Raw genomic sequence first — 144,179 nt, forward strand, 5'->3', positions numbered from 1 at the left:
TATTTTTCGGTTTGATAAAATTTGGAAAGCAGTTTTTTCGTGTGTTTCTGACTTTGTAACTGATATAAAAGTTAAAATAAAGTATATAAATGAGTTTCTCTCATCAAGACATTAATTTTAGACTCCGGATTCATGTCGTTTCGATTCCCGGAACCCTAATTATGATCAAAGTGGTATTTTGTTAAGATTGAATTGTGATTTTGGTATGAACCATGTTTGGTCCGACTTTGTGACCATATTTGGTGACTTTAGGGTGTGTTAGTGTGTTAGGACTGATGGTGGGGCGAACTTTCATGTTCGGGTCATCTCAATCCGAGCCACGAATCACCCGTTACGTCTAAAACACGTTTTTGATTGAATTGAAGTTCCAAGTAGTGTATTGGCTGTATATCATGACTTATGGACTGTTCACGGTGTGTTCTTGAGTGTACCAAAGTGTCGGGTGGGTTGCTTAGGCGGAGATATATGTAAGGCTCGCCGAAAACCGACACCCGGGGCTCAGGATACGACCCGATGAACTTTTGATTTAAAACTTTTGATTAATTATTAAACTTAGGATATAAATAATGGATTTCATTATAATTTAATTACTTATGATAAAAAAAATTAATTAATATTATTTAAGACTTATGATATATATTTATTATATCATTTAATTAATACTTATGATTTAATTAACATTTTAAATAAACATATGATTAATAATACTTCATTATTAATGGAAAATACTTATGATAAGTATTAAACTTATATTATGAGGTTATTATAATAAGACTTATAATAAGGATTAATTAATTATTTAATTATTATAAGGCTTAGTTATTATTTAATTATTAAATACTTATGATTTGATAATTATAATTAGAAACTTATGATATGATTAATAATTCATTATTAATTAAAGATACTTATGGTATGATTTAAAAATTATTATTAATTAATAATACTTACATTATGACTAATATTTAATTAATTAATTAAATACTTATGTTATATTAATTATATCATTTAAACTTATATTAACTTTAATAATTCATTTTAATTTAATTAAACTTATGTTATGACATAATTAGACATATTTAACTTTAATAAACGTTATGACTTATATTATTATTATAACTTACACTTTTAAAATTTACGTTGACCATGTTTGACCAAGGTTGACTTTTGAGTTAACTTTCGGTTGACTTTGACTTTCAGTTGACTTTTGTTGACATTCTAATTAAGGAAACTTTCCTAACTTATAAACTTTCCTAAAATAGCAACTTTTTAAATTTGGAAACTTTCCAAAAATAGAAACTTTCCAAAAATAGAAACTTTTCAAAAATAGAAACTTTCCAAAAATAGAAACCTGCTAAAAATAGAAACTTTCTAAAAATAGAAAGTGTGTGTCCGTAAGCTGTTCCGATCAAACCGATGCATATTAAGTATTGTTCTATGTCTACTTGCAACATGTACAATAGCTATCATACTAAGACTTGACCTAAGTTAGTTATTTATATCGACCTGCTTTATTTATAGGTCGGCGTTGTGATCATTCCTGATCACTGTAATACTTTTGTTGTTCGCTTAATTGTGTTGGTTACTTCATTACTGTTAAGGTGAGTTATAGTCCCGTTTTTACATACTTTTCAAAGTATATTTTTGGGATGTGATTACATGCATTTTATTTCATGTTTAGACGCAAGTGACAATTAAATTTAAATTATTCATTGTGAGTTGGACAAAAATATTCCCTAGTCTGGTAACTGTAATCATTGATTTCTACCGGTGAACGTGAATCCTACGGATAGATCTATCGGGTTTGACAACCCCATTTCGAGCCAGTCGCGCTAGCAATTTATAATCGGAATGTTTAGTACTTCGTAATTTGTTGTAGATACACTGTCCAGTGTATATTTTTATTGTGTTTCGCAAGGGTAAATAAAGGGTTAAGTGGTTACCAGGTGGCTCATTGATAATGGAATAATGTTTAATGTTTTCTAACATTTTTTTAAATCTTGTGGTCTAAAGTTTATTCAATTATTTAAACCTATAATTCACTCAACCTTTGTGTTGACAGTTTACTCGCATGTTTTTACAGGTACTTGAGTTTATGTGATGCTTCCGTTGTGTTTAGAAGAGTCTGCATGCATTTGGGCAGATTTTTATGAAACAATTAATGAAACTTTGGCTTGCATTCGGTTTTTGAATAATTAATACTTGTGGGTTGTTGACAGTGTTTTGTGTCAACTTTGGATTATTAATATGTTGGGTTACTTTTAAACTACATTTTTTTGGTATGCTTTCCTTTTTGGGAAACTTTGAAATAAAAGAATGCAATGTCGTTTGTTAAATTCATTTAAGTTCGATCAAGCTTTGGGACCAAGTGACGGAGCCGTTAAGTGTTTTGACGTGGTTTGAAGGCAGAGTTGGAAGAAGTGAAAGGAAAGTTGCGGAAGTATGAGCCACCTGCTGAGACTCATGCTGGCCAAGCTTATCACACCCGCTCTAAGCAGATGTGATATGATGATTCATGATTGATAATTTATTTCATAAGACTTAATGTCCTTTCATACATACATTTTTGGGTTATGTATGGCGTTTTGCCGAGGATTTTATTAAGATGTTGTTATGGGATGTTTTTCATTATGTATGGATGGTTATTTTTATGACATCTATTATCATTATCACATTTTATTTCTGATGTTGTGACTCTTGGCATGTTATATTATGCGTAATGTAGATCATGCATGTTAGGTGATATGTATGTTGTATGATGTTATCATAAAATATGTATGCATGTGGTGGTTATTTCTATAACAATCATAACTATCATGTTATTACTCATAGTGTTTACTGACTATTATTTTAATGGTTAATCTTTTCGTGTTCGATCTATTCCTTTATAACACAACCGTTAGTACTAAACACGTTGCTTGTGGTTTCAGGACGCATTGTGTTATTCTGTTTTGAAGATCATGCCTCCTAGAGAGTCCAACGAAGCCCGTATCCAATGTCTTGTTACCGAAGGGATAGCTGCTGCTATGGCAGCGAATGCTAATGCAAATGTTAATGCGAACAATCAGGTGGGGTGCTCCCACAAAATGTTTATGACAAGTCGTCCACAGGAATTCAGTGGTACAGAAGGACCCATAAGACTTACCCGCTGGTTCGAGAAAATCGAGTCTATTTTCAGGGTTAGTCGAGTCCGAGAGGAAGACAAGGTTAGTTTTGCTAGCTGCACTTTGAAGGATAGTGCTTTGACCTGGTGGAACAACTTGGTTAACAGTTTGGGAAATGATGTGGCTTATGGTTTAACTTGGAATAATTTCAAGGAAAGAATGATCACCCGCTACCGACCTAGGGGTGAGCTTAAGAAGCTAGAGGTTGAACTTAAAAACTTGAAAATGAAGGGCACCGAATTAGATGCCTACGAGCAGAGGTTCTTTGAGTTGACTTTGTTGTGCCCTAATGTTTACGCCGATGAGAATCTTAAGATCGAAGCTTACATTGATGAGCTGTCCGAGAAAATTGAACATGGGGTTGAATCTAGTGAGCCCCAGACTATTGAGGTCGCGATGTCAATGGCTCATAAGTTAAATGATAAGATCTTGAGAAGAAGCAAGGCTGCTGTAACCGAACCCAGTGAAGAGGCTGTTAAGAAAGCTGATAATGGGAAGAGAAAGTGGGATAATAACCGTAATCAAAACCAGAGTCAGCAGAAAAAGCAGGATATTTTTGGTTCGAATAACCGCAGTCAGCGTGTGTGTCCTCGTTGTTACAAGGCTCATGATGGTTTCTGTACCGTGACTTGCAAAAGGTGCTCCAAACAGGGATACATTGCTAAGGATTGTACGGTGCTTCTGCCGGGTTCTGCTACTCCTGCTGCAGGTGGTAATAATGGTAATAATACTGGTAATATAGGTGGTAATGGTAATGGTAATGGAAAGTCGAATAATGGAGGTAATCCGAGAGTTTGTTACGAGTGTGGGAAGCCGGGGCATTTCCGTGATGCCTGTCCCAACAAGAAGACTGCAGAGACTGCGCGTGGTAGAGCGTTCAACATTAACGCTAGGGATGCTGAGGAAGATCCTAAACTCGTTACTGGTACGTTCTCAGTCAACGATTTATCAGTTTATGAACTATTTGATTCAGGGGCTGATTTGAGTTTTGTGTCGAGTAAATTAAGTCCAAAAATCAAAACACCGTTAACTCCTTTAGACAATACTTATGTTGTTGAAATAGCTAATGGTAAGGTACTCACTGCTAAGACTGTGCATCGTAAATGTAACATTAGTTTAGCTGGTAGAGATTTTGAGATAGATTTGGTACCAATTGAACTTGGTAGTTTTGATGTTGTTATTGGGATGGATTGGTTATCTGCGAATCGTGCTGAGATTGTGTGTTATGATAAAGCTGTTCGTATTACTAATGTGGTTGGAGAGCCGCTGATGGTTCTTGGAGATAAGAAATGCCGACAGTTAAATCTTATTAGCTGTTTGAAAGTTCTTAAACATCTTCGCAAAGGCTGTCATGCTATTCTAGTCCATGTTGTTGATTCCGAAAAAGAAACGAAGAGCGTTGGAGATGTTCATATTGTTAGAGATTTTCCCGAGGTATTTCCCGAAGATTTACCTGGCCTTCCGCCGTAACGCGCGGTAGAATTTCAAATTGATCTTATTCCCGGTGCTGCTCCTGTAGCACGTGCTCCTTATCATCTTGTGCCTTCTGAACTTCAAGAATTGTCGAGTCAACTCCGTGAGTTGTTAGACAAGGGTTTTATTCATCCTAGTTCGTCCCCTTGGGGAGCTCCTGTTCTGTTTGTTAAGAAGAAGGATGGTTCTTTTCGTTTGTGCATTGATTATCGTGAGTTGAACAAGCTTACTATTAAAAACCGTTATCCCCTTCCGAGAATTGATGATCTGTTCGATCAGCTTCAGGGTTCATCTGTTTATTCAAAAATTGATCTTCGTTCCGGCTATCATCAGTTGCGTGTTAAAGAATCTGATGTTTCAAAAACTGCTTTTCGCTCCTGTTACGGTCACTTTGAGTTTCTTGTTATACCGTTCGGATTGACGAATGCACCTGCTGTGTTCATAGACCTCATGTGTAGTGGCCCGAACTTTTCCATGTTTATATATATTAATTGAGATTGATATTTACATGATTAAATGTTTCCAACATGTTAAGCAATCAAACTTGTTAAGACTTGATTAATTGAAATATGTTTCATATAGACAATTGACCACCCAAGTTGACCGGTGATTCACGAACGTTAAAACTTGTAAAAACTATATGATGACATATATATGGATATATATATATATATAGTTAACATGATACTATGATAAGTAAACATATCATTAAGTATATTAACAATGAACTACATATGTAAAAACAAGACTACTAACTTAATGATTTTTAAACGAGACATATATGTAACGATTATCGTTGTAAAGACATTTAATGTATATATATCATATTAAGAGATATTCATACATGATAATATCATGATAATATAATAATTTAAAATCTCATTTGATATTATAAACATTGGGTTAACAACATTTAACAAGATTGTTAACCTAAAGGTTTCAAAACAACACTTACATGTAACGACTAACGATGACTTAACGACTCAGTTAAAATGTATATACATGTAGTGTTTTAATATGTATTTATACACTTTTGAAAGACTTCAATACACTTATCAAAATACTTCTACTTAACAAAAATGCTTACAATTACATCCTCGTTCAGTTTCATCAACAATTCTACTCGTATACACCCGTATTCGTACTCGTACAATACACAGCTTTTAGATGTATGTACTATTGGTATATACACTCCAATGATCAGCTCTTAGCAGCCCATGTGAGTCACCTAACACATGTGGGAACCATCATTTGGCAACTAGCATGAAATATCTCATAAAATTACAAAAATATGAGTAATCATTCATGACTTATTTACATGAAAACAAAATTACATATCCTTTATATCTAATCCATACACCAACGACCAAAAACACCTACAAACACTTTCATTCTTCAATTTTCTTCATCTAATTGATCTCTCTCAAGTTTTATCTTCAAGTTCTAAGTGTTCTTCATATATTCTACAAGTTCTAGTTACATAAAATCAAGAATACTTTCAAGTTTGCTAGCTCACTTCCAATCTTGTAAGGTGATCATCCAACCTCAAGAAATCTTTGTTTCTTACAGTAGTTTATCATTCTAATACAAGGTAATAATCATATTCAAACTTTGGTTCAATTTCTATAACTATAACAATCTTATTTCAAGTGATGATCTTACTCGAACTTGTTTTCGTGTCATGATTCTGCTTCAAGAACTTCGAGCCATCCAAGGATCCGTTGAAGCTAGATCCATTTTTCTCTTTTCCAGTAGGTTTATCCAAGGAACTTAAGGTAGTAATGATGTTCATAACATCATTCGATTCATACATATAAAGCTATCTTATTCGAAGGTTTAAACTTGTAATCACTAGAACATAGTTTAGTTAATTCTAAACTTGTTCGCAAACAAAAGTTAATCCTTCTAACTTGACTTTTAAAATCAACTAAACACATGTTCTATATCTATATGATATGCTAACTTAATGATTTAAAACCTGGAAACACGAAAAACACCGTAAAACCGGATTTACGCCGTCGTAGTAACACCGCGGGCTGTTTTGGGTTAGTTAATTAAAAACTATGATAAACTTTGATTTAAAAGTTGTTATTCTGAGAAAATGATTTTTATTATGAACATGAAACTATATCCAAAAATTATGGTTAAATTCAAAGTGGAAGTATGTTTTCTAAAATGGTCATCTAGACGTCGTTCTTTCGACTGAAATGACTACCTTTACAAAAACAACTTGTAACTTATTTTTCCGACTATAAACCTATACTTTTTCTGTTTAGATTCATAAAATAGAGTTCAGTATGAAACCATAGCAATTTGATTCACTCAAAACGGATTTAAAATGAAGAAGTTATGGGTAAAACAAGATTGGATAATTTTTCTCATTTTAGCTACGTAAAAATTTGTAACAAATCTATACCAACCATAACTTAATCAACTTGTATTGTATATTATGTAATCTTGAGATACCATAGACACGTATACAATGTTTAGACCTATCATGTCGACACATCTATATATATTTCGGAACAACCATAGACACTCTATATGTGAATGTTGGAGTTAGCTATACAGGGTTGAGGTTGATTCCAAAATATATATAGTTTGAGTTGTGATCAATACTGAGATACGTATACACTGGGTCGTGGATTGATTCAAGATAATATTTATCGATTTATTTCTGTACATCTAACTGTGGACAACTAGTTGTAGGTTACTAACGAGGACAGCTGACTTAATAAACTTAAAACATCAAAATATATTAAAAGTGTTGTAAATATATTTTGAACATACTTTGATATATATGTATATATTGTTATAGGTTCGTGAATCAACCAGTGGCCAAGTCTTACTTCCCGACGAAGTAAAAATATGTGAAAGTGAGTTATAGTCCCACTTTTAAAATCTAATATTTTTGGGATGAGAATACATGCAGGTTTTATAAATGATTTACAAAATAGACACAAGTACGTGAAACTACATTCTATGGTTGAATTATCGAAATCGAATATGCCCCTTTTTATTAAGTCTGGTAATCTAAGAATTAGGGAACAGACACCCTAATTGACGCGAATCCTAAAGATAGATCTATTGGGCCTAACAAACCCCATCCAAAGTACCGGATGCTTTAGTACTTCGAAATTTATATCATATCCGAAGGGTGTCCCGGAATGATGGGGATATTCTTATATATGCATCTTGTTAATGTCGGTTACCAGGTGTTCACCATATGAATGATTTTTATCTCTATGTATGGGGTGTGTATTGAAATATGAAATCTTGTGGTCTATTATTATGATTTGATATATATAGGTTAAACCTATAACTCACCAACATTTTTGTTGACGTTTTAAGCATGTTTATTCTCAGGTGATTATTAAGAGCTTCCGCTATCGCATACTTAAATAAGGACGAGATTTGGAGTCCATGCTTGTATGATATTGTGTAAAAACTGCATTCAAGAAACTTATTTTGTTGTAACATATTTGTATTGTAAACCATTATGTAATGGTCGTGTGTAAACAGGATATTTTAGATTATCATTATTTGATAATCTACGTAAAGCTTTTTAAACCTTTATTGACGAAATAAAGGTTATGGTTTGTTTTAAAATGAATGCAGTCTTTGAAAAACGTCTCATATAGAGGTCAAAACCTCGCAACGAAATCAATTAATATGGAACGTTTTTAATCAATAAGAACGGGACATTTCAGTTGGTATTCGAGCGTTGGTCTTAGAGAACCAGAATTTTGCATTAGTGTGTCTTATCGAGTTTGTTAGGATGCATTAGTGAGTCTGGACTTCGACCGTGTTTACTTGAAAAATGATTGCTTAACAAATTTTGTTGGAAACTATATATTTTTAACATGTGAATATTATGTGATATATTAATCTCTTAACGCGTTTGATATTATGTGATAGATGTCTACCTCTAGAACAAGTCCCATTGACTCACCTAATAATAATGAAGAGTCAAATGTAAATTGGAATGATTCGTGGACTGATTCACAAGTTCCCGAAGAGGAACCGGAAGAAGAGTCGGAACCGGAAGAAGAATCGGAACCGGAAGAAGAATCGGAACCGGATGAAGAAATAGAACCGGTGGGGGAAATAATAAAACGGTTAAGTAAAAGAAAATCCTCAACCAACCGACCAAGGTTATTTATGGTCAATGGTGTTTCCGCCAAGGAAGCAAAATATTGGGAGGATTACCAATTCTCCGATGAATCGGATTCTAACGAGAATTCCGATGATGTTATAGAAATTACCCCAACTGAATTTAAAAAGGCAAAAGAAAATAATAAGGGAAAGGGCATAAAAATAGAGAAATCTAATTCCAACCCCGATGAACTTTATATGTATCGTCAACCCCCGAAGTCCTTAAATTGTAACAATGACCCGGGAACCTCTAAACCACCAGGTTTTTCTAAACCAATGTGGATAACGACGGCTCGTATTAGGGGAACATCATATATCCCTAGAAACTTGGCAAAACGAACCAAAACCGAAGAAGAAGAAACAAGCGAGTCGGAATAAGATAGCTGTATTCGTGTGGTGTAATATATGTAATATAGTATGCTTATGCTTTATGATATATGTAAAAATTGCTTGTATTAATAAGTATTTTTTTTATGAATCTAACTCTTGTCTATTTTACAGTATAAAAACACAAAATGGATAGACAACCCAATATTTTAAGAGACCTACCCGGAGACATGATTGATGAAATCTTGTCTAGAGTCGGTCAGAATTCTTCGGCACAACTATTTAAGGCGAGATCAGTTTGTAAGACATTCGAAAAACGTTCCAAGAATGCCTTGGTTTATAAAAGGCTTTCGTTCGAAAGATGGGGGATATCACATTGGGAAATCCATAAGTTACGATGTGTTTACTTTGACGCATATATTGCGGGGAACCCAAATGCTATTTTACGCAATGGGTTAAGAAATTATTTTGACTCAATATATCCGAATATTAGACTTCGTGATTTAGAAAAAGCGGCTAACATGCAACATAAAGAAGCATGTTATGCTTACGGATTAGTAATGTTCGCTTCTCACCAAAGTGAGAACAAGAACATCGGCCTACAACTATTAAACAAAACGTTCCCACAAGTGACGGAGTCGGTAATTGGGGTAAGAAATGAGGTTTTTAGATTGTTACGGGACTGTTGGACATTACATAACCCTCGTCCCTTTGACGACGTTACAACACGCTGTCTTATCAACGGCCATAACGGTTATGTTCCACAAGACCAAGGATGGGAAGTAATCCTAGTAAAACCAGAATGCATGACTTGTTTCTGAACGTATGAATTACGTGTCTTTATTGCCTTTACTGAACGACTTGTGTACTAGCTAGAATTATCTTCACAACCATCTTGTATCAAATTTATTGTGTGCTATATTTCATGCTATATGTAAAATAAGCGGTATTGTAAGTTTGTAAAATATTGTGTAAAAGTTTGAACGCGAAATATTATTATAATCAGTTTTTCATATAGAATTGTAGTAGTTGAATTGTATATTAGCTACTAAGTATGAACTTAACGGGTAGGTACTACCCGAATTTAAACTTATAAAACGCTAATATGAAGAAAAAGCTTTTATAAACGAGTTCATATTATGCTATGAAATATTATTAACTACTCTTAATATTCTGTATGATTAACTTGTTCCATTTGACTATTTTGAAAGAAATGGCACCGACTACTCGACACACCGTGAATATGAATGAAGAGGAATTCCGTACTTTTCTAGCTTCAAACATAGCCGCAGTACAGGCTGCGCTACATACCAACAATAACCTTGGATCTAGCAGTACAGGAAATCGTGTAGGATGCACCTACAAAGAATTCACTGCCTGCAAACCTTTGGAATTTGATGGAACTGAAGGACCGATCGGATTGAAACGGTGGACCGAGAAGGTCGAATCGGTGTTTGCCATAAGTAAGTGTACTGAAGAGGACAAAGTGAAGTACGCTACGCATACCTTCACAGGTTCTGCGTTAACATGGTGGAATACCTATCTAGAGCAAGTGGGACAAGACGATGCGTACGCACTACCGTGGTCAGCATTCAAGCACTTGATGAACGAGAAGTACCGTCCCAGAACCGAGGTCAATAAGCTCAAGACAAAATTAGAGGGTTACGAACCCAAGGATTTGATATTACCACGTACGAAAGACGATTCACAGAATTGTGCCTATTGTGTCCGGGAGCATTCGAAGATGAGGAAGAGAAGATCGACGCGTTTGTGAAAGGATTACCGGAAAGAATCCAAGAAGATATAAGTTCACACGAGCCCGCCTCCATACAACAGGCATGTAGAATGGCTCACAAACTAGTGAACCAGATTGAAGAAAGAATTAAAGAACAGACTGCTGAAGAGGCCAATGTGAAGCAAGTCAAAAGAAAGTGGGAGGAAAACGGTGATAAGAATCACCAATACAACAACAACAGCAATTACAACAATAAACGCAACAATTATCCCAACAATCGCAACATCAATCGTAACTACAACAAACGGTCCAACAACAACAACAACAACAACAACAACAATAACAACAACAGCAACTACAACAATCATCCCAACAACAATAATAACCGCAACAACAACAACAACAATCAGAAGCAGCTATGCCAAAGGTGTGAAAAGTATCACTCGGGGTTCTGCACCAAATTTTGCAACAAGTGTAAAAGAAATGGTCATAGCACGGTGAAGTGTGAGGTCTACGGACCAGGGGTTAATAGAACGAAAGGAACAAATGGTGTCGGAACGAGTAATGGCGGAGCAAGTAGTGTCGGAGCAAGTTATGCCAATGTAGTTTGTTATAAATGTGGAAAACCGGGCCACATTATTAGAAATTGCCCGAACCAGGAGAACACGAATGGACAAGGCCGCGGAAGAGTTTTCAATATTAATGTGGCAGAGGCACAAGAAGACCCGGAGCTTGTTACGGGTACGTTTCTTATTGACAATAAATCTGCTTACGTTTTATTTGATTCGGGTGCGGATAGAAGCTATATGAGTAGAGATTTTTGTGCTAAATTAAGTTGTCCATTGACGCCTTTGGATAGTAAATTTTTACTCGAATTAGCAAATGGTAAATTAATTTCAGCAGATAATATAAGTCGGAATCGAGAAATTAAACTGGTTAGCGAAACATTTAAGATTGATTTGATACCAGTAGAGTTAGGGAGTTTTGATGTGATAATCGGTATGGACTGGTTGAAAGAAGTGAAAGCAGAGATCGTTTGTTACAAAAATGCAATTCTCATTATACGAGAAAAAGGAAAACCCTTAATGGTGTACGGAGAAAAGGGCAACACGAAGCTACATCTTATTAGTAATTTGAAGGCACAAAAACTAATAAGAAAAGGTTGCTATGCTGTTCTAGCACACGTCGAGAAAGTACAAACTGAAGAAAAGAGCATCAATGATGTTTCCATTGCAAAAGAATTTCCCGATGTATTTCCGAAAGAATTACCGGGATTACCCCCACATCGATCCGTTGAATTTCAAATAGATCTTGTACCAGGAGCTGCACCAATAGCTCGTGCTCCTTACAGACTCGCACCCAGCGAGATGAAAGAACTGCAAAGCCAATTACAAGAACTTTTAGAGCGTGGTTTCATTCGACCAAGCACATCACCGTGGGGAGCTCCTGTTTTGTTTGTCAAGAAGAAAGATGGTACATTCAGGTTGTGTATCGACTACCGAGAGTTGAACAAACTTACCATCAAGAACCGCTACCCACTACCGAGAATCGACGACTTATTTGATCAACTACAAGGTTCGTCTGTTTATTCAAAGATTGACTTACGTTCCGGGTATCATCAAATGCGGGTGAAAGAAGATGATATTCCAAAGACTGCTTTCAGAACACGTTACGGTCATTACGAGTTTATGGTCATGCCGTTTGGTTTAACTAATGCACCAGCTGTGTTCATGGACCTTATGAACCGAGTGTGTGGACCATACCTTGACAAGTTTGTCATTGTTTTCATTGATGACATACTTATTTACTCAAAGAATGACCAAGAACACGGTGAACATTTGAGAAAGGTGTTAGAAGTATTGAGGAAGGAAGAATTGTACGCTAAGTTTTCAAAGTGTGCATTTTGGTTGGAAGAAGTTCAATTCCTCGGTCACATAGTGAACAAAGAAGGTATTAAGGTGGATCCGGCAAAGATAGAAACTGTTGAAAAGTGGGAAACTCCGAAAACTCCGAAACACATACGCCAGTTTTTAGGACTAGCTGGTTACTACAGAAGGTTCATCCAAGACTTTTCCAGAATAGCAAAACCCTTGACTACATTAACGGATAAAGGGAAGAAATTTGAATGGAATGATGAACAAGAGAAAGCGTTTCAGTTATTGAAGAAAAAGCTAACTACGGCACCTATATTGTCATTGCCTGAAGGGAATGATGATTTTGTGATTTATTATGACGCATCAAAGCAAGGTCTCGGTTGTGTATTAATGCAACGAACGAAGGTGATTGCTTATGCGTCTAGACAATTGAAGATTCACGAACAAAACTATACGACGCATGATTTGGAATTAGGCGCGGTTGTTTTTGCATTAAAGACTTGGAGGCACTACTTATATGGGGTCAAAAGTATTATATATACCGACCACAAAAGTCTTCAACACATATTTAATCAGAAACAACTGAATATGAGGCAGCGTAGGTGGATTGAATTGTTGAATGATTACGACTTTGAGATTCGTTACCACCCGGGGAAGGCAAATGTGGTAGCCGATGCCTTGAGCAGGAAGGACAGAGAACCCATTCGAGTAAAATCTATGAATATAATGATTCATAATAACCTTACTACTCAAATAAAGGAGGCGCAACAAGGAGTTTTAAAAGAGGGAAATTTAAAGGATGAAATACCCAAAGGATCGGAGAAGCATCTTAATATTCGGGAAGACGGAACCCGGTATAGGGCTGAAAGGATTTGGGTACCAAAATTTGGAGATATGAGAGAAATGGTACTTAGAGAAGCTCATAAAACCAGATACTCAATACATCCTGGAACGGGGAAGATGTACAAGGATCTCAAGAAACATTTTTGGTGGCCGGGTATGAAAGCCAATGTTGCTAAATACGTAGGAGAATGTTTGACGTGTTCTAAGGTCAAAGCTGAGCATCAGAAACCATCAGGTCTACTTCAACAACCCGAAATTCCGGAATAGAAATGGGAAAACATTACCATGGATTTCATCACTAAATTGCCAAGGACTGCAAGTGGTTTTGATACTATTTGGGTAATAGTTGATCGTCTCACCAAATCAGCACACTTCCTGCCAATAAGAGAAGATGACAAGATGGAGAAGTTAGCACGACTGTATTTGAAGGAAGTCGTCTCCAGACATGGAATACCAATCTCTATTATCTCTGATAGGGATGGTAGATTTATTTCTAGATTCTGGCAGACATTACAGCAAGCATTAGGAACTCGTCTAGACATGAGTACTGCCTATCATCCACAAACTGATGGGCAGAGTGAAAGGACGATACAAACGCTTGAAGACATGCTACGAGCATGTGTTATTGATTTCAGAAACAGTTGGGATCGACATCTACCGTTAGCAGAATTTTCCTACAACAACAGCTACCATTCAAGCATTGAGATGGCGCCGTTTGAAGCACTTTATGGTAGAAAGTGCAGGTCTCCGATTTGTTGGAGTGAAGTGGGGGATAGACAGATTACGGGTCCGGAGATTATACAAGAAACTACCGAGAAGATCATCCAAATTCAACAACGGTTGAAAACCGCCCAAAGTCGACAAAAGAGCTACGCTGACATTAAAAGAAAAGATATAGAATTTGAAATTGGAGAGATGGTCATGCTTAAAGTTGCACCTTGGAAAGGCGTTGTTCGATTTGGTAAATGAGGGAAATTAAATCCAAGGTATATTGGACCATTCAAGATTATTGATCTTGTCGGACCAGTAGCTTACCGACTTGAGTTACCTCAACAACTCGCAGCTGTACATAACACTTTCCACGTCTCAAATTTGAAGAAATGTTTTGCTAAAGACGATCTCACTATTCCGTTAGATGAAATCCAAATCAACGAAAAACTTCAATTCATCGAAGAACCCGTCGAAATAATGGATCGTGAGGTTAAAAGACTTAAGCAAAACAAGATACCAATTGTAAAGACATTTAATGTATATATATCATATTAAGAGATATTCATACATGATAATATCATGATAATATAGTAATTTAAAATCTCATTTGATATTATAAACATTGGGTTAACAACATTTAACAAGATTGTTAACCTAAAGGTTTCAAAACAACACTTACATGTAACGACTAACGATGACTTAACGACTCAGTTAAAATGTATATACATGTAGTGTTTTAATATGTATTTATACACTTTTGAAAGACTTCAATACACTTATCAAAATACTTCTACTTAACAAAAATTCTTACAATTACATCCTCGTTCAGTTTCATCAACAATTCTACTCGTATGCACCCGTATTCGTACTCGTACAATACACAGCTTTTAGATGTATGTACTATTGGTATATACACTCCAATGATCAGCTCTTAGCATCCCATGTGAGTCACCTAACACATGTGGGAACCATCATTTGGCAACTAGCATGAAATATCTCATAAAATTACAAAAATATGAGTAATCATTCATGACTTATTTACATGAAAACAAAATTACATATCCTTTATATCTAATCCATACACCAACGACCAAAAACACCTACAAACACTTTCATTCTTCAATTTTCTTCATCTAATTGATCTCTCTTAAGTTCTATCTTCAAGTTCTAAGTGTTCTTCATATATTCTACAAGTTCTAGTTACATAAAATCAAGAATACTTTCAAGTTTGCTAGCTCACTTCCAATCTTGTAAGGTGATCATCCAACCTCAAGAAATCTTTGTTTCTTACAGTAGTTTATCATTCTAATACAAGGTAATAATCATATTCAAACTTTGGTTCAATTTCTATAACTATAACAATCTTATTTCAAGTGATGATCTTACTTGAACTTGTTTTCGTGTCATGATTCTGCTTCAAGAACTTCGAGCCATCCAAGGATCCGTTGAAGCTAGATCCATTTTTCTCTTTTCCAGTAGGTTTATCCAAGGAACTTAAGGTAGTAATGATGTTCATAACATCATTCGATTCATACATATAAAGCTATCTTATTCGAAGGTTTAAACTTGTAATCACTAGTACATAGTTTAGTTAATTCTAAACTTGTTCGCAAACAAAAGTTAATCCTTCTAACTTGACTTTTAAAATCAACTAAACACATGTTCTATATCTATATGATATGCTAACTTAATGATTTAAAACCTGGAATCCGTCGTAGTAACACCGCGGGCTGTTTTGGGTTAGTTAATTAAAAACTATGATAAACTTTGATTTAAAAGTTGTTATTCTCAGAAAATGATTTTTATTATGAACATGAAACTATATCCAAAAATTATGGTTAAACTCAAAGTGGAAGTATGTTTTCTAAAATGGTCATCTAGACGTCGTTCTTTCGACTGAAATGACTACCTTTACAAAAATGACTTGTAACTTATTTTTCCGACTATAAACCTATACTTTTTCTGTTTAGATTCATAAAATAGAGTTCAATATGAAACCATAGCAATTTGATTCACTCAAAACGGATTAAAATGAAGAAGTTATGGGTAAAACAAGATTGGATAATTTTTCTCATTTTAGCTACGTGAAAATTTGTAACAAATCTATTCCAACCATAACTTAATCAACTTGTATTGTATATTATGTAATCTTGAGATACCATAGACACGTATACAATGTTTCGACCTATCATGTCGACACATCTATATATATTTCGGAACAACCATAGACACTCTATATGTGAATGTTGGAGTTAGCTATACAGGATTGAGGTTGATTCCAAAATATATATAGTTTGAGTTGTGATCAATACTGAGATACGTATACACTGGGTCGTGGATTGATTCAAGATAATATTTATCGATTTATTTCTGTACATCTAACTGTGGACAACTAGTTGTAGGTTACTAACGAGGACAGCTGACTTAATAAACTTAAAACATCAAAATATATTAAAAGTGTTGTAAATATATTTTGAACATACTTTGATATATATGTATATATTGTTATAGGTTCGTGAATCAACAAGTGGCCAAGTCTTACTTCCCGACGAAGTAAAAATCTGTGAAAGTGAGTTATAGTCCCACTTTTAAAATCTAATATTTTTGGGATGAGAATACATGCAGGTTTTATAAATGATTTACAAAATAGACACAAGTACGTGAAAATACATTCTATGGTTGAATTATCGAAATCGAATATGCCCCTTTTTATTAAGTCTGGTAATCTAAGAATTAGGGAACAGACACCCTAATTGACGCGAATCCTAAAGATAGATCTATTGGGCCTAACAAACCCCATCCAAAGTACCGGATGCTTTAGTACTTCGAAATTTATATCATATCCGAAGGGTGTCCCGGAATGATGGGGATATTCTTATATATGCATCTTGTTAATGTCGGTTACCAGGTGTTCACCATATGAATGATTTTTATCTCTATGTATGGGGTGTGTATTGAAATATGAAATCTTGTGGTCTATTATTATGATTTGATATATATAGGTTAAACCTATAACTCACCAACATTTTTATTGACGTTTTAAGCATGTTTATTCTCAGGTGATTATTAAGAGCTTCCGCTATCGCATACTTAAATAAGGACGAGATTTGGAGTCCATGCTTGTATGATATTGTGTAAAAACTGCATTCAAGAAACTTATTTTGTTGTAACATATTTGTATTGTAAACCATTATGTAATGGTCGTGTGTAAACAGGATATTTTAGATTATCATTATTTGATAATCTACGTAAAGCTTTTTAAACCTTTATTGACGAAATAAAGGTTATGGTTTGTTTTAAAATGAATGCAGTCTTTGAAAAACGTCTCATATAGAGGTCAAAACCTCGCAACGAAATCAATTAATATGGAACGTTTTTAATCAATAAGAACGAGACATTTCATCATGAACCGTGTGTGTAGACCCTATCTGGACAAGTTCATTATTGTGTTCATCGACGACATCCTTATTTATTCGAAGAGTGATGAAGAGCACGAGGAACATTTGAGGTTAGTGCTTGATCTGTTGAGAAAAGAAGAATTGTATGCTAAGTTCTCTAAGTGTGCATTCTGGTTACGAGAGGTTCAATTCCTTGGACATATTGTTAGTAAGCAAGGGATTCAAGTTGATCCTGCTAAGATTGAGGCGATTGAAAGGTGGGAAACTCCGAAAACTCCTACCCAGATTCGTCAGTTCCTAGGATTAGCAGGTTACTATCGAAGGTTCATTCAAGATTTCTCTTGTATCGCAAAACCTTTGACTGCTTTAACGCATAAGGGGAAGAAGTATGAGTGGAAGGATGAACAAGAGGCTGCTTTTCAGATTTTAAAGAAGAAGTTGACTACCGCTCCGATATTGTCACTACCTGAGGGTAATGACGATTTTTTTGTTTATTGTGATGCTTCGCGTCAAGGCTTTGGTTGTGTTTTGATGCAACGAAAGAAAGTTATTGCGTACGCATCACGCCAGTTGAAGATTCACGAGCAGAACTATACAACTCATGATTTAGAGTTGGGGGCCGTTGTTTTTGTGCTTAAGATTTGGAGACATTATTTGTATGGGGTCAAGAGTACTGTGTACACAGATCATAAAAGTCTTCAACATATCCTCAATCAGAAACAGTTGAACATGAGACAACGAAGATGGATTGAGACGTTGAATGATTACGATTGTGAACTTTTGTATCATCCGGGTAAGGCCAATGTTGTGGCGGATGCGTTGAGTCATAAAGAAAGGGCTGAACCTCACAGGTTTAGGGCCTTGAATATGACAATTAGAACAAACCTCGCAAGGCAGATTCTTGAGGCACAACAAGAAGCCTTGAAGGAAGAGAATTTTGTGAAAGAGAACGTAAGAGGTATGGCTAGGAAATTTGAGATCCGAGCAGATGGTACTAGGTACTTTGCAGGACGTCTTTGGGTTCCGAAGTTTGGTGAACTGCGACAACTTGTTTTGGATGAGGCTCATAAGTCTAGGTACTCTATTCATCCTGGTTCAGGAAAGATGTATCATGATCTTAAGGAGCTGTATTGGTGGCCAAATTTGAAGGGCGATGTGGCTACGTATGTGGCTAAGTGTTTGACCTGTGCTAAGGTCAAGGCTGAACATCAAAAACCGTCTGGACTGTTGGTACAACCCGAGATTCCCGAGTGGAAGTGGGAAGGGATTACAATGGATTTTATTACTAAGTTACCGAGAGTTGCGGGTGGCTATGACACTATTTGGGTGATTGTAGATCGACTCACTATGTCGGCTCACTTTTTGCCGATTAGGAAAACAGATTCAATGGAGAAGCTTACTCGTTTGTACTTGAAGGAGATTGTTTCTAGGCATGGTGTTCCTGTATCCATTATTTTGGACCGAGACAGTCGATTTGTATCGAGGTTTTGGCGATCTTTGCAGGAAGCCTTGGGAACTAGGTTAGATATGAGCACCGCTTATCATCCTCAAACGGATGGTCAGAGTGAAAGGACCATTCAGACGTTGGAAGATATGTTACGAGCGTGTGCTATTGACTTTGGTAATGGGTGGGATAAATATTTGCCACTATCTGAGATTTCTTATAACAACAGTTATCACGCAAGTATTCAGGCCGCACCGTTTGAAGCTCTGTATGGTAGGAAGTGTAGGTCTCCTGTCTGTTGGAATGAGGTTGGGGATGCTCAACTCACATGTCCAGAAATTATACACGAGACTACCGAGAAGATTGTACAGATTAAGGAAAGATTGAGAACTGCTAGAAGTCGGCAAAAGAGTTATGCCGATAGGGGAAGGAAAGATGTGGAATTTCAAGTTGGTGATCGTGTTATGTTAAAGATTTCACCTTGAAAGGGTGTGATCCGTTTTGGTAAAAGGGGAAAGCTAAGTCCTCGTTTTGTTGGACCATTTGAGATTGTTGAGAGAGTTGGACCGGCGGCATATCGTTTGAAGTTGCCACAAGAACTCAGTGCTGTTCACGATGTATTTCATGTATCGAATTTAAAGAAGTGTTTGGCCGAGGACGATAAAACTATTCCTCTGGAAGAACTTCATGTTGATAAGCAACTACACTTTATTGAGGAACCTATTGAGATTATGGATCGAGAAGTTAAGACTCTTAAGCAGAGCCGAATTCCTATTGTTCGGGTTAGATGGAACGCTAGACATGGTCCCGAGTTCACTTAGGAGCGTGAAGATCAGATGAAGCAGAATTACCCGCATTTGTTCCCAGATGCTGAGTCAACCCCTGCACCTGCTTAAATTTCGGGACGAAATTTCCGTAACGGGAAGGTACTGTCACGACCCTACTTTTTCCGTTATCTTTTATCGTTAATTATTTAACGACCGTTAACTGTTAATTGTGTTACGTCATTTCAGACCTATATTATTATTTTAGTAATAATATATTAATTATTATGTGTTATGTGGATATATGTATTCATATTTTAAAACGTACGTTTATACGAATCGCGGATTTCTATCCGGCGAATCTTTTCAGTTTTTAAACCAACGGAAGCGTTTTTGGGATATTTAAATCCTAATTATTTTAAATATGATATTTTAAGATCATATTATTATATAGGGTGTTTATATTTATTTTTCGTCGCGCGTTTGTTATCTTTCCGGATTTTTAATCGCGTAAGTGCGTTTTCGCGTTTCGGGATTCGTTCGGGCTTTCGGGCCACAAGAAATTACACATTTAGCAAGATTGGGCCATGGGGCCCACCCCATGACCCCTCATTCGGCCGAGACACCAAGGGGGGAGTAAAACTCCCTTGATTTTTATTTTTGGAGTATTATTTCCATTCCACTTTTTATTAAACCTAATTTTCTATTTTTGCTCTCCTCTCCCTCCTCCCTCTCCTTTTGGCCATCGACTAGCACCTCCCCAACACCACCATTCTTCAACAAAAATCTTGCTTGGATCATCAATTGGTTTACATCAACGCGTTCCTCGTTCCGTTCTCTACGCGATTACACATCTTGTTTCTTGATTAGGGTATAAACCCTAACCCTAGAACTTTTAATTTTTATTTATTATTCTGTATTTTATGTTTATATTATTAGTATGATGATTATGATTATTAGTTGTTGTAATGTTGATTGTATGTGTAGAATTGCTCGATTGCATATTTTTCGGTTTGATAAAATTTGAACAGCAGCTTTTTCGTGTGTTTCTGACTTTGTAACTGATATAAAAGTTAAAATAAAGTATATAAATGAGTTCCTCTCATCAAGACATTAATTTTAGACTCCGGATTCATGTCGTTTCGATTCCCGGAACCCTAATTATGATCAAAGTGGTATTTTGTTAAGATTGAATTGTGATTTTGGTATGAACCAGGTTTGGTCCGACTTTGTGACCATATTTGGTGACTTTAGGGTGTGTTAGTGTGTTAGGACTGATGGTGGGGCGAACTTTCATGTTCGGGTCATCTCAATCCGAGCCACGAATCACCCGTTACGTCTAAAACACGTTTTTGATTGAATTGAAGTTCCAAGTAGTGTATTGGCTGTATATCACGACTTGTGGACTGTTAATGGTGTGTTCTTGAGTGTACCAAAGTGTCGGGTGGGTTGCTTAGGCAGAGATATATGTAAGGCTCGCCGAAAATCGACACCCGGGGCTCAGGATATGACCCGATGAACTTTTGATTTAAAACTTTTGATTAATTATTAAACTTAGGATATAAATAATGGATTTCATTATAATTTAATTACTTATGATAAAAAAATTAATTATTATTATTTAAGACTTATGATATATATTTATTATATCATTTAATTAATACTTATGATTTAATTAACATTTTAATTAAACATATGATTAATAATACTTCATTATTAATGGAAAATACTTATGATAAGTATTAAACTTATATTATGAGGTTATTATAATAAGACTTATAATAAGGATTAATTAATTATTTAATTATTATACGGCTTAGTTATTATTTAATTATAATTTAATTATTAAATACTTATGATTTAATAATTATAATTAGAAACTTATGATATGATTAATAATTCATTATTAATTAAAGATACTTATGGTATGATTTAAAAATTATTATTAATTAATAATACTTACATTATGACTAATATTTAATTAATTAATTAAATACTTATGTTATATTAATTATATCATTTAAACTTATATTAACTTTAATAATTCATTTTAATTTAATTAAACTTATGTTATGACATAATTAGACATATTTAACTTTAATAAATGTTATGACTTATATTTTTATTATAACTTACACTTTTAAAATTTACGTTGACCATGTTTGACCAAGGTTGACTTTTGAGTTGACTTTTGGTTGACTTTGACTTTCAGTTGACTTTTGTTGACTTTCTAATTAAGGAAACTTTCCTAACTTATAAACTTTCCTAAAATAGCAACTTTCTAAATTTGGAAACTTTTCAAAAATAGAAACTTTCCAAAAATAGAAACTTTCCAAAAATGAAAACCTGCTAAAAATAGAAAGTGTGTGTCCGTAAGCTGTTCCGATCAAACCGATGCATATTGAGTATTTTTCTATGTCTATTTGCAACATGTACAATAGCTATCATACTAAGACTTGACCTAAGTTAGTTATTTATATCGACCTGCTTTATTTATAGGTCGGCGTTGTGATCAGTCCTGATCACTGTACTACTTTTGCTGTTCACTTAATTGTGTTGGTTACTTCATTACTGTTAAGATGAGTTATAGTCCCGTTTTTACATACTTTTCAAAGTATATTTTTGGGATGTGTAACATCCCGCGTTTTTCCGTTAAATTTATTTTTAACACCGTCTTTTTCTTTTAAATAATACCTTTCGTTATTTAAATTCGTAGTTTCCGTTGACTAACGTTCATAATAATTCCGTCATTTAATTATAACATCTCTCGTTAACTTGCGTTTTAAAAATATTCGATCGGTTAAATCCCGCACCCGCTTTGAAACTCGAGGGACCGGAGTTGCCAAATGGGCAAACTAGTTGACTAGGTCAACTAGTCAACCCATTTCATCCATTCCATCATCTCCCTCATCCCTTTTCTCTCCATCTCAAGAACACACACACAAACCCATTTCATTCAATCATCATCTAAATCTGATATAGGAGGCTTACAACAAAATAAATTACATATTCGTGATCCTCTCTTCATCCTCTTCCTTTTGGTACCAACCTCATCTCGTTTGGGTAACATTTCTAAAACACTAGTTTTCTTTAAATTTGTGTTCTTGACTTAAAAGTATGTTAATTAGTGTCTATGGCTCATTGTGATGTCGTGTATGTAATTTGTATGCTCGATTTGTTGTTTTTGGTGTAACTAGTTCATTATGAAAATTACTTGCTAAATCCTTGATTTTGGATGATCAAATGTTATTAGATTGTTAATGTGCATGTTTTAAAAGTGTTACTAGTATCATTAGCTTCATTTTGATGTATAGATTGATTAAAGAAACTTCATAAACGCGATTATTGATTTTGTGAACTTTTGGTTAGGGTTGACAACTCTTAAAACGAACTTTTGATGCGTTGAATGCTTGTTAATGTTATTGATAAGTGTTTAGTTGTATTACATGTTTCATTACCTTCAAAACGGCATATCATATGTATAAATTGGATTCCCGAAACTTAAATTGCAATTGATAAACTTGAAACTTGAAAATAAACCTCTATTGATCACTTGTCGGGATTTCGGTTATAGTATATGATGTTTTTGCTTGATGAAAAGTGCTTAGTTGCGTTCCTTGTCGAAAGAGCTTTCCGATGATATAATATACATATCTTGATTGTTTACGGATCATGAAATGTGTTGGTTTGTGTTTTGGTTCGTACACTTAGGAAATACAGCAAACAGGGCCTGGAAAACGATCTGGACGCCGTCTAGCTTCTCGGGACGCCGTCCCAAACTTAAGACCGGGACGCCGTCTAGCTTCTCGGGACGCCGTCCCAACCTTAAAACCGGGACGCCGTCTAGCCAATTGGGACGCCGTCCCATTGTACTAAAACTGGCTGTTTGCTTTGGTCATTTGACATGAAAATGTTTGCTATGCTACGGACCTCCGATTAACATGAAACTTGGCCAACATGCTCATATATGATTATATAACTTAGAAAAATTGTCGGATACCCAACCCGACCCCGTTGATTTTTTTGTTGACTTTGACCCGACCAAGTTGACTTTTAATCAAACTTAACCAAATAATTGTGCAATCGTTCTAACATGTTTTTATACTTGTACCTTGCATGAAACATGACAATTTGATTCACATGCTATTATGATCGAGTCTTAACGAGCCATAGGACTAATTGAACATCTTTGACCTATCGTGTTTACCGTTATTGATACAAACCTATTGTTTAGGTCAAGACTAGCATTGTTCTTTGCACACGTTTACTTGTTGAAGTACTTTACTACTCGTGCATTCAAGGTGAGATCATAGTCCCACTTTTACTCTTTTTGAACTTATATTTGGGATGAGAAAACATAAACGATTCTTTTGAACTAAGTGAACACAAGAACGGGAAAACAAACATTCTACATACGAGTTTAGAACAAAAATCCTCAATTCGATTATCATTAGTTACACTTGCCGGGTGTAAGCGAGAACTTATGTTATATGGCCATATGGGTTGACAACCCTCATCCTTGACGGTTCGCTACCGTCTACGGATGAAATATATTTTCGAGAATCAGTGTTTGTTCTAGCACTAAGTGATGGGGTATACAATGGAAGGAATGTTAAGCTTTGATAATTGGGTGCTCGTGAAACAAACTTTTGGAATGTATTACTATTATTTCATTGATGCAAATCTTGTGGTTCACTTGTACTTACTTACTTAAACCTATGATTTCACCAACGTTTTCGTTGACAGATTTCTATGTTTTTCTCAGGTCTTGCACGATATGTGAAACATGCTTCCGCTTACTATTTGATACTTGCATCCGATGTCGAGTATACATGCATTTCATGGAGCGTCTTTTGACTTTACTTTAAACCGTGTCGCCTAGATTTCAATCGTATCTATAACGTTGTAACTTAACTTTTGGTTGAACAATTCTTGTAAACTTTGAAACAATCTTTATTTTGAAATGAAGGCGACATATTTTGGTCAAACGTTATCTTAAAGACTTATAATCAGGTAATGGGACCCACGTAGCCGACGCCGTCACTTGACGATTTGTCGGGGTCGCTACAGGTGGTATCAGAGCCTTGGTTGTAGGGATTTAGAGTTCATTTGTGTTCACCCCGAGTCATAGGGTACATAGGTGAATCTAGACTACAACTGGCATATAGACTGAAGTAGGAATTATTTGACTAATTGTGCATTTATACTCGAACTCTTCTATCATATCTAACTCGTATTCGATCTTGATCTTACGTTGATAAATTTTGTTGGTGCGCCACCTTGACTTTATGAAGTAATGTTAAATGCACATGAGAATCAGGGTAATATAATTTCCGGGATTATATTACGGTGATTCACATGGACGTTCCGACATTATGACATAGAGAATTTAAGGCGAGTCAAGGAAAAATTTTCTCTCTATCCTTATTCCATGCCACGGTTAGTATTGTTGAAAATACTAACCAACGATATTCTTGTCTCATGAAGGAACAATGGCTCACCAAGGTCAACACAATACTCCTCTCGAAACTCTAGAACAAGCTCTTCAACGAATGATAACCACCGCCGTGGGTACGGCCGTGGCCGATCACTTTTCTAACAACAACAATCATGGAGCCGGTAATTCAATCGAAGGTTGCTCCTACAAGAACTTCATGAAGTACAATCCTCCCACTTTCGATGGAACCGGGGGACCGGTTACTCTCACCCGATGGTTTGAACAAATGGAGACCGTTTTTAACACAAGCGGTTGTCGAGACCAAGATAAGGTCAAGTTTTCCACCCTCACTTTCACCGGTATTGCTCTCTCATGGTGGAACACGTATGTACAATTAGTGGGAAGCGATGAAGCCCACACACTCTCTTGGACCGAATTAAGAGAAAGAATGATCACCGAATACTTCCCGCGCGACGAGACTCGAAGGCTCGAACAGGGTCTAAGGAATTTAAAAACGGCCGAAAATGACCTCAAGGCTTATAATCAACGGTTTACCGAACTAGTCTCGATGTGTCCAATTCTCATGACTCCCGAATCCCTAAGAGTCGAACTTTACATGGATGGCCTCCCTAAGAGCATTCAACACAAGGTAATGACATCTCAACCCACTAACCTACAAGAGGCTTTAACAATGGCCCGCCAAGCCTTAGAAACGGTGAATGAAATGGAAGCACCGGCACCAATGGTCGAGAACCACCCGAGTAACAACAAAAGAACATGGGAAGCCTCTCAATCAAGCAACCACAACAATAACAACAACCCCGCCAAGAAGCCTTTCACCTCCAACGACAAGAAAGGCTATGCCGGAAAACTGCCTTTTTGTGACGAATGCCACAAGCATCACTTTGAAGGATGTGGCAGGTTTCGCCACCGGTGCCAAGGACCCGTCGCTCGAAAGATGCCCAACGCACATAGAACGGGTGCTTGCTTCGAATGTGGCCAACTGGGTCATTTTAGGAATGTGTGCCCAAATAAGAAAATCAACCCCAACGCACGCCGTTGAACCTTCGACATCGACACCAAGGATGCCCGGAACGACGATGGACTAGTAACGGGTACGTTTCTTCACAACAAACCGTATGTTTCATACTTGTTCGATTCGATTACCGCTAGACGTTTTATAACCAAGGATTTGACTCATGCTCTTTATATTCCACCTCTTTCCCCCAGATACTACTTAGACGATTTAAGTGACCGACGGAAAAATATTGTGTGCCTATAAATTTTATTGGAGGAAATACGTTAAGACTTTTGACTTGACACCTATAGAACTAGGGAGCTCGGAACCTATTCGTAAAAAAAAAAAAAAAAAAAAAAAAAAAAAAAAAATGTTTCCCCATCATCTTGTATAGATTATTGTGAACTGAGTAATTTTCGGTTGGAAACCGATACCCTCTCCCTCGCATCCATGAACTCATGATTATTTGCACGAATCCCGTATGTTCCAAATCGACCTCCGTTCCGGTTATCATCAATTGGGGGTTAAGTGAGACGATGTCTCCTAAGCCACTTTCCGAACTCGCAACGTTAGTTGTAAATCTCTCTTAGTACCGCTTGATTTATTTAGGGCTCGCCCGTATCCATAAACCTCTTGAACCGCGTATGCAAATTCATATAGACTAATCTGTTATCGTATTTATAGATGACATCTTAACTTATTTAAGTAAAGAAGGAAAACGAACAACATCACCATCTTACGCTCGAACTTTTGAGAAAAGAGCAACTTTATACCAAATTCTCCGAGTGAGAATTTCTGTTGAACGAAGTCCAATTTTCTAGACCATGAAGTTAATGGTCAAGGAATTACAATCAATCTCGAAATCAAGCCACATATAATCAGGAAACTCTCCCAACTCAGACTTGTATTCGTAAAAATCTTAGATCTCACCGGTTGTTACCGAAGATTCATTTCTGACTTTTCTCGTATTACACGACTTTAATCTCTCCGCGATCGAACCTTGAGCGTGATTCTTCACACCAACATTTCTAGCTAAATTCGTACAACACCAGATGGGACTCAAATATGGAAATATTTCTACTTGGACGCCGAAAGGCATACTCCCTCGACTCGAAATCAACGGGACGGAAATTCGTTATTTTGCACGAAGAATTCGAATACTAAATTGTGGATCCGATCAATATTCTTGTCATCACGTACCACACTACATACCTCTGTTATTTCACCGTTACCGTCTGATATTACTGGAAATTAAGATAACACACAATCCAACGATACTTCGCTCTTCTTTGACTTAACGCCCTTGTGTTTCTGGTAATCGGTCAACTATTATTCAACCCCGAACTATACAACTACGTGTACTACCTCGTTTCTCTTTCAGACTTCAACTTTTGACAACTAGAGGCACGTTATAGCAACCTCGAGATGTAAACTCATCCTATTCTAAGTCCTCATTTCACTACTATCTTTACCGTTCGCATTTCCGTTTAAAGAAACTCCTTGTAACATTTCTCCATGGATAGAGAAACTCCTCATATTACATAAGTATTCGCCACGAGGGTGAATAGTCCTAACGAACATTTTTCGAACCCTAACTAACTTGTTCAAACGTATCTTAAGAGATTCTTTTCCAACACGGTGTATCTTTGTCAATTATTCTGTATCGAAATACTCGTTTCACTTCTAGTTTTACAAGAAACCTTGGGAACCTGCTTAGACATGAGTACCGCGTACCACCCACAAACTGACGAACCGAGCAAACGAACGATTTACATCTTGGAAAGACATCTCACAAACTCGTATTGTCACCTTTAGTAGATCACTCTTACAACAGTAGTTACCACTCGTGTGTTCACGCGCACTTTTCGAAACCTTATATGACCACTAATGTCATACCCCTGTTCATTTAACCAAAGCATCAACCACCGAAATCTGAACTCCATCAAGAAACAACAATTGAGATCGTTCAAGTCCGAGAAGGGCTCGAGACAACCCATTGTCGCCAGAAGAGTTATACCAAACTTAGAGGAGAACCTCACAAATCCCAGTGTGTAGCCGCGTAATATTGAGAACCCGCACTTTGGAAGGGTGTAATCCGTTTCGGGAATCAGGGAAAGTTAACCCGCGACATGTTAACCCTTTTGAAACCTTGGGGCGTATTGGAGCCGCTCCCTACCGTTTAGAACTTCCGACTCAATTAAGTTTCCGTTTACCCTACATTTCGTATAACAAACTTAGAAACGTGTCCTGCGGAACAGGAACGTGCAATCCTGCTGGATACATCAACTATCGATGACAAACTTCTCTTCATAGGAAAACCAGTTGAAACTGGGGATCGTAAAAACCGAACCTTAATGCAACGTAAAACCCTGACTATCCAAATTCATGAGAACCCTCAAGGACGTACTTTCACTTATTCATAGCATTGACAACGTAAAGTCTCGAGTAAGAGATATCGACTACTACTTCCAACTAAATTTCGGGACGAAATTTCTTTTGAGTTGTGGATAATGTAACATCCCGCGTTTTTCTGTTAAATTTATTTTTAACACCGTCTTTTTCTTTTAAATAATACCTTTCGTTATTTAAATTCGTAGTTTCCGTTGACTAACGTTCATAATAATTCCGTCATTTAATTATAACATCTCTCGTTAACTTGCGTTTTAAAAATATTCGATCGGTTAAATCCCGCACCCGCTTTGAAACTCGAGGGACCGGAGTTGCCAAATGGGCAAACTAGTTGACTAGGTCAACTAGTCAACCCATTTCATCCATTCCATCATCTCCCTCATCCCTTTTCTCTCCATCTCAAGAACACACACACAAACCCATTTCATTCAATCATCATCTAAATCCGATATAGGAGGCTTACAACAAAATAAATTACATATTCGTGATCCTCTCTTCATCCTCTTCCTTTTGGTACCAACCTCATCTCGTTTGGGTAACATTTCTAAAACACTAGTTTTCTTTAAATTTGTGTTCTTGACTTAAAAGTATGTTAATTAGTGTCTATGGCTCATTGTGATGTCGTGTATGTAATTTGTATGCTCGATTTGTTGTTTTTGGTGTAACTAGTTCATTATGAAAATTACTTGCTAAATCCTTGATTTTGGATGATCAAATGTTATTAGATTGTTAATGTGCATGTTTTAAAAGTGTTACTAGTATCATTAGCTTTATTTTGATGTATAGATTGATTAAAGAAACTTCATAAACGCGATTATTGATTTTGTGAACTTTTGGTTAGGGTTGACAACTCTTAAAACGAACTTTTGATGCGTTGAATGCTTGTTAATGTTATTGATAAGTGTTTAGTTGTATTACATGTTTCATTACCTTCAAAACGGCATATCATATGTATAAATTGGATTCCCGAAACTTAAATTGCAATTGATAAACTTGAAACTTGAAAATAAACCTCTATTGATCACTTGTCGGGATTTCGGTTATAGTATATGATGTTTTTGCTTGATGAAAAGTGCTTAGTTGCGTTCCTTGTCGAAAGAGCTTTCCGATGATATAATATACATATCTTGATTGTTTACGGATCATGAAATGTGTTGGTTTGTGTTTTGGTTCGTACACTTAGGAAATACAGCAAACAGGGCCTGGAAAACGATCTGGACGCCGTCTAGCTTCTCGGGACGCCGTCCCAAACTTAAGACCGGGACGCCGTCTAGCTTCTCGGGACGCCGTCCCAACCTTAAAACCGGGACGCCGTCTAGCCAATTGGGACGCCGTCCCATTGTACTAAAACTGGCTGTTTGCTTTGGTCATTTGACATGAAAATGTTTGCTATGCTACGGACCTCCGATTAACATGAAACTTGGCCAACATGCTCATATATGATTATATAACTTAGAAAAATTGTCGGATACCCAACCCGACCCCGTTGATTTTTTTGTTGACTTTGACCCGACCAAGTTGACTTTTAATCAAACTTAACCAAATAATTGTGCAATCGTTCTAACATGTTTTTATACTTGTACCTTGCATGAAACATGACAATTTGATTCACATGCTATTATGATCGAGTCTTAACGAGCCATAGGACTAATTGAACATCTTTGACCTATCGTGTTTACCGTTATTGATACAAACCTATTGTTTAGGTCAAGACTAGCATTGTTCTTTGCACACGTTTACTTGTTGAAGTACTTTACTACTCGTGCATTCAAGGTGAGATCATAGTCCCACTTTTACTCTTTTTGAACTTATATTTGGGATGAGAAAACATAAACGATTCTTTTGAACTAAGTGAACACAAGAACGGGAAAACAAACATTCTACATACGAGTTTAGAACAAAAATCCTCAATTCGATTATCATTAGTTACACTTGCCGGGTGTAAGCGAGAACTTATGTTATATGGCCATATGGGTTGACAACCCTCATCCTTGACGGTTCGCTACCGTCTACGGATGAAATATATTTTCGAGAATCAGTGTTTGTTCTAGCACTAAGTGATGGGGTATACAATGGAAGGAATGTTAAGCTTTGATAATTGGGTGCTCGTGAAACAAACTTTTGGAATGTATTACTATTATTTCATTGATGCAAATCTTGTGGTTCACTTGTACTTACTTACTTAAACCTATGATTTCACCAACGTTTTCGTTGACAAATTTCTATGTTTTTCTCAGGTCTTGCACGATATGTGAAACATGCTTCCGCTTACTATTTGATACTTGCATCCGATGTCGAGTATACATGCATTTCATGGAGCGTCTTTTGACTTTACTTTAAACCGTGTCGCCTAGATTTCAATCGTATCTATAACGTTGTAACTTAACTTTTGGTTGAACAATTCTTGTAAACTTTGAAACAATCTTTATTTTGAAATGAAGGCGACATATTTTGGTCAAACGTTATCTTAAAGACTTATAATCAGGTAATGGGACCCACGTAGCCGACGCCGTCACTTGACGATTTGTCGGGGTCGCTACAGGATGTGATTACATGCATTTTATTTCACGTTTAGACACAAGTGACAATTAAATTTAAATTATTCATTGTGAGTTGGAAAAAAATATTTCCTAGTCTGGTAACTGTAATCATTGGTTTCTACCGGTGAACGCGAATCCTACGAATAGATCTATCGGGTTTGACAACCCCATTTCGAGCTAGTCGCGCTAGCAATTTATAATCAGAATGTTTAGTACTTCGTAATTTGTTGTAGATACACTGTCCAGTGTATATTTTTATTGTGTTTGGCAAGGGTAAATAAAGGGTTAAGTGGTTACCAGGTGGCTCATTAATAATGGAATAATGTTTAATGTTTTCTAACATTTTTTTTAAATCTTGTGGTCTAAAGTTTATTCAATTATTTAAACCTATAATTCACTCAACCTTTGTGTTGACAGTTTACTCGCATGTTTTCACAGGTACTTGAGTTTATGTGATGCTTCCGCTGTGTTTAGAAGAGTCTGCATGCATTTGGGTAGATTTTTATGAAACAATTTATGAAACTTTGGCTTGCATTCGGTTTTTGAATAATTAATACTTGTGGGTTGTTGACAGTGTTTTGTGTCAACTTTGGATTATTAATATGTTGGGTTACTTTTAAACTACATTTTTTTGGTATGCTTTCCTTTTTGGGAAACTTTGAAATAAAAGAATGCAACGTCGTTTGTTAAATTCATTTAAGTTCGATCAAGCTGTGGGACCAAGTGACGGAGCCGTTAAGTGTTTTGACGGGGCCATCACACCTACAATGTCTGTTTTTTCTCTCCCGCTTTTTATTGAGTGGGCTGAAGTGATTTCGTGGCTAGATAATTGGCGAGCTAAGGAGGAGTCAAAGTCTAAAATATATGTTATTTTCGCTGTAACGACCCGACTTTTTCGACTTGCCTTTATGCCTTGTGATTTTGCGAAACTGCGTATTTGTGCGTACTGCGTTACTTTATGTAGTGACCCGAACTTTTCCATGTTTATATATATTAATTGAGATTGATATTTACATGATTAAATGTTTCCAACATGTTAAGCAATCAAACTTGTTAAGACTTGATTAATTGAAATATGTTTCATATAGACAATTGACCACCCAAGTTGACCGGTGATTCACGAACGTTAAAACTTGTAAAAACTATATGATGACATATATATGGATATATATATAGTTAAAATGATACTATGATAAGTAAACATATCATTAAGTATATTAACAATGAACTACATATGTAAAAACAAGACTACTAACTTAATGATTTTTAAACGAAACATATATGTAACGATTATCGTTGTAAAGACATTTAATGTATATATATCATATTAAGAGATATTCATACATGATAATATCATGATAATATAGTAATTTAAAATCTCATTTGATATTATAAACATTGGGTTAACAACATTTAACAAGATCGTTAACCTAAAGGTTTCAAAACAACACTTACAAGTAACGACTAACGATGACTTAACGATTCAGTTAAAATGTATATACATGTAGTGTTTTAATATGTATTTATACACTTTTGAAAGACTTCAATACACTTATCAAAATACTTCTACTTAACAAAAATGCTTACAATTACATTCTCGTTCAGTTTCATCAACAATTCTACTCGTATGCACCCGTATTCGTACTCGTACAATACACAGCTTTTAGATGTATGTAGTATTGGTATATACACTCCAATGATCAGCTCTTAGCAGCTCATGTGAGTCACCTAACACATGTGGGAACCATCATTTGGCAACTAGCATGAAATATCTCATAAAATTACAAAAATATGAGTAATCATTCATGACTTATTTACATGAAAACAAAATTACATATCCTTTATATCTAATCCATACACCAACGACCAAAAATACCTACAAACACTTTCATTCTTCAATTTTCTTCATCTAATTGATCTCTCTCAAGTTCTATCTTCAAGTTCTAAGTGTTCTTCATAAATTCTACAAGTTCTAGTTACATAAAATCAAGAATACTTTCAAGTTTGCTAGCTCACTTCCAATCTTGTAAGGTGATCATCTAACCTCAAGAAATCTTTGTTTCTTACAGTAGGTTATCATTCTAATACAAGGTAATAATCATATTCAAACTTTGGTTCAATTTCTATAACTATAACAATCTTATTTCAAGTGATGATCTTACTTGAACTTGTTTTCGTGTCATGATTTTGCTTCAAGAACTTCGAGCCATCCAAGGATCCGTTGAAGCTAGATCCATTTTTCTCTTTTCCAGTAGGTTTATCCAAGGAACTTAAGGTAGTAATGATGTTCATAACATCATTCGATTCATACATATAAAGCTATCTTATTCGAAGGTTTAAACTTGTAATCACTAGAACATAGTTTAGTTAATTCTAAACTTGTTCGCAAACAAAAGTTAATCCTTCTAACTTGACTTTTAAAATCAACTAAACACATGTTCTATATCTATATGATATGCTAACTTAATGATTTAAAACCTGGAAACACGAAAAACACCGTAAAACCGGATTTACGCCGTCGTAGTAACACCGCGGGCTGTTTTGGGTTAGTTAATTAAAAACTATTATAAACTTTGATTTAAAAGTTGTTATTCTGAGAAAATTATTTTTATTACGAACATGAAACTATATCCAAAAATTATGGTTAAACTCAAAGTGGAAGTATGTTTTCTAAAATAGTCATCTAGACGTCGTTCTTTCGACTGAAATGACTACCTTTACAAAAATGACTTGTAACTTATTTTTATGACTATAAACCTATACTTTTTCTGTTTAGATTCATAAAATAGAGTTCAATATGAAACCATAGCAATTTGATTCACTCAAAACGGATTTAAAATGAAGAAGTTATGGGTAAAACAAGATTGGATAATTTTTCTCATTTTAGCTACGTGAAAATTGGTAACAAATCTATTCCAACCATAACTTAATCAACTTGTATTGTATATTATGTAATCTTGAGATACCATAGACACGTATACAATGTTTCGACCTATCATGTCGACACATCTATATATATTTCGGAACAACCATAGACACTCTATATGTGAATGTTGGAGTTAGCTATACAGGGTTGAGGTTGATTCCAAAATATATATAGTTTGAGTTGTGATCAATACTGAGATACGTATACACTGGGTCGTGGATTGATTCAAGATAATATTTATCGATTTATTTCTGTACATCTAACTGTGGACAACTAGTTGTAGGTTACTAACAAGGACAGCCGACTTAATAAACTTAAAACATCAAAATATATTAAAAGTGTTGTAAATATATTTTGAACATACTTTGATATATATGTATATATTGTTATAGGTTCGTGAATCAACCAGTGGCCAAGTCTTACTTCCCGACGAAGTAAAAATCTGTGAAAGTGAGTTATAGTCCCACTTTTAAAATCTAATATTTTTGGGATGAGAATACATGCAGGTTTTATAAATGATTTACAAAATAGACACAAGTACGTGAAACTACATTCTATGGTTGAATTATCGAAATCGAATATGCCCCTTTTTATTAAGTCTGGTAATCTAAGAATTAGGGAACAGACACCCTAATTGACGCGAATCCTAAAGATAGATCTATTGGGCCTAACAAACCCCATCCAAAGTACCGGATGCTTTAGTACTTCGAAATTTATATCATATCCGAAGGGTGTCCCGGAATGATGGGGATATTCTTATATATGCATCTTGTTAATGTCGGTTACCAGGTGTTCACCATATGAATGATTTTTATCTCTATGTATGGGATGTGTATTGAAATATGAAATCTTGTGGTCTATTGTTACGATTTGATATATATAGGTTAAACCTATAACTCACCAACATTTTTGTTGACGTTTAAAGCATGTTTATTCTCAGGTGAATACTAAGAGCTTCCGCTGTTGCATACTAAAATAAGGACAAGATTTGGAGTCCACGTTTGTATGATATTGTGTAAAAACTGCATTCAAGAAACTGATTTCGATGTAACATATTTGTATTGTAAACCATTATGTAATGGTCGTGTGTAAACAGGATATTTTAGATTATCATTATTTGATAATCTACATAAAGCTTTTTAAACCTTTATTTATGAAATAAAGTTTATGGTTTGTTTTAAAATGAATGCAGTCTTTGAAAAACGTCTCATATAGAGGTCAAAACCTCGCAACGAAATCAATTAATATGGAACGTTTTTAATCAATAAGAACGGGACATTTCACTTTATACTCTGGAAACTTGATATACGTGATATACTTCCATTTATATGTTAAAACGTGCCTTAGTGTATGTAGAATACTTAACTTGCTCACTGGATGCTTTTATAACCGTTAGTGTTGCTTAACGTTTCGATTAAACCGCGGACTGCGCGCGCGTTTAACTTTTGTCGTAACCGGAAGATTATGACTACGAAATATTAATTATTATTTTATAATAATAATTACTTGGGTTTATGGATGCTTAATTATGCGTAGTAATTTAATTATGCTTACTAGTTAGTCTTGTTGGACTTTCTACCTTGTTGGACTTAAGCCCACCCTACTCTAGCTAGTGACCCAGTTAATTATCCCACTTATTAATTACTAGTGACCCATTAATATATAAGACAATTACCCATTTAATTAAATGGAACATGGTAGCAAAAATGTCAAGTATTATCCATAATGTTGCATGGGATCCTAACATGAGCACCTACTTTAGACAACCACTAACCAAAAAGCAAAAAGGTGTCCCCCTTCCCCCCATGATACCCACGGCCATGAGAGCCTCCACCTCATCAATCCATGTCAAATTTTACCTATAAATACTAGCCATATTCACCATATTCATCCCATTTTAGTCTTGCTCTCATTTGCATTTCACACACACTTATCCTCCCATATTCTCTCTAGTCTTTCTCACTCTAAAAACTTGTAAGTTTTGAAAATCTTCTTCTTTTTCTCTTCTTCTATTCGTGTACATCATCATCATATGAAGATCAAGTTTCATTTTAGCTTTGATCTTGATTATATCCTGTAAAGATTCAAACTTTGATTTGAATCCTTCAAGAACATGGAAGAATCAAGCTTTCTAGCTTTGAATCTTCACCAACTTTGTAGATCTAAATTATTTTAGCTTTAATCATGTTATTTTGTTAAAAAGATTCAAACTTGTGTTTGTAATCTTCATGTAACTTAAAGATCCAAGCTTTATGCTTCAAGATCTTCAAGGACAACCAAGATGCAAGCTTTCTAGCTTGAATCTTCATATCTTTTTGTTGGATCTAAGTTTTCTAACTTATGATCTTGTTAAAAAGATCAAAACTTGTGTTTATGGTCTTCATGTAACTTAAAGATCCAAGCTTTATGCTTCAAGATATTCAAGAACAATAAAGGTTAAAGCTTTCTAGCTTTGCAACCTTGTAACTTATGTGAATGGGATCCAAACTCTCTAGTTTAGGGTTCCATCACCTCATTTGACTTAGAATGTGTTTATACTTGTTTGATTGATGTAAAGTTTGTAGCTTTAGTGGTAAATGTGACTTGTAATTGTGTTAAGACTAAGGATGTGATGTAACCTTGGTTCATCATCCATCTAAGACTCTTAAATGAGTTGTATTCTTACTTGGTCTTAATATATTGTGTATTGATGGTAGAATCTTGGTCAAAAGTGATGCTAAACCATCAACGAGTTGTACACTTGAAGCTACAAGCATCAAGGATGAGAACCGTGATGAGCATCAAGTACTAAGAACCCCACCGGAGCACTTACCTACTATTTTTCGTATCTGATCAGACCACCTGGGCTACTAGAAAGTTGATTTTCAGTTAGTTTGCTTCGAGTAGATGATTTTTCATATAAGACTCGTCTCAATCTGAGTTACGGTTTGAAAGTTATGGCCTTTTCTATCTCACTACACCTTTGTAACATCGTGGTGAAAATTCGGACCAACTCGCACTTAAACCGTCACCACGGTCAAACGAAGACGAGTTTGAGTATAGAAATTGGTCAGCAACTATAGAACTCCCATACGGAGCCATGGCCACTGAATTTGCATCTTTTCGACTTACGTAGAGGCCGTAGCAGCTGATCCAAGTCAGCCTATTATTTCGACCTCTATACTAGTCAAACTTACTTAGTTCTTATGATGATGAATGATGATGATGATGACACTTAAACTTATTTATACACTATTTGAACTTGTAAAGACAACCTACTGACCTAGTAACCTTTGATTTAGGTTGACGACCTTTCGGACCGACTTACTACTTGCACACTTTCGTATCGACTTGTATTACTTATTCACTGTGAGTTATAGCTTCCCTTTTTACTTTACTATTTTTGGGACTGAGAATACATGCACTTTTTACGTTTTACATGTTAGGCACGAGTACTTAAACTTATATGTGTGTGGGTTATACAACGGCATAAATATTCCCCTCAGCACGGTAACGTTTAGTCATTGGTCTTTGAACCGGTGAACGCGAATCTTAGATATGGATCCATAGGGTTTGACATCCCCACTAAATATATATAATATTAATTTAAATCGTTATATATATTTAATAAAATAAAATATAAATATCGTTATCTTTATCATACTAGTTAAGTAATGAGTTGTCAAAAGTGGTTCTAGATATTTATAAAAGTTATATACGTTTTAATAATAAAGTTCTTTTTAAACTGAAAACGTTTTTGTACGTTTGAAACTAAATAGATCAATCGAGTCTTTATGAGATTCAATCTTCCACTATCCTTTGTCTAGTTCTCAATGATTGACAATTTGTTCTTATTTAAAAATCACTTTACCATTTTCCGAATATTATTAAAATGGAAAGATTTCTCAAATCAACGTGGGCCTTTCAACAGAGACTTGTAATAATAATTCAATATATCTGATAATTCAATCATTCTGGTTTATCGTTGGGCTTTATATGTTCCCTTATATTTCAAAGTCTCTGCTTCTGTCTTCTATAATCATTAGGGAACAGACAACCTAATTGACGCGAATCCTAAAGATAGATCTATTGGGCCTAACAAACCCCATCCAAAGTACCGGATGCTTTAGTACTTCGAAATTTATATCATGTCCGAAGGAGGATCCCGGAATGATAGGGGATATTCTTATATGTATCTAGTTAATGTCGGTTACCATGTGTTCACCATATGAATGATTATTTTTGTCTCTATGCATGGGACGTATATTTATGAGAACTGGAAATGAAATTCTTGTAGTCTATTAAAATGATGGAAATAAATGATTATGATAAACTAATGAACTCACCAACCTTTTGGTTGACACTTTAAAGCATGTTTATTCTCAGGTGTTAAAGAAATCTTTCGCTGTGCATTTGCTCATTTTAAAGATATTACTTGGAGTCTTTCATAGCATATTTTAAAGAACGTTGCATTCGAGTCATTGAGTTCATCAAAGATTATTATTAAATCAATTTATAGTTGGATAGTGGATATTATGAAATGGTATGCATGCCTGTCAATTTTCGATGTAAAGAAAGATTGTCTTTTAAAAACGAACAAATAGTTTGACTTTTGACAAAATAACTTTGACTCGCAAATTCAAATTCGTTTTTGAGTTTATTGAACAATTGATGATTTCTAAAGTTCGTATACATGATTTCCAAACTTTTTTATGTAGAAAATTTTAGTTAAAACATTCTCAAAAATCGAGTTCAATTTTTTTTCTTCTTCTTTATAACAACGACGGTACAACATTCTGTTTCATATTTTTTTTTATTTTGTTTTTAAATTAACCCAAGCAACCACTTATTGTTTATATTTTAAATTATATGATTTAAAACGAATCTATTCTTGCTGCTATTATGTTATTGGATTCCTAGTTTGATCGAAATTGTTTATTGAAGAAGATGATTAAGAACTCGGGTTATAATTAATTCGAGTGGGGGTTTTATCAGAAAAAAATTATGGCTTGAATGGTTAAGGGGAGTATTTGGTGTTCGAGAGGTCGCGGGTTCGAGCCCGGTTGGGTGCATTTCTTTTTAAGGGCTTTTTCTAAGGTAGTTTCCTTTTTAGAAATTATCATTATTAATCTCATTATTATTATTATTAATCATTATTATTATTATTGAAAATATTAATTATTGTTATCATTACAAGTATTATAGTTATAATTACTATTATCATTATTATTATTACTAAAATAGGTGTATTCATAAAAGCTACCATTTATTAACATTATCAATTATTATGGATATTATCATTATTATTAGTATGATTGTAATTATAAGTAGGAATATTGTTATTATTATTATTATTATTATTATTATTATTATTATTATTATTATTATTATTATTATTATTATTATTATTATTATTATTATTAATTATTACGAATATTAGTTATTGCTATTATGATTAGTAATGTAAGTATTAGTTACCATTTATTATTATTATCATAACCCTAGTTACAATTATGATTATTATTATTATTATTGTTATTACTAATATTATTATCAAAATAAGTATTATTATTATGTAATAAGATTAATATTATTAATGAGATTTCTATTACTATTATTATAAGTATCAATATTAACAAAATCATTATTAGTATTATTATTAATAAAGTTACTATCATTACTAGTAAATCATTATTATTATCAAAACTATTTTTTTTTAAAACAAATGAATAATTTGTGAATAAAATATACTTATTACATATATTAAAATTATATTAACATTTTACATAATTATATATAACAAACCTATAAATATTATTTATATAAATACTTGCAGATAACAAACTATTGATTTTTAATTATAACACTAAACAATTAGATATATAAATATGGAAATATTAGTATAACTATATAAATATTAATCATTTTGAAAATATACACAAATTAAATATGTATAATATATAAATTAAGATATAAAATATAAACTTGTTCGATTACGATTATATATTTTAATATATATACAAATGATATAGGTTCGTGAATCTGAGGCCAACCCTGCATTGTTCAGTTGTTAAATATCGTTATATGTATTTTTACTACAAAATACATTATGGTGAGTTTCATTTGCCTTTTTACCCTTTTATATTTTTGGGCTGAGAATACATGCGCTGCTTTTATAAATATTTTACGAAATAGACACAAGTAATCGAAATTACATTCTATGGTTGGATTATCGAAATCGAATATGCCACTTTTTAGTCTGGTAATCTTAGAATTAGGGAACATACACCCTAATTGACGCGGACTCTAAAGATAGATCTATCGGGCCCAACAAGCCCCATCCAAAGTACCGGATGCTTTAGTACTTCGAAATTTATATCATGTCCGAAGGAGGATCCCGGAATGATGGGGATATTCTTATTATGTATATTATTAATGTCGGTTACCAGGTGTTCAATCCATATGAATGATTATTTTTGTCTCTATGCATGGGACGTACATTTATGAGAACTGGAAATGAAAATCTTGTGGTCTATTAAAATGATAGAAATGATTATTTATGTTAAACTAATGAACTCACCAACCTTTTGGTTGACACTTTAAAGCATGTTTATTCTCAGGTATGATAGAAGTCTTCCGCTGTGCAATTGCTCATTTTTAAAGATATAACTTGGAGTCATTCATGACATATTTCAAAATACGTTGCATTCGAGTCGTTGAGTTCATCAAGATTATTATTAAGTCAATTATAGTTAGATATATTATAAAATGGTATGCATGCCGTCAATTTTCGATGTAATGAAAGATTGTCTTTTCAAAAACGAATGCAATGTTTGCAAAATGTATCATATAGAGGTCAAGTACCTCGCGATGTAATCAACTGTTGTGAATCGTTTATAATCGATATAGACTTCGTCCGGATAGATTAGGACGGGTCTTCACAGTTGGTATCAACTGAAAGGACCCGTTCATATACATTATAAACGATTCACAATAGTTGATTACATCGCGAGGTATTTGACCTCTATATGATACATTTTACAAACATTGCATTCGTTTTTAAAAGACAATCTTTCTTTACATCGAAAATTGATAGGCATGCATACCATTTCATAATATCCACTCTCCAACTATAAATTGATTTAATAATAATCTTTGATGAACTCAATGACTCGAATGCAACGTTCTTCGAAATATGCTATGAAAGACTCCAAGTAATATCTTTAAAATGAGCAAATGCACAGCGGAAGATTTCTTTAACACCTGAGAATAAACATGCTTTAAAGTCTCAACCAAACGGTTGGTGAGTTCATTAGTTTATCATAATCATTTATTTCCATCATTTTAATAGACCACAAGAATTTCATTTCCAGTTCTCATAAATATACGTCCCATGCATAGAGACAAAAATAATCGTTCATATGGTGAACACCTGGTAACCGACATTAACTAGATACATATAAGAATATCCCCTATTATTCCGGGATTCTCCTTCGAACATGATATAAATTTCGAAGTACTAAAGCATCCGGTACTTTGGATGGGATTTGTTAGGCCCAATAGATCTATCTTTTGGATTCGCGTCAATTAGGGTATCTGTTCCCTAATTCTTAGATTACCAGACTTTAATAAAAAAGGGCATATTCGATTTCGATAATTCAACCATAGAATGTAGTTTCAATTACTTGTGTCTATTTCGTCAAACATTTATAAAAGCGCATGTATTCTCAGTCCCAAAAATATAAAGGGTAAAAAGGCAATTGAAACTCACCATACTGTATTTCGTAGAAAAAATACATATAACGTCATGGAACAAGTGCAAGGTTGGCCCCGGATTCACGAACCTAAATTAATTATATATAATTATGTGTTGGTCAATATTTGTCTAACAAATTAGGTCAAGTCATAGTGTACCACAATCCTAATGCTCGAGACTAATATGCAAAAGTCAACAAAAGTAAATTTGACTCAAAATAATTTCCAAACATCTATACATGATTAATATATAGTTTAAATTTCGTCGTTTTATATTTTTAAATATTTTTAAAAGATTTATTAGAGTAAATAATATAATTTATTTATTAATAAATAAAATTTTATATTAAATTTATATAATAAAATATACTTTTATATATATTAAGTAATAAAATTTATAGGGTTCATTTAATATCATAAAGATAATATAATAGGTATTATTAAAGTAAGTTATTACACGTAGTAAAATATGTTTGTATCACATATTTATTTGATAAAATAATATCTATAATGATAGTAAGTAAAAGTTGTATTATTTTGTAATAATAATTATTATTATAAAAATATCATTATTTATAATTACTAAGATGACATTATGATAACTTTAATATTTACGATAATTTTTAATATTATCTTTAAAATAATAATTCTATTTAAAATAATAATAATAATAATAATGATATTTTATAGTAGCAATGACATTTCTATTAAAATGATAATTTTTGTTAAAATGATAGTTTTAATACTAACGATACTTTTAATAATAATAATAATAGTAATGATAAAAATAATAAGAACGATAATTTTATCTAAATCAATATCTTATAATATTTTAATTTCATCATGATACTCTTACCCATTATTTCCTAATCGTTTCGTTTAATAGCTTTTAATCGTCTTTTATATCGTGTTCATAATAATGATAATAATAGTAATCAAAATAATTAGGTGTTACAAATATTTGTTTTAATTACACTAATATTAATAATGATAGTTACTATAACATTATTAACGATAATACTAATAATTATCTTAATGATAATATAGTAATAATAATAATAACAATAACAATAACCATTTTTAAATAATGATATATATATATTAATAATGATAATAATAATAATAATACCAATAATAATAGTAATAATAATAATAATAATAATAATAATAATAATAATAATAATAATAATTGGATAATAATAATAATACTAATTATAACTTTAACGATAATAGCGATAGTAATAATAAAAAAATAACAATTTTTAATGATAAATCCCTTTTATTGATAAAGATAATAATAATGATAATAATAAGATAAAACTAGAACGACGATAAAAACGACGATAATAATAATCATTTTTAATAAAAATATCAAAAATTTAATTGATTATAACTTCTAATCCGTTTATCGAAACCATTCGAAATCTAAAGGAAAAGTTCTTAATTTTTCACTAGCTTTTCAAGGACTTGCATATCTTATACCTTATCTCAACCGCAAGTGTAACTAATTCAAGATTCAACCTAACCTGTCTAAGGGCAATATCAAAAGTACAAGCATGCATAATCCTAAATACTCGAGCACTAGTCAGGGATACACTATTATTATGTAAAAGTTAAATTATGAGTACTCACGTATCAATATTGAGATTCAATATTGCAGGAAAGGTACGTAGACGCAACGGAAATGATAAACACTATATTGACCTCACGAGCATACCCATGAACCATACTCAATCACCTCCATAGCCATAACCCATAATTTCCTTAATCCTATTCCACTCGAAAAACAATTTCGAAATCACTCGGACAGCACTCCGTCGTAATATTTTATGTATACTAATAATATCTTGAAATAATACGGAGTAAATATATATATGTAAATAGATTGAGAGAGTTTAGAGAAAAATATTTTCAAGTTTCTATGAAATAATTAAACCTATTGAATTCTATTTATAATAGATTTTTGAATTATTAAAGTGAATTATTAAAGTATGAATTATTAAAGTGAATTATTAAAGTATGAATTATTAAAGTGAATTATTAAAGTTAAAGTAAAGTAAAAATAAAGTAAAGGTAAAGTTTAAGTATAGTAAAAGTATAAAACTATGTACGTATAATACGCGTATAAATATATATAATATTAATTTAAATCGTTATATATATTTAATAAAATAAAATATAAATATCGTTATCTTTATCATACTAGTTAAGTAATGAGTTGTCAAAAGTGGTTCTAGATATTTATAAAAGTTATATACGTTTTAATAATAAAGTTCTTTTTAAACTGAAAACGTTTTTGTACGTTTGAAACTAAATAGATCAATCGAGTCTTTATGAGATTCAATCTTCCACTATCCTTTGTCTAGTTCTCAATGATTGACAATTTGTTCTTATTTAAAAATCACTTTACCATTTTCCGAATATTGTTAAAATGGAAAGATTTCTCAAATCAACGTGGGCCTTTCAACAGAGACTTGTAATAATAATTCAATATATATGATAATTCAATCATTTGATCTTATCTTCTAATTCCATTGATAAACATTTTGAAATAGATACAATCATATTAAGTAATTAATCTAATATTTTGTTTACGTTTCAAGTTATAATATATATACACATATACATATATAATCATATTCGTTTAATGGTTCGTGAATCGTTGGAACTTGGTTGAGGTTGAATGAATGTATGAACATAGTTTAAAATTTTTGAAATTTAACTTAACAAATATTGCTTATCGTGTCGGAAACATATAAAGATTAAAGTTTAAATTTGGTTAGAAATTTCCGGGTTGTCATAGTACCTACCCGTGAAAGAAATTTTGTCCCGAAATTTGAGTGGAAAGGTCGTGAATGATAATAAGTATGTTTTCATGATGCATACGGGCTGAAAATTAGAGTTTTATCATCAGCGAATAATTTGGATAAACAATCCATTTATATGAAGAGTACGAATGAAGCTAACGTAGAAGAGTGAAATGAGTAAGTGTAGATTCATCTTATCATTTGACGTAGATATGATTGATTCCCAGATTTCAAGGGATTTGAAGAAAATCTTCTTAATAAGATTTGACTCTCCTGTAATCAAGGGAATTAGGATCCGCTTTAAATGCGATCGTCCATTTTAATTGTTCTGTCATAGATTTTCTTATAAATTCATCTCCTTCATTTCCTTACAACTCACACCTTCTGTTGATGTATTTTATGCAAGTCCCTAGACATCTACCCACGTCCATTGCAGGTACAACAGTTTACAGGCCACCATGATTGCTTGTTATTATCCTATCCGTGTTTGTATGTGGTTACAGGAACTGCAGGAACGAGATTTAGATGTTTGACTATGTTAGACTTAGTCAGACGTACGAGTGAAGCCACACTAGTACGGCTGACAGGCTCATACGCACGGTTGATGCTGAGCTAAGTCACAATTACAACCTAAATGGGAAGACACGAGTGAGTGATCACCCGTACGGCTGATGAAGCCAACTCATACGTGTGATGAATGAATCGTATGGGTGAGTCAACAGCAGGGGTATATAAAGTCTTATGTTCTTCATTTTAGGTTAAGCCTCTCATTTGTTACACACACTCAAATCTAGTGAGCTCCTCCGATTCTCTCTCAGTCCAAATCACCCAGGTGGTGAATAATAGCTCTAGGTGTTGATCTAATCACACTTGATTTAGTTGTGGTTTGACTAAATTAATCAAAAAAAAACTTAACCTATTCACTAGAGGGTTTGATTCACTTATTTCGCCATTGTGTGAGTTATATCTGTTGATTTCTAAGTTCCTAGTCATGTTTCATCACCTTCTATTCTTTCCCCCTCAACTCATATTTTAAAGTATTCATCAATATGCTCCATCCAGTTCTGATTCTCGATATACTTCTAACTTTCATATCGGTCATTCTTCTTTTTCATCTACCGCCGGAAGAATCTATTTACTTCTACTATACTCTTGGGTTTATAGTGTTTCTAGTTCTCCCGTGTCTTTATATTGCTATATGCATCGATATATATGGTTTATAATTTCTGGTTTATCGTTGGGCTTTATATGTTCCCTTATATTTCAAAGTCTCTGCTTCTGTCTTCTATAATCATTATCATTCACAATTAATGCTCTCTTTTATTTGCTGCAATTTATACCCCAATTTCTATTTCGGAGTTTTGTCCTTTCGTTTCTTCTTCTTGCGATTAAGCACCGCTTGTAATGGTCCAGAATTCACAGATATGAATTTCGGAATGAACATTGTTAATGTTCTAGGAAGGAAATTGTGATGGCACGATCTTGACTTGTCAAATTACTAGAATACCTTGGAAAAGGCCTAATCATCAAGAAATATTTTCTTGATATTTTAGAGGTTAAATAGAATACAAGAGTCGTATAACATGGCACATGATGATGTTATGATCTGTGAATCATCACGTTCCATTTAGAAACTCAGCATGACTTACTGTAATATAATCACGTTGATCAAGTGTCATTATATTATACTAATTCATGCTTCAGTTCCCAACACTACTTCAAAATATTCCTATTTTAAACTTGAATGTTTCAGAATTTAGAAACTAAAATAGTTTCTTTTATGATGTAATACAGATAGCGCGAAGAGGTAAATGATTTCAAATAAGAAAAATTAAGAAAATATCTTCAAAAATATGGAGGATATTTATAATGAAAGATATGATGATATTTTAGAATTTCTAATATTAGAGGATGATGAAGAATATTGTCCGCAGGGGTTTAGAGTCGGGAGCAAGGTATTCGTTAATGACTTCAGCAGGTACTGAATCATTTGGATCCTTTGAAGTCAGGTTCAGTCTTTGTAATTTGTCCACAGCCTCCTTCCTACTTTGCTCAATCCGTTTTCCAGTTCCAAAACTTCTCTTTTTCTGCGCTTTGCCAGCACACTTCATCATTATCATCCAGCTTTTACCGTTTAAAGTCGTTTATAGTTTTTGCTGCTTCATCGGTATTTTTTCCATTTTCGGAGAACCAATTCATAGTTCGGAGTGTTTTTCAGAAACTTCACATTCAAATTAAGTCCAGAAGATAGACGTTATATATACACATATAACTGTTGGCGTAGACATGCTGCGAGATTTCAAAATACTGATTGCTAATTCCCAATGATTCGTATGGCAATTCTCATTACAAGATGTGAAGGCCTGTAAACTGTTGTACCTGCAATGGACGTGAGTAGATGTCTAGGGACTTGCATAAAATGCATCAACAGAAGGTGTGAGTTGTAAGGAAACGAAGGAGGTGAATTTATAAGAAAATCTATGACAGAACAATTAAAATGGACGATCGCATTTAAAGCGGATCCTAATTCCCTTGATTACCAGAGAGTCCAATCTTATTAAGAAGATTTTCTTCAAATCCCTTGAAATCTGGAAATCAATCATATATACGTCAAATGATAAGATGAATCTACACTTACTCATTTCACTCTTCTATGTTAGCTTCATTCGTACTCTTCATATAAATGGATTGTTTATCCAAATTATTCACTGATGATAAAACTCTAATTTTCAGCCCGTATGCATCATGAAAACATACTTATTATCATTCACAACCTTTCCACTCAAATTTCAGGACGAAATTTCTTTAACGGGTAGGTACTGTGACAACCCGAAAATTTCCAACCAAATTTAAACTTTAATCTTTATATGTTTCCGACACGATAAGCAATATTTGTTAAGTTAAATTTCAAGAATTTTAAACTATGTTCATACATTCATTCAACCTCGACCAAGTTCCAACGATTCACGAACCATTAAACGAATATGATTATATATGTATATGTATATATATATTATAACTTGAAACGTAAACAAAATATTAGATTAAATACTTTATATGATTATATCTGGTTCAAAATGTTTATCAATGGAATTAGAAGATAAGATCAAATGATTGAATTATCAGATATATTGAATTATTATTACAAGTCTCTGTTGAAAGGCCCACGTTGATTTGAGAAATCTTTCAATTTTAACAATATTTGAAAAATGGTAAAGTGATTTATAAATAAGAACAAATTGTCAATCATTGAGAACTAGACAAAGGATAGTGGAAGATTGAATCTCATAAAGACTCGATTGATCTATTTAGTCTCAAACGTACAAAAACATTTTCAGTTTAAAAAGAACTTTATTATTAAAACGTATATTACTTTTAAAAATATCTAGAACCACTTTTGACAACTCATTACTTAACTAGTTTGATAAAGATAACGATATTTAAATTTTATTTTATTAAATATATATAACAATTTAAATTAATATTATATATATTTATGCGCGTATTATACGTACATAGTTTTATACTTTTACTATACTTAAACTTTTACCTTTACTTCATTTTTACTTTACTTTAACTTAAATAATTCACTTTAATAATTCATACTTTAATAATTCACTTTAATAATTCATACTTTAATAATTCACTTTAATAATTCATACTTTAATAATTCACTTTAATAATTCATACTTTAATAATTCACTTTAATAATTCAAAAATCTATTATAAATAAAATTCAATAGGTTTCATTATTTCATAGAAACTTGAAAATATTTTTCTCTAAACTCTCTCAATCGATTTACATATATATATTTACTCCGTATTATTTCAAGATATTATTAGTATACATAAAATATTACGACGGAGTGCTGTTCGAGTGATTTCGAAATTGTTTTTCGAGTGGGATAAGATTAAGGAAATTATGGGTTATAACTATGGAGGTGATTGAGTATGGTTCATGGGTATGCTCGTGAGGTCAATATAGTGTTTATCATTTTCGTTGCGTCTACGTACCTTTCCTGCAATATTGAATCTCAATATTGATACGTGAGTACTCATAATTTAACTTTTACATACTAATAGTGTATCCCTAACTAGTGCTCGAGTATTTAGGATTATGCATGCTTGTACTTTTGATATTGCCCTTAGATAGGTTAGGTTGAATCTTGAATTAGTTATACTTGCGGTTGAGATAAGGTATAAGATATGCATGTCCTTGGAAAGCTAGCGAAAAATTAAGAACTTTTCCTTTAGATATCGAATGGTTTCGATGAACGGATTAGAAGTTATAATCAATTAAATTTTCAATATTTTTATTAAAAATGATTATTATTATCTTCGTTTTTATCGTCGTTCTAGTTTTATCTTATTATTATCATTATTATTATATTTATCAATAAAAGGGATTTATCATTAAAAATTGTTATTTTTTTTATTATTACTATCGTTATTATCGTTAAAGTTATAATAGTATTATTATTATTATCCAATTATTATTATTATTATTATTATTGGTATTATTATTATTATTATCATTATTAATATTATTATTATTATTATTATTATTATTATTGGTATTATTATTATTATTACTATCATTATTAATATATATATATCATTATTTAAAAATGGTTATTGTTATTGTTATTATTATTATTACTATATTATCATTAAGATAATTATTAGTATTATCGTTAATAATGTTATAGTAACTATCATTATTAATATTAGTGTAATTAAAACAAATATTTGTAACACCTAATTATTTTGATTACTATTATTATCATTATTATGAACACGATATAAAAGACGATTAAAAGCTATTAAACGAAATGAATAGGAAATAATGGGTAAGAGTATCATGATGAAATTAAAATATTATAAGATATTGATTTAGATAAAATTATCGTTCTTATTATTTTTATCATTACTATTATTATTAAAAGTATCGTTAGTATTAAAACTATCATTAAATTATCATTTTAATAGAAATGTCATTGTTACTATAAAATAACATTATTATTATTATTTTAAAGATAATATTAAAAATTATCGTAAATATTAAAGTTATCATAATTAAAATTATCGTTTTATCATAATGTCATCTTAGTAATTATAAATATTGATATTTTTATAATAATAATTATTATTACAAAATAATACAACTTTTACTTACTATCATTATAGATATTATTTTATTAAATAAATATGTGATACAAACATATTTTACTACGTGTAATAACTTACTTTAATAATACCTATCATATTATCTTTATGATATTAAATGAACCCTATAAATTTTATTACTTAATATATATAAAAGTATATTTTATTATATAAATTTAATATAAAATTTTTATTTATTAATAAATAAATTATATTATTTACTCTAATAAATCTTTTAAAAATATTTAAAAATATAAAATGACGATATTTAAACTATATATTAATCATGTATAGATTTTTGGAAATTATTTTGAGTCAAATTTACTTTTGTTGACTTTTGCATATTAGTCTCGAGCATTAGGATTGTGGTACACTATGACTTGACCTAATTTGTTAGACAAATATTGACCAACACATAAATATATATAATTAATTTAGGTTCGTGAATCCGAGGCCAACCTTGCACTTGTTCAATGACGTTATATGTATTTTTACTACGAAATACAGTATGGTGAGTTTCATTTGCCTTTTTACCCTTTATATTTTTGGGACTGAGAATACATGCGCTTTTATAAATGTTTGACGAAATAGACACAAGTAATTGAAACTACATTCTATGGTTGAATTATCTAAATCGAATATGCCCCTTTTTATTAAAGTCTGGTAATCTAAGAATTAGGGAACAGACACCCTAATTGACGCGAATCCTAAAGATAGATCTATTAGGCCTAACAAACCCCATCCAAAGTACCGGATGCTTTAATACTTCGAAATTTATATCATGTTCGAAGGAGGATCCCGGAATGATAGGGGATATTCTTATATGTATCTAGTTAATGTCGGTTACCAGGTGTTCACCATATGAATGATTATTGATGTTAAAGCTAAGGGGTATAAAATACTATTAAATTTTACAAGGAAATACTATTAAATACGAAACAATTTTACACAAGATATTTATTTATTTATAGAATGGATATACTTAAACCTTGCTACAACACTTATAGGCAGTGTACCTAATCGTACAGTAGTGTAGTTTTTAGTAAGTCCGGTTCGTTCCACAGGGAATCTTTTAAACAAAGCTTAACGCTATATTAGTTTTAATTTATAAAAATACAAATATATAAATAAGTAATTTTATTATTATAAAGGGGGATTTTTACCGTTTAATGACCGGTTTGTCGATTTTAAAAACTTTAGTCGCAGTTAAAACCTAATGTAAAATAATAAATACAAGACTTAATTTAAAACGTAAAGTAAATAATGATAATGAAATTGCGATAAATAAAAGTGCGATGAAATAAAATTGTGATAAATAAAAAGTACGTTAATTAAAAGTGCAATTAAATATAATGACAATAAATAAAAGTACGATAATTAAAAGTGCAATTAAATATAAAATAAAGGAAATTAAATATGAAATAAAGGAATTATGCTTATTTAAACTTCCGTAATCATGATGTTTGACGTGTTGATTTTAGTTTTATGCCCATGTGTTAATTGTCCTTTGTCCTGGATTATTTAATATGTCCGTCTGGTTTTTGTCCATAACAGTCCATCAGTCATAAATATAAAGTGCGAGTATCCTCGTCAAATTATCCTTATATCCGAAGTCAAATATTCCAATTAATTGGGGACTTAAACTGTAACAAGGTTTTAATACTTTGTTTAATAATTACACCAGGATATCGACTGCGTGTAACCCAAGGTTTTAATACTTTGTTATCAATTATGCCAAGTGTCCTTGTACATAATTTCACCCCTGTTTTAATAATTCTAGTGGCTATTAATCCATTCCCGTGTCCGGTTAAATGAACGATTATTCGTACATATAAATACCCTGTCCATCGTGTCCGATCGAGTGTATATGGTTATTTATAGGTACGTCCAATTGTAAATCTTTATATTAAAATTAACAAACTATCATTTAGTTAAACAAATATAAAGCCCATTAATAGCCCATAGTCTAATTTCCACAAGTGTCGTTCTTTTGTCCAAACCCCAATTATGGTACAAAGCCCAATTACCCAATTTTAGTAATTAGCCCAACATCATGATTACTTCGTTTTAAATAAGCATAATAATAATTTAGCTACGAGACATTAAATTAAAAAGGTTGAACATAACTTACAATGATTAAAAATAGCGTAGCGTTACACGGACAGAATTTAGACTTACACCCTTACAACATTCGCTAACATACCCTTATTATTAGAATTAAAATTAAAATTAAAATTAAAATTAAAATATAAATATATAAATATATATATATATATATATATATATATATATATATATACATATATACGTTTACATATAGAGAGATAGATAGAATTTAGGATATATAAAACGTCGAATTGCGCTGGCTTTTATAGGCATTTTTGTCCAGGGAGGCTCCGCGAGTCGCTGCCTTTTTGGCCTTCAAACTCCGCAACTCGCGGAGTTTGTTTCTACAGCTCATCTCATTTTGGAACATTTCTTGCCGACGGTTTTAATATATAAATATAATATATATATAATTTATATAATTAATTATATATTATATTATATTTATATACATAGTTAACTTGTAATTTTTAGTCCGTTGCGTCGAGCGTTGAGAGTTGACTCTGGTCCCGCTTCCGGATTTTCGAACGTCCTTGCGTACAATTTAATATCTTGTACTTTGCGTTTTGAATCTTGTACTCTTGTAATTTCGAGACGTTTCTTATCAATAATTGGAACCTCTTTGATTGTATTTTGTACTTTTGAGCTTTTTGGTCGTTTGCGTCTTCAATTCGTCGACTCTGTCTTTTATCTTCACCTTTTATTATTTAAACGAATATCACTTGTAAATAGAACAATTGCAACTAAAAGCTTGTCTTTCTTGAGGAATAATGCTATGAAATATATGTTCGTTTTTAGCATTATCAAATATTCCCACACTTGAGCGTTGCTTGTCCTCAAGCAATATAGTCTTGAAATACTAGAATCACTTCTTTATTCTTCACACTTTGTACATCAGTGATTTCTATACGGCGGTATAAACAATGGTAGTAACGATGTGGTTTACAGTCTCACATGACTATAAAAATTTAGATCCTTTAGGAAATTGGATCTTTATGAAAACATTTGATCTTTTTGAAAATTAAATCTAGCTTTTACCCTAGATAAGTTTTCTGGAATAACCCTTCACCGGTGTTTTCAAATTCTTTTTGTGGGTTTGGTGGGTTTCAGATTTGAAAATTTTAGCTCAAAACTTGCGGTTTTGTGTCACCCACTTGCTAACCTTGTATTGGGAAAGCAACACGTCCAGTATACTTGCTCCGTATATTACCTTTCGATAAACTACCGTCCGGTTGTAAAGGAAAGCGTTGAACAAGCAACTGTTAAGGTAATGTCCCCTGACATGCTTTTAATTATGGTCTATAACGTATCGGATGCAATTACTATCCTTGGTAGGAGCAATAGTAAAGCTCACCCTTATAATTTTTCGGTCTGGCACAAGGTCCTGTCTTTGACCATGCTATGCAACCACCGTTCTTACGGTTGACACCCGATTTGGTTCAGGTGACCTAATGAATTCCAGTTGAATTCCTAGGATTTTACGTTCAATGGTAATGAACGCATTGAAAATGGGTTTTCAGAAAACAAATCGGTTTGTAATTTTGATCAAAATATTTTCTCGTTCAAGCTCGAGTTTAGATATCATCGAATTCCATGAGTTTGTAATTCTCAATCTTTAAGGTCAATCTCTAAGATAGAGTAATATCAGTCTTAAAAGCTGATTTTTGATCTTTAAGGAGATTATCTTTTCTGGGGATCTAATTCATTAGTCTTATCAAGCTAATTTGCATGGTGCCCCCCATTGTACGAGATAAATCCTTCTCATGGTTAGGATAAATCTGACCACTTGGCGACCCTGTTTGATGATGAGGTCCTTGGATTTCCTGCTGATTTTAGAGATGAATTTTCTAGGTTTTTCGTCAACCTACAGTTGGTCTGGACAACAACTTCATGACCTAAATCAAGAAGCGCGTTTCTTTTTTGGAAGACTTTACTTCCTTTTAATGATGGAATTGATTCATCGTGTAGATCCATTTTTTCTTTCAAAAGTATTACAATAAACCGGGTAAAACTGATTATTTTCGTTCAAAACAAAAGTATCTTCAATTATTTGTACAAAAATATGTGATATATAATTTGAATAACTTGGTAAATATTTCCCACACTTGGCTTTTATTTTCCTTTTTATTGTCCTTTATTCCATTTTAAATGAATTTTAACATTTTGGTTTGTTTCTCAATTTATGTCCTTTCCAAGGTAACAACAATTTCGGTGTTAACACCTAGTTTTATCGTTCATAAATATGTATAAACATGATTTTGAGTTCATTTAATTAAAAATTTTAATAATTTTTACTAGAAGTGGGTAGTCAGTATATAAGACTAGGGCTGTTCTTTGTTATCAGAGAGCACTAGATTCTAATACAACTACTGTGTTACTAGTATTTTTAATGGTAACCAAGTGTTTAAGTTAAAAAAATTTTAAAAATCCGAAAGAATTTAACCCCTTCCCACACTTAAGATCTTGCAATGCCCTCATTTGCAAGAAATCAGGAACAATTTAAATTATTGAGGGTGATTAGCGTAGAAATGATTAAATTTTACCAAAGTTTCCAAACATATTGGCGTTTGTTTGCTGAATGATAAATGGTGCACATCATTTGTTCATTCCGTCTTATTGTTACATCACATTTGTTTTTCGTTTTGTCGTCTAAAGTACTAGCTTTTGCTGAACTTAATGCCAGTCTTTGAAAATGCGTTGTTTTACCCTGTTGTGTACATAAGATAAACTGCAAACATATATACATATTTTTGAAGTTTGGTATATTACCCCACATTCAAAAATTATTAAAATCTAATAATAAAAGTTAGAAAATTATAAAAACTATTACAATATCAACATAAGTGTTAAATGTAGTAACATTACAAAAATAAAATAAATAAAACTAAATAAACTAGGGTTGTTACTGATACCAGTAGGGGTTCCATGCATAACTGTATGTGTTATAGAATGCTTCAGCTGGGTTATAAGTAGGATACGGTGGTTGGATCTCTATAGACCAGGGAGGAAATACGGGCTTTGGAGTAGGAATATAGTTTCTACCTATATGTTGGCAATGAGCTATGATGTGGTTTTGATGAACTTGCCAATCTTCAAATGCTCGATGTCTAGCATTTTCATATTCTTGTGAAGTTATAAACCTTTGCATTTCTGTCATTTCATTTTCCCCTCCCACATTACCTGGCTGTTGATTTCTCTCAACCTGTGGATGTCTTCCATTATATCTTACTGCAGCGTTTTTTCGCCTCTTCAAAACCTTAGCACTATGATATACATTTAAACCAATTGTATCGTGGGGTTCTGGTTCTTCGATTAATAATCCCCCAACTTATATCCACATTGAGATACTCAGCAATTAATGTAATAAATATACCACTTCCTATTATACTGTGCGGTCTCTTTCCCCTAACCATAGCTGATAAATAATAACCCACACAATAAGGTATACTTACAGCGCTTTGTGGGTCTCGAATACACATGTGGTAAAATAAATCTTGCTCATTTACCTTTTCCTTATTTTTACCTCGCTGTGTAATCGAGTTCGCTAGAAACCTGTGAATTACTCTTAATTCAGCTCTATCAATATCAAGATAAGAGTAATTTCCCCCTTTAAATCGGTGATGGCTAGTCATTTGACTCCATACACCATGCGTATCAAAATTTTCATCAATCTTCCTACCATTTAATATCAACCCTCGACAATCGGCAGATGCTAGCTCCTCAGGCGTATATATACGTAAGGCCTGAGCCATGTCTAGTAGAGACATGCTACGCATCGAACCTCCTAACAAAAATCTAATAAAAGTTCTATCGGTTAAAGTAGCTACCCAATCATTTATTTCTATACTACACAATAATTCTTCACACCATACTTTATATACAGGTCTACGCATGTTGAATAATCGTACCCAATCGTTAAAAGTAGAATTACCATACCTCTGTGTAAGTAATTCTCTAATTGGCTTGGCCAATTCTACGGCTTCTAACGATTCCCATTCTATTACCCTAGGTACTTCAACAGCTTTAGAATGAAGAGTGTGCAAGCCCCTTTGGTATTTTGGATAATCTATCCAATGTCTGTCTAATCTCAAGTTCGGGTGCAAATCTTCCACGTGCATATCTGAAAATGTCATAACTGGATGAGGTATATCTTGTTTGTAATAGTTATCAACATCCTGTTGTTCCGCATTCTCAGGAGGAGCAATGCGAGCTTGGGATGAAGATTCACCCCTTTCAGTCTGCAAAACACACTAAACACAATTTTTGTGCATCCAAATATGCATTAGTGTCAGCAAAATCATCAATCAAAATAATTACAATGACATGTTCAATTTATATCAAACTTATGCCCATTTTCATATTTTTATCAAATCTACACTTTTTCAAATAAGCATATACGAAAATGTTCGCCAAGTTCATAAGCATTCAACTCAAATAACATGTCAAAATAATCATTATTAGCAATTAAACAAGTTTCAAATGGCATTATCTCTTAAAAATCAAGTTCATGAATTTTAGACTTGAAAAAGTCCACTTTAATTCTCAAAAATCATGTTTAGGCTCAAAGTTTGGATCATTTAACTACCTAAACATGTTACACTACTTAATTTAGCAATAATTCATGACAAAAATTGGCCATAACCTGTTTATATCAAAAAGCCCCAAATTGCTCAAGAACACAAACCCTAGATTACTCTAAATTTGAAGTTTAAGGCTTCTAATCATGTTAAATAGCATCACTCTAGGTTATACAAGCATAATACACAAACAATTTAAGTATAATTACACTAAAAAGCATCAAAATCGAATTGGGTATGAAATTGTTCAAGAACACTAATTTTCGGATTAAATGGTGTTTAGGTGTAGAAATTTACCATTTTCCTTGAGTAATTCCTTGATAGCATTCTTCTCAACATGATTTTAGTAAAAAATGTGATGATTTTTGGTGAAAAATTTCGATTTTGGGAGTGTTTTTTCGAGTTTTTTCGCAGTAAATTGAGTTGTGTGTGTTGGGGACTGATCTGTTCGTTCAGTTATATTTTTTTTATGGAATTTTGATTCTCCGCGACTTGCGGTGTTTACCCATTACAAACTCCGCGAGTCGTGGTGTTTGTATTTTTTTTTATAAAAACCTTAACTTATAAAACTATTAATTAATTAATTTTAAAATTTCGTTTCCCTTGTTATTTAGGATGAGGTCGTTTCGAAACGATGTCCTAGTCCGTCCCTCGACAAAATTTTAAAATTTGTCAATTTAAAGCGCGGTTTTAAAAGCAAATATTTTTGGATTTTTTTAATGTTTTTGGCATACTTTAATTCAATAACATTAAAAATAATGATAATAAAAGTTCTCGTCCCTCCCTCGGGTAAAGCAATTTCGGTTCAAAGACCTAGTCTTCAACTCACGATGAATTTTTAGAAATCATATTTTTAACTTAGCAAAATAAAGTAAATTTTTGTTTTTAAATTCACACCAAACTTAAATTAAAAATTCATATTTTAAAAATTTACACCAAACTTAAATTATATTTTTGTTTTTATACATACAAATTTATATTAATTTTTCAAATATTTACAATTTTAAATATATTGATTTAATTTTAACAAGTTTACAATATTATTTAAGATTTATATATTAATTTTAAAAACATGGTAAAAATAAAATTAAAAATCTTTTTGGCTTTTATCCCACTTTAATCAATCAAATATTATCAAAAATATACGCCCCTCTTTTCGGTAAAGTAATTTCGGTTCCATGACCTAATTTAACTCATGACGAATTTTTGTAATATTTTGGGTTGATTGATTAAAGATATTTGTACCTTAAGAATAAACGTTAAATTTCGCAGTGATGTAATAAATTTTTGTATGATATCAATAATTTCGGTCGCAAGACCTAATTTTATTGAATACCAATTTAATACTTTATAGCGAACAAATTAGCGTTTATTATCAAAAGGTTAAAAATAATAAAAATAAAAATGAAAACTGTACAGACTTATCTGTGAGATAGTATTCTTAGTGATATGCTCTAGCCCACTCATAAGATAGTCGGACTAATTGATTTTCCATGGCTACATAGGCGTAACCTCGAGCATTTAATGTTTTTTCTTCTAAACATATAAAAGGTCCGTCTCTGCATAAAGTAACAAATTCGGTATTTGAATAGGTTTGATTATTTGAACATTTACCTTCGTGTGACCATTTTCCGCATTTGTGACATCTTTCAAGGTTTCGTGCTCTTCTTTTCACTACGGATTTTGATTTTCCTTTACCAAATTGTAACTTATTATCTTCGCATCTAGATTCTTTTCTTACTCCGTCCAATTTTTCTCTGATTACTGATACCAGTTCACTCAGTAGTGTGTCATTATTACGTTTAGTAATCAAAGCGTGTAGCATTAGACCATGGTTTAGTTCACAGAAAGTCTTCATTTCGTAAAAACCTAAAAAAATAAAAATTCAGAATGGGGGGAGAAGACTAGTTCTTTAGAGTCTGCTAGGGAAAGACCATTCGGGTTCCATTTTTGAGAACTACACGAAAACAGAAAATCTAACTCTAACAGAAATACATATTATCCTTTAAAGACTTGATTCTCCTCACACTTAGTTAGCTGTGGTATCGAAATTGTGATTAACTTCGTTGTCAACTTCCATCAGACTATCTATGTAATGTTTAACTCTGTGACCATTATCTTTAAATTCAATCCCATTTGAATTTAATAATTCTACTGTTCCGTATGGGAAAACTCTTTTGACTATGAATGGTCCAGACCATCTTGATTTCAATTTTCCAGGAAATAGCTTGAATCGTGAATTGAAAAGAAGAACTCTGTCTCCTTCTTTAAATTCTTTTGAACTTCTGATTCTTTTATCATGCCATTTCTTCGTTTTTCCTTTTAGATTAACGAATTTTCGTATACTTCATGTCTTAATTCTTCTAATTCGTTTAATTGATTTAACCGTAGTCGTCCATCTTCATGTAAATCAAGATTACATGTCTTCAAAGCCCAAAATGCTTTGTGTTCAATTTCTACTGGAAGATGACATGCTTTTCCATAAACGAGTTTAAAAGGTGTGGTTCCAATTGGAGTTTTGTAGGCTGTTCTAAAAGCCCAGAGTGCATCCTCCAATTTAATGGACCATTCCTTCGGATTTGATCCTACGGTTTTCTCTAGAATACGTTTTAAAGCTCGGTTGGTATTTTCAACTTGTCCACTTATTTGTGGATGATATGCGGTGGAGATTTTATGAGTTACTCCATATCTTTTAAGAACTTTCTCAAGTTGATTATTACAAAAATGAGTTCCCCGATCACTTATTAAAGCTTTCGATGTTCCAAACCTTGCAAAAAGACATTTTAAAAAGTTAACTACAACTCGTGCATCGTTAGTTGGGAGAGCTTGTGCTTCCGCCCATTTAGATACATAATCAATGGCTACGAGAATATAGAGATTATTAAGATTTTGGAAATGGACCCATAAAGTCAATACCCCAAATGTCAAATACTTCACATACTTGAATGACATTTTGTGGCATTTCATCACGTTGACTTATTTTTTTGGCCCTTTGACATGCATCACAGGATTTGCAAAGAAGGTGTGCGTCTTTGTAAATTGTAGGCCAATAGAATCCAGCATCATAAACTTTTCTTGCTGTGAGTTGAGGCCCATAATGCCCTCCTGTTGGTCCTGTGTGACAATGGTTTAAAATTTTACTAGCTTCATCTCCAAATACACATCGGCGTATTATTCCATCTGGACAACTTTTAAACAAATGTGGATCTTCCCAAAAATAGTGTTTTATATCACTGAAGAATTTCTTTCGTTTTTGGTACGATAATCCCTTTTCAAGGAATCCACATACTAAGTAGTTTGCATAGTCTGCAAACCATGGAATTTCATTATAATCTATCTTCAATAGATATTCATCAGGAAAGTTGTCTTGTATGGCAGATTCATTTAGAACTTCAAATTCGGAATTTTCAAGACGAGAAAGATGATCAGCGGCGAGATTTTCTGCTCCTCTTTTATCTCGGATTTCAATATCGAACTCTTGTAAGAGTAAGATCCATCAGATTGATAGTGGTTTAGCATCTTGTTTCGAAAATAGGTATCTAAGAGCAGAATGGTCGGTATAGACCACCGTTTTTGCTAGAACGAGATATGATCGAAATTTGTCAAAAGCAAATACAATAGCAAGGAGTTCTTTTTCAGTAGTTGTATAATTTGTTTGTGCTCCTTGTAACGTCTTACTAGCATAATATATAGGTTGAAATCGTTTTTCAATCCTTTGTCCTAAAACGGCTCCCATTGCAAAATCACTTGCATCGCACATAAGTTCAAACGGTAGATTCCAATTTGGAGTTATCATGATCGGCGCATTAGTGAGTTTTTCTTTAAGAATATTAAAAGATTTGATACATTCATCTGAAAAGATGAATGGAGCATCCTTTTCTAGGAGTTTATTCATAGGAGTGACAATTTTAGAAAAATCTTTTATGAAACATCGGTAAAAACCGGCATGCCTTAGAAAACTCCTAACTCCTCTAACATTGGTGGGATGTGGAAGTTTAGCAATTACATCTACTTTAGCTCTATCCACTTCAATTCCTTCCTTTGAAATTTTATGACCAAGAACGATGCCTTCTTTAACCATGAAATGGCATTTCTCCCAATTAAGTACTAGATTTGATTGTTCGCTTCTAATAAGCATTCGTTCCAGATTAATTAAACATGATTCAAATGTATCACCGAAGACTGAAAAGTCATCCATGAAAACTTCCATGCATTCTTCTATCATGTCGTGAAAAATCGCCATCATGCACCTTTGAAAGGTTGCAGGGGCGTTGCAAAGTCCAAATGGCATGCGTTTGATAGCAAAAGTACCATAAGGGCACGTGAACGTGGTTTTATCTTGATCTTCGGGTGCTATTGGAATTTGAAAATATCCAGAAAAACCATCAAGAAAACAATAGTAACTATTTTCGGCTAATCTTTCCAACATTTGATCAATAAAAGGTAAGGGAAAGTGATCTTTTCTGGTGGCGTCATTTAATTTTCTATAATCAATACAAACACGCCATCCTGTTACAGTCCTAGTAGGAATAAGCTCATTTTTCTCATTTGTAATGACAGTCATGCCACCCTTCTTAGGCACGCATTGAACTGGGCTTACCCATGGACTATTAGAAATTGGATAAATTAAACCTGCATCAAGCAGTTTAATAATTTCTTTTTTAACAACATCTTGCATATTAGGATTTAGTCTTCGTTGTCGTTGCACATAGGTTTTATGACCTTCTTCCATAAGGATTTTATGTGTGCAATACGAAGGACTTATTCCTTTAATATCATGAATCTTCCATGCAATGGCTGGTTTATGAGCTTTCAACACAGAAATGAGTTGTGATTTCTCATTTTCAGTAAGAGAAGACGATATTATTACAGGTAATTCAGATTCACCATGTAAATAAGCATATTCCAAATGGTTTGGAAGTGGCTTTAACTCTAATGTTGGTGGTTCTTCTATCGATGATTTATATCGATATCTGTCTTCTTCTTTTAGCATTTGAATTTATTCTGTTGTTGGTTCATATCCATTAGCTATTAGTGTAGCTAACATTTCAGTTTCATCAATTGGTTCAGTTCCTTCTCCTAAAGAACATTCTCCTGTTCCTTGTAATTCTGGAAATTCTTCTAATAATTCTGCATGTGAATCTATAGTTTGAATATAATAACATGTATCATCTGCAGATTGCGGTTGTTGCATTGCTCTATCAACTGAAAAGGTAACACTCTCATCCTCTATACTTAGGGTCAGTTTCTTACCAAACACGTCTATCATTGCTTTAGCCGTGTTTAAGAATGGTCTTCCTAATATGAGAGGAACTTAAGAATCTTCTTCCATGTCCAGAACAATAAAATCTACTAGAAATACTAAAGTACCAACATTAACTAGCATGTTTTCCATTATCCCTCTAGGATATTTTATTGATCTATCGGCTAGTTGTATACTTATTCTTGTTGGTTTCAATTCTCCAAGGTCTAGTTTAGCATATAGTGAATACGGCATTAAATTTATACTAGCACCTAAGTCTGCCAATGCTTCTATTGAACTAAGATTACCCAGAAAACATGGAATTGTGAAACTTCCTGGATCAGATAATTTTTCTGGTATCTTATTCAAGAGCACTGCTGAACAATTAGCATTCATAGTAACAGCCGAGAGTTCTTCCATTTTCTTTCTATTTGTGATCAGATCTTTCAGAAATTTAGCATATATAGGCATTCCTGAAATCACATCAATGAAAGGAAGATTTACATTTATCTGTTTAAACATATCCAAGAATTTGGATTGCTCGGCTTCAAGTCTTTCTTTTCTCAATTTACTTGGGTAAGGAAGTGGTGGTTGGTATGGTTTAACATAAGGTTTTGCTTTAACTGTGTTATCTTCATTAACCTTTTCAGTTACCGGTTCTTTTTCTTTATCTTGATCAGGTTGTGGTTCTTGTGGAGTAGGAATAGCTTCATCAGAAATTACAGGTATTTCAGGTGGTTTAAGTGTTGTACCACTTCTTGTGGTAATGGCTTTAGCTGTTTCATTCCAGGGGTTAGCATTTGTATCACTAGGTAGACTTCCCGGTTTTCTTTCACCTATTAACCTTGCAAGGTTACTTACTTCTTGTTCCAAGTTTTGAATAGAAGCTTGTTGATTTCTAAATGCTTGAGCATTTTGTTCATTAGTTTGTTTCTGAGATGTGAAAAACTGCGTTTGAGTTTCAACTAGCTTCGTCATCATATCTTCTAAATTCGGCTTTTTATCATCGATTTGTGGTGGTTTGTTTTGAAAATTAGGTCTTTGCTGGTTGTAAGTATTATTGGATACTTGTTGATTGCTAGGACCTTGTTGGTTGTTGTATGGAACATTTCGGTTATAATTCTAATTTTGATTGTAAATCGGTCTTGGCGGTTGATAATTATTCTGATAATTATTTCCAGGCCTTTGGTTCATGTATGAAATATTCTCTCTTTGTTCCATTGTTAGTTCAATACTAAGACAATCTTTTGTCAAATGTGGTCCTCCACACTGCTCACAACTAATTCGTATTGAGTGTATATCTTTAGTCATCTTTTCCATTCGTCTCTCGACAGCATCTATCTTTGCTGAAATGGAATCTAAGTCATGGCTAGAATCGGCTCTAGCTGCTTTAGATGATCTAACGATATCTTTTTCTTGGTGCCACTCATGTGAGTGGGAAGCAGTGTTATCAATAATTTTATAAGCATCAGTTTCGGTTTTCTTCATAATGGAACCTGTAAGACTCTAATATTTATTGTACGGAAGTGTAATTATGCTACGTTGAATGCAGGAAGTATTGTGGAATTAAACGAAGGTCATAATCTGCCCAGACTGTTGTGCGCGCCGCGCACAGTTATGGGTGCGCGCCGCGCACCTTGCCAGCCACATATTTCAGCCTTTTTCTATTTTGAGTTTAATGAAGGGCAATTTGGTCTTTTCACTTGAGGCCGGATCTGTGGGCTTTATCAGTTGGTTTGGATCCAACTTTGGATCATTTTCACATCCATTCATCACTCTCATCTTCAAACCCTAGAGAGAGAAGAGTTTTAGAGAGAGGAAGCTTCATTTGGAGAAGAAAGAGTTGGATTCTCACCAAAGCTCGGGTTTTAAAGTTGTTCACCTCGTTCCTAGCTACGTTTTGGTTGTTGTGGTAAGTTCTAACTCCGAATTTCAATGTTTGATTTGATATTCAAAGTTAGGGTTTGAACTTGATTTGTAGAGAAACCCATTTAAACTCTTGAAGTGAGTTTATTGATGTTAGTAATCGGGTTTATTGTTGTTGTTGGTGGGTTTTGGGCTGGAAATCGACTTGGCCATGATTTAGGACTTGGAATTGGGTTTAATCACTAGGTTTGGTGATTATGGAAGTGTTGGAACCCATTTTAGTGTATTTGAATGACTAATTTTGAATTGAGTCAAAATTAGTGTTTATGGGTGATTTTGAGAATGATAAGTGTTTAACACTTGTGTTTAGGTTTAATTGACATATTAGGACCATTGTAACTAGTGTTAGTGATTATTGGTTGGTTTGGGCGCGGTTTGTGCTTGGAAGTGCAATTGGTCGAAATTGCACCAAGTCAAACCAACCTAATTGTGTTGTTTGTATTATGATAATGGAATAGGTACTTTCCATCGGCGCGTTGCGGATTATTCAGAAGCATTCATCAAGACGACAAGGTGAGTGTTAATATCCTATGTGCATATGTATGTGTAGGATGGGTGCGGGTTGGGTGAAGTGAACCTCGGCTATAGAGCTCACTTCACATATAGGTGGATTGATGGACTTGTGTACATGTCCAATTGGCACGGTTGTGCGTTTGGGTTGACCATCTTTGGCGAGGTGCACACTTCCTGTGTACGTTATCACATGGGCTTGTGAGTGGAATAATTATATATGTAAGTATATGATTTATTTATTTCTGGGGTATGGGTTAAAGTTCGATGTTGACGATACCATATCCTAGAGTATATTGTTTGATGGTTTAGATGAGGGTTAAAGTTCGATGTTGACGATACCTCATGTATGGATTTAAAGTTCGATGTTGACGAAGCCATACCACTATTGTAGTGACATTCGATGAGGGTTAAAGTTCGATGTTGACGATACCTCATATGTGGGTTTAAGTTCGATGTTGACGATACCACATTAATTCATTCGATGAGGGTTTAAGTTAGATGTTGACGATACCTCATATGTGGGTTTAAGTTCGATGTTGATGATACCACATTTATTAGGACGGATGGGAATTAAGTTCGATGTTGACGATACCATTCGTTGGGCTAGCCTTGAGATCTTGAATACTAGTGGATGTTGTGAACATCGATGCTTGTCGTATTGTTGTGATGTAGCTAACCCCCGGGTGTAGCTTGATGGCGTTGTTCATATCATCGTAGGTGAACTTACGTTGTTGATATTTTTAGCTTGTTGTATAGCGGTCGTACGGTATGCTTAGATTAGCTTGCCTTTATGCTTGGATGCTCCGGTATGTGCTATTTGATTATTATTGTGTGGCGTGTCCATTTTATGCATATATATGTATGTAGTATATTCTCACTCACTAAGCATTAGCTTACCCTCTCGCTGTTTACATTTTTATAGATTTGCATGGAGACGGTGGCTCGGGTAAGCGTGGGAACTAGTGGACTTGCGTAGTTTGCTTTAGAAGACGTGCTTTTGGATTGATTAGGATTGGATAGCATATCCCCAATCACCATGCTCGGTCTTTATTTTTGTGTTAAAAATCATGTGGTTGAAAACTTGTATTTTGTACGAAAGTCGTAAAACGGCCGATGTGGGCCCGGTCTCGTAAAACTCATTTTATTATTGGAACATGTTAGTTTTAACTAATATAAAATGTTGTGAGAAGCGTTTGGTCTAAAAGTGTCGGGAAGCAAGAGATCTTTTTACGAAAATTGAAAAAAGTGGACAGCGGGCTGCGAGGCCCTGTGCGCGCCGCGCACAGGTGTAGGTGCGCGCCGCGCACCTCATCTGGTCAGCTCAGTTTTAATTTTTTTTATGCTGCATTTTTGGTTGGTTAACGGGTTGGGTTGTTACAAGTGGTATCAGAGCATGGTCTAAGGGATTTAGGTGACTGGAGATAGGTGCCTAGACTTAGACTTTTGTGTGTGCTGAATTTGTTGCGGGACTTGTAGGAGTACGAGTCGGAATAGGTTATAGTTAGTGCCTTGTTTGTAGGTGGACTAACGTTTATATTAGTAATGCGGATTTTATTAATATATTATTGTGTTGTGATAATAATTCTCGCGTGTGTTTATATCGCGTAGAATTGTCGTTGTGTTGGTTATATCATCGAGCGAGGCGGTCATTGTACTAACGAGTTGAGACGACGTGTGTGCGTAATAAGGACTTGCAAACCTTATTACGGGTGCAAATCATGTCTAACAAGCAATGTACGATGAGTGTTGTGCAAGATGGGGCGGTGTTATGCGTGTTGTTTTATACTTTAATCGCTTTTGCATTCCTTAGAATGGCGACGGGAAACGGGATCGAGACGAACGATCTAGAGTTTAACGCTAAAGTTGCGGCCGCCGTTGCGGAGCAAATGAGGGCGTTTCGAGAAGAAATGGATAGGAAGTATTCCGAATCTCGGAGTAGTGGTGAAATGGAGCATTGTCTTAAGAGCTTCATGAGGACTAAATCCCCGATGTACGACGGAAAACTGGATCCTTTGATAAGCACAACTTGGATCTCGGATGTCGAAGGGTGTTTTCGTACTATTGAATGCCCTCCTGAGAAAAAGATAAGACTCGCTACTAGTTTGTTGCGGGGTAGGGCGAAGGATTGGTTGGATGGTAAGATTGATCTTGTCGGTGGTGAACCGTTTATGGCGTTATCGTGGGACGAGTTTAAGAAGGAATTCTTCGAGGAGTTCCGGACTTCAGCCGATTTGTCGGAAATGCGAAATGAGTTGCAGAATTTGCAACAAGGATCGATGGACTTGAATACTCTAAAGACGACCTTTATGTCGAAGGCTCGTTTTTGCCCGGAGTATACTGGTAATGATCGGATGTTGATGGAAGATTTCTATTGGACTTTGAATGATGAGTTACAGGGCAAAATTAGCGTTGGCCAAGTGAACTCGTTTGCGGAGTTATTTAACATGGCTAGGTGTTTCGAATCTTATTCGCGATCGAAGGTTAGGGAGCTTTCAAGTAAGAGAATGGTTGATTCATATGGTGCTCCAAGTAAGAGGACTAAGGGTCCGAGTACGAGCACGGGTGGTACACGGACGGGTATATCGGACTCTAGTGCGCCTAAGTGTTACAATTGTGGCGTGAGGGGTCACAAGTATTGGGAATGTTCGGTGCTAAAGGGCGATGGCATGGTGTGCTTCGTTTTCCAAGAGGAAGGACATCGTAAGTCAGAATGTCCCATGTTAGCGGGGATGGGTGCGACAAGGAGACGTTAAGGTACGTTTCGTTTTAATAAATATGTCCTTTTGATTATTTATTATGTGCCGTTGAGTTTGAGTTGGTTAAATGCATGGTGTTGTGATATGGGCGACGTTCCTAATGGAAGTACCCTATGGTGACGTTTTGATTTATGGGCGAAGGGCGAAAGACTTGGTGCAACCAAGCATTCCTTAGTATTGGAAAATGTTTCTACCAAGCCAGGTGTGTGGGCTTTGGCGTTCGGACGTTAGAGCGTGTTCGCTCTCGTGTTAAAGTTGATGAACCGTGAGGTTCGTCGGGTGGTTGGAACCCTTGAGATCGAGCGTCTTGGATCTTGATGTATGTTGGTAATGGAGTCTACATGACGCGACATTAGGTGCCTCTTTTATACCTACTAGCATGGTGTTCGACTCCGATGGTGTTGCGGTTACATTGTACTTAGGGTACCGAAGTGAAACCCTTAGGTACATGAGTGACTAGGTAGAATTTGACAAGCTATAGCAATTGGATGATTGTGAGAGTAAAGTTTGTGTAAATTGTGGTGAACTCTTTGTCCGAATTGTTTTAGGATAGGTTAAAATCCTTCGTGTGCTCAAGGATGGAGCAAGATGTGGTGATGGGTCGTGTAAACCCAATTGTTAGTAAAGTCTACTTTTCGGTAGCATTGTACTGTTGTACAATGTACGTGTTGTGTTGGTTTTGTGTCATTGTTTAAGTAAAGCCAACGGGTGATGGTGGACATCAATTTCTAGTGTGCGAAATGAATTCGTGGGGATTCGAGTGTTATGACCGATGGAGAAATTGGTCACGTATGGCGGATAGTGGTAATTATCGCGGGTGATGTTACCACGGCGAGGCGATTAGGGAACGTAGCTTTAAGTGGGGGAGTTACACTCCCGCACGAGAAGGTTTTAGTGTGAGATTTCGAATGATGCTCTTAGTAGATCCGAAAATTGTGTTGGGACCTAGTTTTGGTCGATTGTGGTAGAGTACGATTTTGGTTAAATTGTACTTATGATTTTGGATTTGAATTATCACCGGGGTGGTAATGTGGTAAACCTCGTTGAGAGGTAATGGACGTGTTTGACGATCGAGGTGAAGTCCCTCGGTTAAGGGATGTGCGTATCAGATTCTCTTCTAGGGAATTATTGTTTTGTGCCTATGTTCGTTATAGGTGGTTCTTGCTCGATTGCGATGGTGATGGTCGCGTGTGCATTTGATTTTTGTGCGGAAATTCCAAGCGGGGTGGAATGATTTTAAGTATGCGTATATACTTCGTTCGAGATGGATGGTTAGTGTATCCCGCTAGGGTTCACTATAGTATAGCAGTGCGCAATGTTGCACTACTCGTTGTATGAGGCCAAAAGAGCGTATGTGATTGGTGGGTTATGGCCGTCGGCTTGGTCCACTAACTTACCATGGGAGTAGTGTTATATCGGTATGGTATAACGTTATCGGGAAATGCAAGTACCGATGGGGAATGGGAGTACCATTCCTGTGTTGAGATTTAGGAAGTGGATCACGTGTAGTTTTCGGCCAGCCTTCGTGATGTTTGATCTATCGGTTGTTTCATACACCGATGGTGGGGTCGTGAGGACCATGTTGTATGATTAGTGATGAGATAGCAGTGTTTCGCTCACATGATGTTACGGGTGTGACGATAGTCGATTTTGTACACCTTGAGATTTGCGTTGCCATAGTCGTTGGGCGCAATCGGTTTTATCCGTTGGATTATGATGTTACGGTAGTTGCGTATTGGTCGTATTGCGCACTACAAAGCATGTTAAGTGGTGAGCGCTATCTGTAAGGATTCGCTTCTATTCGGTCTTCGTCAGTTTAGATGGTTGACTTTATTTTGATGTGTGGTTACTTTAGCATTGTACTTGGTAATGGTACGCTAGAGGGTTGATATCTCGGTTCGAGATTTGCTGAGTTTTCCAAATGTGAGGGATTGAGTAAGGTTTAGTGCACGGATTGTGACTTGATAAATCGCGTGTGACGATTTTGGTTGTTAAAAGCGATTCATTGGGAAGAATTGCCTAGGAAAGTCGGTTTGGGACTTACGTTTAAGGACCGTGGAGCGTGGTCCGTTTGGTTAAGTGACGAGGATTACGAGAACGTGATCGATTCTAAGTGGGGGAGAGTTGTAAGACTCTAATATTTATTGTACGGAAGTGTAATTATGCTACGTTGAATGCAGGAAGTATTGTGGAATTAAACGAAGGTCAGAATCTGCCCAGACTGTTGTGCGCGCCGCGCACAGTTATGGGTGCGCGCCGCGCACCTTGCCAGCGACATATTTCAGCCTTTTTCTATTTTGAGTTTAATGAAGGGCAATTTGGTCTTTTCACTTGAGGCCGGATCTGTGGGCTTTATCAGTTGGTTTGGATCCAACTTTGGATCATTTTCACATCCATTCATCACTCTCATCTTCAAACCCTAGAGAGAGAAGAGTTGTAGAGAGAGGAAGCTTCATTTGGAGAAGAAAGAGTTGGATTCTCACCAAAGCTCGGGTTTTAAAGTTGTTCACCTCGTTCCTAGCTACGTTTTGGTTGTTGTGGTAAGTTCTAACTCCGAATTTCAATGTTTGATTTGATATCCAAAGTTAGGGTTTGAACTTGATTTGTAGAGAAACCCATTTAAACTCTTGAAGTGAGTTTATTGATGTTAGTAATCGGGTTTATTGTTGTTGTTGGTGGGTTTTGGGCTGGAAATCGACTTGGCCATGATTTAGGACTTGGAATTGGGTTTAATCACTAGGTTTGGTGATTATGGAAGTGTTGGAACCCATTTTAGTGTATTTGAATGACTAATTTTGAATTGAGTCAAAATTAGGGTTTATGGGTGATTTTGAGAATGATAAGTGTTTAACACTTGTGTTTGGGTTTAATTGACATATTAGGACCATTGTAACTAGTGTTAGTGATTATTGGTTGGTTTGGGCGCGTTTTGTGCTTGGAAGTGAAATTGGTCGAAATTGCACCAAGTGTCGAATGGGGTTGGTTTGTAAATCCACCCTAATTGTGTTGTTTGTATTGTGATAATGGAATAGGTACTTTCCATTGGCGCGTTGCGGATTATTCAGAAGCATTCATCAAGACGACAAGGTGAGTGTTAATATCCTATGTGCATATGTATGTGTAGGATGGGTGCGGGTTGGGTGAAGTGAACCTCGGCTATAGAGCTCACTTCACATATAGGTGGATTGATGGACTTGTGTACATGTCCAATTGGCACGGTTGTGCGTTTGGGTTGACCATCTTTGGCGAGGTGCACACTTCGTGTGTACGTTATCACACGGGCTTGTGAGTGGAATAATTATATATGTAAGTATATGATTTATTTATTTATGGGGTATGGGTTAAAGTTCGATGTTGACGATACCATATCCTAGAGTATATTGTTTGATGGTTTAGATGAGGGTTAAAGTTCGATGTTGACGATACCTCATGTATGGATTTAAAGTTCGATGTTGACGAAGCCATACCACTATTGTAGTGACATTCGATGAGGGTTTAAGTTCAATGTTGACGATACCTCATATGGGGGTTTAAGTTCGATGTTGACGATACCACATTAATTCATTCGATGAGGGTTTAAGTTAGATGTTGACGATACCTCATATGTGGGTTTAAGTTCGATGTTGACGATACCACATTTATTAGGACGGATGGGAATTAAGTTCGATGTTGACGATACCATTCGTTGGGCTAGCCTTGAGATCTTGAATACTAGTGGATGTTGTGAACATCGATGCTTGTCGTATTGTTGTGATGTAGCTAACCCCCGGGTGTAGCTTGATGGCGTTGTTCATATCATCGTAGGTGAACTTACGTTGTTGATATTTTTAGCTTGTTGTATAGCGGTCGTACGGTATGCTTAGATTAGCTTGCCTTTATGCTTGGATGCTCCGGTATGTGCTATTTGATTATTATTGTGTAGCGTGTCCATTTTATGCATATATATGTATGTAGTATATTCTCACTCACTAAGCATTAGCTTACCCTCTCGTTGTTTACATTTTTATAGATTTGCATGGAGACGGTGGCTCGGGTAAGCGTGGGAACTAGTGGACTTGCGTAGTTTGCTTTAGAAGACGTGCTTTTGGATTGATTAGGATTGGGTAGCGTATCCCCAATCACCATGCTCGGTCTTTATTTTTGTGTTAAAAATCATGTGGTTGAAAACTTGTATTTTGTACGAAAGTCGTAAAATGGCCGATGTGGGCTCGGTCTCGTAAAACTCATTTTATTATTGGAACGTGTTAGTTTTAACTAATATAAAATGTTGTGAGAAGCGTTTGGTCTAAAAGTGTCGGGAAGCAAGAGATCTTTTTACGAAAATTGGAAAAAGTGGACAGCGGGCTGCCAGTGCGTTTAGCTCTCATTCGGTCTTCCATACTTAAAGGTTCCAGATTCTCCATGATTGAATTTGTTGAATCTGAATCACTAGAGGATTCTGATTTAATGGTTCGTTCCTCAACAATCTCTGTTTGAATGATTGGTGGTTCCGGAGAAAAAATTAATGGTTCAGGATCTATGAATTGTCCCTGAATATTCTCCGGATTCTCAATTGTGAGGTCGGGTTCAAAAAATGGATTATCGGAAATTTGAATTGGAGTACTTGGTCGACTGGATGACGATTCTAAAGAAAAATCAATGGCGACAATATTAGCTAGATGTCTTGATCTGGTTACAGGTGGTGAACGTACAAAAGGTGGTGAACGTCTTGCTCGGTGCATTCACTGAATATCCTATTAGTTTTTAAAAGGAAAGAAAAATTATATAAGTTATCCAATTAATAGACTTTTCTGATTTTACCCACGTTTCGAATAGCCAAAAGATGCAGCAGAGGGGCAGGATTCGTTTGGTCTCAATATAATTGAGTACTGTTTGGCTCCAATAACCCGGTCCACGTACAAATCCAACTATTACTACAAACCAGAAAATTTTGATGTCTATCAATTTAACCACTTAAAATAAATTTTGATAATTTTAAGAAGTTTAGATAAGAAGTAGAATTAAAATCTATGTCCTAAAACTAGAATTGCGAGAAATAAGAAAGAAAAAGAGCGCGTCGAAAAATGTCGAAAAAGAAAAGGGTTGAAAAATAAAAGGCGTCGAAAAATAAGAAAGAAAAAAAAATGACTATAAAACTTTAAAACACTCGACTAACCCAACCTTATTACTATCACTAACTTAAAATTAAAATTGCAAATTGAGATTACTAATTGGAGTGATAATTGATACATAGGTAAAAGGCGTCGAAAAATAAAAATAAAAATAAGAAAATAGCGCGTTGAAACTTAAAAAGAAACTAAAAACTAAAACTAAAAGTTGCGTCTAAAAATATTAAGGCTTAAAAGTAAAACTATATCCCAAATGGCAATAACTTAAAAAGGTACCAAAATAAAAAAAAATATGGCGTCGCAAAATTTTAAAGCACCTAAATCTTAGTTTAAAGAAAAAGCACTTAAGGGATTTTACGGCAAAGCCTAAAAATCTAGAAATAAAAATAACTATGGCAAAAACTATGAATTAAAACTAAATATGTGCGAAAAACACAAATATTACGCTAAAACAAATAAAAAGGGACAAAATATAAAAATATACTAAAAGTTGTAAAAATTACAATTTTTATAAAAATATTATTTTTATATGATTTATTTTATAAAAATATTACTTTTATATATATAAATAAAACTAATTAAAATTAAATATTACAAATTAATTAAAACTTAAACTAAATAATAAATTAATTAACCCTAAATACTAATTAATTAATAATAATAATTAAAACTCCGTAATTAATGCAAGATTAGGGTTTCTGTGTGGCGTGTCAGGGTGGCTCCGCGAGTTGCGGTGCCATGTACCAGCAAACCCCGCGAGTCGCAGTGGATGAAAATTCAAATCAGGTGTAGGTTTTGTTCGACAGGTTTTTGTTTTTTATATATATATATATTTTTTATTTTTCTGTTTTTAATTTAATTAATATATTTATATAATTTAAATAAAACTTGTATTTAAAAAAAAAACTAAGATAGAAATAAAATACTTTATAATTTTATAAATAAAAATCTTAAAAATAGATTTATATATATTTTTTTTCGGTTTTTAAATTTTTATATTTTTTTAATATTTAAAATGTATTTTTACAAAAACTAAATAAAACTAAATAAAAATCTCTTTTTTTTATGTGGCGTTTCGCTTCGGCGTTCCCCGGCAGCGGCGCCAAAAATACTTGATGTTAAAGCTAAGGGGTATAAAATACTATTAAATTTTACAAGGAAATACTATTAAATACGAAACAATTATACACAAGATATTTATTTATTTATAGAATGGATATACTTAAACCTTGCTACAACACTTATAGGCAGTGTACCTAATCGTACAGTAGTGTAGTTTTTAGTAAGTCCGGTTCGTTCCACAGGGAATCTTTTAAACAAAGCTTAACGCTATATTAGTTTTAATTTATAAAAATACAAATATATAAATAAGTAATTTTATTATTATAAAGGGGAGGTTTTTTACCGTTTAATGACCGGTTTGTCGATTTTAAAAACTTTAGTCGCAGTTAAAACCTAATGTAAAATAATAAATACAAGACTTAATTTAAAACGTAAAGTAAATAACGATAATGAAATTGCGATAAATAAAAGTGCGATGAAATAAAATTGCGATAAATAAAAAGTACGTTAATTAAAAGTGCAATTAAATATAATGACAATAAATAAAAGTACGATAATTAAAAGTGCAATTAAATATAAAATAAAGGAAATTAAATATGAAATAAAAGAATTATGCTTATTTAAACTTCCGTAATCATGATGTTTGACGTGTTGATTTTGTATTGACCCGAACTTTTCCATGTTTATATATATTAATTAAGATTGATATTTACATGATTAAATGTTTCCAACATGTTAAGCAATCAAACTTGTTAAGACTTGATTAATTGAAATATGTTTCATATAGATAATTGACCACCCAAGTTGGCCGGTGATTCACGGACGTTAAAACTTGTAAAAACTATATGATGACATATATATGGATATATATATATAGTTAACATGATACTATGATAAGTAAACATATCATAAAGTATATTAAAAATGAACTACATATGTAAAAACAAGACTACTAACTTAATGATTTTTAAACGAGACATATATGTAACGATTATCGTTGTAAAGACATTTAATGTATATATATCATATTAAGAGATATTCATACATAATAATATCATGATAATATAATAATTTAAAATCTCATTTGATATTATAAACATTGGGTTAACAACATTTAACAAGATCGTTAACCTAAAGGTTTCAAAACAACACTTACATGTAACGACTAACGATGACTTAACGACTCAGTTAAAATGTATATACATGTAGTGTTTTAATATGTATTTATACACTTTTGAAAGACTTCAATACACTTATCAAAATACTTCTACTTAACAAAAATGCTTACAATTGAAGGTATTTCATATGCCCGAGAGACATATTAAATTAACGTGGCTGATATGTTTTGATCCAAGTCGGGTCATACCCAATAACAAGCTTGCCAACACCTTATTCGTATTTGATCTTAATGATTGGATCATTGATTAAATACGCGACACTTGAATTTTAAAGAAAATGGCTTTCTGAAATTATTACTTGATGTATATATATATATATATATATATATATATATATATATATATATATATATATATATATAAATTATTTAATAATTTATATGATATGGATTTAATTATTTATAGGTAAATAATTAATTAATTATGTTACATTTTATAAAATAGGTTTTATAAATGATGTAAACATAATAAATAAAATGTAAGTTTATAAAATGTATTTTATAAAATTCAATTTTATAAAATCAAATTTTATAAAAACCATTTTATTTAAATGTATGTAGTGGCATGGGGACTCTAGTACACATGCTTAGATGCTTTTCTTGGTCCATTACAATTCCCATTCTCTATAAGCATGGTCTAGAGACTTGTAGTAAAAACACACATGCATTAACACATCAAGTTAGCTTGTAAAAAAACTGCAGAAATTCAGCTGCTGCAGCTGTCCAAAACCGTGGGTTTTGGGACTCAAAAGCAAGTCCAAAATTTGTTCTTGCAAGCCTTATTCAAGTGTCATTCAATTCCTAACAAAAGACTAGGGTGTTGGTGATAAGTTTGGGGTATTACCTCTTGAGGTTTCATAGTTTTGGAGCTCCATTCATCATCACCTTTCAAACTTGCTGCTGTCCAGAAAATTAGGTGTAAGAGTAAAGAGTTTTGAGCTTGTTCAAAGGTGATTAAGGGTCTTAATTCCTAACAAGTTTAAGGGTGGTGTTGGTACACAATAGCTTGAGGTTCTATCATCTTCTTGGTCTTCAATATCACCCTCAATAAACTTGAGGAGGTAATAATCTTCTTCCTTCTTTGTTATATGTAAGCATATCTTCATGACTTGATATATTAATGGAATTTGTCTTTCAAAATGGTTAACTTATAACATGAACTTTGCATGCTTCCGCTCACTTTTATCTTCATAAATGGGTTTTATGAACTTGTTAATATGTAGAACATGTTTGTTTAAAAGATTGTCAAATTCCATCAATGGTATCTAGAGCCAAGGTCTTTGAAATATGCTTCTTGTTTATGACTTTTAAATCCACTAATCTTACAATCTAGTAACATGCATGAAACTAGAATGTAAAAATTTTGGATTTTGGGTGGGGTTTAATTTTGGTCGAATTTTAGGGGTTCCAAAATGGGTTTGGAACTTCAAGTTTGGTCAAGTTTTGTTGTTAGTTGTTGTTCACAATCAATCCTTGACCTTGTGGTTGCATGTGTGTATGATGTGGTTGTTTTATTCATTCTTATGGTTTGTAATATTAATCATTCATTTGGTTTGTAATAATTTGTAATTTTATTCATTTGTAATTTATTTTATGTTTGGTATGTAAAATAGATTAGGTTGTAATTTCATTTTCTAGAAAAAAAATGTATTAGGATATATCCTTTTGTAAAGAAAATGAAGAATGAAGATGATGAAGATGAACACAAGTTGGAAACATTTGGATGCAAGATTAAGTGGGAGATTAAAAATCTCCTACTTTGTCATAACCCTTAGAAGGTGACATTTGTTTTGGCTAAACAAATGTCTACCAAATTGGCTTGATTGTGGACTTGGTTGTTTTGCATGATTATTGTGTTTGTATGTTTGGTTGCTACAATTTATCACATATTTACAACTTGCAAAATAACATTATAATTGGTTATAATTAAAACAACAAAGGTCATTAATAAATGGTTATCAAGGACATAAATGACATTGCATATAAAATGGTTTATATCATGTAATTGGTTTTACTAATAAGATATGAAAATTGGTTTTTCATATTGTGCTATACACCAAATGCATGTTGGTATATGGCAAAATGTTTTCTTAAACTAGAATTTATGAAAACTTAAAATCCCTTAACTATAACAAGGTAAACAAGTTAAAACGCCATCCTTTTGTGGGAACACTTGAACATAGTAGGAAACTCATAATGGGATAAAGGTCACCTAACCATTATGAACTAACTAATATGGTTAAGGTAAAATTCGCAAGCTTGTGGGATAAAGGTCACCTAACCACTTGTATGTTGATTTTATATGTTTACACAAGTAGGACGACTTGATTTGGAAATCATGAACTTAGGGTCACCGAAGCATGAGGAACAAATAGGCATTGATGAGATAAATATGCCATGCAAAAGGATTGCATGATCCTATAATTTAGAAGTTGCAAAAGGATTGCAATTGTCATATAAATGACTACCTAGCTAAATCAAATAACGGGATAAAGGTCACCTAACCGAAATTTGATTTATCGTTGGATTCTAATATTTAATGAATCAATTAATTATAAAAGGGTATTGTTTATTAAATATAAAATCAATACTTAAATGAACTTTGTTAATTTTGTAGATGGCCACCAATAACAACAACATGCAAAATGCACCACTTAACCTAAACAACCTATCGTTAAGGTCTCTCCTCGAGAAAGACAAACTCAACCATACGAACTTTATGGATTGGTTCCGTAATCTTAGGATTGTCCTCAAACTTGACGATAAAGCGTATGTGTTGGAGGACCCTATTCCCGACCAACCGGATGAGGAAGATCTAGAGGGCATGGCTTATTATGACAAGTATTGCACCGATTCGGTGCAAGTCGCTTGCCTAATGCTTAGCACTATGATACCCGAACTCCAAAAGGATTTCGAACATCATAGTGCATATGACATGATTACGCAATTGAAGGAGATGTTCCTTCAACAAGCACGTGTCGAGCGCTTCGAAACGGTTCGAGCGCTACATGCATGTCGTATGGATGACACCCAATCCGTATCCTCTTATGTCCTCAAAATGAAAAGCCTCATTGATCGCGCAAACCGTCTTAACCCCAACATATCTAATGAGCTAGCCACCGATCTTATCCTAAACTCCTTGTCAAAGAGGTTTGACCAATTTGTAATTAATTACAATATGAATGGGATGGATAAGACCATTGGCAAACTTCATGGCATGCTCAGGACGGCGGAAACTAGCATGGGTAAGAGGGCTTCACCCGTGCTAATGATCAATGATGGTGGGTCCAAAGGTAACAACACCTCTAAGCCAAAGGCGGCTAAGAGGAAAGGACCCGCCCATCAAGGCAAGGGAAAGGGGAGGATGGTTACCCCAACCAAAAACAAGAACAAGAAGCAAAAGGTTTCCGGACAAGCAAACCCCAAGGAAGACCCGTGCTTCGGTTGCGGTGAAATGGGTCATTGGAAACGCAATTGCCCGGTCTACCTTAAGGAGTTGAAGGAAAAGAGGGATGCGAGGCAATCCTCAGGTAACATATATATGGTATATATAGAGCTTAGTATTACTTCTTCTAATACATGGGTATTAGACACTGGATGTGGAACTCACATTTGCAATTCTTTGCAGGGGTTCAAAAGAAGTAGCAAGCAAACGGGAACATCAAGTCTCTTTATGGGTAATGGAGCCAAAGTGCAAGTGAAGGCTCAAGGAGACTTTGTATTAAAACTTCCAAGTGGTTTGGAACTTATTTTGAACAATGTTTTGTATGCACCGGATTTATGTCGAAACATTATTTTAGTTTCCCGTTTAAAACAATGTGGTTTTTATCTTAATTTTGTTAATGATGATATCCACGTTTATTTAGATAATGTATTTTATTTTAAGGCTTCGCCTTCAAATGGAATTTATGATTTGGTTCATGATGACACATCATCTAGTAGCTCAATATACCATACTAGCACCAAGAAACTCAAAAGGGATTTGAGTGATTCCTACTTATGGCATTGTCGCCTTGGTCACATAAACAAGAATCGAATGCATACACTCCAAAAGAATGGCCTTTTGAAATCAAATGAACTAGACTCGTTTGATGTATGTGAATCTTGTTTACAAGGCAAAATGACTAAAGCACCTTTCAAAGGGATCTACGAAAGGGCTAAGGACTTATTGGGATTAATACATTCGGATGTATGTGGACCCTTTAAGCCCATAGCTAGGAATGGTGAAAGATACTTCGTTACTTTCATTGATGACTTCAGTCGTTTCGGATATGTCTACTTGTTAAGACATAAGGACGAAACTTTTGAAGCATTCAAAGAGTATCAAAACGAAGTACAAAATCAACTCAATAAGACAATTAAGGTACTTCGAACCGATAGAGGAGGTGAATACCTAAGCGATGCCTTCCAAGATCATCTTAGAAGTTGTGGGATTATCTCGCAACTTACTCCACCCGGGACACCACAGCTTAATGGTGTGTCCGAAAGGAGGAACTGAACCCTAATGGATATGGTTTGATCTATGATGGCTAGAAGCTCGTTACCTCTATCATTCTGGGGTTATTGTCTATGCTCATCGGCTCGTATTTTAAATATGGCCCCAACCAAAAAAGTGGAACGAACACCTCATGAGATGTTGTTTGGAAAACCTCCATCTCTATCATACTTAAAGGTATGGGGATGTGAAGCTTACCGTAAGCGTTACGTCCCTAATAAGTTGAATGCTCGATCCACGAAGTGTATCTTCATAGGATATCTCAAGGATGATATGGGATACTATTTCTATGATCCTTCCGAGCAGAATGTATTTGTTGCTCGGAAGGCTGAATTCCTTGAAACTAAGTTCCTAATGGAAGGCAAAAGTGAAAGGAAGATAGATCTTGAAGAGGTTCAAGATCAAGTAGATGATACACAATTGGCTGACACTAGCACTCAACATGAAAATGTTGAGAGTGATCAGATGGATGATCAAAATACACAAGACGTTCGCAGATCTGGTAGGATTAGTAATCCTCCTGAGAGATATGGGTTTCTCATGGATGGTTGCTATGTGGTTGATTTGGATGAACCAATAAACTACCAAGATGCTTTATCAAGGATTGATAAAGATAAATGGCAGGAAGCCATGAACGCTGAGATGCAATCCATGTATGACAACCAAGTTTGGGAACTTGTTGCGCAACCTCCTGGCTCTAGGCTAGTTGATTGTAAATGGCTGTTCAAAATGAAAACCGACATACATGGAAACTTGGATACATATAAAGCTAGACTTATAGCAAAAGGTTTCACTCAAACTCAAGGGGTTGACTATGATGAAACTTTTTCGCCTGTGGCGATGCTAAAGTCTATTAGGATATTACTTGCCATTGCTGCTCATTATGATTATGAAATATGGCAGATGGATGTCAAGACCGCTTTCCTAAACGGACATCTTGAGGAAGATGTCTATATGGTTCAGCCTGAGGGTTTTGTTGATCCGAAATATCCTAAAAAGGTATGCAAGTTAAAGAAGTCAATCTACAGATTGAAACAAGCATCTAGAATGTGGAATCATCGTTTTAATGAGGAGGCCAAGAAATTTGGCTTCATTAAAAATGGTGATGAAGCTTGTGTATACAAGAAAGCTAGTGGGAGCACTATCATGTTCCTTGTACTATATGTGGATGATATATTGTTATTTGGAAATGATATTCCGGCAATGCAAGGTGTTAAAACTTGGTTAAGCAAATGCTTCTCCATTAAGGATCTTGGAGAAGCACAATACGTTTTGGGGATTGGGATCTACAGGGATAGATCCAAGAAACTGATAGGTTTAAATCAAAGTGCATACATTGAAAAGATCTTGAAAAGGTTCAAGATGGAGAACTCTAAGAAAGGTTTGGTACCTATTCAAAAGGGAACACTTCTCAGTTCATCTCAGTGCCCCACCACGAAAGATGAACAGGAGAGAATGAAGAAAGTCCCATATGCTTCTGCCATTGGGTCAATCATGTATGCAATGATATGCACTAGACCGAATGTGTCATGCGCTCTTAGCCTGACAAGTAGATACCAGAATAACCCAGGAAACAGTCATTGGATTGCTGTTAAAAGTATATTGAAATACCTTAGGAGGACTAAGGATATGTTTCTGATATATGGGTCTGGTGAGGAGGAACTCGCTGTAAAAGGTTACGTGGACGCGAGTTTCCAAACTGATCGTGATGATTCTCGATCACAATCCGGTTATGTCTTCACAATAAATGGAGGTGCGGTCTCTTGGAAGAGTTCAAAACAGGATGTTGTTGCTCTATCCACTACAGAGTCGGAGTACATCGCCGCATCATTGGCAGCTCAGGAAGCTGCATGGATGAAGAAATTCATCGACGACTTAGGAGTAGTCCCTTCCATTCAGGACCCTCTTGAGATCTTTTGTGACAACGAGGGTGCGATTTCTCAAATCAAGGAACCTCGTGCTCATCAAAAGACCTGTCACATTGAGCGGAGATTCAACTACATAAGGGATGAAGTTGAAAAGGGAAAGATATGTATTCGCAAAGTTCACACAGATCTTAATATAGCGGATCCTTTCACGAAGCTCTTACATGGATCAAAACATGCAGGACATGTTTGTGCATTAGGGCTTCGATAATCTAGTGATTGGTCATGATCTATTTTAAGTATTATAACGGAACGAAATTGTTCAAACTCACTAATATAATTATGGTATTAATTTATTTTGAGTCATGTTCCTATTTTGCATATTTTATCCATGAATAAGTAATTATTCTAAATTCCGTAGTCGATCACATTCGTGGGAACAAGTGTGAGGTTTAGACTATTATGAACTTGGATTGGTATACATTCACGGACTGAATATGGGGCAAGGTTGCTACCAAGGTTCATAGATATTTGTGGGATGCAAATATTGGAAGACCCGCCATCAAGATTTACTAAATGGAGCCTTTGTAGTTGATCACATGTAATCTTGAGTAAAGGCGAATATCAATGTATCCTCTGACCTGAGGTACATATTGGGTTCGGATATTTACCAAGTGTTGTGCCTTGATTCTTTCCTTCGCTATTCTGAAATATGGTAGTTCATAAGGAAGAGCTCAGGTATAATGCAAGGTGTATATATAGGACGTATGTAGTCAAGATGGAATTTTTCCCTCTTATTCGTTGAGAGTCAGATGTCTAAGGCCTGATAAAGTTGAATCTAAAAGGGAGTGATCACTCTGTATCCCTTGGATTTAACATGACATCTAGGATGAAAGGATAAATGAAAGATTCACCTATTCATATTCGAGATGGGAACTCGAAAGGGATGATGTTATTGAATGGCACAAAGTCATAACTTATTGGGGGTGATGGACGGTCGTTAGGTGGTATCCATCACTTACATTAATTTCTTATGTTTCTCGTGCAAGTGGGAGATTGAAGGTATTTCATATGCCCGAGAGACATATTAAATTAACGTGGCTGATATGTTTTGATCCAAGTCGGGTCATACCCAATAACAAGCTTGCCAACACCTTATTCGTATTTGATCTTAATGATTGGATCATTGATTAAATACGCGACACTTGAATTTTAAAGAAAATGGCTTTCTAAAATTATTACTTGATGTGTGTGTATATATATATATATATATATATATATATATATATATATATATATATATATAAATTATTTAATAATTTATATGATATGGATTTAATTATTTATAGGTAAATAATTAATTAATTATGTTACATTTTATAAAATAGGTTTTATAAATGATGTAAACATAATAAATAAAATGTAAGTTTATAAAATGTATTTTATAAAATTCAATTTTATAAAATCAAATTTTATAAAAACCATTTTATTTAAATGTATGTAGTGGCATGGGGACTCTAGTACACATGCTTAGATGCTTTTCTTGGTCCATTACAATTCCCATTCTCTATAAGCATGGTCTAGAGACTTGTAGTAAAAACACACATGCATTAACACATCAAGTTAGCTTGTAAAAAAACTGCAGAAATTCAGCTGCTGCAGCTGTCCAAAACCGTGGGTTTTGGGACTCAAAAGCAAGTCCAAAATTTGTTCTTGCAAGCCTAATTCAAGTGTCATTCAATTCCTAACAAAAGACTAGGGTGTTGGTGATAAGTTTGGGGTATTACCTCTTGAGGTTTCATAGTTTTGGAGCTCCATTCATCATCACCTTTCAAACTTGCTGCTGTCCAGAAAATTGGGTGTAAGAGTAAAGAGTTTTGAGCTTGTTCAAAGGTGATTAAGGGTCTTAATTCCTAACAAGTTTAAGGGTGGTGTTGGTACACAATAGCTTGAGGTTCTATCATCTTCTTGGTCTTCAATATCACCCTCAATAAACTTGAGGAGGTAATAATCTTCTTCCTTCTTTGTTATATGTAAGCATATCTTCATGACTTGATATATTAATGGAATTTGTCTTTCAAAATGGTTAACTTATAACATGAACTTTGCATGCTTCCGCTCACTTTTATCTTCATAAATGGGTTTTATGAACTTGTTAATATGTAGAACATGTTTGTTTAAAATATTGTCAAATTCCATCAACAATTACATCCTCGTTCAGTTTCATCAACAATTCTACTCGTATGCACCCGTATTCGTACTCGTACAATACACAGCTTTTAGATGTATGTACTATTGGTATATACACTCCAATTATTAGCTCTTAGCAGTCTATGTGAGTCACCTAACACATGTGGGAACCATCATTTGGCAACTAGCATGAAATATTTCATAAAATTACAAAAATATGAGTTATCATTCATGACTTATTTACATGAAAACAAAATTACATATCCTTTATATCTAATCCATACAACAACGACCAAAAACACCTACAAACACTTTCATTCTTCAATTTTCTTCATCTAATTGATCTCTCTCAAGTTCTATCTTCAAGTTCTAAGTGTTTTTCATAAATTCTACAAGTTCTAGTTACATAAAATCAAGAATACTTTCAAGTTTGCTAGCTCACTTCCAATCTTGTAAGGTGATCATCCAACCTCAAGAAATCTTTGTTTCTTACAGTAGGTTATCATTCTAATACAAGGTAATAATCATATTCAAGCTTTGGTTCAATTTCTATAACTATAACAATCTTATTTCAAGTGATGATCTTACTTGAACTTGTTTTCGTGTCATGATTCTGCTTCAAGAACTTCGAGCCATCCAAGGATCCATTGAAGCTCGATCCATTTTTCACTTTTCCAGTAGGTTTATCCAAGGAACTTAAGGTAGTAATGATGTTCATAACATCATTCGATTCATACATATAAAGCTATCTTATTCGAAGGTTTAAACTTGTAATCACTAGAACATAGTTTAGTTAATTCTAAACTTGTTCGCAAACAAAAGTTAATCCTTCTAACTTGAATTTTAAAATCAACTAAACACATGTTCTATATCTATATGATATGCTAACTTAATGATTTAAAACCTGGAAACACGAAAAACACCGTAAAACCGGATTTACGCCGTCGTAGTAACACCGCGGGCTGTTTTGGGTTAGTTAATTAAAAACTATGATAAACTTTGATTTAAAAGTTGTTATTCTGAGAAAATGATTTTTATTATGAACATGAAACTATATCCAAAAATTATGGTTAAACTTAAAGTGGAAGTATGTTTTCTAAAATGGTCATCTAGACGTCGTTCTTTCGACTGAAATGACTACCTTTACAAAAATGACTTGTAACTTATTTTTTCGACTATAAACCTATACTTTTTATGTTTAGATTCATAAAATAGAGTTCAATATGAAACCATAGCAATTTGATTCACTCAAAACGGATTTAAAATAAAGAAGTTATGGGTAAAACAAGATTGGATAATTTTTCTCATTTTAGCTACGTGAAAATTGGTAACAAATCTATTCCAACCATAACTTAATCAACTTGTATTGTTTATTATGTAATCTTGAGATACCATAGACACGTATACAATGTTTCGACCTATCATGTCGACACATCTATATTAGACACTCTATATGTGAATGTTGGATTTTGCTATACAGGGTTGAGGTTGATTCCAAAATATATATAGTTTGAGTTGTGATCAATACGGAGATACATATACACTGGGTCGTGGATTGATTCAAGATAATATTTATCGATTTATTTCTGTACATCTAACTGTGCACAACTAGTTGTAGGTTACTAACGAGGACAGCTGACTTAATAAACTTAAAACATCAAAATATATTAAAAGTGTTGTAAATATATTTTGAACATACTTTGATATATATGTATATATTATTATAGGTTCGTGAATCAACCAGTGGCCAAGTCTTACTTCCCGACGAAGTAAAAATCTGTGAAAGTGAGTTATAGTCCCACTTTTAAAATCTAATATTTTTGGGATGAGAATACATGCAGGTTTTATAAATGATTTACAAAATAGACACAAGTACATGAAACTACATTCTATGGTTGAATTATCGAAATCGAATATGCCCCTTTTTATTAAGTCTGGTAATCTAAGAATTAGGGAACAGCACCCTAATTGACGCGAATCCTAAAGATAGATCTATTGGGCCTAACAAACCCCATCCAAAGTACCGGATGCTTTAGTACTTCGAAATTTATATCATATCCGAAGGGTGTCCCGGAATGATGGGGATATTCTTATATATGCATCTTGTTAATGTCGGTTACTAGGTGTTCACCGTATGAATGATTTTTATCTCTATGTATGGGATGTGTATTGAAATATGAAATCTTGTGGTCTATTGTTACGATTTGATATATATAGGTTAAACCTATAACTCACCAACATTTTTGTTGACTTTTTAAGCATGTTTATTCTCAGGTGATTATTAAGAGCTTCCGCTGTCGCATACTTAAATAAGGACGAGATTTGGAGTCCATGCTTATATAATATTGTGTAAAAACTGCATTCAAGAAACTTATTTTGTTGTAACATATTTGTATTGTAAACCATTATGTAATGGTCGTGTGTAAACAGGATATTTTAGATTATCATTATTTGATAATCTACGTAAAGCTTTTTAAACCTTTATTGATGAAATAAAGGTTATGGTTTGTTTTAAAATGAATGCAGTCTTTGAAAAACGTCTCATATAGAGGTCAAAACCTCGCAACGAAATCAATTAATATGGAACGTTTTTAATCAATAAGAACGGGACATTTCAGTTGGTATCCGAGCGTTGGTCTTAGAGAACCAGAATTTTGCATTAGTGTGTCTTATCGAGTTTGTTAGAATGCATTAGTGAGTCTAGACTTCGACCGTGTTTACTTGAAAAAAAAAAAAAGATTGCTTAACAAATTTTGTTGGAAACTATATATTTTTAACATGTGAATATTATGTGATATATTAATCTCGTAACGTGTTTGATATTATGTGATAGATGTCTACCTCTAGAACTAGTCCCATTGACTCACCTAATAATAATGAAGAGTCAAATGTAAATTGGAATGATTCGTGGACTGATTCACAAGTTCCCGAAGAGGAACCGGAAGAAGAGTCGGAATCGGAAGAAGAATCGGAACCAGAAGAAGAATCGGAACCGGAAGAAGAACCAGTGGGGGAAATAATAAAATGGTTAAGTAGAAGAAAATCCTCAACCAACCGACCAAAGTTAATTATGGTCAACGGTGTTTACGCCAAGGAAGCAAAATATTGGGAGGATTACCAATTCTCCGATGAATCGGATTCTGACGAGAATTCCGATGATGTTATAGAAATTACCCCAACTGAATTTAAAAAGGCAAAAGAAAATAATAAGGGAAAGGGCATAAAAATAGAGAAATCTAATTCCAACCCCGATGAACTTTATATGTATCGTCAACCCCCGAAGCCCATAAGTTGTAACAATGACCCGAGAACCTCTAAACCACCAGGTTTTTCTAAACCGTTGTGGAAAACGACAGCTCGTATTAGGGGAACATCATATATCCCTAGAAACTTGGAAAAACGAACCAAAATCGAAGAAGAAGAAACGAGCGAGTCGGAATAAGATAGTTGTATTCGTGTGGTGTAATATATGTAATATAGTGTGCTTATGCTTTATGATATATGTAAAAATTGCTTGTATTAATAAGTATTTTTTATTTTTTTATGAATCTAACTCCTGTCTATTTTACAGTATAAAAACACAAAATGGATAGACAACCCAATATTTGAAGAGACCTACCCGGAGACATGATTGATGAAATCTTGTCTAGAGTCGGTCAGAATTCCTCGGCACAACTATTTAAGGCGAGATCAGTTTTTAAGACATTCGAAGAACGTTCCAAGAATGTCTTGGTTTATAAGAGACTTTCGTTTGAAAGATGGGGGATATCACATTGGGAAACCCATAAGTTACGATGTGTTTACTTTGACGCATATATTGCGGGGAACCCAAATGCTATTTTACGCAACGGGTTAAGAAATTATTTTGACTCAATGTATCCGAATATAGGACTTCATGATTTAGAAAAAGCGGCTAACATGCAACATAAAGAAGCATGCTATGCTTACGGGTTAGTAATGTTCGCTTCTCACCAAAGTGATAAAAAGAACATCGGGCTACAGCTATTAAACAAAACATTCCCACAAGTGACGGAGTCGGTAATTGGGGTAAGAAATGAGGTTTTTAGGTTATTACGAGACTGTTGGTCATTACGTAACCCTCGTCCCTTTGACGATGTTACAACACGCTGTCTTATCAACGGCCATAACGGTTATGTTCCACAAGACCAAGGATGGGAAGTGGTCCTAGTAAAACCAGAATGCATGACTTGTTTCTGGACGTATGAATTACGTGTCTTTATTGCCTTTGCTGAACGACTTGTGTACTAGCTAGAATTACCTTGACAACTATCTTGTATCAAAGTTATTGTGTGCTATATTTCATGCTTTATGTATATAACGACCCTCATTTTTCCATTCTATATTTTTTCAATATTAAATGCCCAAACAATATAATTAAAACTTAATGATCAAACTTTAATCAACAATTGTTAAGTGTTAAGAGTTAGAAAACATATTAATTAACTTTGTGCAATAATTGACAAGTTAATAAAAGATGAAAATAATAAACTGTTAGTCGAAACTCGCTACTAATTAAAATTTATGCATTTATGTAATATTATAACTAATAACCTGTAAGTAATAAATAAAAAGTGACATTTATATAAATAATAAAACAATTGGGAACTAAATATATACAAGTCATGAATTAGTAAAAAGAAAATAATACTTATCAATGTAGTAAATGTAAAAATAATAATAGTAATAATAATGAGACTAAAGAATCTTAAACCATTACATCCTTATGTTGACTAAAAATAAGGTATAAACTAGTACCACTTATTGTTGACTAAAAAAAAATTATAAAACTCATTTTATCAACTTTATTTTCACTATAAATAGCACCCAATTGTTTCATTTCAACTCACACCTCAAAACACACTCTCAACTTGAAAGAAACTCTCCCAAGTCTCAGCAACTATTTTTTTGTAAGTCCCCTAATTAATTTATATAGTTTTTATTAAGTTTTTATATAGTTTTATGCTAGTTTTTATGTTAAAAACTAATTAAATACGAAATTAATTTTAATAAAAAATGTAAATACATGATAATTAGTGTTAAGTATCCTAATGTCTATAAAAATTAGTTTCATGAATTATAAAGTCGGAATAGTATTTATTAAAAATCAAAAACTGATTTTTTTTATAAACCGAAGTACATAAATGATTTTTATTAAATAGTAAACGAATTTTTTTGTAAAATTTTATTTTAGTCGCTTGCTATATCATATGTAAGGGTAATTATAAATTTTTTTTATAATTAAATTCGCATGTTTAATATTTAATTTGAATTTTCTTCTGAAAACGCTACAGTACCCGATTAAACTGTTTTTTATAATAAAATGAAATTACATGTTACAGCAGGTTTTTAACCATGATAACTATTAAAAACTACTTAATAACTATTAATAAAGTTATAAAAATATTTGTAGAATTAATGGTTATGTATTTCTATTTAATTTTTTTTATTAAAACTAAAAACTACACAATAGTATGATTAAATAGTTAAACTATTTATATAAATGTATAAATAATTTTTCTGACTTTGTTGTAACATTATAAGCATAGAAAAAATATTGGTTGAATTAATTTGGTTCATTTAATAATTAATTCTTTATAAACTTTGTATTATTACAAACCGAAAGGAAAATGGAAAATAAATACTTAAACACCATAACAAAAATCTATAAATTTTTCTTAAGCTTATTTTGATCAGTAGAACATAAGAAAAATATAAAATGTGATGTTTAATTTGTTTACCTATTTATTTACATTTTAGCTATTAAAACAATAATAAAAAGTGTTATTTAATACACAAAACTTAATATTAATGTGTATAAAAATTTTATTATGTTTTATACATATTACCTACTGATATTAAATCAATATTACACTTGTTAATATTATTAGATAATTAATTGATGCTATTATTGATCTAAAACAAAATTTAAAATAAATATATATATGTATCCTTACATATATATAATATTTATATATATTGAAACACTTATAAGTAAAATAACTAAAGTGTTGTATTCCTATACACACCTAAAAACATATTGGATCGGTATATTAGACTTGTATAGATCTTAAACTTTCTCGATGTGGATGGAAGCTCGAAAGTCTTAGGTGGAGGGTCTGGATTGACCAATTTAACGGATCCTAGTGCTCAGAAACCTAATGACCTGAAAAGTCCATTTTAAATTGAAAGTGGGTAGATTGGAAGCTTGTCTAATATGAAAAAGCCTTTCCAAAACGATAAACAATCTTTAAACTTACTACACACGAAAATACTTAAACTTATCTTCATACGGGCAAAACATCTAAACTATTCTCAACTTATTCTTAGGTTGACTTATCTTGTGCTTCGATCATCCATACATTCTCTTTAAGGACTACCTTACTTCATCGAATTACTAAGGTGATTTTTATAGCCCCACTTTACTTGAGCTCAATTTACTTTTTATACTTATTGGGGTGAGACACATGCTGCTTTTACTATTTACAATTTAGACACAAGTACCAACTAAAACTATGCTATACCCGGCTATGTCCGACTAAGTCCCTACAGTGATATTTTTAGGTGCTGCGGCATGCTTAGTTATTGGGGGTAGGCCTATCGGGAGTAACGTCCCCGATACATTTGATGCTATCTTTGTATTGCTTGATAATGAAATTAAACCGACAAGTAGAACTAACTTGTCATGGGGCAAACTTGAACGTTTAGTCTAAATATCACGCACTGGCATAACTTTTTGATCCTGCGGGAGATCAACCTTACAAATTAAATCTTGTGGTCTAAAACAAACGGTCAAACTTATTTGTTAAACCTATGAACTTCACTCAACCTTTTGGTTGACACTTTAGCATGTTTTGTCTCAGGTGCTGTTTGATTCAAGCTCTTATACTTACTGCTTATGTGATGCTACTTGGACATAGGATCAAGAGATATCGCATTTATTACTTCTGCATGTGAACATTTCCATTATTGTTATTCCTATCATTGTAACTACGTTTCATTTTCCGCTGCGTGCTCAATAAAGTTTGTTTTATCATTTAGTATTGTTCTCGTATATTATAATATGTTGGTTGATTTGATATTAAGTCACATTTCACCCAGGCCCTAACTGGGGGTGTGACAGATTGGTATCAGAGCAAACCAGGCTGTTATAGAGAACCAGGATTGCATTTTTATGTGTGCCTTACTTGTTAGCTAGGGTGCCTTAGCAATCTAGGAAACTATAACCTTTCCTGCCTTAGACTTAAAGCACTTAGGATTGTCGTATAATCTTAACAATTATGCTTTAATAAACTTGACTCAAAGATTCTAATCAAGGTCTCTTTCCTAATGATAGGATGTCAAGCTCAAGCGTTAACAAGCCCAACAAAGCAACTCACAACCCTACCACCGAAGTAGGTGTTGGACACTCTTCAACTTCGAGACCAGTTCGAAGTCCTCTTTATAGTCCTGCTTCACCACCGCTGAATTATAGCCCGAATACTATTTTAGATTCACATGGGTCTCCTCAATACTACCCAACTCCGAGAACCCAAGATAAGGGAAAACGGCATGAAGAAGTTGGTCCATCAAGGAAGAGAGCCCGATCTCCTTTTTATGATGGTCCTAAGTATGAAATCATGAGATTACGAAACGATACCGAGAGAAACATTGGAGGTCTACTTCGCCACATGGAAAGAGTGGATCGTCGAATGAAGAAACTTATGAAAGAAAACGTCGAGCTAAGAAAGGAGTTGCTGATGCTAAAGTGCGAGGAAGAACGCAACACTCGCTGGGGAAAGCAATCACTTGCTTACCTCAAGGAGGATGTTGATGTCCGAATGAAAATGGAGAAAGGTCGAGTCGACGAACAACTTGCCATAAGAGAGTACAACACTAATGCCGTAAACAGTCGTGTTACCAACCTTTATGACAACTTCGAGTATCTCTATGAGAAACAAAAGACGAAAAATGAGAAAGTTGAGGAGTTTATGAAGAAGGTTGGAGACGAAATATGAAGACTACTTCAATCTTAATATTTCCTAGTTATTTTTCCTATTTTCCATCTATGTAAAGGCTGTGCCTTAAACAATTTCTATTTCCGAATCGTGTAATAAAGGCTTATTTAATGCCTCGTTCTAATAATATAAAGTGTTTTATTAATATCATGCGATATCAATACTTTAGTTTATTCATACTTGTGATTACTCAAACTTATAACTTGTTAAACTTATCAAACATATGTTCACTTTTATGTAGTGACATCATGGTTCGTTCAGCTGCACCTACCGTTAACAACGTTGTGTTAACTACTGAGCAATTCCAACAGTTACTCGCTGCTGCCCAAGGCAACGTCCAAGCTAATCATGCTAATACTCAACCAAAACCTTGTTCCTACAAGGACTTTACAAACTGTCACCCTCCCGCTTTTAAGGGAAACGAAGAAGCTGTCGAACTAGTTCGTTGGTTCGAAAAGATGGAATCTATTTTCCGTATTTGCAACTGTGGTGATGATGATCGAGTAAAGTATGCCACTAGCTCGTTGGGTGGTAATGCTTTAACTTGGTGGACTGCTTATGCCAAGTCCGTAGGAATTGATAATGCTAATGCAATTCCATGGGACGAACTCAAAAGTATGATGGTCAACAAATTCTGCCCAAGGAGTCAAGTTCAGAAGCTTGAAGCTGAGTTCTGGGAACTCAGGGTCAAGGGTACTGACATTGAGAATTATACCAATCGTTATCTGGAGCTTTCTACTCTATGTCCTGAAATGTTTCCTACTGAAGCTAGAAGAATTGAGCGGTATATTGAAGGTCTTCCCGAGGATGTTCAAGGGAATGTTATTGCTGCTGAGAAGGTTACTTTGGATGCTGTGATTCTCATGGCACAAAATCTCATGTTGGCCAAGAGAAGAAGGGCGTCGGCCAATAAGCAAGTTGAAACCAAGGGTAATGATGGTAAGAGGAAGTTTGAGCCGTCTCAAGGTTCAACTCAGAATGTTAGTAAAAAGCTTATGGATAGTACAAGGACGAATTATAAGGGCACTTATCCTTTTTGTGTTCGTTGTGAAAGGCATCACCCGGGGCAGTGCACTGCCACTTGTTCGTTGTGTAAGAAAGTGGGACACGTAGCTAAGACGTGTAGGACTCCTCCAAAGAATAAATCTATTGTTCCTGCCAAAGCTCCTCCTACTTGTTATACTTGTGGGGAAAAGGGACACATTAGTCCAAATTGCCCTAAGAAGAGAGATAATCCTGCTACTGGAGCCAATACTACTACTGCAAAGGGTCGTGCATTTGTTATTACTGCTGCTGAAGCCCGAGATGAAGATGAGGTCATCACGGGTACGTATCTCGTCAATAATTGCTACGCAACTATTTTATTCGATACTGGTGCCGACCGAAGTTACGTATCTAATGAATTTTGTACCCTATTTACTGAAAAGCCTCAACCCTTAGAAACTAAACGATTAGTAGAAGTAGCCAATGGAAAGATCATGAAAGTTGATAAAATTTATAAAAACTGCAACCTAATCTTAGCCAACAAAGAATTTAAGATAGACCTTTTGCCGGTCGAGCTAGGAAGTTTCGATGTCGTAGTTGGAATGGATTGGTTACGTCCATTAAGAGCTGCGATCATGTGTTACGATAAAACCGTTCATGTTCCATTAGGAAATGGAGAGACTCTTATTATCCAAGGTGAAAAGAGTGGTTCTAATCTCAATATTATCTCCTGTATTAAAACCCGCAAATACCTTATGAAAGGTTATCCAGCTATTCTAGCCCACGTTAATCTGATTGAATCGAAAGAGAAGCGAATTGAAGATGTACCAGTAGTTAAAGACTTTCCCGATGTGTTTCCCGAAGATCTTCCGGGTATTCCACCTCCTCGACAAGTTGAATTCCAAATTGATTTAACTCCTGGTGCTGCTCCTGTTGCTAAAGCACCATACCGTTTAGCACCTTCCGAAATGAAGGAATTATCCAACCAACTCCAAGAACTATTGGATAAAGGTTTCATTCGTCCAAGCTCGTCCCCTTGGGGAGCTCCTATTCTGTTTGTTAAAAAGAAGGATGGTACATTAAGGATGTGCATTGATTACCGCGAACTTAACAAGCTTACTATCAAGAACCGTTATCCGTTGCCACGTATTGATGATCTATTTGACCAACTTCAAGGGTCAAGTGTTTATTCAAAGATTGATTTAAGATCCGGTTATCACCAACTCAAGGTCAAGGAATCCGATATTCCTAAGACTGCTTTTCGCACTCGTTATGGGCACTATGAATTCTGTGTCATGCCTTTTGGTTTAACTAATGCTCCTGCCGTGTTCATGGACCTCATGAATCGTGTTTGTAAACCGTATCTTGACAAATTTGTCATCGTATTCATTGACGACATCTTGATCTATTCGAAGAATGAGAAAGAGCATGAGCAACATTTGCGCATGATTCTTGAACTCTTACGAAAGGAACAACTTTATGCTAAATTTTCTAAGTGCGAGTTTTGGCTCAAAACCGTACAATTTCTCGGACATGTTGTTGATAGAAACGGAATACATGTCGATCCAGCTAAGATTACTGCTATTCAGAACTGGGAGATACCAAAGACTGCAAAGCATATTCGTCAATTTTTGGGACTTGCCGGTTACTATCGAAGGTTTATAAAAGATTTTTCTCTCATTGCCAAACCTCTTACAAAGCTGACTCAAAAAGGGAAGAAATTTGAGTGGTCCGAAGAACAGGAATCTGCTTTCAAGATTCTGAAGGAGAAGTTGACCACAGCCCCGATTCTTTCTTTACCTGAAGGTACCGACGACTTTGTTGTTTACTGCGATGCCTCAAAGCATGGCTTTGGTTGTGTTTTAATGCAACGAGAGAAGGTTATCGCCTATGCATCTAGACAGTTGAAGAAACATGAAGTAAACTATACCACACATGACCTAGAGTTAGGTGCCGTGGTATTTGCATTAAAGATATGGAGACATTATCTCTATGGTAATCACTTTACGGTGTACACTGACCATAAAAGTCTTCGACACATCTTTGATCAAAAACAGCTGAATATGAGGCAAAGTCGATGGCTCGAGACATTGAACGATTATTATTGTGAGCTGAAATATCATCCTGGCAAGGCGAATGTAGTTGCCGATGCCCTTAGTCGAAAAGACGATATTAAACGTGTTCGTGCTTTAAACCTAAAAATCAAATCGAATCTTATTTCACGAATCTGTGAAGCTCAATTGGAAGCTATTAGACCGACACTTATCGAAGGTGAAGGACCTATTGGTTTTGAGAACCAACTTCAAGTGAAAGCTAATGATACACGGTACTTTGGCAATAGAATCTGGGTTCCTCGTTTTGGTAATCTTCGCGAACTAGTCTTGGATGAAGCACATAAGACTAGATATTCTATCCATCCCGGTTCCAGTAAGATGTATCACGATGTGAAGGAATTCTACTGGTGGCCTAACATGAAAGCCGATATTGCTACTTATGTTAGTAAGTGTCTCACTTGTTTGAAAGTCAAGGCCGAACATCAAAAGCCTTCTGGTCTGTTGACACAACCCGACATTCCGCAGTGGAAGTGGGAAGGTATCACTATGGACTTCGTTACTAAGTTACCTAAGACTTCGAACGGTAACGATACTATTTGGGTCGTAGTTGATCGTCTTACTAAATCTGCACATTTCATACCGATCAAGGAAACCGACAAGATGGAGAGATTAGCACAGCTTTATATTAAAGAAATCGTCTCACGTCATGGTGTTCCTATCTCGATCATTTCTGATCGCGATAGTCGATTTGTTTCTAGATTTTGGAAAACTTTACAATCTGCTCTTGGAACTCAACTCGACATGAGTACAGCTTATCATCCGCAAACCGATGGTCAAAGTGAACGAACCATTCAAACTATGGAGGATATGCTACGTGCTTGTGCAATCGATTTCGGAAAAAGAATGGGATAGACATCTACCTTTGGTTGAATTTTCTTATAATAACAGTTATCACTCCAGCATTAAGGCTGCACCTTTTGAAGCTTTATATGGACGGAAGTGTAGATCCCCTTTGTGTTGGGATGAACTTGAGGACAGACATTTAACTGGTCCTGAAATTATTCACGAAACTACCGAAAAGATCGTTCAAATCAAGCAACGTTTAGAAACTGCCCGTAGCCGACAGAAAAGCTATGCCAATAAGAAACGAAAAGACATCGAATACCAAGTTGGAGATAAAGTCATGTTGAAAGTATCCCCTTGGAAAGGTGTTGTCCGCTTCGGTAAGCGAAGTAAACTCAGTCCACGATATGTTGGACCATTCACAATCACTGAAAGAGTCGGTCCCGTGGCATACCGATTAGAACTGCCAACCGAACTTAGTCAAGTACATGATGTGTTTCATGTCTCAAATCTTAAACGGTGTCTTGCCGATGACACACTCGTTATTCCTCTGGATGATGTCCGCATTGATGAGCAAATGCACTTCGTTGAAGAACCTATAGAAATCATGGAAGGAGAGGTCAAACAAACGCGTAAAAGCAATATACCTATCGTTAAAGTTCGGTGGAATTCGCGTAGAGGCCCCGAATATACCTGGGAACGCAAAGACCATATGAAACGGAAATATCCCCATCTCTTCTCAACTGCTGATGCAAACGAGAAAACTACCTAAAAACTTCGGGACGAAGTTTTCAATAACGGGGAGGTACTATAACGACCCTCATTTTTCCATTCTATATTTTTTCAATATTAAATGCCCAAACAATATAATTAAAACTTAATGATCAAACTTTAATCAACAATTGTTAAGTGTTAAGAGTTAGAAAACATATTAATTAACTTTGTGCAATAATTGACAAGTTAATAAAAGATGAAAATAATAAACTGTTAGTCGACACTCGCTACTAATTAAAATTTATGCATTTATGTAATATTATAACTAATAACCTGTAAGTAATAAATAAAAAGTGACATTTATATAAATAATAAAACAATTGGGAACTAAATATATACAAGTCATGAATTAGTAAAAAGAAAATAATACTTATCAATGTAGTAAATGTAAAAATAATAATAGTAATAATAATGAGACTAAAGAATCTTAAACCATTACATCCTTATGTTGACTAAAAATAAGGTATAAACTAGTACCACCTATTGTTGACTAAAAAAAAATTATAAAACTCATTTTATCAACTTTATTTTCACTATAAATAGCACCTAATTGTTTCATTTCAACTCACACCTCAAAACACACTCTCAACTTGAAAGAAACTCTCCCAAGTCTCAGCAACTATTTTTTTGTAAGTCCCCTAATTAATTTATATAGTTTTTATTAAGTTTTTATATAGTTTTATGCTAGTTTTTATGTTAAAAACTAATTAAATACGAAATTAATTTTAATAAAAAATGTAAATACATGATAATTAGTGTTAAGTATCCTAATGTCTATAAAAATTAGTTTCATGAATTATAAAGTCGGAATAGTATTTATTAAAAATCAAAAACTGATTTTTTTTATAAACCGAAGTACATAAATGATTTTTATTAAATAGTAAACGAATTTTTTTGTAAAATTTTATTTTAGTCGCTTGCTATATCATATGTAAGGGTAATTATAAATTTTTTTTATAATTAAATTCGCATGTTTAATATTTAATTTGAATTTTCTTCTGAAAACGCTACAGTACCCGATTAAACTGTTTTTTATAATAAAATGAAATTACATGTTACAGCAGGTTTTTAACCATGATAACTATTAAAAACTACTTAATAACTATTAATAAAGTTATAAAAATATTTGTAGAATTAATGGTTATGTATTTCTATTTAATTTTTTTTATTAAAACTAAAAACTACACAATAGTATGATTAAATAGTTAAACTATTTATATAAATGTATAAATAATTTTTCTGACTTTGTTGTAACATTATAAGCATAGAAAAAATATTGGTTGAATTAATTTGGTTCATTTAATAATTAATTCTTTATAAACTTTGTATTATTACAAACCGAAAGGAAAATGGAAAATAAATACTTAAACACCATAACAAAAATCTATAAATTTTTCTTAAGCTTATTTTGATTAGTAGAACATAAGAAAAATATAAAATGTGATGTTTAATTTGTTTACCTGTTTATTTACATTTTAGCTATTAAAACAATAATAAAAAGTGTTATTTAATACACAAAACTTAATATTAATGTGTATAAAAATTTTATTATGTTTTATACATATTACCTACTGATATTAAATCAATATTACACTTGTTAATATTATTAGATAATTAATTGATGCTATTATTGATCTAAAACAAAATTTAAAATAAATATATATATGTATCCTTACATATATATAATATTTATATATATTGAAACACTTATAAGTAAAATAACTAAAGTGTTGTATTCCTATACACACCTAAAAACATATTGGATCGGTATATTAGACTTGTATAGATCTTAAACTTTCTCGATGTGGATGGAAGCTCGAAAGTCTTAGGTGGAGGGTCTGGATTGACCAATTTAACGGATCCTAGTGCTCAGAAACCTAATGACCTGAAAAGTCCATTTTAAATTGAAAGTGGGTAGATTGGAAGCTTGTCTAATATGAAAAAGCCTTTCCAAAACGATAAACAATCTTTAAACTTACTACACACGAAAATACTTAAACTTATCTTCATACGGGCAAAACATCTAAACTATTCTCAACTTATTCTTAGGTTGACTTATCTTGTGCTTCGATCATCCATACATTCTCTTTAAGGACTACCTTACTTCATCGAATTACTAAGGTGATTTTTATAGCCCCACTTTACTTGAGCTCAATTTACTTTTTATACTTATTGGGGTGAGACACATGCCGCTTTTACTATTTACAATTTAGACACAAGTACCAACTAAAACTATGCTATACCCGGCTATGTCCGACTAAGTCCCTACAGTGATATTTTTAGGTGCTGCGGCATGCTTAGTTATTGGGGGTAGGCCTATCGGGAGTAACGTCCCCGATACATTTGATGCTATCTTTGTATTGCTTGATAATGAAATTAAACCGACAAGTAGAACTAACTTGTCATGGGGCAAACTTGAACGTTTAGTCTAAATATCACGCACTGGCATAACTTTTTGATCCTGCGGGAGATCAACCTTACAAATTAAATCTTGTGGTCTAAAACAAACGGTCAAACTTATTTGTTAAACCTATGAACTTCACTCAACCTTTTGGTTGACACTTTAGCATGTTTTGTCTCAGGTGCTGTTTGATTCAAGCTCTTATACTTACTGCTTATGTGATGCTACTTGGACATAGGATCAAGAGATATCGCATTTATTACTTCTGCATGTGAACATTTCCATTATTGTTATTCCTATCATTGTAACTACGTTTCATTTTCCGCTGCGTGCTCAATAAAGTTTGTTTTATCATTTAGTATTGTTCTCGTATATTATAATATGTTGGTTGATTTGATATTAAGTCACATTTCACCCAGGCCCTAACTGGGGGTGTGACAATGTAAAATAAGCGGTATTATAAGTTTGTAAAATATTGTATAAAAGTTTGAACGCGAAATATTATTATAATCAGTTTTTCATATAGAATTGTAGTAGTTGAATTGTATATTAGCTACTAAGTATGAACTTAACGGGTAGGTACTACCCGAATTTAAACTTATAAAACGCTAATATGAAGAAAAAGCTTTTACAAATGAGTTCATATTATGCTACGAAATACTATTAACTACTCTTAATATTCTGTATGATTAACTTGTTCCATTTGACTATTTTGAAGGAAATGGCACCGACTACTCGACACACCGTGAATATGAATGAAGAGGAATTCCGTACTTTTCTAGCTTCAAACATAGACGCAGTACAGGCTACGCTACATACCAACAATAACCTTGGATCTAGAAGTACAGGAAATCGTGTAGGGTGCACCTATAAAGAATTCACTGCCTGCAAACCTTTGGAATTTGATGGAACCGAAGGACCGATCTGATTGAAACGGTGGACCGAGAAGGTCGAATCGGTGTTTGCCATAAGTAAGTGTACTGAAGAGGACAAAGTGAAGTACGCTACGCATACCTTCACAGGTTCTGCGTTAACATGGTGGAATACCTATCTAGAGCAAGTGGGACAAGATGATGCTTATGCACTACCGTGGTCAGCATTCAAGCACTTGATGAACGAGAAGTACCGTCCCAGAACCGAGGTCAATAAGCTCAAGACAGAACTTAGAGGGTTACGAACCCAAGGATTTGATATTACCACGTACGAAAGACGATTCACAGAATTGTGCCTATTGTGTCCGGGAGCGTTCGAAGATGAGGAAGAGAAGATCGATGCGTTTGTGAAAGGATAACCGGAAAGAATCCAAGAAGATATAAGTTCACACGAGCCCGCCTCCATACAACAGGCATGTAGAATGGCTCACAAACTAGTGAACCAGATTGAGAAAAGAATTAAAGAACAGACGGCTGAAGAGGCCAATGTGAAGCAATTCAAAAGAAAGTAGGAGGAAAACGGTGATAAGAATCACCAATACAACAACAACAACAATTACAATAATAATCGCAACAATTATCCCAACAATCGCAACATCAATCGCAACTACAACAAACGGCCCAACAACAACAACAACAACAACAAAAACAACAACAACAACAACAACAACAACAACAACAACAACAACAGCAGCAGCAACTACAACAAATGTCCCAACAATAGTAACAATCGCAACAACAACAACAATCAGAAGCAGCTATGCCAAAGGTGTGAAAAGTATCACTCGGGGTTCTGCACCAAATTTTGCAACAAGTGTAAAAGAAATGGTCATAGCGCGGCGAAGTGTGAGGTCTACGGACCAGGGGTTAACAGAACGAAAGGAATAAATGGTGTCGGAACGAGTAATGGCGGAGCAAGTAGTGTCGGAGCAAGTTATGCCAATGTAGTTTGTTATAAATGTGGAAAACCGGGCCACATTATTAGAAATTGCCCGAACCAGGAGAATACGAATGGACAAGGCCGCGGAAGAGTTTTCAATATTAATGCGGCAGAGGCACCGGAAGACCCGGAGCTTGTTACGGGTACGTTTCTTATTGACAATAAATCTTCTTACGTTTGCGGATAGAAGCTATATGAGTAGAGATTTTTGTGCTAAATTAAGTTGTCCATTGACGCCTTTGGATAGTAAATTTTTACTCGAATTAGCAAATGGTAAATTAATTTCAGCAGATAATATATGTCGGAATCGAGAAATTAAACTGGTTAGCGAAACATTTAAGATTGATTTGATACCAGTAGAGTTAGGGAGTTTTGATGTGATAATCGGTATGGACTGGTTGAAAGAAGTGAAAGCAGAGATCATTTGTTACAAAAATGCAATTCGCATTATACGAGAAAAAGGAAAACCCTTAATGGTGTACGGAGAAAAGGGCAACACGAAGCTACATCTTATTAGTAATTTGAAGGCACAAAAACTAATAAGAAAAGGTTGCTATGCTGTTCTAGCACACGTCGAGAAAGTACAAACTGAAGAAAAGGGCATCAATGATGTTCCCATTGCAAAAGAATTTCCTGATGTATTTCCGAAAGAATTACCGGGATTACCCCCACATCGATCCGTTGAATTTCAAATAGATCTTGTACCAGGAGCTGCACCAATAGCTCGTGCTCCTTACAGACTCGCACCCAGTGAGATGAAAGAACTGCAAAGCCAATTACAAGAACTTTTAGAGCATGGTTTCATTCGACCAAGCACATCACCGTGGGGAGCTCCTGTTTTGTTTGTCAAGAAGAAAGATGGTACATTCAGGTTGTGTATCGACTACCGAGAGTTGAACAAACTTACCATCAAGAACCGCTACACACTACCGCGAATCGACGACTTATTTGATCAACTACAAGGCTCGTCTGTTTATTCAAAGATTGACTTACGTTCCGGGTATCATCAAATGCGGGTGAAAGAAGATGATATTCCAAAGACTGCTTTCAGAACACGTTACGGTCATTACGAGTTTATGGTCATGCCGTTTGGTTTAACTAATGCACCAGCTGTGTTCATGGACCTTATGAACCGAGTGTGTGGACCATACCTTGATAAGTTTGTCATTGTTTTCATTGATGACATACTTATTTACTCAAAGAATGACCAAGAACACGGTGAACATTTGAGAAAGGTGTTAGAAGTATTGAGGAAGGAAGAATTGTACGCTAAGTTTTCAAAGTGTGCATTTTGGTTGGAAGAAGTTCAATTCCTCGGTCACATAGTGAACAAAGAAGGTATTAAGGTGGATCCGGCAAAGATAGAAACTGTTGAAAAGTGGGAAACCCCGAAAACTCCGAAACACATACGCCAGTTTTTAGGACTAGCTGGTTACTACAGAAGGTTCATCTAAGACTTTTCCAGAATAGCAAAACCCTTGACTGCATTAACGCATAAAGGGAAGAAATTTGAATGGAATGATGAACAAGAGAAAGCGTTTCAGTTATTGAAGAAAAAGCTAACTACGACACCTATATTGTCATTGCCTGAAGGGAATGATGATTTTGTGATTTATTGTGACGCATCAAAGCAAGGTCTCGGTTGTGTATTAATGCAACGAACGAAGGTGATTGCTTATGCGTCTAGACAATTGAAGATTCACGAAGAAAATTATACGACGCATGATTTGGAATTAGGCGCGGTTGTTTTTGCATTAAAGACTTGGAGGCACTACTTATATGGGGTCAAAAGTATTATATATACCGACCACAAAAGTCTTCAACACATATTTAATCAGAAACAACTGAATATGAGGCAGCGTAGGTGGATTGAATTGTTGAATGATTACGACTTTGAGATTCGTTACCACCTGAGGAAGGCAAATGTGGTAGCCGATGCCTTGAGCAGGAAGGACAGAGAACCCATTCGAGTAAAATCTATGAATATAATGATTCATAATAACCTTACTACTCAAATAAAGGAGGCGCAACAAGGAGTTTTAAAAGAGGGAAATTTAAAGGATGAAATACCCAAAGGATCGGAGAAGCATCTTAATATTCGGGAAGACGGAACCCGGTATAGGGCTGAAAGGATTTGGGTACCAAAATTTGGAGATATGAGAGAAATGGTACTTAGAGAAGCTCATAAAACCAGATACTCAATACATCCTGGAACGGGGAAGATGTACAAGGATCTCAAGAAACATTTTTGGTAGCCGGGTATGAAAGCCGATGTTGCTAAATACGTAGGAGAATGTTTGACGTGTTCTAAGGTCAAAGCTGAGCATCAGAAACCATCAGGTCTACTTCGACAACCCGAAATCCCGAAATGGAAATGGGAAAACATTACCATGGATTTCATCACTAAATTGCCAAGGACTGCAAGTGGTTTTGATACTATTTGGGTAATAGTTGATCGTCTCACCAAATCAGCACACTTCCTGCCAATAAGAGAAGATGACAAGATGGAGAAGTTAGCACGACTGTATTTGAAGGAAGTCGTCTCCAGACATGGAATACCAATCTCTATTATCTCTGATAGGGATGGCAGATTTATTTCAAGATTCTGGCAGACATTACAGCAAGCATTAGGAACTCGTCTAGACATGAGTACTGCCTATCATCCACAAACTGATGGGCAGAGCGAAAGGACGATACAAACGCTTGAAGACATGCTACGAGCATGTGTTATTGATTTCGGAAACAGTTGGGATCGACATCTACCGTTAGCAGAATTTTCCTACAACAACAGCTACCATTCAAGCATTGAGATGGCGCCGTTTGAAGCACTTTATGGTAGAAAGTGCAGGTCTCCGATTTGTTGGAGTGAAGTGGGGGATAGACAGATTACGGGTCCGGAGATTATTCAAGAAACTACCGAGAAGATCATCCAAATTCAACAACGGTTGAAAACCGCCCAAAGTCGACAAAAGAGCTACGCTGACATTAAAAGAAAAGATATAGAATTTGAAATTGGAGAGATGGTCATGCTTAAAGTTGCACCTTGGAAAGGCGTTGTTCGATTTGGTAAACGAGGGAAATTAAATCCAAGGTATATTGGACCATTCAAGATTATTGATCGTGTCGGACCAGTAGCTTACCGACTTGAGTTACCTCAACAACTCGCGGCTGTACATAACACTTTCCACGTCTCGAATTTGAAGAAATGTTTTGCTAAAGAAGATCTCACTATTTCGTTAGATGAAATCCAAATCAACGAAAAACTCCAATTCATCGAAGAACCCGTCGAAATAATGGATCGTGAGGTTAAAAGACTTATGCAAAACAAGATATCAATTGTTAAGGTTCGATGGAATGCTCGTAGAGGACCGAGTTCACCTGGGAGCATGAAGATCAGATGAAGAAGAAATACCCGCATCTATTTCCAGAAGATTCGTCAACACCTTCAACAGCTTAAAATTTCGGGACGAAATTTATTTAACGGGTAGGTACTGTAGTGACCCGAACTTTTCCATGTTTATATATATTAATTAAGATTGATATTTACATGATTAAATGTTTCTAACATGTTAAGCAATCAAACTTGTTAAGACTTGATTAATTGAAATATGTTTCATATAGACAATTGACCACCCAAGTTGACCGGTGATTCACGAACGTTAAAACTTGTAAAAACTATATGATGACATATATATGGATATATATATATATATATATATATATATATATATATATATATATATATATATATATATATATATATATATATATATATATATATATATATATAGTTAACATGATACTATGATAAGTAAACATATCATTAAGTATATTAACAATGAACTACATATGTAAAAACAAGACTACTAACTTAATGATTTTTAAACGAGACATATATGTAACGATTATCGTTGTAAAGACATTTAATGTATATATATCATATTAAGAGATATTTATACATAATAATATCATGATAATATAATAATTTAAAATCTCATTTGATATTATAAACATTGGGTTAAGAACATTTAACAAGATCGTTAACCTAAAGGTTTCAAAACAACACTTACATGTAACGACTAACGATGACTTAACGACTCAGTTAAAATGTATATACATGTAGTGTTTTAATATGTATTTATACACTTTTGAAAGACTTCAATACACTTATCAAAATACTTCTACTCAACAAAAATGCTTACAATTACATCCTCGTTCAGTTTCATCAACAATTCTACTCGTATGCACCCGTATTCGTACTCGTACAATACATAGCTTTTAGATGTATGTACTATTGGTATATACACTCTAATGATCAGCTCTTAGCAGCCCATGTGAGTCACCTAACACATGTGGGAACCATCATTTGGCAACTAGCATGAAATATTTCATAAAATTACAAAAATATGAGTAATCATTCATGACTTATTTACATGAAAACAAAATTACATATCCTTTATATCTAATCCATACACCAACGACCAAAAACACCTACAAACACTTTCATTCTTCAATTTTCTTCATCTAATTGATCTCTCTCAAGTTCTATCTTCAAGTTCTAAGTGTTCTTCATAAATTTTACAAGTTCTAGTTACATAAAATCAAGAATACTTTCAAGTTTGCTAGCTCACTTCCAATCTTGTAAGGTGATCATCCAACCTCAAGAAATCTTTGTTTCTTACAGTAGGTTATCATTCTAATACAAGGTAATAATTATATTCAAACTTTGGTTCAATTTCTATAACTATAACAATCTTATTTCAAGTGATGATCTTACTTGAACTTGTTTTCGTGTCATGATTCTGCTTCAAGAACTTCGAGCCATCCAAGGATCCGTTGAAGCTAGATTCATTTTTCTATTTTCTAGTAGGTTTATCTAAGGAACTTAAGGTAGTAATGATGTTCATAACATCATTCGATTCATACATATAAAGCTATCTTATTCGAAGATTTAAACTTGTAATCACTAGAACATAGTTTAGTTAATTCTAAACTTATTCGCAAACAAAAGTTAATCCTTCTAACTTGACTTTTAAAATCAACTAAACACATGTTCTATATCTATATGATATGCTAACTTAATGATTTAAAACCTGGAAACACGAAAAACACCGTAAAACCGGATTTATGCCGTCGTAGTAACACCGCGGGCTGTTTTGGGTTAGTTAATTGAAAACTATGATAAACTTTGATTTAAAAGTTGTTATTCTGAGAAAATGATTTTTATTATGAACATGAAACTACATCCAAAAATTATGGTTAAACTCAAAGTGGAAGTATGTTTTCTAAAATGGTCATCTAGACGTCGTTCTTTCGACTGAAATGACTACCTTTACAAAAACGACTTGTAACTTATTTTTCCGACTATAAACCTATACTTTTTCTGTTTAGATTCATAAAATAGAGTTCAATATGAAACCATAGCAATTTGATTCACTCAAAACGGATTTAAAATAAAGAAGTTATGGGTAAAACAAGATTGGATAATTTTTCTCATTTTAGCTACGTGAAAATTGGTAACAAATCTATTCCAACCATAACTTAATCAACTTGTATTGTATATTATGTAATCTTGAGATACCATAGACACGTATACAATGTTTCGACCTATCATGTCGACACATCTATATATATTTCGGAACAACCATAGACACTCTATATGTGAATGTTGGAGTTAGCTATACAGGGTTGAGGTTGATTCTAAAATATATATAGTTTGAGTTGTGATCAATACTGAGATACGTATACACTGGGTCGTGGATTGATTCAAGATAATATTTATCGATTTATTTCTGTACATCTAACTGTGGACAACTAGTTGTAGGTTACTAACGAGGACAGCTGACTTAATAAACTTAAAACATCAAAATATATTAAAAGTGTTGTAAATATATTTTGAACATACTTTGATATATATGTATATATTGTTATAGGTTCGTGAATCAACCAGTGGCCAAGTCTTACTTCCTGACGAAGTAAAAATCTGTGAAAGTGAGTTATAGTCCCACTTTTAAAATCTAATATTTTTGGGATGAGAATACATGCATGTTTTATAAATGATTTACAAAATAGACACAAGTACGTGAAACTACATTCTATGGTTGAATTATTGAAATCGAATATGCCCCTTTTTATTAAGTCTGGTAATCTAAGAATTAGGGAACAGACACCCTAATTGACGCGAATCCTAAAGATAGATCTATTGGGCCTAACAAACCCCATCCAAAGTACCGGATGCTTTAGTACTTCGAAATTTATATCATATCCGAAGGGTGTCCCGGAATGATGGGGATATTCTTATATATGCATATTGTTAATGTCGGTTACCAGGTGTTCACCATATGAATGATTTTTATCTCTATGTATGGGATGTGTATTGAAATATGAAATCTTGTGGTCTATTGTTACGATTTGATATATATAGGTGAAACCTATAACTCACCAACATTTTTGTTGACGTTTTAAGCATGTTTATTCTCAGGTGATTATTAAGAGCTTCCGCTGTCGCATACTTAAATAAGGACGAGATTTGGAGTCCATGCTTGTATGATATTGTGTAAAAACTGCATTCAAGAAACTTATTTTGTTGTAACATATTTGTATTGTAAACTGATGTTGCGAAACGTAACCTTTATTTATGAACGGATTTGAGTTGTTTTGTTACACGAATTGATTTATTGTAAATGTGGTATTTTATTGAATTCAGGTTGATTTCACACATATATAGGCAACTAGTCCTATCCGTGTAGTTTAGATTGTCGGTAAATCCGATTCGTTCCACAGGGAGATGGAGTGTTTAATGGTTTTTAATAGTCTTTGATGTCAAACTTAATTGAAGGGGGTTTTGGATTAGGAATTTATAAAATAATAGTAAAAGAAAATTACTTAAAATAATTTACTAAATAAAAATACAAGATTACAATAATTAACTTAAAAAGGAACTAAATGAAATTATACTAATTATGATGTATTAATTATATTACTAAATGGTAATTAGTAAAATAGTAACTTTAAATAAAACTATATGTTTAGAATTTTGTTTTGAGCAATTATAATATAAACTTATTTAAATTAATTAAATGACATGTTTAAAAAGATTAATACAAATTAAAAGGAATTAAAATGATTAACTAATTGTAAACTAATTTCTAATTATAAAGTATTATAATTAACACTAATTAGGATTTAACATGTATTAAAGTATTTTATAAGAACTAATATAAATTATATAGTAATAACCTAAATATAATAGTAAAAAGGCTAAAACCCTAATTTTAAACTAATTAAATAATTAAAACCCTAATTTTAACCCTACTGGTACTGTAGCCGGATTACTGTCTACGCGTTTCGCGTATTTATACGCGTATCGCGTATATCTTAAACCTTACACGAATTGTGTAGATCTGATAGTACAGTTTGATAAACAGGCGTACGCATTTCGTGTAATCATACACGTTTCGCGTATGACTTATACGATGTGACAAACAGTCTGGTACGAATTTTAAGTATTTTTATGTAATCTTTTATATTTTATAATAATAATTCGTAAATAATAATAATAATACTTTTATAATAAATATAAATGGGATAAATGGGAGTGTTTACTTAAATGTGTCACCCCTAGGTCCATGGATTGTTCTAAGTTTACGCCCTATTTAAAATGTTTTAGTAATAAACTTTATATTTTTCTTTCGAATAAATATAAGGTTACAACTAACTAAAATAAATCAAATTTTCATAGGATTCTTTTTAGATAGCTACTATTCCCTAAGTATTTAAATTGAGACCTAGCCTAGTTTTGACTTTCGCCAATACCCAAATCGTAACGGTTTCCCTTTTTACAATTTCACTATCATATAATTATTGATATTACCCAAACCACCGAAGTTTATTTCTAAATTGGTGTTAATAATTTATCCATAAATTCGTCTAGATCATTTTAATGTTGAAGCTTAATTTATGTAAATAAAAACAACTTTCGTTATTTAAATTTAATAAATTAAGTGGCAAGGGTTAAATACCTAATTACACAATAATGGTTCTTTTAACTAGGCTCAATATTAAAAATACTAAAGTTACATTTTAACTTTTACAATTGATAACAATCCATTTCACTAGGGGCTCTACATCTAAGCAAACACTAAGGAAATTTAGCTATTCATTACACTAGGGTAAACATAAAAATATAAATATGTAACCATAATAACAACGATAATTTTAACGGAGTAAACTTACTAAAAATTCTTCACTTTCATTAACTTCAAACGGTAGAAAATTACAATAATAACACCCGTAATCACGAACAATACACCCTTAATATTTGAAACTATCTTAATTCTTCAACTATAATATGGAACTAAATTATACGGAGTACTTGAAAAATATAAAGTAACTAAAGTAACAATTTTTGTATAGTAATTGATATGTGTCCTGTGTGTTCTCCCTCTCTGTACATACTCCGTATTTAACATGAATAGAAGGGAGTAGTTGAGCTTAATTGGTTCCTTGCTGTATCACAATTCAACAAAAGAATTGTTTTAAAACTCAAAAGCCAGCCGCCCTTATCTGAATCAATGATTATGTTCTGCCTAATACTACGCGTTTCGTGTATGGCTACACGATTCGCGTAAGAACAAATTACTACGCGTTTCGTGTAGACCTACACGATTCGCGTATGTGTTAATGACAGTTTCCTTTATTTTTCTTTTTCGTTTGTTCTTTGTTGATCCCGTATTGACGTGTACTGACTTGGCACTTTCCATTTGAACTCTTTTCTTCCTCTATCTTGTACTTTCATTCGGATAAATGTTTCTTGATATAAATTTGGTTAAAACTATCGTTTTATCGTCGTTTCTTGAAACTTCAAGCTCTTGTCCACTTTTGTCGTTTTTCTTGAATATTATACGTTGAATGTCTTTTTAAATGATAAAAGCTGTTGAAATATAACTGATATTGCGTCGAATAATATGTATGTTTAGAGCAATATCAAAATACCCCACACTGGAACGTTGCTTGTCCTCAAGCAATTACATCTTTTAATAGAATCGGAACATTACATATTTTTCCTTATTGAACATTAGATCACACAACACACACTACACGAAATGAAACACACGCTATATGGAATAAGTTTAGAAACACTACACAATTTTTATTGAATCACACGCACACCACACGAAACGAAATTCTGACAACAGAAACAAACATGAAACTCGTGATTAGGGTTTAAAAATTTGGATCCTTAGGGAAAATTGGACCTTGTGAAAACGTTTTATGATTTTATAAAATGTCATGCTAGTTTTTACACTAGACACGTTTTCCGGTTTTAACCTCAAATTCCGGTTGAGGGTAACTGAAAACCGAAGTCTCAGTCGGCGATTAGCAAGCTATTCGCCCCCATGATTGTAGTATCATGGAACTTGAAGCCGAATGTCCAAAAAATAGTTTTACACAATATAATTCATAAAATAGCATAAGTTTTAGAACAAAATTATATCGTGTCCAAATATCATCGGTGAACCATGAGTTTGCACACCTCAATTTGTTATGGCATATGTATGTTGACCGCGGTCAAACATAGATGCGGTTAATCTTTACGGAGATCATCCATCTGGGGATTAGATTCACTAGTCTTAAAAGCTAATCTGCATTGTGCCCCCCCATTGTACGAGACAGATCCATCTCATGGTTAGGATAAGTCTGACCACCAAAAACCCTGTTTGATGCTGAGGTTAGGTGGATTTCCAGCCGATTTTTGGGATGACTTTTCAAGATTTTTCGTCAACCTACAGCTGTTCTGGACTACATCTTCTAACATAAGTTAGCAAGTGTGTCAATTTGGAAGACTTTACTTCCTTACGGGATGGACTTGATTCATCCTCTATTACTCGTAATAGTGGAATATTCAGGTTTATACGTTCCAAAGCAATGATATCTGCAATAACTTCATAGAAACATGTGATATATGGTTCTCAACATAAGGTTTTATAAATTCTTGTTATACTTGGTTTTCTTTTATAGGTTTTAAACAAATAAACTTATGCGTTTTTAATGTATTGAGACGATAATTTCGGTTTTTGACACCTATGCTTTAATCGCTCGTAGTTACCTTAAAAATTCATTTGATATATTTGTTTAAAAATTTTATAAATCTTGATAAAAATCACCAAATTATAAGTTCTCGAGAATTTATATATTCCCACCCCACACTTGAGATTATGTAATGCCCTCATTACATAAAATCAGATAATAATGTATAAATTTGAGAGGACAAAAAGTGTGAAGTATTTGGAACTTCCTTTGTTAACCGATTTGGATTTTCAAATTGTTTTACCTATGATTATATCCAACGTTTGTATCACAATGTAATTCGATGTTTCGTTTCGTCTAATTGCATTTTCTTCTGTACCTGTCAAAACCATGTTAAAAACATACAAAACATGGGGTTGTACTTCAATCGTACAAAACAATTTTTACCCCACACTACTTTCTTGCTAATATATAATAAAACATAAGAAATATAAAAAGTATCAATACACACCATACAATTATGTTATTACAAACCATAAAAATAAAAATGTTTTAAAGAATAGAACTAGTTAAATGGATTCCAAAATGGGCCTCCCTGTTCGCCTTCTTCCTGTTGCTGTTTATATAACTTAAAATCAATTGAATTTTTAAAATATCTTTTATAAATTTATATTTGTAACGGAAATTCGGTTGTTACACCTGATCTTAATCCGTTTATAAATTTGTAATTTCAATTTATAAAATTCAATCCATTAAAAGTTAAAGTTTTTAATCTTTTTCGAAAGCAAATTTAAAATAAAATAAAAACACTCTATTTTTTTGTGTTAAAAATATTAACATTTTTAATTTTTAGAACAAGTACATGAAAAATAAAAATTACACGAATTAAAATACACTCTATTTTTTGTATACCCCTAAATCAACTAATTTTCAAACTTAAAACTTTGTTTCCTATCGATTAGGTAGAGATAAATTCGGTCGTCAAACCTATCATTATCCACGACAAAGATTTACAAGTTATATATTTTTACGGTTATTGATAAAAAGGTATATTTTGCAATCTACTGTAGACTTTTAGAATTTAACAAAAAATTTTGTGCAATTTGAAGAATGAAAATTCAGTTGTAACACTTAACATTTATCGTTTTCAATGAAAACATATTGAACTCAAGGTTCATCACTTTTAAATGGTAGACCGTTTTAATAGAACATACAACAAACAAAAACAAACCAAACACACCAAAACATTACACAAAAAAATGCACAAACACACAATTGGCGAGAAAAAGATTTAAAGAGTGAAGCCTCGTTGGCTCGCCTCGTAGTGGAGTCGCATTATTTCGCTCCCCATTGCTTCGTAGGCGTAACCTCGCTGGTTTAAGAGGTTTTCTTCTGCACATTTTAAAGGCCCTTCTCGGCATAAGGTTACGTACTCGTAATTTGAGTCCGTTTGGTTCTTTGGGCAATCTCCGGAGTGAGTCGGTTTTCCACATTTCACACATTTACCCAAATGACGTGCTCGACGCCTTTTAGCTGATTTAGATTTTCCTCTTGCATAGTTTGTCTCATTTAGTTTCTGTCTTTCTTCTTTCCTCGCCTTATCGCATCTTTTCTTAATATCTAACACCACATCCCTCGGTAAAATCTTATCGCACTTTAAAATGAAATGGTTGTAGATATACTGACTGCGCATCTTGAAATTACACAATAAAAACAAAAAGAAATTAAAAAGGTAGAATGGAGGGAGAAGACTAGTTCTTTAGGGTCTGCTAGGGAAAGACCAATCTAACCCCACTCTTTAAAGATAAGAATAAAAATCGAGAATGGAGTTTAAAACCTTAGAGTTACCCTGAATTTATTTGTCCTTAGGGTAGAAGGTGATTTCGTCTCTTTCCGTAGTATTGATTTCTTCAAAGTATAACTTGAGTCTGTGTCCGTTCACTTTGAAAGTTCTACCGTCTTTACCATACAACTCTGCATATCCAGATGGAAAAACCTGTTTTATTATATATGGCCCAGTCCATCGGGATCTAAGTTTACCAGGTGAAAACTTGAAACGTGATTGGAATACCAATACTTTATCCCCTTGTTCAAATTCTTTCTTTTTTAATCGTGCATCGTGCCATACTTTAGTTTTTTCTTTATATGTTTTAGAATTTTCGTAGGTTTGTAATCTTAATTCATCTAGTTCGTTAAGTTGTAATAACTTATTTTCTCCGGCTTGTACAAGGTCAGTATTACATTCTCTCATAGCCCAGTATGCCTTGTGTTCAACTTCAACAGGTAGATGACACGCTTTACCGTATACAAGTCTAAATGGTGTGGTACCTATTGGTGTTTTATATGCAGTCCTAAAAGCCCACAACGCGTCATCTAACTTGCGTTGCCAGATTTTAGGGTTGTTATTAACCGTCTTCTCAAGTATGCATTTTAAGGCACGATTCGTGTTCTCCACTTGACCACTTGTTTGCGGGTGGTACGGAGTAGAGAAACGATGAGTTACGCCATACTTCTTCAACACCTTTTCAAGAAGGTTGTTGGTAAAATGTGTTCCTCGGTCGGATATGAGTGCTTTTGGGATTCCAAAGCGTGAGAAGAGATTTTTCAAGAAGTTTACCACCACCCTAGCATCATTTGTAGGCAAAGCTTTTGCTTCAGCCCACTTGGATACATAATCAATGGCTACTAGTATGTACTTGCACTTATGTGAACTTGGAAATGGTCCCATGAAATCTATTCCCCAAATGTCAAAGATTTCACAAACTTGGATGCCGGTTTGAGTCATCTCATCCTTTTTCGTGATGTTGCCCGTTCGTTGGCATGCATTACAAGTCCGAACGAAATTATGGGCATCTTTAAAGATCGTGGGCCAATAAAAGCCCGAATCAAGGATTTTTCTTGCAGTGTGGTTTGGTCCGAAATGACCGCCGGTTGGCCCTTGATGGCAATGCTCAAGAATTTGTTGAGCTTCTTGTCCGTACACACAACGGCGAATTATTTGATCTGCACCAACACGAAATAGGTCTGGGTATTCCCAGAAATATGACTTCAAATCTGCAAAGAATTTCTTCTTTTGCTGATAAGTAAGTCCTTTTTGTAGAATGTCTGAAGCAAGATAGTTTGCAAAATGGGCAAACCATGGGATTTCAGATTCTTTTTCAACCCTCATTAGAGATTCGTCAGGAAATGTATCTTTAATGATTGTATCATCAAGTTTATCTAATTCGGGGTTTTCAAGTCGGGATAAATGATCGGCAGCTAGATTCTCAGCTCCTTTCTTGTCACGTATCTCAATGTCAAATTCTTGAAGTAAAAGAACCCAACGTATGAGACGATGTTTTGCATCTAGTTTCGAGAATAGGTATCTAAGTGCCGAATGGTCCGTGTAAACAATGGTTTTGGACAACACCAAATATGACCGAAATTTATCGAATGCATAAACAACCGCTAGGAGTTCTTTTTCCGTGGTGGTATAATTAATTTGGGCTCCTGTTAGAGTTTTACTTGCATAATAAATCGGTAGAAAATGATTATCTTGACGTTGTCCTAAAACAGCACCTAAGGCATAATCGCTTGCGTCACACATTAGCTCAAATGGCATACTCCAATCCGGAGATACCATAATTGGAGCTTGTGTGAGTTTTGACTTTAGAATCGAGAATGCATTCTCGCAATTAGAATCGAAGTCAAATGGAGCATCCTTTTCAAGAAGCTTGGTCAATGGGCGGGCGATTTTAGAAAAATCTTTGATAAATCGCCTATAGAATCCTGCGTGACCAAGAAAGCTTCTAATGGCTTTAACATTTGATGGTTTAGGTAGCTTAGAGATAACTTCAATTTTAGCTTTATCTACCTCTATTCCCGCACGAGATATTTTGTGACCAAGTACAATGCCCTCTTTCACCATGAAGTGGCATTTTTCCCAATTTAGGACCAAGTTTGCTTTCTCACATCGGATAAGCATACGTTCAAGGTTGAAAAGACACGATTCAAAGGAGTCTCCAAATACGGAAAAGTCATCCATGAAGACTTCCATACAATCCTCTACCATATCATCAAAGATTGCCATCATGCACCTTTGAAAGGTTCCGGGTGCATTGCATAAACCAAACGGCATGCGGCGATAGGCAAAGGTACCGAAAGGACAAGTGAATGTGGTCTTTTCTTGGTCGTTGGGATCAATTGGAATTTGGAAGTAACCGGAGAAACCGTCTAGAAAGCAATAATATTCTTTTCTCGCTAATCGTTCAAGCATTTGATCAATAAAAGGTAACGGGAAATGATCCTTTCTAGTGGCATCATTTATACGTCTGTAATCAATACAGACTCTCCAGCCGGTAACTGTTCTAGTTGGGACGAGTTCGTCCTTTTCATTTAATATAACGGTTGTACCCCCCTTTTTGGGTACTACTTGTACTGGACTAACCCATGGACTATCGGAGATGGGGTAGATTAACCCGGTGTCAAGAAGCTTGACGACCTCCTTTTTAACAACCTCTTTCATGTTGGGATTTAGCCTGCGTTGTCTTTGTACTATGGGTTTGTAGTCATTCTCAAGGAGAATTTTATGTGTACAATAAGACGGGTTTATTCCCGGAATGTCGGTTGTTTTCCAGGCTATAGCCTTTTTATGGGTTTTTAATACAGAAATTAGCTTATCCTTCTCATTATCTGAAAGATGTGAAGCAATAATTACTGGTAATTGAGATGTACCTTCGAGATAAGCATACTTCAAGTGTTTGGGTAGCTCTTTAAGCTCTAGTACGGGTGGTTCTTCTAAGGAATTTTTTATACGAAATCTATCTTCATTTTTGATTTCCTCAAACGATTCCTCTTCCTTGGGAATTTCTTCTATTATGGTCTCGTCATCCGTGACCACCTTCATCAACTCATCAAAATCTTTATCAATATTGAAGTATTCATTCTCACTTACCGGGGCTAACCCCGGGATATCAATTTCAAGTAGCTCCTTCAATTCATTCTCGACACAAAGATCTATAACATCAATTTGAAAACAAGAGTTATCGGTAGAAGTGGGTCTTTTCATGGCTTTGTCAATGTGACAAATTATTCTCTCGTTTCCCACACCTAGACTCAATTGTTCTTTTTGGACATTAATGATAGCATCTGCAGTGTTTAGGAAAGGACGTCCTAAAATGATAGGAACTTTTGTGTCCTCTTGCATTTCTAGAATAACAAAGTCGACGGGAAAGATAAGTGAGCCAACTTTTACAAGTATATCCTCGGCTATACCTATAGGAGTGTCAAATGATTGGTTTGCTAATCGAATACCCATCCGGGTTGGTTTTAAGTCTCCTAAGTCAAGTTTTAAATATAATGAGTAAGGCATTAGGTTAACACTTGCACCTAGGTCGGCTAGTGCATCGTACACCACCGAATCACCCATCATACATGGTATGATAAAACTACCAGGGTCGCCTAATTTTGGAGGTACATTTTGTTTCTTTAAGATGGCCGAACATTCCTCATGAAGGAATGTGGCAGAAACATCGTGGTATTTACCCTTCGAGGATATGAGATCCTTTAAAAACTTCCCATAATTGGGCATATCCCTAAGAACCTCCGCGAGTGGCATGTTAATGCTAATTTGCTTAATCATGTCCACAAATTTCTCATATCGCCTCGCGAGTCTGTCTTTCTTTAATGCTTTTGGGTATGGAATAGGTTCCTTATGCACCTTTACTGTTGGTTCTTCACTTTTCTTTGGTATGACCTCAGGTGGATCATCTTTCTCTTGTTCTTTGTCAACTTGCTCATTTTCATCAACCGGTATTTGTAAAACAGAAGGACATAAAGGAACTTCCGGGGACTTAAGAGTCTCCGGTTTAGTAGTTAAACCACTTCTATTAGTTATAGCATTTACATGCTCGTTCCTTGTTTGGGGGTTGTTGGGATTCACTTAAGTATTTGAGGGGAGAGTACCTGGTGGTCTCTCTGATAGTAACTGTGATATCCTTCCAACATCCCTTTCTAAGTTTTGTATTGTGGCTTGTTGATTTCGGATTTGCTGAGTTTGGAGCTCTGCATTTTGCTCGTGCTTAACCATAAAATCTCTTAAGAGATCTTCTAAACCAGATTTCCTCTCAGGTTGAGGTTGCATAATTGCTAATGGTTGTAGTTGCATAAGTGCTAGTGGTTGTGGTTGATTGTGTTGGAAATTATTTTGATAATTTCGTTGAGGTTGATTTCGGTTATTATAACCTGGTGGCGGATTTCTTTGATTTTGATTTGGGAAATTCCGGTTATTTTGGTAACCTGGATTTCCTCCTTGATAGTTATTATTATTTTGATAGTTATTATTATTTGATCCTGAAGGTCCTCCTACTTGATAGCTGTTTATAGGAGAATATTTTCGGTTGTTTGCTTCTATAGCTGGAAAATCACTGAAGTTCATTTCACCTTTTCGTAAGTAACCTAAGAAATTTGCTTGCTCTTCCATTGTACTTTGATCACAATCTCTAGTAAGATGGGGACCTTGGCATAGTTCACATCCTACTCTGATAGCATGCATTTCCTTGGTTACTTTCTCGATTTGCCTTGCTTGATTTGCTATTTGAACTTTTAAAGAAGCAATTTCATCATTGCTTTCAATACTAGCAACATTTGATGATCTAGAGATTTCTATTTCTTGATGCCAGTTATGGGAATGGGAAGCTAAATCAGCAATGATTGTGTGAGCGTCTTCAGGTGTTTTCTTCATGATCGAACCTCCGGCTGCAACATCTATATCTTTTCTAGTTGCCATATTGACTCCTTTATAGAATATTTGGACCTTTTGGAATGTATTCAACCCGTGTTGAGGACATACCCTAAGCATTTTGTTGAATCGGGTCCAAGCTTCATAAAGAGTTTCATTAGGCTTTTGCATAAAGTGATTTATATCACTTTGCAATTTTGCTGCTTTTGAAGCAGGAAAGAATTCTGACAAAAACTTATCCATCATATCATTCCAGTTTTCAATATAACCTTCTGGTAATGAGTCTAGCCAATCTCTTGCATCATCTTTTAAGGATCATGGAAAGATTTTTAAACATGCGACATCATCGGTGACATCCTTAATTTTGAATAGTTTGCAAATGCTTACAAACTTCCGAAGATGCTCGTTAGCATCCTCATTTGGGGCTCCACCGAATTGACATGTATTAGTCACCATGTGTAAAAATTGACCTTTTATTTCAAAGCCATCACTCATCGTGGGTTGGATGATTGCGTGGCCTTGAACTTTTCTTGTGGCCTTCATTAATGCTTCCATCGTTTGATTTGTATCAGCCATTTCTTCTTTTTCTTTAATAATCGGCTCTATGATTGGTTGAATTATTGGTTCAGAGTCGGATTCTAAGGAAGATGACTCTAAATTTTTAGCAAGAGATTCTACTTCTTGAGCTCTTAAGTGTTCGTGGAATTTTCTTTTGGGTTCAGGATGTGAAGGAGTTAATTCAGCGTTGGAGGAACGTAAGTTCATACATTAATTTCTATTATGAGATCACTTCACTAAAGGTTTATCTAGGGTTACCTACTTGTTTCTCTTTTTTTTTAGTGTTTTTTTTTTCGGTGTTTTAAAATTACTAGTACTTCCTATTTCTTTTTGTTTTTTTTTTTTTTCCTTTATTAATTCTTTGAGGTTCCGGATTAAGTTTAACGAGTTTAGGATTGAACGGATCATACAATTTGGGAAATTGTACAAAGAACTAAAGGATTTAGTCAAAAACTTTGAACTTTCTTGGAAATGAATTTCCTCGAGAGGATCGAATAACATAAAAACAATGATAAAAACCTTTAAACAAACAGATTATCCTTCTGATTTGGCCCACGTTTCGAATAGCCAAAAGATGCAGCAGAGGTGCAGGATCCTTCAAAGACCAATAAAATTGGTGATCCAACAACCCGGTCCACGTACAAATCCAACTATTACTACGAACCAAAAAAAAAATTATCTATTTATTTAACTGCCAATTCCCCGGCAGCGGCGCCAAAAAGTTGATGTTGCGAAACGTAACCTTTATTTATGAACGGATTTGAGTTGTTTTGTTACACGAATTGATTTATTGTATATGTGGTATTTTATTGAATTCAGGTTGATTTCACACATATATAGGCAACTAGTCCTATCCGTGTAGTTTAGTTTGTCGGTAAATCCGATTCGTTCCACAGGGAGATGGAGTGTTTAATGGTTTTTAATAGTCTTTGATGTCAAACTTAATTGAAGGGGGTTTTGGATTAGGAATTTATAAAATAATAGTAAAAGAAAATAACTTAAAATAATTTACTAAATAAAATTACAAGATTACAATAATTAACTTAAAAAGGAACTAAATGAAATTATACTAATTATGATGTATTAATTATATTACTAAATGGTAATTAGTAAAATAGTAACTTTTAATAAAACTATATGTTTAAAATTTTGTTTTGAGCAATTATAATATAAACTTATTTAAATTAATTAAATGACATGTTTAAAAAGATTAATACAAATTAAAAGGAATTAAAATGATTAACTAATTGTAAACTAATTTCTAATTATAAAGTATTATAATTAACACTAATTATTAGGATTTAACATGTATTAAAGTATTTTATAAGAACTAATATAAATTATATAGTAATAACCTAAATATAATAGTAAAAAGGCTAAAACCCTAATTTTAAACTAATTAAATAATTAAAACCCTAATTTTAACCCTACTGGTACTGTAGCCGGATTACTGTCTATGCGTTTCGCGTATTTATACGCGTATCGCGTATATCTTAAACCTTACACGAATTGTGTAGATCTGATCGTACAGTTTGATAAACAGGCGTACGCGTTTCGTGTAATCATACACGTTTCGCGTATGACTTATACGATGTGACAAACAGTCTGGTACGAATTTTAAGTATTTTTATGTAATCTTTTATATTTTATAATAATAATTCGTAAATAATAATAATAATACTTTTATAATAAATATAAATGGGATAAATGGGAATGTTTACTTAAATGTGTCACCCCTAGGTCCATGGATTGTTCTAAGTTTACGCCCTATTTAAAATGTTTTAGTAATAAACTTTATATTTTTCTTTCGAATAAATATAAGGTTACAACTAACTAAAATAAATCTAATTTTCACCGGATTCTTTTTAGATAGCTACTATTCCCTAAGTATTTAAATTGAGACCTAGCCTAGTTTTGACTTTCGCCAATACCCAAATCGTAACGGTTTCCCTTTTTACAATTTCACTATCATATAATTATTGATATTACCCAAACCACCGAAGTTTATTTCTAAATTGGTGTTAATAATTTATCCATAAATTCGTCTAGATCATTTTAATGTTGAAGCTTAATTTATGTAAATAAAAACAACTTTCGTTATTTAAATTTAATAAATTAAGTGGTAAGGGTTAAATACCTAATTACACAATAATGGTTCTTTTAACTAGGCTCAATATTAAAAATACTAAAGTTACATTTTAACTTTTACAATTGATAACAATCCATTTCACTAGGGGCTCTACATCTAAGCAAACACTAAGGAAATTTAGCTATTCATTACACTAGGGTAAACATAAAAATATAAATATGCAACCATAATAACAACGATAATTTTAACAGAGTAAACTTACTAAAAATTCTTCACTTTCATTAACTTCAAACGGTAGAAAATTACAATAATAACACCCGTAATCACGAACAATACACCCTTAATATTTGAAACTATCTTAATTCTTCAACTATAATATGGAACTAAATTATACGGAGTACTTGAAAAATATAAAGTAACTAAAGTAACAATTTTTGTATAGTAATTGATATGTGTCCTGTGTGTTCTCCCTCTCTGTACATACTCCGTATTTAACATGAATAGAAGGGAGTAGTTGAGCTTAATTGGTTCCTTGCTGTATCACAATTCAACAAAAGAATTGTTTTAAAACTCAAAAGCCAGCCGCCCTTATCTGAATCAATGATTATGTTCTGCCTAATACTACGCGTTTCGTGTAGAGGCTACACGATTCGTGTAAGAACAAATTACTACGCGTTTCGTGTAATCCTACACGATTCGCGTATGAGTTGATGGCAGTTTTCTTTATTTTTCTTTTTCGTTTGTTCTTTGTTGATCCCGTATTGACGTGTACTGACTTGGCACTTTCCATTTGAACTCTTTTCTTCATCTATCTTGTACTTTCATTCGGATAAACGTTTCTTGATATAAATTTGGTTAAAACTATCGTTTTATCGTCGTTTCTTCAAACTTCAAGCTCTTGTCCACTTTTGTCATTTTTCTTGAATATTATACGTTGAATGTCTTTTTAAATGATAAAAGCTGATGAAATATAACTGATATTGCGTCGAATAATATGTATGTTTAGAGCAATATCATAAACCATTATGTAATGGTCGTGTGTAAACAGGATATTTTAGATTATCATTATTTGATAATCTACGTAAAGCTTTTTAAACCTTTATTGATGAAATAAAGGTTATGGTTTGTTTTAAAATGAATGCAGTCTTTGAAAAACGTCTCATATAGAGGTCAAAACCTCGCAATGAAATCAATTAATATGGAACATTTTTAATCAATAAGAACGGGACATTTCAGATTTTAGTTTTATGCCCATGGGTTAATTGTCCTTTGTCCTGGATTATTTAATATGTCCGTCTGGTTTTTGTCCATAACAGTCCATCAGTCATAAATATAAAGTGCGAGTATCCTCGTCAAATTATCCTTATACCCGAAGTCAAATATTCCAATTAATTGAGGACTTAAACTGTAACAAGGTTTTAATACTTTGTTTAATAATTACACCAGGATATCGACTGCGTGTAACCCAAGGTTTTAATACTTTGTTATCAATTATGCCAAGTGTCCTTGTACATAATTTCACCCCTGTTTTAATAATTCTAGTGGCTATTAATCCATTCCTGTGTCCGGTTAAATGAACGATTATTCGTACATATAAATACCCCGCCCATCGTGTCCGATCGAGTGTATATGGTTATTTATAGGTACGTCCAATTGTAAATCTTTATATTAAAATTAACAAACTATCATTTAGTTAAACAAATATAAAGCCCATTAATAGCCCATAGTCTAATTTCCACAAGTGTCGTTCTCTGGTCCAAACCTCAATTATGGTACAAAGCCCAATTACCCAATTTTAGTAATTAGCCCAACATCATGATTACTTAGTTTTAAATAAGCATAATAATAATTTAGCTACGAGACATTAAATTAAAAAGGTTGAACATAACTTACAATGATTAAAAATAGCGTAGCGTTACACGGATAAAATTTCGACTTACACCCTTACAACATTCGCTAACATACCCTTATTATTAGAATTAAAATTAAAATTAAAATATAATATATATATATATATATATATATATATATATATATATATATATATATATATATATATATATATACGTTTACATATAGAGAGATAGATAGAATTTAGGATATATAAAACGTCGAATTGCGCTGGCTTTTATAGGTATTTTTGTGCAGGGAGGCTCCGCGAGTCGCGGCCTTTTTGGCCTTCAAACTCCGCAACTCGCGGAGTTTGTTTCTACAGCTCATCTCATTTTGGAACATTTCTTGCAGACGGTTTTAATATATAAATATAATATATATATAATTTATATAATTAATTATATATTATATTATATTTATATACATAGTTAACTTGTAATTTTAGTCCGTTGCGTCTAGCGTTGAGAGTTGACTCTGGTCCCGGTTCCGGATTTTCGAACGTCCTTGCGTACAATTTAATATCTTGTACTTTGCGTTTTGAATCTTGTACTCTTGTAATTTCGAGACGTTTCTTATCAATAATTGGAACCTCTTTGATTGTATTTTGTACTTTTGAGCTTTTTGTTCGTTTGCGTCTTCAATTCGTCGACTCTGTCTTTTGTCTTCACCTTTTATTATTTAAACGAATATCACTTGTAAATAGAACAATTGCAACTAAAAGCTTGTCTTTCTTGAGGAATAATGCTATGAAATATATGTTTGTTTTTAGCATTATCAATTATTTTTGACTCTATGCATGGGACGTATATTTATGAGAACTGGAAATGAAATTCTTGTGGTCTATTAAAATGATGGAAATAAATGATTATGATAAACTAATGAACTCACCAACCTTTTGGTTGACATTTTAAAGCATGTTTATTCTCAGGTGTTAAAGAAATCTTCCGCTGTGCATTTGCTCATTTTAAAGATATTACTTGGAGTCTTTCATAGCATATTTCGAAGAACGTTGCATTCGAGTCATTGAGTTCATCAAAGATTATTATTAAATCAATTTATAGTTGGATAGTGGATATTATGAAATGGTATGCATGCCTGTCAATTTTCGTTCATATACATTATAAACGATTCACAATAGTTGATTACATTGCGAGGTATTTGACCTCTATATGATACATTTTACAAACATTGCATTCGTTTTTAAAAGACAATCTTTCTTTACATCGAAAATTGACAGGCATGCATACCATTTCATAATATTCACTATCCAACTATAAATTGATTTAATAATAATCTTTGATGAACTCAATGACTCGAATGCAACGTTCTTCGAAATATGCTATGAAAAACTCCAAGTAATATCTTTAAAATGAGCAAATACACAGCGGAAGATTTCTTTAACACCTGAGAATAAACATACTTTAAAGTGTCAACCAAAAGGTTGGTGAGTTCATTAGTTTATCATAATCATTTATTTCCATTATTTTAATAGACCATAAGAATTTCATTTCCAGTTCTCATAAATATACGTCCCATGCATAGAGACAAAAATAATCATTCATATGGTAAAGACCTGGTAACCGACATTAACTAGATACATATAAGAATATCCCCTATCATTCCGGGATCCTACTTCGGACATGATATAAATTTCGAAGTACTAAAGCATCCGGTACTTTGGATGGGGTTTGTTAGGCCCAATAGATCTATCTTTAGGATTCGTGTCAATTAGGGTGTCTGTTCCCTAATTCTTAGATTACCAGACTTTAATAAAAAGGGGCATATTCAATTTCGATAATTCAACCATAGAATGTAGTTTCAATTACTTGTGTCTATTTTGTCAAACATTTATAAAAGCGCATGTATTCTCAGTCCCAAAAATATAAAGGGTAAAAAGGCAAATGAAACTCACCATACTGTATTTCGTAGTAAAAATACATATAACATCATTGAACAAATGCAAGGTTGGCCTCGGATTCACGAACCTAAATTAATTATATATATTTATGTGTTGGTCAATATTTGTCTAACAAATTAGGTCAAGTCATAGTGTACCACAATCCTAATGCTCGAGACTAATATGCAAAAGTCAACAAAAGTAAATTTGACTCAAAATAATTTCCAAAAATCTATACATGATTAATATATAGTTTAAATATCGTCGTTTTATATTTTTAAATATTTTTAAAAGATTTATTAGTGTAAATAATATAATTTATTTATTAATAAATAAAATTTTATATTAAATTTATATAATAAAATATACTTTTATATATATTAAGTAATAAAATTTATAGGGTTCATTTAATATCATAAAGATAATATAACAGGCATGCATACCATTTCATAATATCCACTCTCTAACTATAAATTGATTTAATAATAATCTTTGATGAACTCAATGACTCGAATGCAACATTCTTCGAAATATGCTATGAAAGACTCCAAGTAATATCTTTAAAATGAGCAAATGCATAGCGGAAAATTTCTTTAACACCTGAGAATAAACATGCTTTAAAGTGTCAACCAAAAGGTTGGTGAGTTCATTAGTTTAACGAAATCATTTATTTCCATCATTTTAATAAACCACAAGAATTTCATTTCCAGTTCTCATAAATATACGTCCCATGTATAGAGACAAAAATAATCATTCATATGGTGAACACCTGGTAACCGACATTAACTAGATACATATAAGAATATCCCCTATCATTTCGGGATCCTCCTTCGGACATGATATAAATTTCGAAGTACTAAAGCATCCGGTACTTTGGATGGGGTTTGTTAGGCCCAATAGATCTATCTTTAGGATTCGCGTCAATTAGGGTGTCTGTTCCCTAATTCTTAGATTACCAGATTTTAATAAAAAAGGGCATATTCGATTTCGATAATTCAACCATAGAATGTAGTTTCAATTACTTGTGTCTATTTCGTCAAACATTTATAAAAGCGCATGTATTCTCAGTCCCAAAAATATAAAGGGTAAAAAGGCAATTGAAACTCACCATACTGTATTTCGTAGTAAAAATACATATAACGTCATGGAACAAGTGCAAGGTTGGCCTCGGATTCACGAACCTAAATTAATTATATATAATTATGTGTTGGTCAATATTTGTCTAACAAATTAGGTCAAGTCATAGTGTACCACAATCCTAATGCTCGAGACTAATATGCAAAAGTCAACAAAAGTAAATTTGACTCAAAATAATTTCCAAAAATCTATACATGATTAATATATTGTTTAAATATCGTCGTTTTATATTTTTAAATATTTTTAATAGATTTATTAGAGTAAATAATATAATTTATTTATTAATAAATAAAATTTTATATTAAATTTATATAATAAAATATACTTTTATATATATTAAGTAATAAAATTTATAGGGTTCATTTAATATCATAAAGATAATATAATAGGTATTATTAAAGTAAGTTATTACACGTAGTAAAATATGTTTGTATCTGTGATGACCCAGAAATTTCGACTAAATTTAAACTTAATCTTTGTATGATTAACATTTCCGACACGATAAGCAAAGTCTGTAAAACTGAATCTCAAAATTTTTGAATTACTTTTATATATTTAAATACCTTCGGTTGTTTTCGACGATTCGCGAACAATTATATGTAAAAAGATACATATATACTATAACATGAAAAGGTAACAATGTATTAATTGTTTGATACCGTACATTAAACTTATTGGTTTAAATATCTATTTGAATGTATATGATAAGTTGAAATATTTATTATTAAAATTTATTTATAAATAACGTCCAATGTGTATTTAAAAACTGATTTATGTATATTAAAAAGATATATACATATATATAATAAACGATAGTAACATTCGTTTATTGATTCAATTGATATTTAGATAAGTTAACTAAAGCGTTTAAGATGAACCAGTTAAACACTAATTTGCTACAGTGTTTTCAAATTGCCACATTACTCAAAATGCTACAGTGTTTTCGAAAATCACTATTTGCTACAGTGAAATTGACTTGCTACAGTAAAACACTATTTTAAAATGTATTTTTAACAAATAACGAGACGATGATTTATAGAAGTAAATGACCAAAATACTCGAAAGTTTAAGATATACTATGAGTGGTATAGTTTATGGATAACTTAAGGCTATATCTTGACAAAGGTACGTGTCACGAAACGTAAAATGCAAGTTTTCTCAGCGTACGAAAGGACATTCGAAAAACCAGAACCGGGACATAAGTCGAGTGATGACGTACGACTTATCGGAACAAAAATTACAAGTCAACTATGCACGTGAATTTAATATAATATATAATTAATTATTTAAATTATATATATTATATTAATATTTAATTATGTCGACAAGCTAGGAGCCAAAACAATGTGAGCTGTCCCTGGTCCTCATGCGAGTCGCATGGCCAGAAGGCCATTTCCATGCGAGTCGCATGACTCCAGATTTCAGGCCACATCTATAAATTTCAGTGTTTTCGCTCGATTTAAATCACACACATACACAAATATATATATACTCCGTAATATTATTTATTATTTATTATTATTATTATTATTATTATTATTATTATTATTATTAATAAGATTATTATTAATCTTATTATTTTTTTATTATTATTAGTGTTATTATTTTTGCGATACAAAAATAATAATGTACAAAAAATATTACGACGGAGTGCTGTCCAAGTAATTTTCAAAATATGTTTTCGAGCGGGAAAGAGCTAAGGAAAATATGAGTTATTGCCAAGGAAATTATGGGTAATGTTCGGGGGTATTTTTGTGAATCAAACCTCGTGTTTATCATCTCCGATGCGTCTACGTGCTTTCCTGCAATATTGTATATCAATATTAAACTGTGAGTTTCATAAAATCCCTTTTACCCTTTACATTTTTGGGGCTGAGAATACATGCAAATGCTTTATTAACCGATATACAATATTTATATGTGTGAGTTTCATAAGATCCCTTTTACTCAATATATTTTTGGGCTGAGAATACATGCGACTGTTTATAAATACTGAAAATACTAGATTTATATGCGTGAGTTTCATTGCTCCCTTTTTAATTGCTTTTGCAATATATATTTTTGGGCTGAGAATACATGCAATTTATTTTAAACGCAATGGATACAAGTACATACTTAATTCTACACTGAGTTTGAACCGAAAATCCCTTAGCTTTGGTAACTAGTAACTGCCGGTTATAAGAACTGGTGGGCGCGAGTAGTAGTATATGGATCCATAGGGCTTGATATCCCCGTCCGAGCTAGAGCGCTAGCCTTTTAACGGACGTATGCTATTTGAGAAGCGTACACGTTGGTTTGCGTGTATTATTAAGATGATTATACAAAGGGTACAAATTATATAAACATTAAAGTTTAGTTACCAGGGTGCTCAATTTTGTAGAACTGATTGATAAACGTTTCGAATGAAACAACTGAAATCTTGTGATCCACCTTTTATGTAAAACCTATTGATAAACGTTTTGAATAAAACAACTGAACTTTTGTAATCCACATTGATATACGGATTATGTGTAATATTAAAACTATGAACTCACCAACCTTTGTGTTGACACTTGTTAGCATGTTTATTCTCAGGTTTCTAGAAGTCTTCCGCTGTTTGCTCATACGTGATACAAGTTATGTGCTTGGAGTCATACATGCTATATACAAGAAACTTGCATTCATCAAACCATTACCATGTATCTTATTTTGACTGTATTGTCAACAGATGTATTATTGTAAACCATTTAAATGGTGAATGTCTATACGTAGGAATCATCAGATGTAAAAAAACCTGGAATTTATATATTCATTTATGAAATACCTTTTCAAACGAATGCAATGTTACAAAACGTATCACATAGAGGTCAAATACCTCGCAATGAAATCAATGAATGACGTGTTCGTCCATATGGATTTGGAGCGATCGTCACAGTATCACATATTTATTTGATAAAATAATATCTATAATGATAGTAAGTAAAAGTTGTATTATTTTGTAATAATAATTATTATTATAAAAATATCATTATTTATAATTACTAAGATGACATTATGATAAAACGATAATTCTAATTATGATAACTTTAATATTTACGATAATTTTTAGTATTATCTTTAAAATAATAATTCTATTTAAAATAATAATAATAATAATGATATTTTATAGTAACAATGACATTTCTATTTAAATGATAATTTTTGTTAAAATGATAGTTTTAATAATAACGATACTTTTAATAATAATAGTAATGATAAAAATAATAAGAACAATAATTTTATCTAAATCAATATCTTATAATATTTTAATTTCATCATGATACTCTTACCCATTATTTCCTAATCGTTTCGTTTAATAGCTTTTAATCGTCTTTTATATCGTGTTCATAATAATGATAATAATAGTAATCAAAATAATTAGGTGTTACAAATATTTGTTTTAATTACACTAATATTAATAATGATAGTTACTATAACATTATAAACGATAATACTAATAATTATCTTAATGATAATATAGTAATAATAATAATAATAACAATAACAATAACCATTTTTAAATAATGATATATATATTAATAATGATAATAATAATAATAATACCAATAATAATAATAATAATAATTGGATAATAATAATAATACTAATTATAACTTTAACGATAGTAATAATAAAAAAAAAAACAATTTTTAATGATTAATCTCTTTTATTGATAAAGATAATAATAATGATAATAATAAGATAAAACTAGAACAACGATAAAAACGACGATAATAATAGTCATTTTTAATAAAAATATCGAAAATTCAATTGATTATAACTTCTAATCCGTTCAACCAAACCATTCGATATCTAAAGGAAAAGTTCTTAATTTTTCACTAGCTTTCCAAGGACATGCATATCTTATACCTTATCTCAACCGCAAGTGTAACTAATTCAAGATTCAACCTAGCCTGTCTAAGGGCAATATCAAAAGTACAAGCATGCATAATCCTAAATACTCGAGCACTAGTCAGGGATACACTATTAGTATGTAAAAGTTAAATTATGAGTACTCACGTATCAATATTGAGATTCAATATTGCAGGAAAAGTACGTAGACACAACGGAAATGATAAACACTATATTGACCTCACGAGCATAACCCATGAACCATACTCAATCACCTCCATAGCTATAACCCATAATTTCCTTAATCCTATTCCACTCGAAAAACAATTTCGAAATCACTCGGACAGCACTCCGTCGTAATATTTTATGTATACTAATAATATCTTGAAATAATACGGAGTAAATATATATATGTAAATCGATTGAAAGAGTTTAGAGAAAAATATTTTCAAGTTTCTATGAAATAATGAAACCTATTGAATTCTATTTATAATAGATTTTTAAATTATTAAAGTAAATTATTAAAGTATGAATTATTAAAGTGAATTATTAAAGTATGAATTATTAAAGTAAATTATTAAAGTATGAATTATTAAAGTGAATTATTAAAGTATGAATTATTAAAGTGAATTATTAAAATATAAATTATTAAAGTGAATTATTAAAGTTAAAGTAAAGTAAAAATAAAGTAAAGGTAAAGTTTAAGTATAGTAAAAGTATAAAACTATGTACGTATAATACGCGTATAAATATATATAATATTAATTTAAATCGTTAGCCCAACGATAAACCAGAAATTATAAACCATATATATCGATGAATATAGCAATATAAAGACACGGGAGAACTAGAAACACTATAAACCTAAGAGTATAGTAGAAGTAAATAGATTCTTCCGGCGGTAGATCAAAAAGAAGAATGACCGATATGAAAGTTAGAAGTATATCGAGAATCAGAACTGGATGGAGCATATTGATGAATACTTTAAAATATGAGTTGAGGGGGAAAGAATAGAAGGTGATGAAACATGACTAGGAACTTAGAAATCAACAGATTTAACTCACACAATGGCGGAATAAGTGAATCAAACCCTCTAGTGAATAGGTTAAGTTTTTTTTTTTGATTAATTTAGTCAAACCACAACTAAATCAAGTGTGATTAGATCAACACCTAGAGCTATTATTCACCACCTGGGTGATTTGGACTGAGAGAGAATCGGAGGAGCTCACTAGATTTGAGTGTGTGTAACAAATGAGAGGCTTAACCTAAAATGAAAAACATAAGACTTTATATACCCCTGCTGTTGACTCACCCATACGATTCATTCATCACACGTACGAGTTGGCTTCATCAGCCGTACGGGTGATCACTCACTCATGTCTTCCCATTTAGGTTGTAATTGTGACTTAACTCAGCATCAGCCGTGCATATGAGCCTGTCAGCCGTACTATAAGGCTTCACTCATACGTCTGACTAAGTCTAACATAGTCAAACATCTAAATCTCGTTCCTGCAGTTCCTGTAACCACATACAAACACGGATAGGATAATAACAAGCAATCATGGTGGCCTGTAAACAGTTGTACCTGAAATGTCCCGTTCTTATTGATTAAAAACGTTCCATATTAATTGATTTCGTTGCGAGGTTTTGACCTCTATATGAGACGTTTTTCAAAGACTGCATTCATTTTTAAAACAAACCATAACCTTTATTTCATAAATAAAGGTTTAAAAAGCTTTACGTAGATTATCAAATAATGATAATCTAAAATATCCTGTTTACACACGACCATTACATAATGGTTTACAATACAAATATGTTACATCGAAATCAGTTTCTTGAATGCAGTTTTTACACAATATCATACAAACATGGACTCCAAATCTTGTCCTCATTTTAGTATGCAACAGCGGAAGCTCTTAGTATTCACCTGAGAATAAACATGCTTTAAACTTCAACAAAAATGTTGGTGAGTTATAGGTTTAACCTATATACAGTGTTGTAAATCTCCCGAGATCCCCCCGAGATCTCCCCTGAGATCTCGTTTTTAGAAGGCAACCGAGACGAGATGTTCATCTCCCGAGATTTCTCGGTCAACGGGGTCAAACTTAGTCAAAGCCACGATTTCTCGAATTTTCTTGCTAATTTGTAAGATTTTCTTATAAAATTCGTAATTTCTAACATTTTCTCGCTCATTTCTCTGATATTTTTGTTAAATCACGTAAAAACGTATATAAATATACATATATTTATGTTTTTATGTATATTTTTATTAAATAAACTATAAAGTCAACGTAAGTCAACGTCCGAGATCTCCCCGAGATTATTCCGAAATGCCGAGATCTCCCTAAAAAGGTCCAAACGAGATCTCCCCGAGATCCGAATTCTCCAACCTTGCCTATATATATCAAATCGTAACAATAGACCACAAGATTTCATATTTCAATACACATCCCATACATAGAGATAAAAATCATTCATATGGTGAACACCTGGTAACCGACATTAACAAGATGCATATATAAGAATATCCCCATCATTCCGGGACACCCTTCGGATATGATATAAATTTCGAAGTACTAAAGCATCCAGTACTTTGGATGGGGTTTGTTAGGCCCAATAGATCTATCTTTAGGATTCGCGTCAATTAGGGTGTCTGTTCCGTAATTCTTAGATTACCAGACTTAATAAAAATGGGCATATTCGATTTCGATAATTCAACCATAGAATGTAGTTTCACGTACTTGTGTCTATTTTGTAAATCATTTATAAAACCTGCATGTATTCTCATCCCAAAAATATTAGATTTTAAAAGTGGGACTATAACTCACTTTCACAGATTTTTACTTCGTCGGGAAGTAAGACTTGGCCACTGGTTGATTCACGAACCTATAACAATATATACATATATATCAAAGTATGTTCAAAATATATTTACAACACTTTTAATATATTTCGATGTTTTAAGTTTATTAAGTCAGCTGTCCTCGTTAGTAACCTACAATTAGTTGTCCACAGTTAGATGTACATAAATAAATCGATAAATATTATCTTGAATCAATCCACGACCCAGTGTATAAGTATCTCAGTATTGATCACAACTCAAACTATATATATTTTGGAATCAACCTCAACCCTGTATAGCTAACTCCAACATTCACATATAGAGTGTCTATGGTTGTTCCGAAATATATATAGATGTGTCGACATGATAGGTGGAAACATTGTATACGTGTTTATGGTATCTCAAGATTACATAATATACAATACAAGTTGATTAAGTTATGGTTGGAATAGATTTGTTACCAATTTTCACGTAGCTAAAATGAGAAAAATTATCCAATCTTGTTTTACCCATAACTTCTTCATTTTAAATCCGTTTTGAGTGAATCAAATTGCTATGGTTTCATATTGAACTCTATTTTATGAATCTAAACATAAAATGTATAGGTTTATAGTCGGAAAAATAAGTTACAAGTCGTTTTTGTAAAGGTAGTCATTTCAGTCCAAAGAACGACGTCTAGATGACCATTTTAGAAAACATACTTCCACTTTGAGTTTAACCATAATTTTTGGATATAGTTTCATGTTCATAATAAAAATCATTTTCCCAGAATAAAAACTTTTAAATCAAAGTTTATCATAGTTTTTAATTAACTAACCCAAAACAGCCCGCGGTGTTACTACGACGACGTAAATTCGGTTTTACGGTGTTTTTCGTGTTTCCAGGTTTTAAATCATTAAGTTAGCATATCATATAGATATAGAACATGTGTTTAGTTGATTTTAAAAGTCAAGTTAGAAGGATTAACCTTTATTTGCGAACAAGTTTAGAATTAACTAAACTATGTTCTAGTGATTACAAGTTTAAACCTTCGAATAAGATAGCTTTATATATATGAATCAAATGATGTTATGAACATCATTACTACCTCAAGTTCCTTGGATAAACCTACTGGAAATGAGAAAAATAGATCTAGCTTCAAAGGATCCTTGGATGGCTTGAAAGTTCTTGAAGCAGAATCATGACACGAAAACAATTTCAAGTAAGATTTCCACTCGAAATAAGATTGTTATAGTTATAGAAATTGAATTAAAGTTTGAATATGATTATTACCTAGTATTAGAAAGATAACCTACTGTAAGTAACAAATATTTCTTGATCTTGGATGATTACTTGGAATGGATTTTGAAAACTTGGAAGTAAACTTGCAATCTTGGAAGTATTCTTGATTTTATGAAACTAGAACTTTTGGAATTTATGAAGAACACTTAGAACTTGAAGATAGAACTTGAGAGAGATCAATTAGATGAAGAAAATTGAAGAATGAAAGTGTTTGTAGGTGTTTTTGGTCATTGGTGTATGGATTAGATATAAAGGATATGTAATTTTGTTTTCATGTAAATAAGTCATGAATGATTACTCATATTTTTGTAATTTTATGAGATATTTCATGCTAGTTACCAAATGATGGTTCCCACATGTGTTAGGTGACTCACATGGGCTGCTAAGAGCTGATCATTGGAGTGTATATACCAATAGTACATACATCTAAAAGCTGTGTATTGTACGAGTACGAATACAGGTGCATACGAGTAGAATTGTTGATGAAACTGAACGAGGATGTAATTGTAAGCATTTTTGTTAAGTAGAAGTATTTTGATAAGTGTCTTGAAGTCTTTCAAAAGTGTATGAATACATATTAAAACACTACATGAATATACATTTTAACTGAGTCGTTAAGTCATCGTTAGTCGTTACATGTAAATGTTGTTTTGAAACCTTTAGGTTAACGATCTTGTTGAATGTTGTTAACCCATTGTTTATTATAACAAATGAGATGTTAAATTGTTATATTATCATTATATTATGATATATAATATATCTTAGTATGATATATATACAGTTAAATGTCGTTACAACGATAATCGTTACATATATGTCTCGTTTCGAAATCATTAAGTTAGTAGTCTTATTTTTACATATGTATTTCATTGTTAATACACTTAATAATATATTTACTTATCATTTAACATAATTAACCAAGTGTATCAATATCTTAATATGATTCATATGTACCAAGTAAGACGTTGTTATAACGATAATCGTTATATATATCGTTTTCGAGTTTCTTAAATTAATAGTCTCATTTTTATGTATATAACTCATTGTTAAAATACCAAATGAGATACATACTTATAATAAAATCATGTTAACTATATATATAACCATATATATGTCATCGTATAGTTTTTACAAGTTTTAACGTTTGTGAATCACCGGTCAACTTGGGTGGTCAATTGTCTATATGAAACCTATTTCAATTAATCAAGTCTTAACAAGTTTGATTTCTTAATATGTTGGAAACACTTAATCAGGTAAATAACAATTTCATTTAATATATATATAAACATGGAAAAGTTCGGGTCACTACAGTACCTACCAGTTAAATAAATTTCGTCCCGAAATTTTAAGCAGTTGGAGGTGTTGACGTATCTTCTGGAAATAAATGCGGGTATTTCTTCTTCATCTGATCTTCTCGTTCCCAGGTGAACTTGGGTCCTCTACGAGCATTCCATCGAACCTTAACAATTGGTATCTTGTTTTGCTTAAGTCTTTTAACCTCACGATCCATTATTTCGACGGGTTCTTCGATGAATTGAAGTTTTTCGTTGATTTGGATTTCATCTAACGAAATAGTGAGATCTTCTATAGCAAAACATTTCTTCAAATTCGAGACGTGGAAAGTGTTATGTACAGCCGCGAGTTGTTGAGGTAACTCAAGTCGGTAAGCTACTGGTCCGACACGATCAATAATCTTGAATGGTCCGATATACCTTGGATTTAATTTCCCTCGTTTACCAGATCGAACAACACCTTTCGAAGGTGCAACTTTAAGCATGACCATCTCTCCAATTTCAAATTCTATATCTTTTCTTTTAATGTCAGCGTAGCTCTTTTGTCGACTTTGGGCGGTTTTCAACCGTTGTTGAATTTGGATGATCTTCTCGGTAGTTTCTTGTATTATCTCTGGACCCGTAATCTGTCTATCCCCCACTTCACTCCAACAAATTGGAGACCTGCACTTTCTACCATAAAGTGCTTCAAACGGCGCCATCTCAATGCTTGAATGGTAGCTGTTGTTGTAGGAAAATTCTACTAACGGTAGACGTCGATCCCAACTGTTTCTGAAATCAATAACACATGCTCGTAGCATGTCTTCAAGCGTTTGTATTGTCCTTTCGCTCTGCCCATCAGTTTGTGGATGATAGGCAGTACTCATGTCTAGACGAGTTCCTAATGCTTGCTGTAATGTCTGCCAGAATCTTGAAATAAATCTGCCATCCCTATCAGAGATAATAGAGATTGGTATTCCATGTCTGGAGACGACTTCCTTCAAATACAGTCGTGCTAACTTCTCCATATTGTCATATTCTCTTATTGGCTGGAAGTGTGCTGATTTGGTGAGACGATCAACTATTACCCAAATAGTATCAAAACCACTTGCAGTCCTTGGCAATTTAGTGATGAAATCCATGGTAATGTTTTCCCATTTCCATTCCGGGATTTCGGGTTGTTGAAGTAGACCTGATGGTTTCTGATGCTCAGCTTTGACCTTAGAACACGTCAAACATTCTCCTACGTATTTAGCAACATCGGCTTTCATACCCGGCCACCAAAAATGTTTCTTGAGATCCTTGTACATCTTCCCCGTTCCAGGATGTATTGAGTATCTGGTTTTATGAGCTTCTCTAAGTACCATTTCTCTTATATCACCAAATTTTGGTACCCAAATCCTTTCAGCCCTATACCGGGTTCCGTATTCCCGAATATTAAGATTCTTCTCCGATCCTTTGGGTATTTCATCCTTTAAATTTCCCTCTTTTAAAACTCCTTGTTGCGCCTCCTTTATTTGAGTAGTAAGGTTAGTGTGAATCATTATATTCATAGATTTTACTCGAATGGGTTCTCTGTCCTTTCTGCTCAAGGCGTCGGCTACCACATTTGCCTTCCCCGGGTGGTAACGAATCTCAAAGTCGTAATCATTCAACAATTCAATCCACCTACGCTGCCTCATATTCAGTTGTTTCTGATTAAATATGTGTTGAAGACTTTTGTGGTCGGTATATATAATACTTTTGACCCCATATAAGTAGTGCCTCCAAGTCTTTAATGCAAAAACAACCGCGCCTAATTCCAAATCATGCATCGTATAATTTTGCTCGTGAATCTTCAATTGTCTAGACGCATAAGCAATGACCTTCGTCCGTTGCATTAATACACAACCGAGACCTTGCTTTGATGCGTCACAATAAATCACAAAATCATCATTCCGTTCAGGCAATGACAATATAGGTGCCGTAGTTAGCTTTTTCTTCAATAATTGAAACGCCTTCTCTTGTTCATCCTTCCATTCAAATTTCTTCCCTTTATGCGTTAATGCAGTCAAGGGTTTTGCTATTTTGGAGAAATCTTGGATGAATCTTCTGTAGTAACCAGCCAATCCTAAAAATTGACGTATATGCTTCGGAGTTTTTGGGGTTTCCCACTTTTCAACGGTTTCGATATTTGCCGGGTCCACCTGGATACCTTCTTTGTTCACTATGTGACCGAGGAATTGAACTTCTTCCAACCAAAATGCACACTTTGAAAACTTAGCGTACAGTTTTTCTTTCCTCAATACTTCTAGCACTTTTCTCAAATGTTCTTCGTGCTCTTGATCATTCTTTGAGTAAATAAGTATGTCATCGATGAAAACAATGACAAACTTGTCAAGATATGGCCCACACACTCAGTTCATAAGGTCCATGAACACAGCTGGTGCGTTAGTCAATCCAAACGGCATAACCATAAACTCGTAATGACCATAACGCGTCCTAAAAGCAGTTTTTGGAATATCATCCTCCTTTACTCGTATTTGATGATATCCAGAACGTAAATCGATCTTCGAATAAACCGACGATCCTTGTAGTTGATCAAATAAGTCGTCAATTCTCGACAGTGGATAACGGTTTTTGATGGTAAGTTTGTTCAACTCTCTGTAGTCAATACACAACCTAAATGTACCATCCTTCTTCTTGACAAACAAAATAGGAGCTCCCCATGGTGATGTGCTTGGTCGAATGAAACCACGTTCTAATAGTTCTTGCAGTTGGCTTTGCAGTTCTTTCATCTTGCTGGGTGCGAGTCTATAAGGAGTACGATCTATTGGTGCAACTCCTGGTACAAGATCTATTTGAAATTCAACAGATCGATGTGGAGGTAGTCCCGGTAATTCTTTCGGAAATACATCGGGAAATTCTTTTGCGATGGGAACATCATTGATGCTCTTTTCTTCAGTTTGTACTTTCTCAATGTGTGCTAGAACAGCATAGCAACCTTTTCTTATTAGTTTTTGTGCCTTCAAATTACTAATAAGATGTAGCTTCATGTTGCCCTTTTCTCCTTACACCATTAAGGGTTCTTCTTCTTCTCGTACAATGCGAATTGCATTTTTATAACATACGATCTCTGCTTTCACCTTCTTCAGCCAGTCCATGCCAACTATTACATCAAAACTCCCTAACTCTACTGGTATCAAATCAATCTTAAATATTTCGCTACCCAGTTTAATTTCTCGATTCCGGCATATATTATCTGCTGAAATTAATTTACCGTTTGCTAATTCGAGTAAAAATTTACTATCCAATGGTGTCAATGGACAACTTAATTTAGCACAAAAATCTCTACTCATATAGCTTCTATCCACACCCGAATCAAATAAAACGTAAGCAGATTTATTGTCAATAAGAAACGTACCTGTAACAAGCTCCGGGTCTTCCTGTACCTCTACCGCATTAATATTGAAAACTCTTTCGCGGCCTTGTCCATTCGTGTTCTCCTGGTTCGGGCAATTTCTAATAATGTGGCCTGGTTTTCCACATTTATAACAAACTACATTGGCATAACTTGCTCTGACACTACTTGCTCCGCCATTACTCGTTCCGACACCATTTGTTCCTTTCGTTCTGTTAACCCCTGGTCCGTAGACCTCACACTTTGCCGCGCTATGACCATTTCTTTTACACTTATTGCAGAATTTGGTGCAGAACCCCGAGTGATACTTTTCACACCTTTGGCATAGCTGCTTCTGATTGTTGTTGTTGTTGCGGTTGTTATTGTTGTTGGGATGATTGTTGTAGTTGCTGCTGCTGTTGTTGTTGTTGTTGTTGTTGTTGTTGTTGTTGTTGTTGTTGTTGTTGTTGTTGTTGTTGTTGTTGGGTCGTTTGTTGTAGTTGCGATTGATGTTGCGATTGTTGGGATAATTGTTGCGATTATTATTGTAATTGCTGTTGTTGTTGTATTGGTGATTCTTATCACCGTTTTCCTCCCACTTTCTTTTGGCTTGCTTCACATTGGTCTCTTCAGCCATCTGTTCTTTAATTCTTTCCTCAATCTGGTTCACTAGTTTGTGAGCCATTCTACATGCCTGTTGTATGGAGGCGGGCTCGTGTGAATTATATCTTCTTGGATTCTTTCCGGTAATCCTTTCACAAACGCGTCGATCTTCTCTTCCTCATCTTCGAACGCTCCCGGACACAATAGGCACAATTCTGTGAATCATCTTTCGTACGTGGTAATATCAAATCCTTGGGTTCGTAACCCTCTAAGTTCTGTCTTGAGCTTATTGATCTCGGTTCTGGGACGGTACTTCTCGTTCATCAAGTGCTTGAATGCTGACCACGGTAGTACGTACGCATCATCTTGTCCCACTTGCTCTAGATAGGTATTCCACCATGTTAATGCAGAACCTGTGAAGGTATGCGTAGCGTAATTCACTTTGTCCTCTTCAGTACACTTACTTATGGCAAACACCGATTCGACCTTCTCGGTCCACCATTTCAATCCGATCGGTCCTTCGGTTCCATCAAATTCCAAAGGTTTGCAGGCAGTGAATTCTTTGTAGGTGCATCCTACACGATTTCCTGTACTGCTAGATCCAAGGTTATTGTTGGTATGTAGCGCAGCCTGTACTGCGGCTATGTTTGAAGCTAGAAAAGTACGAAATTCCTCTTCATTCATATTCACGGTGTGTCGAGTAGTCGGTGCAATTTCCTTCAAAATATTCAAATGGAACAAGTTAATCATACAGAATATTAAGAGTAGTTAATAGTATTTCGTAGCATAATATGAACTCATTTATAAAAGCTTTTTATTCATATTAGCGTTTTATAAGTTTAAATTCGGGTAGTACCTACCCGTTAAGTTCATACTTAGTAGCTAATATACAATTCAACTACTACAATTCTATATGAAAAACTGATTATAATAATATTTCGCGTTCAAACTTTTATACAATATTTTACAAACTTACAATACCGCTTATTTTACATAAAGCATGAAATATAGCACACAATAACTTTGATACAAGATAGTTGTGAAGATAATTCTAGCTAGTACACAAGTCGTTCAGCAAAGGCAATAAAGACACGTAATTCATACGTCCAGAAACAAGTCATGCATTCTGGTTTTACTAGGACTACTTCCCATCCTTGGTCTTGTGGAACATAACCGTCATGTCCGTTGATAAGACAGCATGTTGTAACGTCGTCAAAGGGACGAGGGTTACGTAATGACCAACAGTCTCGTAATAACCTAAAAACCTAATTTCTTACCCCAATTACCGACTCCGTCACTTGTGGGAACGTTTTGTTTAATAGTTGTAGCCCGATGTTCTTTTTCTCACTTTGGTGAGAAGCGAACATTACTAAACCGTAAGCATAGCATGCTTCTTTATGTTGCATGTTAGCCGCTTTTTCTAAATCATGAAGTCCTATATTCGGATACATTGAGTCAAAATAATTTCTTAACCCGTTGCGTAAAATAGCATTTGGGTTCCCCGCAATATATGCGTCAAAGTAAACACATCGTAACTTATGGGTTTCCCAATGTGATATCCCCCATCTTTCAAACGAAAGTCTCTTATAAACCAAGACATTCTTGGAACGTTCTTCGAATGTCTTACAAACTGATTTCGCCGTAAATAGTTGTGCCGAAGAATTCTGACCGACTCTAGACAAGATTTCATCAATCATGTCTCCGGGTAGGTCTCTTAAAATATTGGGTTGTCTATCCATTTTGTGTTTTTATACTGTAAAATAGACAAGAGTTAGATTCATAAAAAAAATACTTATTAATACAAGCAATTTTTTACATATATCATAAAGCATAAGCACACAATATTACATATATTACACCACACGAATACAACTATCTTATTCCGACTGGCTCGTTTCTTCTTCTTCGGTTTTGGTTCGTTTTGCCAAGTTTCTAGGGATATATGATGTTCCCCTAATACGAGCTGTCGTTTTCCACAACGGTTTAGAAAAACCTGGTGGTTTAGAGGTTCCCGGGTCATTGTTACAACTTAAGGGCTTCGGGGTTTGACGATACATATAAAGTTCATCGGGGTTGGAATTAGATTTCTCTATTTTTATGCCCTTTTCCTTATTATTTTCTTTTGCCTTTTTAAATTCAGTTGGGGTAATTTCTATAACATCATCGGAATTCTCGTTGGAATCCGATTCATCGGAGAATTGGTAATCCTCCCAATATTTTGCTTCCTTGGCGGAAACACCATTGACCATAATTAACCTTGGTCGGTTGGTTGAGGATTTTCTTTTACTTAACCGTTTTATTATTTCTCCCACCGGTTCTATTTCCTCCTCCGGTTCCTCCTCTTCCGGTTCTGATTCTTCTTCCGGTTCTGATTCTTCTTCCGGTTCTTCTTCGGGAACTTGTGAATCAGTCCAATATATATTCGACTCTTCGTTATTATTAGGTGAGTCAATGGGATTTGTGCTAGAGGTAGACATCTATCACACAATATCAAACATGTTAAGAGATTAATATATCACATAATATATACATGTTAATAATATGTAGTTTCCAACAAAAATGTTAAGCAATCATTTTTAAAGAAAACACGGTCGAAGTCCAAACTCACTAATGCATCCTAACAAACTCGATAAGACACACTAATGCAAATTTTCTGGTTCTCTAAGACCAACGCTCGGATACCAACTGAAATGTCCCGTTCTTATTGATTAAAAACGTTCCATATTAATTGATTTCGTTGCGAGGTTTTGACCTCTATATGAGACGTTTTTCAAAGACTGCATTCATTTTTAAAACAAACCATAACCTTTATTTCATAAATAAAGGTTTAAAAAGCTTTACATAGATTATCAAATAATGATAATCTAAAATATCCTGTTTACACACGACCATTACATAATGGTTTACAATACAAATATGTTACATCGAAATCAGTTTCTTGAATGCAGTTTTTACACAATATCATACAAACATGGACTCCAAATCTTGTCCTTATTTTAGTATGCAACAGCGGAAGCTCTTAGTATTCACCTGAGAATAAACATGCTTTAAACGTTAACAAAAATGTTGGTGAGTTATAGGTTTAACCTATATATATCAAATCGTAACAATAGACCACAAGATTTCATATTTCAATACACATCCCATACATAGAGATAAAAATCATTCATATGGTGAACACCTGGTAACCGACATTAACAAGATGCATATATAAGAATATCCCCATCATTCCGGGACACCCTTCGGATATGATATAAATTTCGAAGTACTAAAGCATCCGGTACTTTGGATGGGGTTTGTTAGGCCCAATAGATCTATCTTTAGGATTCGCGTCAATTAGGGTGTCTGTTCCCTAATTCTTAGATTACCAGACTTAATAAAAAGGGGCATATTCGATTTCGATAATTCAACCATAGAATGTAGTTTCACGTACTTGTGTCTATTTTGTAAATCATTTATAAAACCTGCATGTATTCTCATCCCAAAAATATTAGATTTTAAAAGTGAGACTATAACTCACTTTCACAGATTTTTACTTCGTTGGGAAGTAAGACTTGGCCACTGGTTGATTCACGAACCTATAACAATATATACATATATATCAAAGTATGTTCAAAATATATTTACAACACTTTTAATATATTTTGATGTTTTAAGTTTATTAAGTCAGCTGTCCTCGTTAGTAACCTACAACTAGTTGTGCACAGTTAGATGTACAGAAATAAATTGATAAATATTATCTTGAATCAATCTACGACCCAGTGTATAAGTATCTCAGTATTGATCACAACTCAAACTATATATATTTTGGAATCAACCTCAACCCTGTATAGCTAACTCCAACATTCACATATAGAGTGTCTATGGTTGTTCCGAAATATATATAGATGTGTCGACATGATAGGTCGAAACATTGTATACGTGTCTATGGTATCTCAATATTACATAATATACAATACAAGTTGATTAAGTTATGGTTGGAATAGATTTGTTACCAATTTTCACGTAGCTAAAATGAGAAAAATTATCCAATCTTGTTTTACCCATAACTTCTTCATTTTAAATCCGTTTTGAGTGAATCAAATTGCTATGGTTTCATATTGAACTCTATTTTATGAATCTAAACATAAAATGTATAGGTTTATAGTCGGAAAAATAAGTTACAAGTCGTTTTTGTAAAGGTAGTCATTTCAGTCCAAAGAACGACGTCTAGATGACCATTTTAGAAAACATACTTCCACTTTGAGTTTAACCATAATTTTTGGATATAGTTTCATGTTCATAATAAAAATCATTTTCCCAGAATAAAAACTTTTAAATCAAAGTTTATCATAGTTTTTAATTAACTAACCCAAAACAGCCCGCGGTGTTACTACGACGACGTAAATCTAGTTTTACGGTGTTTTTCGTGTTTCCAGGTTTTAAATCATTAAGTTAGCATATCATATAGATATAGAACATGTGTTTAGTTGATTTTAAAAGTCAAGTTAGAAGGATTAACCTTTATTTGCGAACAAGTTTAGAATTAACTAAACTATGTTCTAGTGATTACAAGTTTAAACCTTCGAATAAGATAGCTTTATATATATGAATCAAATGATGTTATGAACATCATTACTACCTCAAGTTCCTTGGATAAACCTACTGGAAATGAGAAAAATAGATCTAGCTTCAAAGGATCCTTGGATGGCTTGAAAGTTCTTGAAGCAGAATCATGACACGAAAACAATTTCAAGTAAGATTTCCACTCGAAATAAGATTGTTATAGTTATAGAAATTGAATTAAAGTTTGAATATGATTATTACCTAGTATTAGAAAGATAACCTACTGTAAGTAACAAATATTTCTTGATCTTGGATGATTACTTGGAATGGATTTTGAAAACTTGGAAGTAAACTTGCAATCTTGGAAGTATTCTTGATTTTATGAAACTAGAACTTTTGGAATTTATGAAGAACACTTAGAACTTGAAGATAGAACTTGAGAGAGATCAATTAGATGAAGAAAATTGAAGAATGAAAGTGTTTGTAGGTGTTTTTGGTCATTGGTGTATGGATTAGATATAAAGGATATGTAATTTTGTTTTCATGTAAATAAGTCATGAATGATTACTCATATTTTTGTAATTTTATGAGATATTTCATGCTAGTTACCAAATGATGGTTCCCACATGTGTTAGGTGACTCACATGGGCTGCTAAGAGCTGATCATTGGAGTGTATATACCAATAGTACATACATCTAAAAGCTGTGTATTGTACGAGTACGAATACAGGTGCATACGAGTAGAATTGTTGATGAAACTGAACGAGGATGTAATTGTAAGCATTTTTGTTAAGTAGAAGTATTTTGATAAGTGTCTTGAAGTCTTTCAAAAGTGTATGAATACATATTAAAACACTACATGAATATACATTTTAACTGAGTCGTTAAGTCATCGTTAGTCGTTACATGTAAATGTTGTTTTGAAACCTTTAGGTTAACGATCTTGTTGAATGTTGTTAACCCATTGTTTATTATAACAAATGAGATGTTAAATTGTTATATTATCATGATATTATGATATATAATATATCTTAGTATGATATATATACAGTTAAATGTCGTTACAACGATAATCGTTACATATATGTCTCGTTTCGAAATCATTAAGTTAGTAGTCTTATTTTTACATATGTCTTTCATTGTTAATACACTTAATAATATATTTACTTATCATTTAACATAATTAACTAAGTGTATCAATATCTTAATATGATTCATATGTACCTAGTAAGACGTTGTTATAACGATAATCGTTATATATATCGTTTTCGAGTTTCTTAAATTAATAGTCTCATTTTTATGTATATAACTCATTGTTAAAATACCTAATGAGATACATACTTATAATAAAATCATGTTAACTATATATATAACCATATATATGTCATCGTATAGTTTTTACAAGTTTTAACGTTCGTGAATCACCGGTCAACTTGGGTGGTCAATTGTCTATATGAAACCTATTTCAATTAATCAAGTCTTAACAAGTTTGATTGCTTAATATGTTGGAAACACTTAATCAGGTAAATAACAATTTCATTTAATATATATAAAAACATGGAAAAGTTCGGGTCACTACAGTACCTGCAATGGACGTGGGTAGATGTCTAGGGACTTGCATAAAATGCATCAATAGAAGGTGTGAGTTGTAAGAAAACGAAGGAGGTGAATTTATAAGAAAATCTATGATAGAACAATTAAAATGGACGATCGCATTTAAAGCGGATCCTAATTCCCTTGATTACCGGAGAGTCAAATCTTATTAAGAATATTTTCTTCAAATCCCTTGAAATCTGGGAATCAATCATATCTACATCAAATGATAAGATGAATCTACACTTACTCATTTCACTCTTCTATGTTAGCTTCATTCGTACTCTTCGTATAAATGGACTGTTTATCCAAATTATTCGCTGATGATAAAACTCTAATTTTCAGCCCGTATGCATCATGAAAACATACTTATTATCATTCACGACCTTTCCACTCAAATTTCGGGACGAAATTTCTTTAACGGGTAGGTACTTTGACAACCCAAAAATTTCCAACCAAATTTAAATTTTAATCTTTATATGTTTCCGATACGATAAGCAATATTTGTTAAGTTAAATTTCAAGAATTTTAAACTATGTTCATACATTCATTCAACCTCGACCAAGTTCCAACGATTCACGAACCA

The sequence above is a fragment of the Rutidosis leptorrhynchoides genome, chromosome 11, assembly GCF_046630445.1.
Source record: "Rutidosis leptorrhynchoides isolate AG116_Rl617_1_P2 chromosome 11, CSIRO_AGI_Rlap_v1, whole genome shotgun sequence".
NCBI lineage: Eukaryota > Viridiplantae > Streptophyta > Magnoliopsida > Asterales > Asteraceae > Rutidosis > Rutidosis leptorrhynchoides.